General features: G+C 39.6%; 8 protein-coding genes and 1 long non-coding RNA gene across 16 annotated transcripts in view; 5 read left to right on the top strand and 4 right to left on the bottom strand.

Moving 5' to 3' along the window:
• The first annotated feature begins 10,982 nt into the window (after positions 1 to 10,982).
• On the top strand, positions 10,983 to 39,428 carry LOC103722810 (RGG repeats nuclear RNA binding protein A-like). The gene is made up of 6 exons (XM_039129304.1): positions 10,983 to 11,417; positions 11,658 to 12,045; positions 12,164 to 12,311; positions 38,673 to 38,831; positions 38,917 to 38,979; positions 39,075 to 39,428. Exons 1-6 carry the CDS (start codon positions 11,249 to 11,251, stop codon positions 39,276 to 39,278), a joined length of 1,131 nt encoding a protein of 376 aa, XP_038985232.1. The 5' UTR covers positions 10,983 to 11,248; the 3' UTR covers positions 39,279 to 39,428.
• Positions 25,326 to 26,665, top strand: LOC120111638. Its single transcript, XR_005513058.1, has 2 exons — positions 25,326 to 25,887; positions 26,443 to 26,665. It is a non-coding gene; the product is annotated as an uncharacterized LOC120111638 (long non-coding RNA).
• Positions 39,429 to 40,095: 667 nt separating the features above from the next.
• Positions 40,096 to 53,509, bottom strand: LOC103722811 (inactive protein kinase SELMODRAFT_444075-like). 3 transcript variants are annotated; one of them, XM_039129302.1, is made up of 10 exons: positions 53,225 to 53,509; positions 52,105 to 52,959; positions 51,092 to 51,279; positions 50,922 to 51,016; positions 49,695 to 50,728; positions 48,718 to 48,878; positions 41,178 to 41,254; positions 40,952 to 41,099; positions 40,586 to 40,735; positions 40,096 to 40,478 (listed from the first exon to the last, which is right to left on the bottom strand). In XM_039129302.1, exons 3-10 carry the CDS (start codon positions 51,128 to 51,130, stop codon positions 40,413 to 40,415), a joined length of 1,770 nt encoding a protein of 589 aa, XP_038985230.1. In that variant the 5' UTR covers positions 51,131 to 51,279; positions 52,105 to 52,959; positions 53,225 to 53,509; the 3' UTR covers positions 40,096 to 40,412. The 3 variants fall into 3 exon arrangements, with proteins under 3 accessions (XP_038985230.1, XP_026655648.2, XP_038985231.1); XM_026799847.2 differs by having other exon boundaries at positions 51,092 to 51,246; XM_039129303.1 differs by having other exon boundaries at positions 51,092 to 51,191.
• A 15,600-nt stretch (positions 53,510 to 69,109) lies between these two features.
• LOC103722812 (ABC transporter C family member 8) lies at positions 69,110 to 80,034 on the top strand. Of its 3 annotated transcripts, none has more exons than XM_039129299.1 (12): positions 69,110 to 69,257; positions 69,662 to 71,616; positions 71,702 to 72,022; positions 72,141 to 72,227; positions 72,348 to 72,965; positions 74,030 to 74,194; positions 74,303 to 74,597; positions 74,667 to 74,881; positions 74,971 to 75,276; positions 75,713 to 75,776; positions 75,860 to 76,099; positions 79,637 to 80,034. In XM_039129299.1, exons 1-12 carry the CDS (start codon positions 69,233 to 69,235, stop codon positions 79,729 to 79,731), a joined length of 4,386 nt encoding a protein of 1,461 aa, XP_038985227.1. In that variant the 5' UTR covers positions 69,110 to 69,232; the 3' UTR covers positions 79,732 to 80,034. The 3 variants fall into 3 exon arrangements, with proteins under 3 accessions (XP_038985227.1, XP_038985228.1, XP_008811726.2); XM_039129300.1 differs by lacking the exon at positions 79,637 to 80,034 and adding an exon at positions 77,690 to 77,980; XM_008813504.4 differs by lacking the exon at positions 79,637 to 80,034 and adding an exon at positions 77,192 to 77,668 and having other exon boundaries at positions 69,112 to 69,257.
• A 949-nt stretch (positions 80,035 to 80,983) lies between these two features.
• On the bottom strand, positions 80,984 to 102,136 carry LOC103722813 (mitochondrial carrier protein CoAc2). 4 transcript variants are annotated; one of them, XM_026799853.2, is made up of 8 exons: positions 101,860 to 102,136; positions 99,857 to 99,942; positions 99,543 to 99,750; positions 99,132 to 99,258; positions 97,368 to 97,552; positions 97,161 to 97,283; positions 86,767 to 86,849; positions 84,462 to 84,892 (listed from the first exon to the last, which is right to left on the bottom strand). In XM_026799853.2, exons 1-8 carry the CDS (start codon positions 102,025 to 102,027, stop codon positions 84,844 to 84,846), a joined length of 1,029 nt encoding a protein of 342 aa, XP_026655654.1. In that variant the 5' UTR covers positions 102,028 to 102,136; the 3' UTR covers positions 84,462 to 84,843. The 4 variants fall into 4 exon arrangements, with proteins under 4 accessions (XP_026655653.2, XP_026655654.1, XP_008811727.1 ...); XM_008813505.3 differs by lacking the exons at positions 84,462 to 84,892; positions 86,767 to 86,849 and adding an exon at positions 94,608 to 95,045 and having other exon boundaries at positions 101,860 to 102,135; XM_039129301.1 differs by lacking the exons at positions 84,462 to 84,892; positions 86,767 to 86,849 and adding an exon at positions 94,608 to 95,045 and having other exon boundaries at positions 101,844 to 102,131.
• A 6,395-nt stretch (positions 102,137 to 108,531) lies between these two features.
• On the top strand, positions 108,532 to 109,809 carry LOC103700463 (probable F-box protein At4g22030). The gene has a single exon (XM_008782405.3). The coding sequence runs from the start codon at positions 108,532 to 108,534 to the stop codon at positions 109,807 to 109,809; it is 1,278 nt and encodes a 425-aa protein (XP_008780627.3).
• A 5,254-nt stretch (positions 109,810 to 115,063) lies between these two features.
• On the top strand, positions 115,064 to 116,341 carry LOC103700599 (probable F-box protein At4g22030). The gene has a single exon (XM_008782516.4). The coding sequence runs from the start codon at positions 115,064 to 115,066 to the stop codon at positions 116,339 to 116,341; it is 1,278 nt and encodes a 425-aa protein (XP_008780738.3).
• Positions 116,342 to 118,433: 2,092 nt separating this feature from the next.
• LOC103702066 (peroxisomal membrane protein PMP22-like) lies at positions 118,434 to 124,087 on the bottom strand. The gene is made up of 7 exons (XM_039129298.1): positions 123,781 to 124,087; positions 123,601 to 123,699; positions 121,755 to 121,856; positions 121,377 to 121,452; positions 118,937 to 119,007; positions 118,770 to 118,855; positions 118,434 to 118,683 (listed from the first exon to the last, which is right to left on the bottom strand). The coding sequence occupies exons 1-7, from the start codon at positions 123,850 to 123,852 to the stop codon at positions 118,635 to 118,637; spliced, it is 555 nt and encodes a 184-aa protein (XP_038985226.1). The 5' UTR covers positions 123,853 to 124,087; the 3' UTR covers positions 118,434 to 118,634.
• Positions 124,088 to 130,562: 6,475 nt separating this feature from the next.
• LOC103702006 (protein NDL2-like) overlaps positions 130,563 to 132,438 on the bottom strand; it is a 5,563-nt gene continuing 3,687 nt past the window's right edge. Inside the window, exons 4-11 of the mRNA XM_039129297.1 lie at positions 132,318 to 132,406; positions 132,115 to 132,175; positions 131,944 to 132,030; positions 131,763 to 131,840; positions 131,620 to 131,676; positions 131,454 to 131,509; positions 131,211 to 131,346; positions 130,563 to 131,130 (exon numbers count right to left, since the gene is read on the bottom strand). Coding sequence (XP_038985225.1) covers positions 130,909 to 131,130; positions 131,211 to 131,346; positions 131,454 to 131,509; positions 131,620 to 131,676; positions 131,763 to 131,840; positions 131,944 to 132,030; positions 132,115 to 132,175; positions 132,318 to 132,406 — 786 coding nt within the window. The 3' untranslated portion in view covers positions 130,563 to 130,908. The remainder of the gene's footprint in view (positions 131,131 to 131,210; positions 131,347 to 131,453; positions 131,510 to 131,619; positions 131,677 to 131,762; positions 131,841 to 131,943; positions 132,031 to 132,114; positions 132,176 to 132,317; positions 132,407 to 132,438) is intronic.

Raw genomic sequence — 132,438 nt, 5'->3', positions numbered from 1 at the left:
AAATTTCACAACCAACTAGGACGAAAGAAATGATCTTTGAACTCAATGGTAAGATAAGCTCTTATGCACTGATCATTAAGATTTATCCATATTTGGCATGTAGAATGTGTGATATGTACCGTATATCATAGTCCAGACATAACAACGTTGCACAGTTTCACAATTTCTTTTTTCTTTTATTTTTTTACAATTCTAAATCTTTGCGAGAATTCAATGAGATGCATTCCTTATGCCTTGATATTTGTGCCGCATGCCAAAACATGCCACTCAGGTGTGGCACATGACATGGCCATATATTCCCTAGGACATAACCTTAGAGAGCATGCAAGACCTATAGATCTGAACCAATTACTTAATAATAGCAAAGTATTTCATAAATAATAAGTGCCAGAAATACAAGTTTAGATACATCTGGTATCAGGTATATGGTCCAACTAACTTTCCTACCAAATTTTCAGATCGATCTCATGAAGCTAGGCATCCTATGGCTTTGAAAAGAGAGAAAAAATGATAATATAATACAAACACTAGCATAAACAAGATAATAGTTTTCAACAGATATATAACTACTAAGAATATTGCTATTTTATAATTCATATACCAATAATTTGGTTATTAAATATTTAGCGAACAGATATAGTATATATATTTCATATAACAATGCTAACATGTATTACCAGTATAGACCAAATAGCTATTCTTATATATATCACCAAGTCAGTAGTTCTATTTAATAGTAATTTTAGTTAGAAATATTTATCATTACTTGATTAACATGGGACGGATCCAACAATATTGATTTTTCGGCATTTGAACTAACCATGGTCATGCTCCAACTCGTAATGGGCAAATGATAGTACCATACTCAGATACTCTGGCTCATGGCGAAGCCATCTATAGTGTCATACTCCAGCCAATGTATGGCAAACTAGAGTATGTGGCAAAGTCACCGTTAGTGTCACACTTTAACTCAAGACTAAGCAAATTATGATACCATGTTCCTGCCGTGGTGATGCCATCTATAGTATCCCACTCTAATCCATGACTAGAAAATTATGGTACAATGTCTTTGGCTATGCCATCCACAATATCATCTATCCAAAAGTCCTATTTTTAAGTCTTTCAATTGTCCCACTTTCTTTATGGATTATTTTTTTTATGATATGCTTATTGTAATTAAGCATAATTTAATATCATAATCCATGCTATCCATACTCATCGACACACGATCATATGCACATATAATATCCATAATTATGAAGAAGATTCTTATAAAATATTTATCTTAATCATCAGGAGATAATATATACATACATACGCGCGCGCGCGCGCGCGTGTGTAATATCCATAATCATGCAGGGGGTAGCATATGGGGATCCTTACCTCAACTGGAAGCGGAGACTAGCATGACGTGCCGACTCAGTCTGTAGGTACATCTCGATTAGTAGCTAGGGCTTGGGATGGACCGAGAGAGGGAGTGGGATGGGGAACGTGGCCCGTGGCTGGGGTCAACCCACCGAGAGAGAGAGAGAGAGAGAGAGAGGACGGGGTCGATGGGGGAAATGAAGGCGCGGGGGGGGGGGGGGGGGGGGGGGGCAGAAGGTGGGAACAGAGGAGGTCCGGCCGTGGAACAGGGGACCGGGGTGGCCCAGCCTTAGCTGTCAACCGACCGGCTAGTCCGGCAAGAACGCCAGCGTCTTGGTCGACGAGGAGGATGGAGGGATGAGGACCAGAGAGAGAAAGGAAGAGGAGTGGCTACCCGGGCCGGGACACTGGTCCGGCGTCTGTGGCTCCTGGCGACGCGGCGGAGGGCAGAGACTTCGGTCGCAGAGGAGGAGAAACAGAGGAAGGGTCGGCTCTGACCTCGAGCGTTCGGCTGCTAATCCGGCGCGGTCAGGGCGGCCTGCACACCAACGAAGAGTGGAGGATGGGGGGTATCCGGCGCTGTGGCAGTGGACCGGAAGGAGGAAGAGGAGGGATGGCGACGACGGAGCAGGAGAGTTGGGTTGGGCTTCAACGCCGTCGCTCAGGTGACCCAGCCAGTCCGGTCCAAATGGACCGGCCGGTTCACCATGATTTGTCCCTCTAAAGAACCTAGCTTCATGAACAATAAACCACTTCAAAAAGCTTTACCATCCTTGTTTCTCTTATCCGCCTAAGGGCTAATGGAAAACAGCTGCCTTCATATAAATCCTTCTTCCTTTGTTTTCAGAAGAAGCTGCCTTCATAGTTCCTGCGTTTGGACAGGAGTTCAATATGCTATATGAGAACATAGTCGAAGTGCATGAATCTGTCTTTTCCACTCTTTTGCAGTCAGTAAGTATGGGAGAGTAAATTGAATGCACTTAACATCGAGTTTGAACCAGCTTTCATGCGAATAGAGGAAATAGTTAATATGTTTTGATCCTAAGAATTTTCAAAAACTAAAGTTGAGTAATTAAGACATAATAGCTATTTGTAGAAAACCTTAACGGTTCATTCAAAAGGTCATCCAACACAGTAGTTTTTTCATACTGTGGCAAGTGATAAGAAGAAGTGGAGAGGGGTCCTCAAAGAGGGAAAGAGCATCTCGAAGGATTATAAAGAGATCAATGGAAACATGATTGAGGAAGTATAACAAGTGTGGGCAACTGTGGTGAAACAAGCACTTGTGGTGGACTTGCATAACTATAGTTGTACCCTTCATCTACACCTACCAATTGGGATGTACAGTCTGAATTTGCATCAGGAGAACAAGTGTCTGTCAAGGTAGTGACATTTGATAAGAAAAGAATATAAGACGCAGGCTAAATTTGGAATTTTGGGGGAAGACTTGGAAGATAAAGGTTTAGTCAATAGAACTAAGAAGAGGAGCTTGGGGGATAAAATGGGAAGTAAGAATAAGAATGATAATGGATCCCAATCAAAACCAATGGAAAATACCCAGATGTACAAGTTTCACTAGCCGGAATCCATCTCAGAAAAAACTAGAAAAATAAAAAAGGCTGTCATCAGTACAAAAGATATTAAGGAAGGTGGACAAAGTGTGGAGATTAGTCAATTAGTTAGCATATTGATGAAAGCAAAGTCCAATATTTTAGTCAAGAAAGTAATGATATGACACAATAAAGCAGGTTTTGATGAATCATAGTGTTCCTTGTATTGATGAAAGAAGGGTTCTAACTAAACAATATTTTAGTCAAGAAAGTAGCTTCAGTTCATGATATGACACAATAAAGCAGGCTTTGATGAATCATATGAGTTCCTTGTATGATTGAACTAAGAAAATATATTTAGAATATCTATTCAATTAGAGGAGGTTTGGACTCTGTTGCCAGCAAAATGCCAGAGAATTTATTGCAGAGATGGACTTCTGAAACAATGAACAGAGGAGGCATTCATAAGGAGGAAGGATATGATCTGTACTAATGGGGAGAGGACCTAGGAAAGCTGAGATGGGAACCATAATGAAAGAAATAGATTGCACTCGAGAAGGATATAACTCAGAGCAAATGGCATTAGAGAATTAACGAAGTTGATTGCCATAAGAGATGGCATGAGGAGGCTACTTGGATTCAAATGTTTATTTTCTAATGAGGCCACCACTGTTTAAATTCTGTTCTTAATGTTGTGTTTTCATCAGAAGAGTTTAAAAGAACAACAGATCTCATTATGAAATTCAAGGAATCACTAGGGACGAGAGTTATTAGAAAATAAAATATAAAAGCATAGATTTTAAATGTTGAAATATAACTATTGAATAAGAGATAATACTTTTTGACAAACATGTTATGCACACAAAAAGGCGTGCATAGCTAGCAAATAAACATTTAATTTGAAAATGTCGAATAATTATTGTATATTTTGACCTAGAAAAAATCATGCATAATCAAAGATTTTTTTAATAATTTGAATAATTATTTTTCCCAGAAGAGAGAGGATCATATCTGTCGTATTTTATCGCAAAAAAATAAAAAAAAAATTATAATCAATAATTACAATAATTTTTGTACCTAGACAGACTCTAACCCGATTAACAAAGCTTGAACCGAGCTAATCAAGGTCTAAATTGAACCCACTAAATATTACTCCTTGGGCAGATACAATTCAAATGCTTTGTTGGATCTAATACAGGCCTAAATGTACCTGATCATCATCAATTTGAGTTCTGGATTATAATTCAAATGCTTTGTTGGGCCTAATTCGAGCCCAAATGCACCTGGATCATCATCAATTACGGCTTTTGGATCCAAAACCAAAACTTAGTTACCTGATCTCACTTCTCTTGTTCTCTCTAACATGCATCACACACCTTGTTAGTAACATAGAGCCTTTGAGCAAAATATTGAAGCCCTCGGGCCAAGATTAAAGAACTTCATTATTCGATTAGCAAATATAATGGAGACATCCTTTGCACTAGAGAACCATGAAGGGATAACAAGAAGAAAAACTCAAAAATGCTAAAAGAATAAAAAAGGGAAATGAAAGTTCTTTTTTTCAGTGCTCTCGTCATGGATGTGGCGAGCAAGCTGGATGTCCTTCAGCATAGTAGTGATATGCTTGGCGTCGACTAAATAGGCCTTGACCTCTTGCAGGGTGGAGACAACGAAGCTCTAGAAGAGAAGGTCAATCTTGAAGTCCTAGGTGATCTCCCGAGTAAGGTACTGGAAAAGGAAATTACAGATAAGTAGTATGAGTTTAAATCCATTCAAATCTAATTACAACAACCGGCTCGTGTGCGGCTTCCATGAATCCATGCTGTAGTGTCTTTTAGTCCACATAAGCTATAAGCTTGGTCCACTCCGATATCATTTGTAACAACTCAGAACCTCGTCCAAAAAGACTAGTTGAAAGGTATTTTTTGGTTCTTTAGTTGTATAAGTATCCAAATTTTTTTTGACGAATAATTATGGGACTAAACACACGCTCGCACGGGTCTTCACAATCACAGCAAACATGTAAAAGAAAAGAAGGGGGAGATGATGAGAGAGAGGAGGGGGTTCGAGGGGCATCAACATGGAAGGAAGAAGAGGGAAAATAGTAAGAAAGAGGAAAGCCAAGCTTCTTTGTTTCAATATATTTGAAACTTTTTCTGGATACATTTTTTTCTATGGGATTGTAGAGAGGGTGTTATCAATTTGATTAGGGCTAAATATAAACTGAGAATATGGTTGTTTTGGATTGCTCGAAGAATCTCTAGAAAACCACCGAAGTTCTGAATCAAATAATTGCTCAAGAGGGAAACCCAAAGTGTAACGATTAGAATGAAACAATTTTGATAAATAATTTTGTAAAAAGTTTAAGATGAAAAGGGCATTGATATTATTTTAAATGGTGTTGTAATAACATTAGGGGTGGCAAAATATGACCCGACCCGCCAACCCGACCCGTGTTCGACCCGCCATAAACAGGTTTGGATTTGGCCTAAACAGGTTTGGGTCGTAAACAGGTCGACCCGTTTAACCTGTTTATTAATTGGGTCGGATACGGATTTTAGATGTCTGACCCGTTTAAACCGTTTAACTGTTGGGCAGGTTAAATATGTCTAAATAGGTTAAACGGGTTAAACAGGTTAAACAGGTCTAAACATATTAAACGGGTCTAAACGGGTCTAAACAGGTCTAAACAAGTCGGGTTGGGTAGATTAAACAGGTTGGGTTGGGCAGGTTAAACAGGTCTAAACAGGTTAAACGGGTCAGGTTGGGCAAACAGGTTAAACAGGTCGGGTCGGGTTGGGTAAACAGGTTACCTGTTTATTAAACAGGTTAAACGGGTCGGGTCGGGTTACCTGTTTAATAAACAGGTCAGGTTCAGGTTGTAATTTCTGACCTGTTTAATAAACAGGTCGGGTTCAGGTTTATGATTTTCTGATCCGACCTGCGTGTGACCCGACCCGTTTATGACCCGACCCGATCCGATTGCCACCCCTAAATAACATTGGACGATTAATAGGGCAAACAATAATATTGAGTCAAATCGGATGCAATTTAAAAATTTTAAACGAGAGAAAGGTCTGAGTTGGCATTGGGCAAAGTTAGAGGGATGAAATTGTAATTCATCCTTAAATAAATAATTCCAAGGCAGGTGGCTGAGGGGTAGTTCTATATACACCCCCCCTATTGCTCAGGACACCCCCCAAAAACCAAAAAGAAAATACCCAAACTAACCTTTAGTGTAATTACCATATTGCCCTTGAGATTTTCTCATACACCCCCCCTTCCTCCTCCTCCGTTTCGTTTTGAAAAGAAAAAAAAAAACCCCCCCTCAAACCCCCCTTAAACCCCTCGATCCATTTACATCGTTTAGGCGATCTTTGAAGGAGATTTAAGCCCCATTCGAAGCATGGACAAGCAACTAGTGATTTGGGACGAAGAATCGGCCGCAAAGGTACGTGTTCCACCTTGTTTCGAAATTTTTTTTTTTTCACGGTTCGTGCTCCGTTCGGCACTGGATCGCCGAACAAAAGGCTTCTGTTCGGCTGAACAGTGCCGAACAGAAGCCTTCTGTGCGGCTGCACAGTGCCGAACAGAAGCCTTCTGTGCGGCTGCACAGTGCCGAACAGAAGGGTTCTGTCCGGCTCTGTGCAGCCGAACAGAAGCCTTCTGTTCGGCACTGTGCAGCCGAACAGAAGGCTTCTGGTGCCAAATCGCGTGCCGTGCTGAATTTTGTGCCGAACAGATCCTCTGATTCATTAATTCTTGGTGATAAATTATTTTATATGTAGGGCTATGCTACAACCGAATCGAGTATAATTGGATCAGAATTTGTACTGGATTACACAAGCGAATTTACAACTTACGAGGTATTATAATGTATTGTGCAATTTTGTATTAGTTTAGCGAGCTATTTTTACAACTGTGTACTTACATAAATTGTTTAATGTATAGATCTTCAAGAGTAGAGAGGACTTGTGTAATTGGTGTCGTGAAGCTGGGAGGCGAAATGGTTTTGTTGTTGTAATCAAATCATCTGATGCAGGTACCATTTCTAAGAAACCCAGAATTACGTTAGGTTGTGAGAGGGGTGGGACGTACCGAACCAAAAAAGAAAAGCGAATAAAGACTGCCTGTGGGACAAAGAAGTGTGGATGCCCTTTTGCATTAAGAGGAAAGAAATTGGATATTGCGGATGATTGGATATTACTGGTCGTATGTGGAGTGCACAATCATCCCGCTGCAGAGAATCTGGAGGGGCACTCATATGCAGGGAGATTATCTGAGCAGGAGACGGAATTGTTAGTAGATATGTCGAAGAGTTTGGTTCGTCCAAAGGACATATTATCCACATTGAAGGAAAGAGATGCCCTCAATGTTACGACTATCAAGACTATCTACAATGTACGTCAACGGTTTAAGGTTGCAGAGTAAGCCGGGAGGTCTGAAATGCAACATCTATTAGGTAAATTATCAGAGGCTAAATATATTGAGTGGCATAGGAATTGTACTAATACGGATGTTGTGCATGACTTATTTTGGGCACACCCTGGCAGCATTGATTTGTTCCGTGCATTTCCCCGTGTGTTGATAATGGATTGCACGTACAAGACGAATAGGTATCGTCTTCCGCTCTTAGAGATTGTGGGGGTGACATCTACTGACATGACATTTTCAGTTGCTTTTGTATACTTAAATTCTGAGGGGGAAGAAAGCTATACTTGGGCATTAGAGAGATTGCGCAGTGTCATAGCTGATGATGTTTTGCCTGAGTTGATTGTTACAGATAGAGACTTGGCTTTGATGAATGCAATTCATAGAGTATTTCCTACTGCTAGACATTTATTATGTAGATGGCATATTAGTAGGAATGTTTTGGCCAAGTGCAAAAAATTTTTCGAATTGAAGGAGAAATGGGATAAATTTATTATGAGTTGGAATGTACTAGTGCTGTCCTCCACGGAAGACGAGTATAATGATCGCTGGAGGTGGAGGCAAGACAGTAGAGTTAGATTGATTGTTTATATATGTACAATTTTTGAAAGTTGTAAATTTTTTTGGCCTCTTAGAGTCATGTACTGTGAAACTCCATCATCAATATAAATTAAAAAATATCTGTCTTCGCATTGTTAGATTGATTGTTATGTGCACTGTTATATTTGTGTAAAATAGAACGGGCCAGGCTTTACAAAGATTACACGTAAATGTACCAAAAATATATATTTTTCATTAATATCAAAGGCTTTACAAAGATTACAAAGGCTCCATCATCAATCCCTATGACGCCATCGTCGACGCGTGTACTGCTGTACGTCCGAATGAGAGGGTCCTGGATCCGAATGAGAGGGTGCTGTACTCGGGCCAGGCTCATCACCCAGAAGTACCTGATGCATCTGAGAAATAGCATCATATAGGTGCCCGGCACCTAGTGACGTAGCCTCTGAGGGACCCATCCGTACAATGTCGGTACTGATACCGAGTGCAGCTGCATTACGCCGCCGGTGCATGTCAGCATCATCATGACCTCCCCTAGCTCCAGAATGAGTACTCGAGCGCAGATGAGGAGGCTGAACTGCAATGTGCGTGATACGGAGATACCACTCCATGTATCCCGGTACGCTGTCTGATGGCCGGGTAACTGGGTGGCTCCTGCTCGCCTGGCTCAGCACGTGGTCCTCCCACCGCTCCCAAAGCTGATCCATATAGGAGTAATGTATCCGGTACGAGCCTGCTGTGGAACCTCTGTTGGCTCGCGTAGGGGCTAGTGGCGCTCGAGGGATGGTCTGAATACGACCAAACTATCTAAGAACCCTTTCTGGATGATAGGGTTCTACGATATCAAGGCACTTGATGGAGCCACTAAAAAATGCGACGGGTATATATGGGCGATCTCCCCGAAGCCGATGATGGGGATCCCAAATAACCTGCAAAACAAAAGGTCCATTTCAGTTTTATACTATATCGCATATTAAAAGTACTGACAAACACAAGCAAATGGTAATATGATACGTACCTCATCGATGCTCAAAAGGTCCAATGACTCACGTAGAACCACTAAATGGTCCATCGTGGTACGGGATGGAGTACCGGGCATCCAGCGGTGCACGCGGGGACTGGCATCAGTATACTCGAGCGACGGGTGAGGACTGAGTGCTGGAAAATGCTCATAAATCCATGCCTGCAGAAGCGTCATATAACCACTGATCTGTCTCACTGATGACCTCGACGCAATCCCCAACTGCCAATACAAATATGCTAAGGCAGCTGTACCCCAGGCATATGTGCTCACCCTATCCAGATCCCGCAGTAAACACAGATACGCTATAGGCACCCTGGTCCCACTCTTATCAGCAAAGAGTGTGCAGCCTAACAAAAATAACAAATAGGCTCGTGCTGCACACTCTATCCTCTGCTGCCTGTCTCTATCAGATACAGAGTGAAACTGAGTCCTCAGCCACTCCATCCTCACAGACTGACCGCGCGATGACAGTACCTCCTGACGCGCGTCTCCAGCTGACACCCCCAACAACTCCACAAGTATCTCCTCAGCATCCCGATCACTCATCCTCTCAGGAGAAACTGATACTGAGGAACCTGCGACAGGAATCCCTAAAATGGCGGATACATCATCCAACGTGATAGTGATCTCGCCAAATGGTATATGGAAGGTGTTCGTCTCGGGCTGCCATCTCTCTACGAAGCCCGAAATCAGAATCTTATCGATGAATCGATAAGAGCACTGTACTAACTCTACGAGGCCCGACTGCCTCAATAGTGCTCTGAACCTGGTATTTGGTTGGTTTGAAGACCACCACTTCCATTCACCAACCTTGGCAGTATGGTTCATGCACTTTAGTGGAGCTCGTTCCTGTAATATAAATGTATAATTACTACTACTTTATAAAACATCAATAAACAAAATATAATGCTATAACAAATAAACAATACCTGTTGCCTCCAGATGGAAGCTGCTATATGCGTCCTGAAACTGATCAGGACGGACTCATCCTCTGGACCTCCTGGACATGGTCCAACGGACTCATCGTCTTCGCCCCTAGCGGGCATATCATCATGCTCTGACTCAGGAGAGTCCGATGGCATATGAGCAGGCTCGGGAGAAGCAATCCTAGCACGACGTCTCCTAGCTGACGCCGTAGGTCTAACTCTGGCGGGACGGGGATCCATGTCTGAAAATATAGAAATTCAATGTTAGGCTATATCAAAGAAAATAATTCAATTGCATACATAAATGTTCGGCACAAAATTCAGCACGGCACGCGATTTGGCACCAGAAGCCTTCTGTTCGGCTGCACAGTGCCGAACAGAAGGCTTCTGTTCGGCTGCACAGAGCCGAACAGAAGGCTTCTGTTCGGCTGCACGGTGCCGGACAGAACCCTTCTGTTCGGCACTGTGCAGCCGAACAGAAGGCTTCTGTTCGGCACCGTGCAGCCGAACAGAGGGCTTCTGTTCGGTTGAGGGTTGCCGAACAGAGGGCTTCTGTTCGGCACTGTTCAGTCGAACAGAAGGGTTCTGTTCGGCGATCCAGTGCCGAACGGAGCACTGGAGGCGGGGGGGGGGGGGGGGGAGCTACCTCGAGGTGGTCGTGGAGGCGCCGGCGAGGTGCTCGTTGCTCGGGAGATGGCCGGGGAGGTGGTTCCGGGAGAAGCCGGCGAGGTGGTCGGAGATCGGGAGAATGCCGGCGACGAGAGGGAGAAGAGGGAACGGGGGGGTTTTGGGCGTTGGCGAGGTGCACTGCACCGACCGGCGACGAGAGGGAGAAGGGGGAGACGGAGGGGGTTTGGCCGCCGGCGAGGTGCTTGAGGCTGGTTTTTTGGGCGGAAGGGTTACGGGTGTTTTGGAGGGGAAGAGCGGGGTGGGGGGGGGGGGGGGTTTGGGGGGTGTAGAGAGCAATTTAGGTGAGGGGGTGGGGAGGGTGGGGGGTAATTTAGGTATTTTCAATTTTTTAGGGGTGTCCTTAGCAAATGGGGGGGTGTAGAGAGTATTTAATTTTTTTTTAATTTTTGGGGGGTGTCCTGAGCAATAGGGGGGGTGTATATAGAACCACCCGTGGCTGAGGTTAGGTCGGTGGCTATATGGACTCGTTTGGGAGGGCGGCTGGTGTTCTTCCCGTGCTCTCACTCTCTCCCACCCGCTCTTCGCCGCCGCCTTCAAAACCCTAGCTCTCTCTGCTCAACTCCAATCCAATCCGAAAGGAGTCCTCGACCCTAGGGTCCGATGGCGATCGATTCTTCGATGATCTTCTTCTCCCTCCATTGATATCAGGGTAGGGTTTTTGCGAGCCCCTTCGATCCCCCCTCCATCCCCTCCCCGCGGAGATGGCCACCGCGAATCCTTTCGATCTCCTCGGAGACGACGACAACGACGATCCTTCTCAGCTGATCGCCGTCCAGCAGCAGAAGATCGCCGCCAAGAAGCCCGCCTCCGCCGCCGCCCCTCCGGCGGCCGTCAAGCTTCCGTCCAAGCCAGCCCCTCCTGCCCTAGCCGGTGGATTCTATGGGTCTTCATATTTAATTTCCTTTGCTACTCTCTGTGAATGGGTTCTTTTGGGAAATTAGATCCGCTATTTGATGTACCCCTTCTAATTTATCTCGCATGGGAGCTATTTTCTGTTAAAGCCGGGATTTTTATTTTTTGTATTTTTTTGTTAAACTTTTCCCGGGTTCCATATTCGTATCGGATTTACCCTTATTTTCTGTTTCCTTTTTGGTGTATTTGGATTTACAGTGAGGGAGGCGAGGAGCAATGCGGCGACAGCCCGAGGTGGTGCCGTGCGTGGTAGGGGTAGGCGTGGAGGTTGGACCGGCCCGAATAGAGGTTTTGGCAATGGGGATGCCAATGGATTTACCGGGGGCTATGGCGGAAGCAGCATTGGTGATGAGGGGGACGCTGCTAAGCCTTTTGAGAGGGAGCGTGGGGGCCATGCCTCGCAAAGGCAGCCATACCGTGGTGGTCGGCGGGGCGGATATAGCAATGGAGACGCTGGGGATGACTCTGAACGTCCTCCACGGAAAGGTTATGAGCGACATAGCGGAACTGGCCGCGGTTACGAGATGAAACGGGAGGGTTCTGGGCGTGGGAATTGGGGAACACCAACTGATGATATGCTTACACAGTTAAGAGTAGTCTTTCATGTGATTGCATTGTTTGTATGGGCTTTATTTAGGTATTTTTCTTTTCTTTTGCGGAGTTACGCTCACTGCTGGAAATGTTTTATCACTTTTATGGAGTAGGGCGACTGATGATAACGGGAACATTGACGAGAAGCTTGCAAGTCCTGAGAAGCAGCCATTGCAGGAGGATGGACCATTGTCTGAGGCGAGTAAGGATAACAAAGAGGGTGAAGCAAATGAGTTGGAAGAAAAAGAGCTGGAGGATAAGGTATGCCTTTCATCAATTTGATATTTGTTTATTTATCTAGTACTAGATTATCTGTTGGATGATTGGGACAGACTGGCAATGTAGGAAGCAGTTCTTTATGTAATCTCATGGAAGCATTGACATGTGTAGCGATATCATTAGTCTATTTACATATCAATTATATGGTATTTTTCTTATTTGCTTGTAGGGATGCAAATGGTTTGGGTCAACCTCTAATCTAGTTTTGACCTGATTTGACTCGACCCAATCCATATATGAAGAATCATGCGTTGGGTCATGTTCAGAAGTTTGGACCTAATCTAAATTCCATGTTGTGTCTGGGTCTTGTATTTTTCAACCCATCTCAACCTGCTTGGCCTTTATATTGTCCAAGTTTTTTAGTTGGATGAACAAAAAATGGGCTCAAACCAACCCAAACACAATCTAGCAGAATCATATAAACCTCCTTCTCCTTCATTTTAAATATCTTTTTCAATTCATTAAATGATCTCTTATCTAAACTATTTCTTCTTTTGATCTCAACAGCTATGCTTATTTATTCTTACTTAAATAATATTTAAACATTCATATGTTTGTTTCGCTGGATTGTTATTTATAATGCTTTCAGATGTAACAATATATTTTAAAAATTGTAGTTTGTAAATTTAAGATTGATCAATCATTTAGATGAAATCCTTGAGAGAGGGCTAAACACTAAGCTAGTAGGGAGATATTCTTGGGTAGGGATGACACTCAATAGCCCTACTATGCTCACTCAGCCCGGATGCACTAAAAGCGTAGGGCTGAGTGGCTAGAGAGCGATTGAGCACACCCTTGAATCAAAATTCAAAAAATTAATAAAGTATAGCACTAAATTCAGTTATTTGTAGCGAACAAGTATTTAGTTCATCGTAATCAAAAAAAACTCAAAAGAATTAGAAGTTTTTGAATGAAAATTCAACTTTAATTCAACTTTTTTTAGTTTTATTTAATTTTTTATTGCTTTTGTATTTAATTATAAACTATTATATATAGTTATAAAAGAATAGCTAGATGTTTGACTCAAACTGTAAACCAACCCGATCAGGATCGGATCCAAACCTGAACATTTTGAGTTGAGTATGGATCCAAAATCATGAACCAGATATGAAATTGGGTTGGGTTGGGACCGGATCAAACATAACCCAGTCTAACCTGATGCAACCCTACTTGCTTGTGTACGTAACTGCAGATATGCTATAACATCAACTTTGAGTCATCTCAAAGACATTGAAAAAATTGAGCAAAATCTGTTTTTTCTGCTGTTCAATGAAATGCATTTTGTAGCATTAAATTGATCTTCTTTTCATGGTCCAGGTGGTCTCCAATTTTAATGTATTATTTGGAAATCATACTTCAACAATCATGCAGCCCATCATAACATATGTAGGATTTGATCATGCCCTGCTACATAATTTATGATCATCCTTCCAACTAAAACTAGACTCACAAGCTAAAATTGAAGGCAAAGAAAGAGGAAAATAGGAGGAAGATATATGAAATCAACCCTATTAAATTTGAAAAAACAAGGTAGCACATAAACCATCATAGCAATTCATTTGATTATGTTTTCTGAAGAATCATTTATATGTTAAAGAGTTGGGATGATCGATACTTGTACCCTTACCCAAGCTGCATGAAGTTTACGTGCATAACTGCAGACTTTAGCCCTTTTACCCCCCGTATTTCAAAATATATAAAGGATGACTTTTTTACTTTTTTAGCTTGTTCTCCTTAGGGATATGATATGACATGGTAAGGAATTTATATTAAAACTTTGGATCAGTTATCACCTTTGCTATATGGGAGAGGATTCCACAGAACAAGTGTGATTGGAAATGCAGTTATTAAGATGAACTTAAGTCGAGAAAGAATCTAACTGAAGAACAAGCTGTATGTCCTTCAAAGACAGTGGAAAAACAATTATGATCTCAATTTCATTATTGCTATGTTAGTGTTAGAAGTGGTCATATTTGTGTCTATGTTTCTATGCCAGCTTGATGGATGAGATACCTGATACCTACTATCCACAGCTAATATCTTTATTACAACACTGGTGCATCAAGGACTAGAGCAAGTCTATGACCTAGGTTTTGAAGAAACTTATTATTGTATTTTGTATCTGCTTGATATAGGTAACCAGATAACCATTTAGATGATTTGGACATTTAGAATTGGTTAGAGGTCAAAATATTGTTGTTTTCTTTTGTACCTAACCATTTTTTATAATTTTTTGAAGAAAAATTAAATTATATTGTTTGGTAGTTGCCATAATTTCATGCATAGCTAATAGCATGATCGTTGTTCGATGCCAATCTTGTAACACCAACAGAAAAAGGTTGAGGATTACTTATTGTGGCATAGCATCAAACATGTATGACATAAGCAGTCTTTTGTTGCGATAATGAAAGATGGGGCAGGAGATTCCATTAATTTCTGTTATGCAGCTTCATGCAAGCCTGCTTTTAGTCTTCTTGATTGTTCAACTTTTTATGTTTTACCTGCTTTTTCTTGATGCTTTGGCTTCTACTCGTTCCCTTCAATCAACTTTTAGATGAATTCCGTCGATCAACTTTTAGATGAATGATCTCTGACATCAGTGTTACTTAAACCAATCCACATTTCATATATTCTGAAACTTTCTTGTCCATTATGTCCTTCAAAGCATAGGGTGATATTTCTTTTCTCGGATCACCTACCTGTTGTTACATAATACACTACACTATTCTATTCTACTCTATTTGTTCCCTTGATTTTAGCCATCATCATTGCAAGACCAATTGGAATTGATAATTCCATTACTTGTATAAATTTGAATTTTGTGTTCCTGAAATAATTCCTAGTTAAATGCGTCATCTGATTTTAATTATTTTTGTACTCTAGTGCCTCATAGCTGGTTCAGTCATAGCATATTTTCTTTGGAAAAACTTGACTAATGTAGTCTAAATCCCACAACCGTCCTTCAAAGAATAAAAAATCTTCAAATTTTCACTACAAATCCTACTTTCAACTCCCATCATAGAGAGGTTTGAGATTTGCCCATCATGTTTTGTATATATAACAAATCAACCAAGAATAGTCTCGTGATATGCCAATGGACTATGAATCTGAGCTACTACTTTTTTCCCAATGATCACATAAAAGCCATTGCCTCTTGAAGTATTCTCCTTCCTCTTTTACATGGAGGAAGGCTTCTTTGTAGTAAATTTGGAAACAAGCCAGTTGATGAATTGCACAACTATTCATGTGAGAATAGTTTTTATGTGAAGTACCTTTTTCCATGTTGTCTCATGAGATTGCCTTTGTCTTATTTATGCTTCATGAATCTTGATGCTTCAGCTTCTTATGCAAGACTTTATATCAACTTTTCACCTGTTACACACCCATTGTTCATAGAACTAAGTCCATACTCTTTATTTCGCTTATGGTTGTTAAGTTTGATACATAATGGAATTATGTGGTGCGTTGATGCAGACTCATCACTTCATAAAAAAGATTCCTTCTATGTAGCTCTAGATGTTAGTGTTCAGCAGCATAATAAATTGTTTAAACCTGAAAACAATTCTTTTTAAGCTTTCCTTGAAGCAATGCTTTGAATGCGAGTGGTTTTTTCTTATAATTATCTTAAATTTCTCTTTAGGACTTGTGTAGGGTATCCCAACTCTTTAGGCAAGTTTTTCGGTGTTCCAAGCAAGGTTTGCAAAACCAGTATGTGACTGTAATGATCAGGCAGTTGGTCGGTATGGTATAGTACCATACCGACACATGGTATGCACGTGGGCGTTGATCATGTGTTGACGAGAACGAGGGAGTGAGAAGAGAGAAGAACTCAGAGGGTGGGAAGAGGAGGAAGGACCTTCCAGAGAAGGGGAAGCGGATTGGGCTGAAGGTCCCAGAGGAGGCTAGTGCATGGTGGAGCGATAGAGAAGATGAGAGAGGTGGGCCGTGGAAGGGGCCACTGGATGACAGAGGTGAGGTCCCCATGGTCGGCATCCTACTGGTCAGAACCATGCCCAACTGAGCAGAACTATGTGGTTTTGTTTGGTTTAGACTGATTTTGCATCTATGCTAAATCAAATAGCCAAACCGACTCGGGTCCGCATTGGTTCAAGTCAGTACACCTCAAACTGGTGGTTTGGATTGGTTTGGTAGACCCTAGTTCAAGTGTTCAATACAATTCTTTCAAAAAATAAAAATTTTTCATATCCTCTTCTCCTTGTCCTCTCATGTGTATACAGAAAAAGAATGCATGAATCCATTCAACTTGTTTTAATATCATTTTGTGCCTAAAAAATCTTCTTGAAATGAACAACTAGGTACCCAACTGGTGTTTTAGAATGGGTAGTTTATTGAGGATGGGGGGTTGGTTTTTGCAGATCTACTATCTTTTTGTCTGAGGGTGCCAACTAGTTTACTTGGTGAAGGCACTAGATGTTGAGTAATGGTGGTTGAGTTTTTCCCTCAGCCCAATTTTGGACAGGCTTCCTCTAGTTCTAGTTCTTAAAAAACTAGTTCTTTGTTGGACCAAACATGAGAAAACTTCTCTATTATCTTGGGCACCTTGAACAAAAATAATTCCCTTTATACTGCTGTCCCTTGCTAGAAGGGCTTTGTTACTGTACTATTCTTTAGTAATATCTTCTCATTATGTTTTAGGAGAGAGAGCATTATTCCTTTTCTTCTCCCCTCTATTTGATACTCAGTAACAATTTTAGGGTAAGGAAACGGCTGGGAAGTGGGTATGAGAGTTATGTTTTTTGAAGTGAATGAGGCACCATGATAAAAGATTGCCGTTTTGAGAATTTGGTGTGTTATCTTTGATTAGGTGTTTGTTGAGTGGTAACTATATTTGCTATTTTGTCTTTTTGCCATTAGCAATAATCGTGCTTGCTATTTTAGTATGATGTAAATGTCTCACCATGATTTTCCGATCTTGCCTTTTAGAACATTAAATAGCTAGCTGATCTGTAACTCGGACATGCTGCATTAGTTTCATTGCAAGCATATACTAGAAACTTCCTAGGGCTCTGAGGATGATAGTGTTATTTTGATGATTAACAAGCAATTATCAAGAGTATGTTATAAGTTAAATCGATACTTCATTTATAAGTCTGTTACTCTCAGTATATTTGTATAAATTGATAAAGATACATTTCATTGTTTATATGAATGAATCTAACCTTGAGATGCAGCAAAGTGTGGTTTGAGTCGACCCAAAGGATGATTGGGTCGACCCCGGCACATCAAGAAAGCATTTGGCACACTTCTGCAAAAATGGCACAGATGAACAGTAAGTTGGGTCGACCCAAGGAAAGCATGAGTCGACCCAAACATCAAGCTTCTCAACAACTCAGAAAATGGTTCTCTGGAAATACTGAGAGGGTCGACCCAAGATGAAGTTGAGTCGACCCAAGCTTGAGTCGACCCAAACCCTGAGTGGGTCGACCCAAAGGCAAGACAGAACAGATGACAGAAAAGGTTCTCTGGAAACCTTGAGAGGGTCGACCCAAGAAGAAGTTGAGTCGACCCAACTGAACCTTGAGTCGACCCAAAGAAAGGTTGGGTCGACCCAAGTGAAGGAAGGCTGAATTGCAAGTTTCTGTGTTTCTGAGAGGGTCGACCCAAGGAAAGTTTGAGTCGACCCAAGTGAAAGTTGGGTCGACCCAAGGACAGGTTGAGCCGACCCAAACACGGGCAGAAGCATAACGGCTAGTTCTGCAGAAGTACTTTTTGTCCTTCCAACAGTGAGTAACGGCTAGTTTTTGAATTCTAACCATTGGGGCTTGTCCAATGGATGTAGGAAACTATTTAAAGTGACACTATTCATCAGATAGAACATTCTTTCCAAAGAATATCAAAGAGTACACAAGAAAGAGAAAGTGCCCTAATCTTCTTCATTCAAGTGCTTCATACGAATGGAAGCACTTGTGCCACAAGCAATTGAAGAGAAGTCCACCTTCAGGTGCAGAGGGACCTGGATAAACGTTAACTGGGGAGGCCTCTTCCTTACACTCCGAATCAGCTGGTCCAACGCTTAGATCTTGTAAAGTTATTTCATGCAAGAATCAAAGAAAAGTGGTTGAGCAGATTCAAAGAGTCATCAAGAGCTCCATCCACCCTTAAATAGAGAAGCTTCCTTGACAAAAAAGAGAGAAGTCACATCAAGCGATAAATATTCTCTAAACTCTTCTTTGTAGATTATATTGTTTTATTTGCTCATCTAGGAGTTTAAATCTTCTTCCTTTGTTTGTTAAACTACTTGTAGAGGTTGGTTGGTTAGCCCGCAAAACCAACGGAATAGGTTGATTGGTGAACCCGGGAAACCAATTGTAAAGGTTCGTTGGTGAGCCCGAAAAACCAACATAGGTTCGTTGGTGAGCCCGTAAAACCAACATAGGTTTTTGGTGAACCCGGAAAACCAAAGTGTAAAGGTTTTTGGATTGTGAGCCCGAAAAACAATCCAACTGTAATCCGCGGGATTATAGTGAATTCCCAAGGGGTCGCTTGGGGAGTGGACGTAGGTGCTAAGGAGAGCACCGAACCACTATACTTCTTGTTGTTTGTATTGTGATTTGTTTAAGTTTACTAACTCATCATTTAACACAAGTAAGATAGTTAAAATTAAAAGAAACCAATTCACCCCCCCTTCTTGGCTTGTCACCTTGGGCAACAAGTGGTATCAGAGCAAGGTGCTCCAATAGTACTTATTGATCTCACAATCAAGAGTTAAAGATCATGACAACCCAAGTGGGATGTTCTATGAGTGAGGGGCAATCCACAAATAGACCACCTCTATTTAATAGCACAAACCACACATATTGGAAAGCTAGGATGAGGATATTCATTCAAGCTTTAGACTATGAATTATGGTACATCATTACTAGAGGACCTCACACACCCACACTTAATATAGAGGGCACTATCATACCCAAACCAAAAATGGATTAGAATGAAAGTGATAGAAGATTGGCACAGTTAAATGCAAAAGCTATAAATGTACTTTATTGCTCATTAGATGTAAGTGAATTTAATAGAATATCTACTTGCATCTCTGCTAAAGAAATTTGGAACAAACTTGAGGTCACTCATGAAGGGACCAATCAAGTTAAGGAGTCAAAAATAAACATATTAGTACACAAGTATGAATTGTTTAAAATGGAATCTACTGAGTCCATAACTGATATGTTTACTCGTTTTACTGAAATTATAAATGGGCTTAACAGTTTAGGAAAGTCTTACACTAACTCTGAATTGGTGCGAAAAATTCTCAGGTCTCTACCAAGAATTTGGGAGGCCAAGGTAACCGCAATTCAGGAAGCTAAGGACTTCAACACACTGCAATTAGAGGAGCTTCTAGGATCACTCATGACCCATGAGTTGACAATGAGGCAAAATTCGGAAGATGAGGTTAAGAGAAGAAAGCCCATTGCCCTAAAGACTACCACCCCTAAACAGCAAACTGAATCGGAAGATTCAGATGATGATGATGAATTTGATGAAGAAGGGATGGCTATGCTTGGAAGAAAATTCAGAAAATTTATGAGAGGTAAGAATAGATTTTATAAAAAGAAACCCTTCCTCAAAGGTAGCTCAAGCAAAGAAAAGGGTAAGGACAAAGAAAAGGAAAAAGAAACTCCTATTTGCTATGAGTGTAACAAATCCGGGCATTATAAGATAGATTGCCCAGATTTGAAATGGATGGCAAGAAAACTGAAAAAGAAGAACTTCATGGCTGAATGGAGTGAAAGTGAGGAGTCAAGTTCGGAAGAGGAAGATCATCAAGAGACGGCCCAAATGTGTCATATGGCCAATGACGATGAGGTAGATTCTGAACTTGAATGTGATTTTACTGTTGATGAATTACATGATGCATTCTTAGAACTCATGGAAGAACATAAGAAACTTATCAATAAAAATAAAGTTCTAAAAGAAGAAAATCAATCTCTTATCAAAGATAAGTTAAAACTATCTTATAACTATGAAACATTAAGTAGGAAACTTAAAAATGAAACTAAGAATCTAATTGCTGAAAATATCGAGTTAAAAGAAGATGCTGAAAAATATAAATCCTTAGTAGATAAGTTTACACTTAGTTCTACCAAATTAAATATGATTCTTGATAGTCAAAAAGCTGTATATGATAAGGCTGGATTAAGATATAAAACAAATAGGAAACAAAAATTCTTAAAGAACATTTTTGTAAAAGCTAAAAGTGAAAATATTACTTGTCATTGCTGCAATAAATTAGGACATAGAGCATATGAATGTAACTATAGAAAGTCCAGTCAAAACAAATTAAGTAATAATCAAAAGATTAAATTCAAGAAAGTTTGGGTTCCAAAAGGAACATCAAGTACTAACCCTAAAGGACCCAACATAGTTTGGGTACCTAAAGCTCTTTCTTGATCTTGATTGCAGGGGTGTCTTGCAGCTGATAAAGTGGAAAAACGATGGTATCTAGATAGCGGCTGTTCAAGACACATGACCGGTGACGTAGATCAATTTGTCACCTTGGAATCAAAGAAGGGTGGAGTAGTAACCTATGGAGACAATGGTAAAGGGCATATCATTGGAAAGGGTAAAATTTTCATTACTCCATCTATATTTATAGAAAATGTCTTATTAGTTAAGGGTTTGAAACATAACCTGCTTAGCATAAGTCAATTTTGTGATAAAGGGTTTAAAGTCACATTTGAAGTCAGTATGCATAATCACAAATCCTAAAAATAATAGCATTGCACTTGTAGGACAAAGGCAAAGAAATATTTACTTGGTAGATCTTCATGATTTAGGCAAGAAAAATGGATTATGCTTAATTACTAATGAAGAAAAGAAAAATGAAACAAGTTGGCTTTGGCATCGTAGACTAGGACATGCTAGTATGGAATTAATATCAAAACTAGTCAAGAAGGAACTAATAAAAGATGTGCCAAAATTGATTTTTGAAAAGGAGAAAATCTGTGGACCATGTTCATTGGGAAAACAAACTAAATCATCTTTCAAATCAAAGAACTGCGAGTCTAGGAGGGAAGAAGTATGGACTAGTTATTGTTGATGATTTTTCAAGATATACATGGGTTTCATTTTTGGCACATAAGAATGAAGCATTTTCAGAATTCTTGAAACTATATAATAATATCATAAATGAAAAGAAACTCACCTTAGTAGCAATTCGAAGTGATCATGGTACTGAATTTGAAAATCAACACTTTGAAGAATTTTGTAATAAAAATGGTATTTCACATCAATTTTCAGCACCTAGAACGCCTCAACAAAATGGGGTTGTTGAAAGGAAAAATAGGACATTGGCAGAAATGGCACGCATGATGTTGTGTGAGTCAAATCTTCCAAAGTACTTTTGGGCTGAAGCTATAAGCACTGCTTGCCATATTCTAAATCGAGTTTTAATACGACCAATAACCAAGAAAACTCCTTATGAACTTTGTAAGAATAAGAAACCAACTGCTAAATATCTTAGAGTATTTGGATGTAGATGTTTCATCTTAAACAATGGCAAGGAGGATCTAAGTAAATTTGATGCCAAGTCAGATGAAGGTATCTTCTTAGGATACTCCACATCTAGCAGGGCATACAGAGTATTCAATAAAAGAACTCTTGTAGTGGAAGAGTCAGTTAATGTTATATTTGATGAGTCTGATAGTGAGTCTGCTAGGAAAGAAAATATACTTGATGATGATACATGAATTATCGACTTTGAAAAGTTGAATATTGATGACGTGCCAATTCAAGATAAGGGAGATGATTGCGTGCCACCACAATCTCAAAACTTGCCAAAGGAATGGAGGTATGCATATGGACACCCTATAGACTTAATCATTGGTGATCCATCTCAAGGGGTAAGAACTCGATCATCTCTTAGAAATTTAAATGATTATCTTGCTTTTGTTTCACAATTAGAACCTAAGACTTATGAAGAAGCTGAAAAAGATACTAATTGGATAAATGCCATGCAAGAAGAATTAAATCAATTCAAAAGAAGCAATGTATGGACATTAACTGAAAGACCAAAGCATAACTCAGTAATTGGAACAAAATGGATCTTTAGAAATAAATTAGATGAAAATGGGTTAGTTATAAGAAAAAAGGCTAGACTTGTAGCTAAGGGATACAATCAAGAAGAAGGAATAGATTTTGATGAAACATTTGCTCCTGTAGCTAGATTAGAGGCTATTAGATTACTTCTAGCATTTGCATGTTTCATGGATTTCAAATTGTATCAAATGGATGTAAAAAGTGCATTCTTAAATGGTTTTATTGAGGAGGAAGTATTAGATAGGAAGAGCACAAGTGGCCTAGTTTCTTGGTGATTTTGTAGTAAATGTTGATCGGGGCTTAGCTCATGATCTATGAAGAATAGATTGAGCAACAAAAGACAAAGTTGATTAGGAGTTGAGACCTAGTTTCTTGGTGATTTTGTAGTTTTCTATTCCAAGAAAAATGGAACCTTTCATTTAGATTTGAACAGGTAGACCTCGATGATATACATAGAAGCTTTATTCCCTGGTTTTGGAAACTAATTTGACGGAAGTAAATAGTGTAAAAACTCTCCATTTTTAGGTTCATACAAAACTCATCTTGTTTATTGTTTATAAGGGTGTTATTGAGTCGAGCAGGGCCAGGTTTAGTGAATCCAGCCCTAGACCTGTTGATCTTATGGTCTAAATGATTCATAATCTGTTGGGGGGTCAAGTTGGGTTTGCATTCAGTAATTAAAATATAACAAATCCTTGGAGGTGATTTACATATGTTTAGACCTACAGCTTACTAAGCGTGCATAAGGTCCAAATTGGTTTGGAACAGGTCCAAGTTTTCCATTGGGTACCAAAAAATATATCTTGGACAATTAATTAAGCTAATACTATCCATGCTTTCTAAAGTTTAACAATGAAACAAGCAACTAAATACTCTAAAAATTGAATTATGAAGAGTAAGCACTTGATAGTTAACCATTTATATTGATTGACTTAAAACTTGAAAAGAGGCAACTAATTTAAAGTCTAGACAAATATAAAAACATGTTATAATATGTCATTATTTTTATTCTTTCCACTCAACTAAGTTATATAAAAAATTTCATATGCTAAGACTTTAGAAATTGAAGTATATATGAATAAAATTAATATTATAGATATAAATAAATTGGGTATAGGTATTTGTGACCATGTTCGGTTGGCTCTAAAATTGTCAAACCTAGACTAGACTTGGAATTTTTAATAGGTCTGACTTTGAATCCACAACCTATCCATTCATCGGTGGGTTGAGATTAGGACCAACATGGATTGTTATGGATTTAGGTCAAGTAAGTTTATGAGTTAGAGTGATGACCCTCATTGTTTGTTTTGTTATGTGATGGATTCAAATTGGGAGGATTGATGGAAGAAATCCCTTCTCTCTTTGACACAAGTGAGGTTTGTTAGATAGAAGTACATACCTATGATACTTGGAAAAAGGAAATGAGAGAATTAAGTTGGTTATCGAGGCATGTGGTGTAGATTCTAGAAGGAGACAGTGCCATGAGTCCTAAGTTGTTAGGATATTGGAGGGTGTGCATGACTGAAAAGGATCACTAAACTTGTTGCGAATCATTTTGGCCACTTCGAGTCAATTTGGACAAGTTTAGGAGCAACACTTAATATATTTAGGAATTTGATGATATTTGGTTTTCAAAATAAACTGATGAAAGTAAAACTTTCATTTTTCGAGTAAGATTTTGACTTGGCATATCTTCGAATTAGGGAGAAGTTAAGTGATATAGGAATCAAGATCTAACCCCAAAAGGATGCTTTGTATATTAGTTTTCTATCAATTAAAAAATTCAAAATAGATAAGCAAACCTACTTTCAATTTTCTATATTTTACTTTTTAGTTTTATAAGAGGCACGAGTTCAAAAGATTGAAGAAATTGCTTCCACCTCTTTTCAATCAACTAGTATAATCGGTAGAACTAGATAACTGTTAGTTTGTAAATTTGAGGTCTTCTGAAAAAAGGAAAATGCTATGGGCTAAAGAGAACCTCAAATGTGCATGAGTCAAGGAGAAGAGCATGCATGTAGGTGTCCATGTGAAAAGGGTAGTCTCATTAAAAATTACTGAAAGACGTTAACAAAAAAATGAGAATATCATATGATATAATAAGTGATACGATTTTAAGTTGCACATAAAAGGAGGTATGCAATGGATTAGAAGGATTTGAAGAGGGGAGTCTATGGTTAACATTTGGTGCAAAAAGGATGTAGGATAGGAAGATTGGCATTGTAAATATACTAGTAAAATAATATTGATGTGGGTACAGATCTATGAACAATTTAGGACAAATTTAAAATTTGCATGCCTGAGTAGGAATCGATTTTATATTACTTTTAATTTTTATATTTTCTTATACACTATCTTATCATACAAATGTGGAAGAAATAGACCTCTGTACCCCAACCTGAATCATGTAAACCTTGTGCTATTTTATACCACCGGATGTAGCTTAGTTTTGCATGAACCACTTAGTTTCATGTGCTTCCTCTTTTTATTTGCTTTTACTTTCTTTAGTTGAACTCTCTGGCAAATATATTTACATATAACTCGGTCAGTAAACCAAAGGATACTAGGATGTTGGACAGGGGCTAGCTTATACTCCAGGACATCCCAACACGAATATATGAATGAAAGTCATTTATTCCTAATCAAGAGAGAGAGTTCCTCTAGTATTCTTTATTTTTCCTTTTCCTTCTCAACAATAGATCCATGAAGGGGTGAGCTTCTACCTATTTACATTCACGGTTTTGCATATATTTTTAATATGGGAGGCATAATTTTGTCAAACGTGTCTGACATAGAAAAAAAACTACATGAAGAGCAATAGATCCATTGTCCAAAGCCCTAATGCAGAGGAAGAGATATATATAGGAATCAACCTAGGGCCATGATATACATATATACATACATACATACATACATACATACATACATATATATATGTGTGTGTGTGTGTGTATTCGGGTATTTCTTTGTTCCACTCAGATAATATCTTAACTTTTGTACAATTTAGCTTGCCGGCTTGACTTTTTTAATTGTATCAATGAACTGGTAGGGTCTTTCAAAGCCCCCATCTCCTTTGGATGATGTAAGAGAGGTGAAGGAGAAGGCATATTTTCCATTCAATATTCTTACATGAAAAATAAATCATGCTGCATCATTATTTTTTTTTCTAGATTTTGCGCCTTCAGCTCATAATATTACTGTCTCAGAAAATTTCACTCATCAAGGAGGCATGGCCGATGAAAGCAACGATATTCTGCAGGGACATCCTGATGCCTTCATGAATACGGCTACCGTGGAACCTGCAGCACCTCAGGTACACGGCATAGATTTCGGATTCCATATTCAACAGGGTCCTCCGTTGCCCGGAAATTGGAACAATAAACGGAAACTTGAAGTCTTCGATGAATCTGATGGAACGAGCTGGTCGATTGAAAATGAGACGGTAATTAGAATCGTAAAAATGTTCAAATCTGCCCCAGGTCAAAGCACGCATGAAATTCGTCAGGTGCGAAAGAAAAATAAGGAATAGGATAGAATGTGGCATCTCACAAACACTAAATTCTATATCTTGTCAGTTTCCCTTGGAATGAGTTGCAGACTATATATCATCTTCCCATCATGCATGGATTCTAAGAAGCTATGACACGGAACTTACTTTTTATTATTTACTGGTACTATCTGACCCTTGTTCTTTCGGGGTCGCACTTGCACCAGATTCTGCATCACCTTCCATGGTCCCTGAGAGTGCCATGCACCAAGACCCGGATTTAAGCCATCAGTCTTCCATGCCAAATCAAGAAGGCTTAAGCCAAATCATGGGAAGTGCGCATATTTACGCACATGATGAAATTGGTCAGGTGCGCAAGAAAACTAAAGGAATGGGATAGAATGTGGCATCTCCCTAACACTAAATTCTATATCTTGTTAGTTTCTGTAGGAATGAGTTGCAGACTATCATCTTCCCATCATGCATGGATTCTAAGCAGCTATGATACGGAACTTACTTTTTATTATTTACTTGTACTATCTGACCCTTGTTCTTTCGGTGTCGCACTTGCAGTCACATGCTGCATCAGGCACTGAAGGCAATCAATCTACTATGCAATTCCCACCACATCCATCTGGCGCAGCAGGTATTTCAAATGAGAGGGCCACGCACCAAGACATAAACCAATCGAATGTGCGTACCAGCGAGCAATTCTCCACAGCCGGTGAAAGTTCAACTGACCACAATCAGATATCAATTGATGATTATGTTATTGACCTAGAGCCTTTTCCTAACCGTTTTCCCTAGGTCAGAGCGTTATGTTATAAACAATGGACCAATGGTGTGCTCAGAACTCTCTTCTCTAGGTCAGATCGTTTTGTTGGTTGTTGGTGTTGCAGGAAGTTGTTGACTTGGGATAATTTGTCTTCTACATTTTGTTGGTTGTTGGTGTTGCAGGAAGTTGTTGACTTGGGATAATGGTGTGCTCGCTGGTACGCACATTCGATTGGTTTATGTCTTGGTGCGTGGCCCTCTCATTTGAAATACCTGCTGCACCAGATGGATGTGGTGGGAATTGCATAGTAGATTGATTGCCTTCAGTGCCTGATGCAGCATGTGACTGCAAGTGCGACACCGAAAGAACAAGGGTCAGATAGTACAAGTAAATAATAAAAAGTAAGTTCCGTGTCATAGCTGCTTAGAATCCATGCATGATGGGAAGATGATAGTCTGCAACTCATTCCTACAGAAACTAACAAGATATAGAATTTAGTGTTAGGGAGATGCCACATTCTATCCCATTCCTTTAGTTTTCTTGCGCACCTGACCAATTTCATCATGTGCGTAAATATGCGCACTTCCCATGATTTGGCTTAAGCCTTCTTGATTTGGCATGGAAGACTGATGGCTTAAATCCGGGTCTTGGTGCATGGCACTCTCAGGGACCATGGAAGGTGATGCAGAATCTGGTGCAAGTGCGACCCCGAAAGAACAAGGGTCAGATAGTACCAGTAAATAATAAAAAGTAAGTTCCGTGTCATAGCTTCTTAGAATCCATGCATGATGGGAAGATGATATATAGTCTGCAACTCATTCCAAGGGAAACTGACAAGATATAGAATTTAGTGTTTGTGAGATGCCACATTCTATCCTATTCCTTATTTTTCTTGCGCACCTGACGAATTTCATGCGTGCTTTGACCTGGGGCAGACTTGAACATTTTTACGATTCTAATTACCGTCTCATTTTCAATCGACCAGCTCGTTCCATCAGATTCATCGAAGACTTCAAGTTTCCGTTTATTGTTCCAATTTTCGGGCAACGGAGGACCCTGTTGAATATGGAATCCGAAATCTATGTCGTGTACCTGAGGTGCTGCAGGTTCCACGGTAGCCGTATTCATGAAGGCATCAGGATGTCCCTGCAGAATATCGTTGCTTTCATCGGCCATGCCTCCTTGATGAGTGAAATTTTCTGAGACAGTAATATTATGAGCTGAAGGCGCAAAATCTAGAAAAAAAAATAATGATGCAGCATGATTTATTTTTCATGTAAGAATATTGGATGGAAAATATGCCTTCTCCTTCACCTCTCTTACATCATCCAAAGGAGATGGGGGCTTTGAAAGACCCTACCAGTTCATTGATACAATTAAAAAAGTCAAGCCGGCAAGCTAAATTGTACAAAAGTTAAGATATTATCTGAGTGGAACAAAGAAATACGCGAATACACACACACACACATGTATGTATGTATGTATATCATGGCCCTAGGTTGATTCCTATATATATCTCTTCCTCTGCATTAGGGCTTTGGACAATGGATCTATTGCTCTTCATGTAGTTTTTTTTCTATGTCAGACACGTTTGACAAAATTATGCCTCCCATATTAAAAATATATGCAAAACCGTGAATGTAAATAGGTAGAAGCTCACCCCTTCATGGATCTATTGTTGAGAAGGAAAAGGAAAAATAAAGAATACTAGAGGAACTCTCTCTCTTGATTAGGAATAAATGACTTTCATTCATATATTCGTGTTGGGATGTCCTGGAGTATAAGCTAGCCCCTGTCCAACATCCTAGTATCCTTTTGTTTACTGACCGAGTTATATGTAAATATATTTGCCAGAGAGTTCAACTAAAGAAAGTAAAAGCAAATAAAAAGAGGAAGCACATGAAACTAAGTGGTTCATGCAAAACTAAGCTACATCCGGTGGTATAAAATAGCACAAGGTTTACATGATTCAGGTTGGGGTACAGAGGTCTATTTCTTCCACATTTGTATGATAAGATAGTGTATAAGAAAATATAAAAATTAAAAGTAATATAAAATCGATTCCTACTCAGGCATGCAAATTTTAAATTTGTCCTAAATTGTTCATAGATCTGTACCCACATCAATATTATTTTACTAGTATATTTACAATGCCAATCTTCCTATCCTACATCCTTTTTGCACCAAATGTTAACCATAGACTCCCCTCTTCAAATCCTTCTAATCCATTGCATACCTCCTTTTATGTGCAACTTAAAATCGTATCACTTATTATATCATATGATATTCTCATTTTTTTGTTAACGTCTTTCAGTAATTTTTAATGAGACTACCCTTTTCACATGGACACCTACATGCATGCTCTTGTCCTTGACTCATGCACATTTGAGGTTCTCTTTAGCCCATAGCATTTTCCTTTTTTCAGAAGACCTCAAATTTACAAACTAACAGTTATCTAGTTCTACCGATTATACTAGTTGATTGAAAAGAGGTGGAAGCAATTTCTTCAATCTTTTGAACTCGCGCCTCTTATAAAACTAAAAAGTAAAATATAGAAAATTGAAAGTAGGTTTGCTTATCTATTTTGAATTTTTTAATTGATAGAAAACTAATATACAAAGCATCCTTTTGGGGTTAGATCTTGATTCCTATATCACTTAACTTCTCCCTAATTCGAAGATATGCCAAGTCAAAATCTTACTCGAAAAATGAAAGTTTTACTTTCATCAGTTTATTTTGAAAACCAAATATCATCAAATTCCTAAATATATTAAGTGTTGCTCCTAAACTTGTCCAAATTGACTCGAAGTGGCCAAAATGATTCGCAACAAGTTTAGTGATCCTTTTCAGTCATGCACACCCTCCAATATCCTAACAACTTAGGACTCATGGCACTGTCTCCTTCTAGAATCTACACCACATGCCTCGATAACCAACGTAATTCTCTCGTTTCCTTTTTCCAAGTATCATAGGTATGTACTTCTATCTAACAAACCTCACTTGTGTCAAAGAGAGAAGGGATTTCTTCCATCAATCCTCCCAATTTGAATCCATCACATAACAAAACAAACAATGAGGGTCATCACTCTAACTCATAAACTTACTTGACCTAAATCCATAACAATCCATGTTGGTCCTAATCTCAACCCACCGATGAATGGATAGGTTGTGGATTCAAAGTCAGACCTATTAAAAATTCCAAGTCTAGTCTAGGTTTGACAATTTTAGAGCCAACCGAACATGGTCACAAATACCTATACCCAATTTATTTATATCTATAATATTAATTTTATTCATATATACTTCAATTTCTAAAGTCTTGGCATATGAAATTTTTTATATAACTTAGTTGAGTGGAAAGAATAAAAATAATGACATATTATAACATGTTTTTATATTTGTCTAGACTTTAAATTAGTTGCCTCTTTTCAAGTTTTAAGTCAATCAATATAAATGGTTAACTATCAAGTGCTTACTCTTCATAATTCAATTTTTAGAGTATTTAGTTGCTTGTTTCATTGTTAAACTTTAGAAAGCATGGATAGTATTAGCTTAATCAATTGTCCAAGATATATTTTTTGGTACCCAATGGGAAACTTGGACCTGTTCCAAACCAATTTGGACCTTATGCACGCTTAGTAAGCTGTAGGTCTAAACATATGTAAATCACCTCCAAGGATTTGTTATATTTTAATTACTGAATGCAAACCCAACTTGACCCCCCAACAGATTATGAATCATTTAGACCATAAGATCAACAGGTCTAGGGCTGGATTCACTAAACCTGGCCCTGCTCGACTCAATAACACCCTTATAAACAATAAACAAGATGAGTTTTGTATGAACCTAAAAATGGAGAGTTTTTACACTATTTACTTCCGTCAAATTAGTTTCCAAAACCAGGGAATAAAGCTTCTATGTATATCATCGAGGTCTACCTGTTCAAATCTAAATGAAAGGTTCCATTTTTCTTGGAATAGAAAACTACAAAATCACCAAGAAACTAGGTCTCAACTCCTAATCAACTTTGTCTTTTGTTGCTCAATCTATTCTTCTAGATCATGAGCTGATTTTGCTGGATGCAAATTAGATAGGAAGAGCACAAGTGGCACATGTCAATTCTTAGGAAACAACTTAGTATCATGGTTTAGCAAAAAGCAGAATTCAGTGGCACTGTCAACAGCTGAAGCTGAATATATAGCTGCTGGTAGTTGTTGTGCTCAAGTACTATGGCTTAAGCAACAACTAGAGGACTATGGAGTTAAGCTAGATAATATTCCTATTAAGTGTGATAATACTAGTGCCATCAATCTTACTAAAAATCCGGTTCAGCATTCTAAAGCCAAACACATAGAAATACGATATCATTTTATTAGGGATCATGTGCAAAATGGAAACATATGTATTGAGCATATATGCACTGAAAAACAATTAGCCGACATATTCACAAAACCATTGAGTGAAGATAGATTCTGCACGCTAAGGAGGGAATTAGGCATATGTGATCCTTTTTATTGAAGAAATATAAAAAGGAGCAAGTAGTCTCGTGATACATTCCTCCAATTTCTAAAAACCCATGAAACATGAGTCAAACTTGTCATCTATAGATTCCTTACTCATGTATCATTGTCCCAGAAAGAATTTATAAGAATTGGAAGCAAGAAAAATTTTTAGAAGCAAAAAGGAAGAGAAAAGAAAAAATTCTGCACTTGGGTCGACCCAACCCAGAATAGGGTCGACCCAACGTTGAGTCGACCCAAGAAATTTCTTGAGTCGACCCAACGTCGGGACTCCGCTGTTAAAAGGGGGACCCGAGAGCTCTATTAGGGCACTGTTTGCCCTTGTCCTCTTCTGAATATTCTATTCCTCACTCTCCAAATTCCTCCAAACATCTCCAAACAGTAGATTTCCTTAAGATCTTGGAGAAATGGGACCCAAAAGAGCCGTAGCCAAGAGATCCGGAAGAGTCTCACGGATCCAACGTGAGGAAAGACATGCTACGGAGCCATCTACAGTGTCTCCACAACGTGAGGCACGTGCAGAGCCACCTCCTCCTCCTTCCCCCTCAGTTATACTTGCAAGATTTGCGGGGAGACTAGTTACAACGGGGAGAAGGATCCATTCCGAGTTCTTTGATCAAGAAGGGTTCCGTTTGAGGAAATGGATCCAAAGGCAAGGTTGGGAGTATCTTTGCTCCCTAGATGTGATGATCTACCCCGGATTAGTTCGGGAGTTCTATGCCTTCCTTAAAACTGGAATGGGAGGGCTTATTTCGGAAGTTCGAGGAGTTAGGGTTCGAGTTTCCGAGGAGAGTTTGAGTGAGCTACTTCATCTTCCCTGCGAAGGAGCCACTCCGGAAAAGCCAGAAAACAAGATGAGAGCCCTGCAGTTGATAATGGAAAATGAAGACTTCGACTTTTCGGAGAAGGTAATTGCAAGCTCTTTATCTGCTGAAATGAGATTACTGCTCAGTATCATAAATAGGATTTTATTTCCGAAGAGCGGGAGATTCGATCTCATCACTGAGCGAGATCTAGTAGTGATGGAGCATATTATTCAGGGTATTCCCCTGAATCTCCCGGCTATGATTCTGAGACAGATGAGGAAGGTGATCTGCAACTCCAGAGTATCCCTACCTTATGGTATGATACTCACTTTGATTTTTCGACAGCACGGCATATCTGTCGAGGGGGAGGCATCCAGGCATCTATTCTTTACTGATACATACACTGCACGGACACTTATACGTATGGGGTATGAGAAAGTGAACGGGCAGTGGGTTCATATTGGAGCAGGGATTCAGGGTGAGGCACCAGAGGGTGATGTACCAGATATTGGAGACCCTATCCCTGAGGATGAGGAGCATATGGATCATCCTACTGCACCTTCGGAGGCTGGACCATCGTCATCTGTTCCTCCGAGAGATACAGATGATTTCTGGAGTAGGATGACTGAGATTATGTCAGCTCAGGCGAGGACTATCACTGACGGGCTGACGAGCAGATTAGATATTATGTCAGCTCATGCGAGGACTGTCACTGATGGGCTGACGAGCCGATTGGACATCATGTCTGCTGAGATCAGTGATCTGAGGCAGCAGATAGGAGCACTCCGGAGAGAGAGAGACCCATGGACTATCTGTGCCACAGGCTGCTGAGTCAGAGATTTCGGCACAGAGTCATCCAGCTCGTCGTGCTCCACGCCAGACACAGTCTCACCAGGCTCGACCTCCCCTCGCCACGTATATTAGGAGGATGAGGACTAAATCCCAGCCATTAGATACTTCCTAGGCTGATATTAGTATTTCTGTTTAGAGCCTAGGATAGGTATCTAGTTCTCATATGTATTTTGTGTTTATCATGTATCTTAAACTTTGATTGAGGAACATTGTATTTGCTTTTGTTTTTGGCATGAATGTACTAAAATGTTCCTATTTTGATCAATGAAGTTTGAATGTTTGTTATTTATTGTGTCTTTTCCCATGCACCTATTTGATGATAACAAAAAGGGGAAGAAGTAAAGAAAGAGTAATAAGAAGTTGAAGTAAAGAAAGAGAAATAAGAAGTTGTGTAAGAAAAGAGAAATAACTTGTAAAACAAATTGAAAATCATATTGGAAAGCACATACATTTAAGGGAGAGCAATTTGTAACAATGAAAATGATCAAATCAAAAATTTTTATCAAATTTCAGAATTTGGCACATAAAATTTCAGAATTTGGCACGCACCTTTCACACCTCGATACATAACCTGAAACTCATGTTTTATCTCAAATTTTTGGAGTTTCATCTTTAATGAATTATAAATGAAAGGGGGAGCAATTCAAAAAGGTCAAATTGGAAACATTTGAATGATATAGGGGGAGACTTCACTCTTATATTTTGAAAAGCTGAAATTCAGCAACTTGAGCCCTTTTAAAACTGATTTTAAGATAAGTATCAATAGGCTCATACTCTTTATTTTGTAATCATCAAAAAGGGGGAGATTGAGGATGATAGTGTTATTTTGATGATTAACAAGCAATTATCAAGAGTATGTTATAAGTTAAGTCGATACTTCATTTATAAGTCTGTTACTCTCAGTATATTTGTATAAATTGATAAAGATACATTTCATTGTTTATATGAATGAATCTAACCTTGAGATGCAGCAAAGTGTGGTTTGAGTCGACCCAAAGGATGATTGGGTCGACCCCGGCACATCAAGAAAGCATTTGGCACACTTCTGCAAAAATGGCACAGATGAACAGTAAGTTGGGTCGACCCAAGGAAAGCATGAGTCGACCCAAACATCAAGCTTCTCAACAACTCAGAAAATGGTTCTCTGGAAATACTGAGAGGGTCGACCCAAGATGAAGTTGAGTCGACTCAAACTTGAGTCGACCCAAACCCTGAGTGGGTCGACCCAAAGGCAAGACAGAACAGATGACAGAAAAGGTTCTCTGGAAACCCTGAGAGGGTCGACCCAAGAAGAAGTTGAGTCGACCCAACTGAACCTTGAGTCGACCCAAAGAAAGGTTGGGTCAACCCAAGTGAAGGAAGGCTGAATTGCAAGTTTCTGTGTTTCTGAGAGGGTCGACCCAAGGAAAGTTTGAGTCGACCCAAGTGAAAGTTGGGTCGACCCAAGGACAGGTTGAGCCGACCCAAACACGGGCAGAAGCGTAACGGCTAGTTCTGCAGAAGTACTTTTTGTCCTTCCAACAGTGAGTAACGGCTAGTTTTTGAATTCTAACCATTGGGGCTTGTCCAATGGATGTAGGAAACTATTTAAAGTGGCACTATTCATCAGATAGAACATCCTTTCCAAAGAATATCAAAGAGTACACTAGAAAGAGAAAGTGCCCTAATCTTCTTCATTCAAGTGCTTCATTCAAAAATCAAAGAAAAGTGGTTGAGCAGATTCAAAGAGTCATCAAGAGCTCCATCCACCCTTAAAGAGAGAAGCTTCCTTGACAAAGAAGAGAGAAGTCACATCAAGCGATAAATATTCTCTAAACTCTTCTTTGTAGATTATATTGTTTTATTTGCTCATCTAGGAGTTTAAATCTTCTTCCTTTGTTTGTTAAACTACTTGTAAAGGTTGGTTGGTTAGCCCGCAAAACCAACGGAATAGGTTGATTGGTGAACCCGGAAAACCAATTGTAAAGGTTCGTTGGTGAGCCCGAAAAACCAACATAGGTTCGTTGGTGAGCCCGTAAAACCAACATAGGTTTTTGGTGAACCCGGAAAACCAAAGTGTAAAGGTTTTTGGATTGTGAGCCCGGAAAACAATCCAACTGTAATCCGCGGGATTATAGCGAATTTCCAAGGGGTCGCTTGGGGAGTGGACGTAGGTGCTAAGGAGAGCACCGAACCACTATACTTCTTGTTGTTTGTATTATGATTTGTTTAAGTTTACTAACTCATCATTTAACACAAGTAAGATAGTTAAAATTAAAAGAAACCAATTCACCCCCCCCCCCCCCTCTTGGCTTGTCACCTTGGGCAACAGGCTCTTTACAAAGTTATGATCAAGCAACTTATTATTGCTGGTGGGAAGGGCCTCGAATATTGCAGGTAACATTTTGTGTTTCAAATAACTTCTCATTTCTGTAAGGACCGGGCTTTTATTATACCATATATTGCAATCTAATCTTTTGTTGTATGAAATTAGAGGTGCATGCAAGCAATTGATTCTAAACAGTTAAAGGAAACTTGCTTGTGGCAGCAAAAAAGATTTTTATTCTACCCAAGATTTTTAATTGCCGGTCAAAAAACCAAGGTTTCAAATATTGCAGGATGGGCCCGCCTTGGTTTCCCTTTAAAATTGGATGCCCAGATTCCAACACTTGAGACAGTGGATGTTTGACCTGTCCTGGTCCATTTCCCGGCTTGCTCATCCCAACGACCAGGGCGGTGGGATGCCCTCTCGTCCACCTGTTTTTAAAACCTTGGTCAAAATTGTATTCTTTTATTTGGTATGGATGGACTTTGGCCATGATCGATCAAATGCTGAGTGCTGACCCCTTGTTGATTTTGTCTTTGGATCATAATTGGCATTTTAATCCAGTTTCAGTGGTTTGGCAGAGATTGTCTGAAACTGATTATATTTGCATTGTTATTCTATATATGGCTTTTGTATCGCTCTAAGATTGTTTTATCATTTTTTAAAAAAAACACATGAATAAGTAATGTATATTTTGGGTCATTTTGTTTTCTTATGAATGTTGATTCATTGATGCATGTAGTGGCATTCCTTGTCAATGCAAGCTAAACATTCAAAGTAAAATTTCTGGACTCACCAAGTCTTGGCAATAATTTACCCATTTTTATATGCAATTTAAATAAACTGTATATGCGTCTTCCTGAATTCAGAAAGATACACATTAATCGAGGAAGAAAGCTATTTTAATATATAGCATGTTGCAATTGCAAAATAATTAAATATTAAAAATTAGAAGGAAAAGAATTCTGCATATGATTGCTTTTATACAGTATATTAAGTGGTTTAAGAAATAGATTGTTTCTATTCAAGATTTGGACATTTTACTGTCAATAATGCTGCTAGTATGCCTTCCAGTACCATGAAGTTCTTCTTAAGATCAAACATAGGCTCCTTTGGAATCTTTGTGAACATGACAAGAAATTGGGTATATCAAAAAAATTTGAGCTTGACTTAAGTTTTGAGCTTGGATCTTAGAGTTAGATGAGCTGTGTATACACACACACACACACATATACCATGCAGTCATATTGAGAATTTCATTGAATGAATTCATTTTTGGTCCTTGATGCGATGGTAATCATAAAAAGGTTCATATTTTTATGCTTTTTTTAAGAGAAAACTTTTTACTCTAAGGGCTTTGGATATTTCTGTAGGAATTGAGCCTATTGGCCCGCCAGCCCGCATCTTCTAAGGACCATCGAAGTCCCACAGCTTAAATCTCCAGCCTGTGGGTCTGTTGGTCTTCAGGAAGGAAAAAGACCCGTGGAGGTTTTTTTTCCCTTCCCACAGGATTGGGCTGGGGGGTGTTGGATTGATATGGGCATGCTCATATGGGTTATGCAAACCACGAATCCAGCAAAAAATTCAGCCCAATCTTGTTAGCTTATCCAAACAAGTCCCAAATAGTTACATATGTTTTAGATAATTAGTTCGCTATCAAACAGTTGGATAACTTGCTACCTAATAATGGGCAGTGTGATAGACTTGAAAGTTGATGTGTAACATGATTCTTCATCATGTTTGTTAGTTTTTAGAATAATTTATTTTTTTGGAAAATTTCATCCTTTTGGTGCAAAAATACTGAAATGGTACATCCAGTAATTCCAAACAGCTTACTCAAAAGTTTTATTGTTCTTGTCTTGTGGCATGCTTTAATTTTTCTATTATTTGTCCTAATGTTTGATATTTTGTTCTAGACTTTAGAACTCAAAGCAAAACTGCTAGTACTGCCGAGACTATAAACTAGTAATGGATGTGCCCAGCTGAAATGAAAACACCTTTCTAACTTTTTGGTTTGTACTTCTTACTTGTTTGCTAATGACCAATCCAAAGGGTCTTGCATGGCATGAGCCAAGTGCAATTGCAGGCACTCCATTTCACCTGGTCTACATATACTTTTTGTTGTGGCAGCATCAAGGAATTGACATGCTCTCATATCACGTACAATTCAGAAAACTGCCATACATATCAGTGTCTGTATCATATGTATTTGAAATTTGGTGATCAAAGATATTTTGGAAACACTGATGTATTCAAAACTCAAATTAAAACCGTGCAAATGCTGAAGTCACCTTAAAGGAAAAAATCAACGGGTCCAACTGAACGTAACTCAGGTTTTGAGCCTGGGGTATATCCTGTTATCTGTTACCTTCCTGCTGATCCGAAGGGGCTTGCATGGCATTAGCCAGCAACATGTGCAGTTGTGTATTACATATAGGCTGTGCCAACGATGTAGTTTCAGATCTGGTGATTAGATATGCATTGATAGCTCTGGTGTACTGTTATCATTGAATTTTTCTGTTCATTTCTTGTCATAGTTGTTATATGGGATACTTGTTTGCCCACCCCCATGCACCAACAACTTTGAGCTAGTTGTTTTACCAAGCATGTGTGTGTGTGTGTGTGTATTCAACAGTTTAGATTTCTTTTGTGCAACTCATGTTTAAATTGAAATTGAATTAGGTAGTGCATGTCAACTCCATTTTTTTCCTCGTATCTCACGTGTATGCAGGCGTTTGCTGATATGTATGACCCTGCTGCAGAATTATGATCTTATGACAGGAATTATGTTAATGTCCATTTAAGTTGTTCTCGACAGTTTGTTGTCATGGCTAGAGGTCATTTGTGGTCCTGACCAAAAATGACTCTTGGCTTCTCTTCTCCCCTCCCATAAACTAACACAATTGGATGCTTCATTGTACTGCTGGAAAAGTGGCAACAAGTTCCAGTATTGACCTCTTCTTCTGTTGACAATGCTTTCTTGACCATAGTCAAGAAACATGGTACCCTTTATTTTTTATGCTGTATAGAGAAGTTGGTAGGGACATAGATTGAATACATATGTATATAAATAAATACATATTTGGAAATCACATGGGTATATTTCAGAATGAAATTGTGACACTTAGAAATTGTTAGTTTGGCATGTTTACTGGATAGGTTTACTTAATATCTAAAAGAAAAAGAGATTATGGAAAGAAATTACTTCAAACTTCATAAAATCTGAAAAAATGATTTATTTTAAAACCAGGTTCCACCCCATTTTTGGTGCAACACTATAGTCTTCATAGAATATTGTGTTTGTGTTTATTTATTAGTAGAACAGACTGTCCCTCAAAAACCAAGAGAAGCAAATGAATTCAAATTGTTGCTTTTTAAAATCATTTTGAACTTATTGTATGTGGTCATTTTCAATTCATTCAATTTCGCTTACATCTTACTATTTTGGATATGTAGTTCTCTTAGGAGCCTTTTTTTGGTTCATTTGTTCCCAACCTTGTTCTGTTAGCACATTCTATATTCACTTGCTGAACTGGATTGGATAGGAGATGACCCTAGAGGAGTATGAGAAGATAAAGGAGGAGAAACGAAAAGCGCTGCTTGCATCGAAGCCTGAAGAGAGGAAGGTTGAGCTGGACAAGGACTTTGAGTCCATGCAGCTGCTTTCTCTTAAGAAAGGAAATGATGATGTCTTTATGAAATTGGTAAACTTGCTGAGTCATGTTGCCTTTTTCATATTCCATCTATAGAACTAGCTGTCCTAACATAGAAAAAAAATGATTGTAATAGGGTACAGATAAGGATTCGGGTAAAAAGAGGGACAATGCTGATCGAGAAGAACGAGTCAAAAAGGTAATACATTTGGCTGCTGTAGATGTCTTTTTTTGCTTGGAATAGTTTCTTGACTATGTATAATTATGATTGACGAGTTTCTGTATCTGTGTTAGTCTTTCAGCATCACTGAGTTTTTGAAGCCTGCTGAAGGAGAAAGGTATTATAGTCCTGGTGGCCGTGGCTTTGGTCGTGGTCGTGGCAGGGGAAGAGGTGACCGCAGACCATTTGGAGATGGTTTTGGAAGTGGGGTTACAGTCAATGCTACTGCCCCTTCGATCGAGGATCCTGGACAATTCCCCACACTTGGTGGGAAATAATGTGCTTGTGATGGCACTTGTGCTTAATTTTTATCTGCCATTGTTCTAATCTAGTCTTTTTCAAATTTAGCGGGCTGATGTCTGAATTCAGTAAAATAATATACAAGTCTGAAAGAGAGCACTTATTTAAATTTTGGTTTCCTATGCACACTTAGCATTAGTACATTTCTTGCGGAAGGTGTTTAACTACGGTTAAAATACTGTTGGTTGTGGTATATGCTTTTTATCTGCATCCCAGTGGAGCAACAATCAGCTACTTGAGCGCCACTTGCAGTGCATTAGTCCGTTCTTTCACTACAAGGTTACAAGTTGAGTCCGTGCTTGAAGCAATAGGCTATAGATGTTTCTAAATTTTTCAATATTACTTAGAAGGTAGGGCTTTAGGCCAAGGAGAGTTTTATGCACTGTTCTAACTAGTATCACAAACTTTCTTATGGTCTTCGCAGGGAGTCTAGCTGTTTCGACCCTTCTATTCTTTTCTCCATTGTAAAACGTATATTTTCGTGAGTGATTTTATATTATCGTATTGGGTTCGTCTTTGGTGCTCAAGGATTTGGCAGTTTTTCTGTTGGACATGGCTAAGTGGACCACCACCTTTTAGAAATTCTTTCGGATGGTCCGTTACAGCTAAATTGGTGAATGGGGCCACCCTCGGATAGGATTCCCGGTCTCCATGCTTTTGTTGGATAGGGGCGCTGTAAGGCGGAAACGCAGCTGAAGTACGTGTTTTACCCTAGCTGAATTCATCATCTGATTCTGACCTTAAGCTGCTTCCTGGTACGTAAACACACTGAAAAGCAGATCTATAGCCTCACCGTACCTCCATGAATCACTTATTAGCACCTATACTGCCATTAACATTAAGAATACCAGTTACCATACGATACATACAGGACTACCACAAAACATGGCAAAATATGGACAACAGATCATTTAAAAGGGGCCCATAGTGGGTGGGTTACACATCACATCCTATCTACAATTATTGTCTTCCACATAAGACGAGCCGAGCCTTCTCTCCCAACGTGCTGCCCTTAAAGCCTCACGGGAAAGCTTTTGGATCAAGCCCTCTGGGGGCCCTTGCAATGATACACAATCTTATCCGGCCACTTTTCTGAGCTTTTGTTTACAGCGTCATATCAAGGTGTTGTACTGTAATTTCTGTTCCAGCACACTGTTCCCCTCGAGTATATGGAGCACCTTTCCAAGAAATTATACACGAATTTGAAAGATTAGGAAATTGCACACCGTTTCTAGTTTGTCACATAATGCTAGGCTGCGAGTTTTTGTTAACGACTCAGGATTACCTGAGACATTCGTGGCCTTGCATGAGGTTCACGTCTGATGCACAATGATGCTGCATACAACATGCAACAAACCTCATATTCAGAGTAGCAATTTCCTAATCGTGGGTCTACGAGCTCATCTATCGCACATTCATCCAATAAAGGGCGAGCCTGCTCGAACAAAGTATGAGCAATGAGACTGCGGAGTAGATTTCCATGATGATAGCAAAATACATTGGCAAGTGCAACTGTGTGGCCAGTTTAAGGTAAGCGATTATTCCCCAATTCAAGTACCAAATCAGCATGATTATAAGGTCTAATTCAGTGCATATGATTTAACTTTTATTGTGCTTGTCTATGAAGATATAAATGCTGCATACAACTTACCCATTCAGCGAGACACCGCTGATCCCTTGGACGACTAATATCCACTGCTTTCCGTCCCGAAATAAGCTCCATGAGTACAACGCCAAAGGAATACACATCTGCCTTCTCTGTGATTTGTCCAGTCTCGGCATATTCTGGAGCCAGATACCTAAGAAATAAAGAAATTATTTAGCTTTCTTACCAATTATAATACAAATAGGACATGATCCTCATTCTAGTTGTGTACCCAAAGGTGCCAATTGCCCGTGTTTCCAAACCGTGGTCTACATCAGGCTGCCATCTCGCCAAGCCAAAGTCTCCAACCTTCAAAAGTAGATGACCAGGGTCAGATGCCTTATCGATCATTCTGTCCAATCATTGCATGCTGAATTGAAAGGCACAAGCAGCAGGACATGGATCTTTTTAAATTAGCTTAACCTCAAATGAACTGCCATAAGATCCTGGAGCAATACATTAATGATGCAAAGAAGGGTTCGAACAAGAAAATTGGTAACTTTTTACACGGCAAAAAAAAAAAATCGAAAATAGAATAACAAATATGTAACCGTGTATGTGATACATAAGCCAGATATTCATCTTACCACGTGAAAGTCTATTGCCAATCACGGATTCTGATAAAACATTCATAATAAGGGTTAGGCCATAGGCTACCATTTCCCTGGTACATATATTGAGACACTGGCGTACATAGAAGGATAGACCATGATTATGGGCAGCCTCTTTTGCTTGTTTTACTTGTATTGTGTTACTTCAAAGCCATTACCGTTGCCTAATATAACCTGCATTTGCAAGTTCTAGTACATATACAGCACACTGTTTCTAGTCATAACCATTTGGTTTTTACAATGCTGTCCGATAAAATCATATATTGGTAAAATTTCAGAGATGGTCTAACCTAATGCATATGAGATTGGTACCTCGTATCCCCAAAGTGGTCAGGCTTCACTTATAATGTGCTTTAGCTAGGTTTGCATTAAATCGAATGTCCAATCTATTAAAGCTGATGGAAGTTCGGAAAGAGATGTGTTCCTGCTTCAAGGATGGTAGCAATGGCTTCTTGATGAGAAATCTGGAAGCTTGTGTCACCATTTTAGGAAAAATAAGTGATTATGAATAGAGATGTACATGCAAGGGCCCAATAAGATGGAAGACCGGAATAAAATAAAGAAAGGAGAAAGTCATCTGGATATTTATTGTTATGGTTTTTTCTCCATTAAAACAGTGGAGGGCTTCTGAGAAGAAAAAGCAAGGCTTGTAAGTAGAATGATTGAATAAGTGTAAAATAATGAGACACATGGAGGAAAGAATAATAAAAAAAAAAGAAAAGGTTTGATGAGAGGTTCAATGGTGAGAATAATTGTATGCTCTTCTTATCTAAGAAGCATGTATATAAGTTCATTCAGATTTTTGAAAGGTTAAAATTCATCAAATATTTATAGGCAGAATGGCATTAGACGGAAAAAATAGTGAAGCATGACCTGTACGGCAGTGGGAAACTTAAATGCCCTGATCCAGATGGCTTAGGTTCTCCTTTAATTTCTAATGCACCTAATTATACTGTCTGAAGTTCAAAATGGTGGAGATCAGGGAGGCAAAAGTTACACAAGTTTCGTTTTTTCTGTTTTTTTTTTCCCTTTTAACTGAGTTCCAGGAACTTCTGCAGATGAGTTTCAACAAGCATTTATCAATTGTCAATATGTTGAATTGATGTGAAAAAGTGAGTCTACCATATGCTCTGATACTCAAAACATAAATGTAAACTAAATAGAGAATAACAGGCAGAGTAGCCTTAAAAAAACTAATGCCTCAGATTTCTCATGCATATTAACGTGATAAAAGAAAAAAGCATCTTCCTCTTGAAGGTAAGTTTGTTAGAGGAAAAATGTCGAGTCATTTACTTACGGTTGTATTATTCCATATACACACACAAAAATGCGCACACAGCTTCATTCTAACATTGGAATGACAAAAGGCTATGATAGGACAGAGTGGTCCACAATTATACTTATGTGCCTTGTTAAGATTAAGGCACTCTATAGCATTGCTACTACTACTTGTACTCTTTTAAGAAATAAACAAAATCAAATCCGACGCAGAAAACATACTTGATAATGTTGTTGCTTTTTTTTTTTTTTGCTTTTAAAACTTTTTTTTTGAAATTTTTGAATGCAAAAATCATGGAAAAATCTCTTTCAAATGATTTGGATAATGAGAATGATATAACATGCTATTACTACTACACCTCTACCTCCTCCGTCAATGTCTATGCCACCACCAAGCCACAATTGTCATCTATAGCCACCACTACAACCCATCAGCCATGGCTGGTAGCCACCATCATGATCTGCCACCATCACCATGGACATTGCCTGATCATCACCGTCGCCACCCCTCCACTGTCACTCCCCCCACCACTGCCATGACAGCTGCTGCCACCAACAGCCATCCAACACCATTTTCCCCACCAGTTTACGAGCACTAGCACCATCATGGCCGCAACTTGCAGCCATCATCGCTCCATTGCCAATTGATAGATTTTAAGGTGCACCTCGAGATGCAAAAGCAAGGACTCATTGTTTAATATAGGCCATTAAGCAGGACAACATCCCATGAAGCAATGGGTCAGCTCCTTGCAGGAAGTAATTGCACTTCTCAAAATTAATTGTGCCCCAAACTCATTGCAACTTCAAGAGCATCGCTGGGTTTAAAACCTCACTATCTGCATCTGAGGTTCATGGCAAAACTTGATATCTGTCACTTGTATATTTACTAGTTGAAGCATGTGCGATGCACGTGCCATAGAATATGGGAATGATCATAGCAAAAATGAGTAGGGAATAGACATTATTTGATTTTGTTTGAGAAAAGATAACAAAGTTACTTAAATTTAATAAAACATGGTTTAATTTTGTATAATATAATGTATTATGAAATATGTGAAGAAACAGATACTATCTTCTTCGTAAAAAAAAGACAGAAGTAAACAATCCTATAGTTACATTACACTAACAGCTTCAAATACTGGAAACTCTTAAGTAAACTCATGAATAGGCAAAGAACAACAACTTCAAATACTGGGCAAAGGTAGAGTAAGTTGGTTGATCTCTAGAAATGAAGAGTTCGGATCTTCTCTAGCTCGTCTCTAAATTGTAAGGATCCAGCTAAAATCATATCAGCAGAATAAACTGGGGATCTTCTCCACCTCGTCTTTGAATTGAAGAGGTCCAGTTCAAATCACACATCATCAGTGTATCACGTGAGTGGTTGAAAAGCAAACCAAGTATAGATTATGGAACTACAATGCAAGTCAGCATTTTTTGACTCAATTTCATACCATTGCCCTAAAAAATTTGGTCATAATTTTTTCGGTTGTAGAGCAAAGGAACTCTACCAAAAATAGAATCAAGAATTTACCATTTCTGTAAAAGATGTGAATGATTAATATACATCTAAAATTCCATGGTCATGAACCTTCATCTCATCACCACCAGCAAAAAATCTATTCTTTCCGCTCATATCATAATGGATTTCATCTCATAATCACCACTAAATTTTTTATGTTTTACAAATTGCCACAAATCACCTGATCAAATCAAAACAAGATTAAAAAACATCAAAGCCAATCATTTTATTGGTATAGAAGATCATCGAGATAAGATATAAACATCAAAGAAACTCATGGGTGCATGGCCTCATCACTCTTCACCAACTTGTTGTGAGCCTTTTCTTAAAAACAATGGCAAGTCTAGGACATCACTTAAGGAGGGGGCCTTCTTTAGATGTCTTTAGATGTATTATGCTAATCATTTTATTGGTATAGAAGATCATCAAGATAGGATATAAACATCAAAGAAACTCATGGGTGCATGGTCTCATCACTCTTCACCAACTTGTTGTGAGCCTTTTCTTAAACACAACGGCAAGTCTAGAACACCACTTAAGGAGGGGGCCTTCTTTAGATGTCTTTAGATGTATTATATTTTACTTTATATAATGCACCTTTTATTATTGATTTATTTTTGGAATAACATCGATAGGTAACCCAATTGAGAACAAACTAGAACCAACCCATTCTTGATTGGTCGGATCGTTGCCTCCCACATTAATTGCTTTTGCTCCTTTGCCAAAAACTGAGAATTGATTATGATAACTATATATTATATATGGTTATTTTTTATATATTCTTCCTTTTTAATTTTGATCTTATTTTCCTTATTTGCATTTTGAAAAGCATTTTACATAGCTGCATCAGATATATTTAGAAACACAATATGTATGGAATATTTTTAACAAAAATTCATAATATGTATAAAATCACGAATGTTACATGATTATAATCTCATTGAGAGAGATTTTCACTACTAACTTAAAATAATCTCCTGCAAAATTTACCAGAGGAGACTGAAGGGAGAAAATAAAAGGAAAAAAATAAAAAAAGTAAAATTGTAACCCATTAGAGAAGATGGGAGAAGAGGAAAGAAAGGTGGGCCCGCATACACCTACAATGTTATCCTTCTTTCTAGCAAAAAAATAAATAAAATATTGAAATGTCTCTCCCTTCCCTTCCTGTTTCTCCCCACATCATCCTCCCTCCCTTCTCTTCCTCTTCCTAGCCCAACGGCTTGAGATCAATGATGAGGACAAGGATGGATGTCAGCAAGGCTGCAACCTTGCAGTCATCATCGATGAAGAGATATAAAGGAGGTCGATGATGGGGGAGAGTCTGGCAGCTATGTAAGTAGGTATGTACATACATGCATACATACATATGCATGTTTGTAGGTATGTATATACTCCCCCTCAAATAAATATCAATTTCCAATCAACAAAGTCACTTGAAGCTTGTAAATAAGATTCGGTAGGTTACCCTAATAGCACACATTGAACAACAAAAGATCTGACTGAACAATGTTCAATGTTATAGTCTCAGTAAGTTGGTTCCTTATAATTCAAGTCATGGTGACGAACCCTCCTGCCACTGAATGCATATACATAATTTGAATTAGCACTTGCAGAATGGTCTTGCATAAACATAATACAAGTTCACGTTTGAAGATCTCATGATCATTTTGAACTCATGCAACTACTCATGATTTGATGCTATGTTGTTTCTTAAATTTTATTACATATTGTAGCCAGAATTTTGCCAATATTACATATTAAACCTACCTTTATCCCTATTTGCAAATTGACCCAAATAAAGTTACTTATATTTGCAAGACGACGCTTCAGTTAGGGTTCCACCTCCCATATTAAGCACGATCTCTAGTTAGGTTAGCCAAAGGTGTAAGATGACTATGCTGGTTATTCTAAATCGGGGTCCACTTTAAGGTAAAGAAAATAGGGTATACTTCTTTCTCCTTCTACCACCTGCACCACCACCACCTCCAACACCCTCAGCAGCATTGCCACCGGTGCCACCGCCCTCACCACCCTTGAGCCAAACTGGACCCATTACCACCGCCCCAACCCACCCTAGCCTCAGCATCTGCTCTATCTCTACAACACCCTTGCTAGCACCTGATTTGGTCCAGCACGGTGGAGAACATGAAGTTGAACATCGCCTGCTAGAACAGCAGCCCGTTGCACCTCTCCATTGCCTCCACCGTTGTGTCAGCTCGCATCCTCTTAAACATCATCGTGCTCAATGTAGAAGGCACGGTCGCCAAGCCACAGCTACTTCCAAATTATCAAAACCAGTACCATGACATCCAAAATAAATGGCACAGGGGAGTAGGGAGGTGTCGAAGTTGAATGGGTTGCTGTTGCAGGCCACAGCCTCCTGCAAGCCTAGCTCTTGCATGGCGAGGCGACAAAGGATGAGGTTTCACCGGTTCAAGTTCATCAGTAGGGCAAAGGTGATGGTGCTGGACAAGGAGTTCAACCAAAAGATGTTAAGATATGAATGCTCTGCCTCCCCTTTGAGAGAGAATTGAATGGACGAGCTTGGGTCTAGGACTTCTAGGGGAAAGCTTGGCCAAATTGGAGACCTCGAACGATGCCCTAGGTATAGGGTAAAGCTCATCCTGGGCCGGGCTTGGGCACAAAAAATGTCTAATTTTACATAGGCATGGCCCGAAGCTCGATTAAAAATGAATAGAGTTTAGGACCGAGGCCTAGCCCAAGAACAACTCTAGAATAGGGTGACCTTGCCTATGGCTGGAGGAAAATGGAGGACATTGTTTATGTCCTCCCCAGTTTACTTTGGCGACGTATTGGAGCTCCCAACAAACCATTTCTTCTTTATCTCTAATGGTCATGGATGGTGGGGAAAGAAGAGAGGGTGAGACGGGGACAAAGATTGAGCGAGCATAGAAGAGGACATGGGCGTAGAAAAGGAGGCAGGCAATGTCATAGTGACTATGGAGCTCACTGATGGCCTTGGAGGAGACACCATGTCCTAGGGCACTCTCCTATCGAAGGCACTCATCTCCGCCTACCGAAAGCAAAGAAGAAAAAAAAGGGACCCATGCATGTAGAAGAAAATGAAGGGACCACATCAACAAGGATGATTTTGATCACAAAAAGGAAGTCCCCACTAATGCCAACACTGATAGCTTCTCTAGAGTTACCTTAACCCAAAGGCTGTCTTGATAATGTTATCTAGGTTGATTTGCAAATAAAGATAAGGAAAGATCTAATACATAGTATTGGCAAAATCCTAGGTGCAATATGCAAAAAAAAAAACTTGGTATTTAAAAAAATGCTAGTGCTAAAGCCAACAACCTCAATATTTGTAAATGATTGCCATGAATGATAGATTAAAATATACCCACAACTAGATCTTTATAGAATAATGGAAGACAAAATTTAGGTGGGGGAGTGAATTAAGAAGTTGAGAAGTAAATAACACATGTATAATTTAGTTTTTTGTAAAAAATTCAAAAGAAAAAGAATGATTAGACAAAATTAATGACTAAAATGTTTTCTCAAAAGAGACATTAAGCAAAAGGATTGTGATGAATGGAAATCATGCAGGTAGTGGAGGTAGGGAGAGATTGTGGGAGGCAGCATAAGATACTACAATGGTGAAATGCATTTTGTATTAAAAAACCATAGGCCCCAAAACAAGCAGATGCATGGAAGTGATGAGATTTGCTGTTGTAAAAAGAACTCCAAGCCATCAGATTTTATTTAAAGACAAACACACATAAAAAACTGAAGGCAATTAAGTCAATTTGCCATGTCCACCCTAAACTGCTCCAAATATCATGTCTGATTTTACAAAACAAAGCAGCCAGGTAAGAAATGTGAAACTTTTCAGCTTAGGGTCCAATCTAAATAGAGGAAACTGGGAAGTAAAAATTAAAGTAATGGTTAGTTTGTTTAATAGCACCAATTGAGGGAATAAAGCATGCTAGGAATGGTTATATTTGTGGTTATGAAGGCATAAAATGTATCAGCATTACACTGAGTATAGGATCATATTTCCCATCTTATGCAAAGTAAACCTTAACAAATCAAGATAAGTACAAATAAGAGTTCGATAAGTTTTTTAGACATGAAAAGAAAACTTGAGCAGGACATATACTTCTCCATGTAGTCAAGGACATATCTAGAGGCCGTATAAAGGTTCAAGATGAAGAATACAATTTTTGGACTTGACAAAATATGGAGAATTTTCATAAGAGATGTAATGTTTAAATAGAATAAAATTTTAAATAGCAAGAGAAAGCTCTTCAAAAAAAAAAACATGTTTTAACTCATAAGGCATCATCAAAGTAACTAAAATAAAAGAATGTAAAAAAGATAAAGAAAGGCTATACCATTGGTTCAAAATCATGGGTGACAAGAATGTTGTTTGACCTCATGTCACGGTGGACTATGCAGCCCACCCTGCACTCTTCATGAAGGTATCTCAAACCTCGAGCTGCTCCCACTGCAATTGTTTGTCTAGCAGACCATTCCAAAGGCTTTTCATTACAACCTACAAAGATTTAAACCTTTAAGAATTACTTCCATTCAATGCTATACAGTTCCTTGAATAACCCTTCCTTGATGGCAGGCTGTGGTTTTGATTTCTGTAAAACACAATTAGTGAGCACCTACACAAGGCACCAAACCTCATTGGTGCTAGACATTCTGCTTTTGCAGGTGCCAAAAGGTGTCTTCTGGTTTCCATTTTCCAGTGGAATGCTACTTGAAAGCCCACCAGTCTAGGTTATATTGGTCAGATGGAAGCAGATTAGGTCTGTGGCCCCCTGCACTTGAAACATTACTTTCAAGATATTGCTAATCCCACAGAATGCAGAACACCTGTGCAGATGGCTCAGATGTTTAAAATGTGTACACATACTAGCCGGCAGACAGCTGCTGTAACTAAGCCTGAAAACGGGTATGCATAATAACCATCTCATGCACATGTGCTGCACGTTCAGGAGCAGCACAATGCTGCTACCCCAGTTGAAGCTAATTAATGTTGCCCTATAAATACCTTACAAAGCCCCTTATTTGAAGACATCACATTAAGTGTCAAGAGTTTTGTTCTTCAGAAAAGAAAAAAAATCTAAAATGGTCTTAGACAAGCCAGTGACATATTTTCGAACCTCATGAATTTTAATATAAAAAAGACTCATTTTTGTGAATACAATTTTGATGACCTAATCAAGATATGATTGCTAGATTTTAAGAGGGAAGGCCTGAGCAATCCAGAATGAATTGAAAGAACTAAAAGTTTCCATATTAAACAGCCATAAAAGTCAGAGTAAATCAATAGTTTGAACTTTAATTGTTAGCTATTTACCATAGAGATGGGAATCCAGTGAACCATTGCAGATATATTCATAAACCAGCAACCTTCTCTTGTCTTCAACGCAGAAACCAATTAGCATCACAACATTGCGATGCTGCGCACAGCTTAAAACCTCCACCTCAGAGCAGAATTCAAGATCTCCTTGAGAGCTAGCCATTTTGTGCTGCTTTACGGCAATGGCCTGACCATCAGGCAACATCCCTCTGTAAACAAATCCAAAACCACCCTCAGCCAAGAAGTTTGCACGGGAAAATCCACCTGTTGCAAGTTCCAGCTCAGCATAACTGAATCTTCTAGGAGGTTTTCCAAACACAGGTGCCTTGTGTTGACATATTGAACATAAAGGAGGAGGTCTTGGAGGTGCATTTCTAGGCAGTGAAATTGCTTCCCTAATATTTCCACTGAAATCGTTATCTGATTTATAGTTCAGGATACTGACTCTTGCTTTCTCATCAAGTTCACAAAACTTCTCCAGTAAGACTTTGGCTGTGAAAATATGAGCTTTATCTTTGAATTTTTGACAAATTTCCTCAACTTGGTTGGAACATGTTCGAGCCGTGCTGAATATCTCAGACATTCCATACGGAGAACCTATGGTTGTTGGACTTGAGCTTTCACTGTCAGACCCTGAGCTAGTTATATCCACTTCTCGGGTCGCTTTTGTGGTTACTGATTCATTCTTAACACCACCATTTGCTTCAGAAGCAAAAAATTGCGATGTTCCAGGATCTGAGCTTGATACTGATGATGTTCCAGCTTCGGTAGCAGTAAATGGTGTCCCAATTTCAGGACTGCTTGTAGGAGTTACAGCTGGCCCTCGGATGGACTTAGGAGGAACCCTGGTTTGTTTTGAGTCTTTTTTAGGTGATTTGTCTTCCTCAGGAGGTGATGGATAGCGCATTTGGGGCTCAAAATCAGGTGATCCTATCAGATTTAATCGGAGAACCTTAGGTTGATAGTGCTTCACAACTACAATGTTACATTGAAGTTCTTCCATGCACTTCTTTTTCTCATGCTTCAGCTGTCTGCATATGAAAGTGATTAGTTGAAGATCTTTCAGGGTCAGAAATCAGAAGGATAACAGAATCGATAATATGCATACCTCATCTAGCATGCAGAGTAACACTTAAAAAAAAAAAATCAAACCTTGCAAAGCTAAAATCCAATTTTTAAAGCATTTTAAATCAAGAAGAAAATATTCTACAAATTAATCATTACTTGTCCAAGACAACCCAGTTTGCTTGAGCTCTCTTGGATTCAGCAGCCACTACACCACAAGGTGATCTGGAAACAATCTTTATCTTGACATTTATCTGTAGAGAAAAAGATGTATGCTAGTTAGCAAAGAGAAGTAAAAAGACAGTTAACATTAAAGTTGATGGATTAACCTTATTTGGATCATAAAAATCATGAAGTTGAAGCATCATTTGGGAACATAAGTCTGCGATATCTGGCTTCTGCTCCAAAGCTGTCCTAAAATAGGACCTCCTGTGACCACTGGCACAGTCAGCCGCAAATCTTGGAAAACTCCATATTTTTCTACCTGAAGTATAGGTTCAGCAAACTTAGTATTTCCCTGCAGAAAATGGGTCAGATATCGCACAGTAGAACCCCAGAAAGTAAGTAATTCTTTCTCCTTCATGAATGCTTTACCATATAAACTGTCACTCTTACAAGGATATTCTCAGATCAGGGAAAAGGCACATAATCGGACAAGAATCTTAAACCAAAAGAGCACTTCTAAAAATACTAATTTTCTGGTAAATGATTTTGAACATATCATTCATTAGAAACTGATTTTCCAGAAGTCTGGTTATCCCAGTATCTACTACATCAACTCCTAGGCTACCTGTGGTCTCCAAACCGTCGGAGAGGTATACAATCTGCTTAAAACCTAAGGTCAAAATTGTGCTATCGACTTGTTGCATAAACATGCTTTTCTACCATGATACCAAGCTTAAAAATAGTCCTTGTCAACCAATTAATGGCCTATACGTGATTGAAGACTAATGCAAGTCCTTAGCAATGATGAGGGAGGCTGAAAATAATCATTCCTCCAATATAGTATATTTGTTTCTTGATACTGAACATAACTTCACAAACCAAAAAAGTGGCTTTCTTGCTACATAATAACAAGCTTTCAATATAAAAAATATCGATAAATATTAGCTGAGGCTAAATCAAAAATATTGAAGTATGAGCTAATGATCATGCAAGCGATCTTTCTCTGAACAAGCAGTGACTACACAAGCACACTTAGAAAACAAACGCAGTGGTGAGTTTAATAGAACGCAAGCAGTTATCGACCAGCAAAGAAGAAAATAAACTAAAGGAAGCCAAACAAAGGACCGCACGGCATTTCTCAGGATAGAACAAAACAGAAAGTTCGGAGAAATGATACCTGAGCCGTGTGGCGGAAGCACAACCAACAGGGTGATACAACTACCAGGTTGAACAACATGGGTTAAAGCCCAGACAATGGCAGTTCTTGGAATTTCCTTCGAAGCCTTCACTGCTACCACAACCCTCCCATCGTGACCCTTATCAGTCTTTCCAAGCTTCTGGTGCAGATTAGCATTCATCTCACCCATCCAATGCCAAACCCAAAAACCTCAACTAAACTCTCACCTTTATACCCACCTCACAGAACTAGGCCTCCCACCGTCAATAACAGAGGAAGGGAACCCGGAAGAAGAAAAAGAATAGACAGAGGCTTTAGAAAAATAAAACTTCCCATCACTAGGACACCAATAGCACAAGTTAGATACCAATCGAGGAGACAGGAATTCGCTGTCCTTGTCACTATTTGCAGGGAATCACAAAAAAGATAAAGACCTGTCAACCCGATCATATGAAATGCCCAAGAACTTTAACCCGCCCGACCACATAATCTTTCTCCCCTTATCTTTCTTATCCTTCCCTCTCCCTTCTTGATGCCTGCGGGAACCCTTAGAAGGCTATTTCTCAGCACCTTTCTTTTTCTTCCAATAATTCAGACATTCCAAGCATACAAAGATGTGCTCTTCGTTTAAAGAAAGGTTTTTTTTTTTCTATAGTTAGGGAAACACCAAAAACTAGAGAGCATGAAACATGGTTCTGATGGGTGTACCATCACTTTTGCCAGAAAAGGACAGGGAAAAGGGGAATCGGGGACCTTTCCACAGTAACAAACTTCCTGATCCCCTTCAGACCAGATGACCCAAAACCCTAGAAACCGTCAGCCAAACAGCTCCAATAAGGTGAAAACAAGGAGCGCCTGCGGGGAAGAAAAAACAATAGTTAACAAGAAATCAGTCGACCGATCGATCAAATCACCGAAAATGACAAGAAAGGGCGAGACAATAAGATCAAAAGAATCTTTGGTCAATCCCTTTTAACACAATCTCATCAATAACCCCACCCTCAAATAAAGATCAAGAAAAACATAAAACAGTTGCTTAAGTGGACCCGAATCCTGGACAACTAACTCAGTCCATGGAAAGCATAAAAAGAGAAATCTTTCGATGTTTTATCCGAATAACCTCTTGGATCTTCGAAGAAACTTGAAGACCTAAACCTAAAACTGCAGCAAAGAATCGAACAAAAGCCAGCTTGGTTCAACGGCATTGCATGACGATCTTTCAAAACGATCGGAAAACAAAATCTTCGTTTCTCCGAGGGAAGAAGAATCAGAATGCAGCACGAAAAAAAGAGCCAGCCCTATCAAATCGAAATCGAGATCTCTAGGAAAACAAGAAGTAAACCCTAGCCCTAGAAAAGAAAACGGAATAGGAGAAGGCGATCGACGCGAAGAAGCGGAGAGAGAGAGGAGATACTAGCCTTCTCTCTTCCTCAGCTTCACGTCCCCTCTCCGGACCGCCATCGGACGGTTGTTGTTCCAAGATACCCCTCCCTTCCTCCATTCCGAACCTTCTCCACGTATGACATCACGCGGCGATCGGTGTACCGCGGAATGTCTAATGGACAAGAACACGGGGAACCATAAAATGCCAACCGTCCGATGCTGGAATTTAAAAACAGCCCGCCTTTACGGTCCTAATGGCTATTAATGTAAATAGGTGAATAAATAAGAGGCTCTAATGGAGGCACCGAGGCAGGAAAGAACATGGTGGGGCCAGAAGAATGGGACGGACCGGACCGGACATGACGGCCCCAGTCGCCGTCATATTTTACGGTCCTCAGTGTGGTTGGGTGGACCACCGGACCGGGCCTGGCGAAGGACCGCTGCTGTCTGAGACCCGACTGACACCATCGGGACGGTGTGTTCTTGACGGCGTCCGACGCGACCCCATCGTCTCGAGAAGGCGAACGGAACGGCGCGGTTCGAGGGAAGCCTGGCCGGTCCCGCAGATAGAGCTGGAAATAAGCTCAGGGCGGAATTTGGGCCGGTTTTCGGCCGGGCCAACTTCGGATTTAGGCTTAAACAAGGAGTCCATTCATTTTTCAGACCCGGCTTAGGTATATCACTAGCTCCTCCCGAGTCCGAGTCCGAACAAGACCCGAAACAAAGGCCCAATTTAGGCCCTTTTTTTTGGTATGTTGTTATTTGGAGAGAATAAGGAAGTAAAAAACAAATTAAAATTAGTTTAGCTAAGAATAATATGTCATGTGTCATTTACTTGTATTATAAGAGAGAGCCTAATTTTTAACTAGTTTATTTGCTTGTAAATCAATATTATGAAATATTAAATTTCAATCAGATTTGGGTCAGATCTATTTTTGGCCCAAATAGGTAATTTTGGGCTAACCCAATCGAGCTTCGGCCTAAAGTATGTAAAAATTTTAATGTTTAAGCCCGGCCTAAAGCCCAAAAAAAATCGGACTGAGTTTAGGTAAGGGTATGGTCTGACTCAGCCCGACCCAATTTCAGCTCTATTCATGGTTCATGCCCCGAGTTCGAAGACTCACCCAAATTCGAGATTTTTTCTTTTAATTAAAAAATCAAGAATATCCGAATCAATGAAAAAAATAATAAAATGGATCAGATTCCTATTCACGTGTATGTTGCGCTATTTTTAATTTTTTCTATATCACTATATTAGTTATAGTTTATGATATTTAAAAGGTAGGAGAAAAAATTATGAGCTAACGTGAGGTAGATTTACTGTAACAATTGCAAAGAAAAGCAAGCTTGCATTGCGTCATTGTGTGATATGTAAGTTATATATATTTAGAAACTTTTCCAAGTTTTCATTATTTTATGCCACAATGGTAAAGAATTAATTTACTCAGACGTTTGTGTATAAAAGCTAGAAAGTGGTATGCTTAAACCAGGAGCTAAAAGAGAAGATCTATTTGTTTTCTTTATTATTTTTCCAGTTCTTTCTTCCCCAAGCTTGTGGCAGAGTACTGGATAGGTTGCAACAAAAGAATTACAAGCAAAAAGTTGAGGGAATAAAGCATCAAATTATCGGATAGCTCAATCGTTTACAAGGATAGAGAGATAGCTCCAGATCTCCGTAGCCTCCTACATCGACCAATCAAGACAAAGAATCATTAGATTTTAGGAATGTAGCAATAAAAAAAAAAGACTTGATACCACGGCAAAAGAAAGCAGAGAGCAAACCAGGTGAATCGGGTAATTTTCTAACATGGGTTGTAGGAGCGACGATCATGGGCTTTTTATTTATCGGACCGCAATTATATCTTGGCCCGAGGGCACCTTGGCCTTAATGAGTTTTCAGACCAGAGCTTGGGCTTCATTCATCTACACGTGGCCTGACCCATGCAACCCATTATTTCTGGTAATCTCTTTACTTGTTTTACCGGAGACATGGAGTTCAAGTGCTGCTTGAAGGTTTACAGGAAGAAAAGAGATAGAAAAAAAAAAGGGAATAGAAAATAAAAGTTCAGCTTGATCCAGCCCTTCTAGCCAACCCTCAAAGTAACCTATAAGATACTTGAATCTATTAGCTTGGACCGGACCCAACCCAATCTAACCCAACTGCCGAAAATTCTGGAGGTTAGGTTTGGATTTGAATAATCTTTTGTTTCTTTTTTTCTCCTTCTCTCTCTCTTTATGTGACTCGAGATGTCTAAGAAATTATTCTATTGGATATTCAACAAGGACTTATGAGACTCGTACGCAGTCAGAGTCCGAGGGTGACCCTTTAGATGGGACATGTTGGATGGTCAGATGTGAAGTCATAGTTATTGTAGTCCAATCAATTAATAGATCTTATCATTTGGGTGACGGGGACAGGCCAAAAGTTGGTAACATTTTTGAGGATAGGAATATCAACTTGCTGGGCTAAGAATTATTGGTTATTTCTAAAATAATTCTAGCATATTAATATCTTCATCATATAATTTTTTTAGTATTAAAAATTTAAAAATTTAAAAATTAAAAATTAAGAAAAAAAAATCTAGCACTAGCTAAGTGGAGTTTGAACCAATTTGGTGCCTCTAAAAAAAGGGAAGTGCCACAACTCTGACCTAAATCATGACCTATCTATTTTTATTTGGATAAACTAGTGCATGTTTTTTTTTAACCTTGAATTATGTTACAAAACTAGTGAACAAAATTTCAAAAAAATTGAGGATTCATAAGATCCTATTTTTGCCAAAAATTGAAGAAAGAATTCGATTTATCTTTTAATGTTCTTTTTTTTAATAAAAGGAAGGCAAAGATAACCACCTTTTATTGAAGATTAGAAAATAACTTCAGAGGAGAAAAAAATAGAGTCAGCTTGGAGAGAGTCGGTAGAGGGATGTAGATAGCTTATAGAAAAATGCATGTACATGAGCATCCTTTGGGATATTTCTAACTTTCAACCAAACTCCTCTGAATTCCAACAAGAGATTATGGCCGCATAACAAAAACCAAACATTGAATATGCAAAGTCCTTCTACGGCCACAGCCGTAGTAGATGAATGTTTGTTGAGAAAAATCCCAGCATTCCATTCTTTCCAATAGATTCATTGGATAGCTGCGAGTGGCATAAGAACAATTGGTGGAACTTTTTTCAGAAAATTTCTCTGAATCCAGACAAGATATAGGAATCCAAAAAAAAGATTGTGGATGCTCTTCCAAATTAAGAAGCAGCAGCAGCAGCAAGAGAAAAAGATAGTATACCATCTTTGATGTCTGGTTGCATAGTATGCACCCATCAAGATAATTACCGAGTTTTCTCCCAAACACAAACACCTCTTTGGATTTTAGTAAATGTAGCCTTTGGATGTTGTCCTTTTTTTTCGGAAACGTGAGGAACCCAACCTCCACTTCATTGAACCCTTCCTTATCTTTTCCAGCCTTCGTGCGTCCTTAAGACTAATTTTTCGCATGAATCCAAGCAAGCTGATGTTGCTGCTCGTAAGAAACCGAAGGCGACAGCGAATCTGTCAGCGAAAGGGACTGATAATGTTTTGACGAAAGAATGGAACAGATATTATCTAATGCTTTTGGTTCCCATCATGATTGGCTACCAAAAACAATGAAAGAAGACTAGAATAAAAATAATACTTGCCCAGAGTTTGTTTTCCACTTTTCTTGCGGAAACCTTGGTCAGCAAGAAAAATGCAAACACGCCATCCCTTCCCTTTTTCTTTTACCGGCGGCTCCTTTCATGAGAATTTCTTAAGTTTATTGAGAGTTTGCGACGGTCCCTTCTTGCAAATTTTCTTTTGCTTCCGAGAAAATTACAACCAATTATTATTATTATATATATATAGAGAGAGAGAGAGAGAGAGAGTTTACTAAGACAGCTTACAGCTTTAGTTCTTGCGGCTCGGGAGAAAATAAGCATTTTGTTAGCAATATATTATCTAAATAAATAAATGCATTCATAAATGCAATTAATGAAAAATCTTAAAAGAAGTTATATATATATATATATATATATATATATATATATATATATATATATATATATCATTCGGCATCCAAATAATTCTATTTTAATGCCAAATAAATCTATTCTAGTGCAAGATAAATCTATGCATTTAATAAATTTATATAATAGAATTTATATAAATTTATATAATATTAAATTAAAAATAAAAGTAAAAAAAATTAGCCTGATTGAAGGCAGGTCGAAGCGCGTAGACGCTGTCCCAAAGAAGTATTTGCCCCCACGTACAGGTCTTCCGGCAATCCTCCTCTGAGATACAACGGCCCTACAACTTCTTCTTTCGCACGTCTCGGAAGAGGTCAAAACGAACCCGATCGGACTTGCAGATCCAGCAAAGAGTGGAATGGAAAGAATAAAATAAACTGAATAAATATATAAAAGGAAAAAGCAAAAGTGGCTAAGAGGATGAAGAATTTCTCTAGAGTTTTTCTACTATTTTTCTGTAATTTTTCGTGTTTAGAATAGGATGAAATAGGAGGTTTATATAGGGGTTTTACGCATGAGCATTCCGGTAATTTTGCGGACACGCGGGCGCATTCTGCAGACACGTCCGCGTCCTTCACGCGGTACTTAAGCGCACACGGGCGCTAGCTCAATACCAAAAACGCCCAACGGACGTTTTAATTTTCAAACGCGCACGCGGCCCGAGACTCGGCCGCGTGCGCATTTAATTTTTCCTTTAGCGCTTGGCCATTTTCAAATCCAAACGTGCACGCGGACCGAGACTCGGCCGCGTGCGTTTTTAATTTTTCCCACAATCCCCCACAAAAATTAAATTTTTTTAATAATTTTAAAATCAAAATAAAATGCTGGATATCTTATAGTATGTAATAGGTATAGGTACCTTTCGGTTTGAACCTTTACTTAGTGACAATTGATTACATTTGTGGAGCCAAGGTGGTCTTAACCTTGAACCTCGGTCCATGGCTCAGAATAAATCAATAGCATACATAATATAACCCGATCTGGGTTCTAAGCGGGTTGCGCTAATATGGCCATGTGCAGGTATCTATCATGTGCTTTTTAAGGAATCACCCATTTTCCATAATCGCGGCCTCACGACTGCACATATAGGTAAGTGTTAATAAAGAAGCTAGCAAGGAAGCTTCTGCCTCTTGGATCTCGGACTCATTAAAAGTTATACAAACGAACTCATCCTACCGCTTGCTTTTATGAGCACTAGCGCCATAAGGATGAGGAAAACATGAAATAATGCTCCTCTTAGTCACACTCCGGTTTGTTTCTACCCATTGAACCTTTTAAGGTTGGGTTCCCACCGTGGTGATCTATCTTTATGGGCTAAGCCCCATCCCCTCAACGACTCTACAACCACTGTTCCAGATAAACCTTTTGTAAACTGATCAGCCAAATTATTTTCTGATTTTATAAAATTCAAGGCAATAACATTATTTTTCAATTTATATCTTAATGATTTATGACGTACTTTTAAGTGCCTGTTCATTTTTGTATTAGCATTTTCTTGGTTACATTTATCTATTGTAGATTTACAGTCACAATGTAACGAGACAGGTGGTAAAGGTGACTCATCTACAGGGAGATCTATTAGTAGATCTCTGAGCCACTCAGCTTCAGTACTAGTAGTGTCTAAAGCTATCAGTTCAGACTCCATGGTACTCCTAGATATCAAAGTTTGTTTGGTAGATTTCCAAGGCACAGCAGCTCCTCCTAGAAGAAAGACATATCCTGTGGTGGATTTAACATCTAAGGTGTCGCTGATCCAATTGGCATCACTATAGCCTTCTAGAACAGCTGGAAATCCACTAAAGTGCAAACTATAGGACTTGGTACCCTTAAGATACCTAAGGATCCTTTCTAATGCTGTCCAGTGATCTCTATTTGGATTAACAGTATATCTGCTAAGTCTATTTACAGCATATGCTATGTCTGGCCTGGTGTAATTTGTTAGGAATCCTAGTGAACCTATGATTTAAGCATAGACTTTGAAGGACAGGAGTTCCTAAGTTCTTCTTAAGATGAGTAAAGGGATCAAATGGAGTAGAGACAGGCCGACAATCAGTATAATTGAATTTATTGAGTATTTTATCAACATAATGACTTTGGGATAGCTCAATACTATTTCCACTTCTAATTATTTTGGTATTTAAAATTAAGTCAGCTTGTCCTAAGTCTTTCATATCAAACTTATGACTTAAGAATTGTTTTACTTCATCAATTATCTGAAAATCTGTCCCAAAGATCAGTATATCATCTACATAGAGGCACAAGATCACAAATTTGTGTCCAACTCTCTTGTGGTATACACATTCGTCTGTACTATTGACTTTAAATCCAAATGTCAGTATGGTTTTATCAAATTTCAAGTACAATTGCTTGGGTGCTTGTTTAAGACCATAGAGAGATCTGACTAGTCTACAAACTTTATTTTCTTGGTCTGAGGTTTTAAATCCCTCTGGCTGGTCTATATAAATTTTTTCATTTAAGTCTTCATTTAGAAAAGCTGTCTTAACATCCATCTGATGAATTACTAATCTATGAATAGAGGTTAATGCTATAAGGACCCTAATAGTAGTAATCCTAGCTACAAGTGCATAAACATCAAAGAAATCTACCCCAGGTCTCTGAGTAAACTCTTGACAACTAATCTAGCCTTAAATTTATCTACAGAGCCATCAGGCCTAAGTTTCTTCTTAAAGATCCATTTGCACCCTATAGTTTTACAACCAGGAGGAAGATCAATCAATTCCCAAGTATGATTTTGGATAATAGATTGCATCTCATTGTCCACAGCTTCTCTCCAAAAAGGTGAATCCAAAGATTTCATTGCGTCCTCAAAGGTAGTTGGAGAGTCTTTTATAAGGAAGATATAGAAATCATCTCCAAATGTTTTCTCTACCCTGGATCTTTTACTCCTCCTAGGTTCTGCTTCTACTTCTATTTCAGTTGTCCTTATTCTATTAGAGCTACTAGCTATACCGCTATCTACTCTATTCCTAAGTGGAAAGGTGTCTTCAAAATATGTTGCATCTCTGGCTTCTATGATGGTGTTGTTACTAGTATCACTTTCTTCTAAATTAATCACCAGAAATCTATTGGCATTACTATTGGCTGCATATCCTATGAATATGGCATCTACTGTTTTAGGCCCTATTTTCTTTCTCTTAAAATTAGGTATTTTTACTTTTGCCAAGCACCCCCACACTTTCAAATAGCTAAGATTAGGTTTTCTATGTTTCCAAACTTCATATGGGGTTAGATCATTATTTTTAGAGGGAATCCTGTTAAGGATATAACAGGCTGAAACTAAAGCTTCCCCCCACAAATTCTCTGGTACTCCTGAGCTTATAAGCATGGAGTTAACCATATCCATTAAAATCCTATTCTTCCTTTCTGCTACTCCATTTGATTGGGGAGAATAGGGAACAGTCACTTCATGAATGATTCCATGATCTTCACAAAATTGAGTTATGTCATTTGATGTATATTCACCTTCCCGATCTGATCTAAGGATTTTAATTTTCTTTTCCTGTTGGTTCTCAGCTTCGATCTTAAAAATTTTAAATTTGCTAAGCACCTCGTCCTTGGTTTTAATTAGGTAGATGTAACAGAACTTCGATAGATCATCTATAAATGTTACAAAGTATCTGTTACCTCCCCTAGAAGTTCTACCAGAGTCACATACATCACTATGGATCAACTCTATAGATCAGAATTCCTATTAACAGATTTAAAAGGCTTTCTAAGGAGTTTGGCTTCTACACAAATTTGACATTTCTTATGGTTCTTAATATCACACTTTGGTATTAGATTTAGGTTCATAAGTTGCTTAATTGAATTATAATTTACATGACCTAATCTACCATGCCAAATAGAAGGGGTTCTATATTCATAATCAAAGAATTTTCATTTATTGAAGGAGCTATTACATTCAACTTGAACAATCCTTCACTAAGGAATCCTTTTCTAATAAACATTACACCATGAGAAATTACAACCTTATTGGACTCAAAAACAAGACGAAAGCCTTGCTGGACAAGCAAGGAACCACTAATGAGGTTTCTCCTAACAACTGAAATATGTTGAACGCCGTGCAGGGACAGGATTTTTCCAGAGGTAAGCTTTAAGTCCACACGTCCTACTCCTAGCACACGCGCCTCCGAGCTGTTTGCCATGATCATAGCTCCTCCACTTGAGATCTGGTAAGAAGAAAACCAGGAGCGATCCAAACAAATATGAATACCAGCTCCGGTATCAATCCACCAATCAAGTGCTTGTAAAGTCATGTTAACTTCAGGAGTGAAGGAAACAGATCTGAAAGCTGTCTCAGAGAAGCCAGCGCCGGAAGTCACCATGTTGACTTGAGCACTGGTTGTGTGTGGACCCTTCTTCTTACATTGAAGAGGTGCAGTCTTCTTATAGAAGCACTGGGAAGACAAATGGTTGGTCCGACCACACACATAATAGAAACGAGCATCACCTTCCTCTTTCTTCTTCTTCTGCTCCTGGGATTGAATAGGCTTCCTATTGTAGTGGTGGTTAGAGTTTCTAGAGTTGTAGGGTTTCTTTTTGAAATTCTTACGGAAGGGTCGATTCTGATTTTTCTTAGGAGGGGCCTCTACATTATATGCATTATTCTTGGGTCCAGTAGAGGTATTACTCCTGAGCCTGTGCTGCTCTTCAATCCTAATGGAGTTCAAGACTTGGGTTAGGGTGAGAACTCCTTGGGTATGGCTAAGGGTCTTAGCAAAATCAGACCAGAAAGTAGGTAGTTTATCTATCAGACAGGCTACCTAGAATGATTCATCCAAATTGGTTCCATTAGCCCTAAGCTGGTGGATCAGGGTTTCAAAATCATGGATCTGGTCATTCATAGGCTTTGAGTCCACCATCCTAAAATTATTGAAGTTGGAGGCCTTAAACCTCTTTACCCCAGCATCATCAAGACCATATTTGCTCTCTAGGGTGTCCCAGAGTTCTTTGGCACTCTTAACTGTGTAATAAATATCATACAGCCTCTCAGAAAGGGCACCTAGGATTTTATGGATACAATAATAATCTATCTCATCAGGTGTCCTAGAGGGTGTGCTAGTGGAGGCTGAATGTTCAGTGTTGGAAGAGGTAGTTGGGTTGGACCCATTATCAACTTCAGTAGTACTTTTACATATGGCTGAGATTAACCCTAATGTGGTGAGCCAGAACCGCATTTGGTTCTGCCACCTCATCAAATTTTTCAGGCTTGGCACTAAGATGGTCACTAGTGTTTGAGGCTATAGGATTAGGGTTATAGAATAGAGACAGAAACCTGAATGAAGGCAAAAAATCTACGTTAAAAGATTGCACTAATATTTATATTGAACTTTAGATGTCTAATTAATATATATCCAAAAAACTAATAGCTAAATCAGCTCCAGATTAGTGGTAGAGCACCAGGCTCACTTAAGTACCAGCCTTTCTTAGGCACGTATGCCTTTTTGACAAACTTTTTTTAAACACTATTAATTAGTGGATATAGTCACTAGAAATCACACAAATTCAATTTTTAGAATAACCTAAGTGCAAACTTAAATTAGATATTGTGGATTAACTAATTTCAGAATTTTTTGTTTGAATTTTCCGAATTAGCAATGATTAATTACTAATTTAGTAGTAGCAAATCAATTATTTTAATTGAGATCTAAAATGTCAATTTAATGAATTATATGTTAGAATTGATTTATTGCCTTATTAGAATAATTGATTACTAATTTTATGGCAAATCAATTATTGTAATTAAGATCTAAAATATCAATTCAACGAATTAAAAGATTTATTCCTTTATTAGAATAATTGATTGAGATTTAATAAGTCAATTCATTGAATTAATTATTATGTATTAACCAATTTCCGAATTTTCCGTTTGAATGGGATATATAAATTACTCCTTAAGGAGTCCAAATAGAGGTATAATAAACCTCTTGGAGGTTAAACAAATTGTTACCCTTTCAGAATAATTTATTATTAATTATGTACAAGCAAAAATAATTATTGCAATTAAAATCTAATATGCCACAATTGCAATAAAGAATTTAATGAATTATATATTACTAAAAAAAATAAACAAATACTTCTTTGGATTGTTCGCAATATATTATCTAAATAAACAAATATATCTATAGATCAATTAATGAAAAATCTTAAAAGGAGTTATATATATCATTCGGCATCCAAATAATTTTATTTTAATGCAAAATAAATCTATTCTAGCACAAGATAAATCTATGCATTTAATAAATTTATATAATAGAATTTCAAATCCTACAAATCTACTAATATTAAATCAAAAATAAAAGTAGAAAAAATTAGCCTAATTGAAGGCAGGTCGAAGCGCGTAAATGCTGTCCCAAAGAAGTATTTGCCCCCACGTACGGGTCTCCTGGCAATCCTCCTCTGAGATACGACGACCCTACAACTTCTTCTTCGGCACGCCTCGGAAGAAGTCAAAACGAACCTGATCAGACTTGCAGATCCAGCAAAGAGTGGAATGGAAAGAATAAAATAAACTGAATAAATATATAAAAGCAAAAAGCAAAAATGGCTAAGAGGATGAAGAATTTCTCCAGAGTTTTTCTACTATTTTTTTGTAATTTTTCGTGTTTAGAATAGGATGAAATAGGGGGTTTATATAGAAATTTTATGTAGGGGCATTGCGGTAATTTTGCGGACATGCAGGCGCATTCTGTGGAAGCGTCTGCGTCCTTCACACGGACACACAGTACTTAAGCGCACGCGAACACTGGCTGAATACCAAAAACGTCCTATGGACGTTTTAATTTTTAAACACGCATGCGGCCCGAGACTCGGCCGCGTGCGCATTTAATTTTTCCACGCCCGGCCGTTTCCAAATCCAAATGCACACGCGGACCGAGTCTTATTAGCATCGTAAAATTTTTAAGTCATCTGCCGATGCTTATTAGCATCGTAAGATCACACGCCCCGATGCTACAGCAAGCATCGTCTTTGCAAGCGTGAAGAAGAGGAAAAAAACGATGGGTTTGGGTCGTAGCATCTTCTTTAAGGCTGGCGACGCTTATCTTTCAAGCGTCGCTGCAGGATGATGCTTTCTTGAAAATGGTGCGAGATTAAGCATACTGTGGGGATCTGAGAGCAAGTTCAAAGGACGCTTCTTTAGCGTCCCCAATTAATGATGCTAATAAGCATCGCTCATTGACGGTACTGATAAGCATAGTTACAGGATCTTTCGACGTTTTAAAGTGTCATCTTATTTACAATATGGAGAACTCGTATAATTTATATAGAAAAAATTAAAAAGGAGCAAAATATGTACATATAACACTTGCATCAGTGGTCACATGTAACAAACATAAACAAAAGAACTCAAAAAATACTTGTATCATATAACGGAAGTCACAAAATAACCCATATGTCATATATAAAAATGGTCATTAATTACATTGTCAGATGTGATTGAATATTCATGACAATTCAAAAAACTAAAAAATATATATATTTAAAATATACATCATGTATAAAATGCCAAAAAAAAGTCTAAGATTCAACCTTAAACCTCTTTTCCTTTTCATGGGAGAATGCAACCTCATTGATTACTAGCTGCTATGAAAGAGGGCTAACTGAAAGGTTGGACCATAACCAGAAGAGCAGAAATGATGATATATAAGTCATCATAATTTAGCCTCTATAAATTTTTTTCTCTTAATATGGCCCTCTTGTTTACTTCACAGAAGCAACCTAGAATAAAAAAAAACAGTTGATACAGAAGCTTCATAGACCTCTTAATTATGATTAACACCAGAGAATCAGGAATGTAATTCAAAAGCTACATTTCTTTTAGGATCACTTCCTTGATATGATTATAGCTTAATCATGAATGAAATTGTTCGTATCAATCATCTAAAGAGAGTTAATAAACTATAAAACTTTTTACCATTAGATGATGCTTGAGAGAGGACGAGTTGGTCGACCGGCAACGATAGCGCTCCACTAGTGGATGACACTCAGGAAAGGAGGAGGAGTAGGCCGGATGATGCTTGAGAGACCGGGGGAGGACGTATGAGGTGGAGGAGAAGCTAGAATCAGTGGAGACGGCTAGCTAGGGCTAATGGGTGAATTTGGGGCGGAACAGTGGGGTGGGGGGAGATGACACTTGGGTGAGGAGGAGGAGGAGGCCGAATGAGGATGCTTGGAGGAAAGAAGGATGGACGAGGAAGAGGAGGAGGATCGGCGGAGATTGCTAGGGTTGAATTGGTAAAATTGAGGGTTGAATCGGGCACATTTGGTTTTCGATGACACTAATTAGTATCGTCTTGTAAATGGTCTCTAACGATGCTAATTAGTATCGTTTATTATCTGCACCACCCGACGCTCATTGAAAAAGTGTCGTAAAAACATGGGTTAAACTTTTTCTGTCGTTAATGTTCAACGCTTCTTACAAGCATCGGCATATTGTGGTGCAGTGGTTAAGTTGTCAGCACTTTCTCCTAGTGTTGGTAAGTTTCAATCGGGAGAAAAACCATATTTTTCTGTAGTATTTTGCAATTTTTCAATGTTTGTTGCTTGCACTATCCCTTATGAAATTACTTTTCTATGAAAATGCTTTACCATGCTACTCCATTTCCTGCTTAATTACCAAGCTAGTTATTTATGGCTATACGATCTGCAGGTCCCCAACTTGCACCCACATGATTCCAATGTACTGCAGCAATCTCCGATTCCTTGAACGGGAAATGGAGTGATCACCACCAAAATGCAAGTCATCATATCTTATGTTCACCTAAAGCATATTTCCCACAATTTTTTTTGGAGTTCTTATCGTTCAGGATTCATATTATTACTCTTGTGAATATTTTGGTACTTTTTTTTGAAGAAAGAAAATTGAAACTTATTACTTTTGGTCTGTCATTGATACAACATCGCAAGAAGTGCCAGTTCTAGGCTGATAGAATGTATTATCAGGGTAGTTCTAAAACAAGTGCGGTTCACTTGGGTCCACTAGGAAGAGAGAGGCTTGAAAGACAATTTAATTTGTCGGTTCCTGTCGTCGAGCATGGTTCAAATTGGCTGATGTCAAGTTGTTTGTGCAGCTTTTAAGCCATATGCCATTCGAAAGTAAGAAACTTGTGCACATCCTATCATACATTGCATACTCACATAATTAATAAGATGTGAAAGTTTCGTGCGAACGTGTGTTTAGTCCTACATCAGTTATTCGGTAGGTAGATCTTGGGTACTTATTAATGATCAAGAAACCCAAATAACATCTCCGGCCAGCCTCTTTAGATCAGATTTTGAGTTGTTACAAATGACATTAGAGCAGACCCGACCCACAACCTATGTGGATTAGGAGATACTGAAGCACGGATCCATTGGGGCTGACCATGGGCCGATCGTGATACTTGTGATTAGATTTGAATAAATTCAAATTCTTAGCCCGACGAGGACGTCGGGGCTTAAACAGGCAAAGTATGTGAGGTCCGTGCGGATGTGTATTTAGTTCCATATTGGTTATTCGCCTAATAGATCTTGGATACTTATAGAGAATCAAGGAACCCAAATAATACATTCTGGATAGCCATTTTGGATGAGGTCCTGGGTTATTACATAAGATCGAGTAACAATCATTTGATATGGAAACACCATCCTTAGTAGAGAAGGAATCATCGAGATATAGTTAGGTGAAGGCCTTTCCAACCATCATGCAACAATATCCTGTATTAAGAAATCATTACACATAATCGCATTCTCATATCAAGCATCATAATATCTTGGAAAAGATTATTATACGATTCATATCAGCTCTTTTGGAAAAGATTTTCATTATTGTTTAGAGAACTATGTCATAATATGTTGTATATAGGGAACTATTCGAAGGATCTCACCTTGTACTAGGGAGCTTAAATTAAAGTTGGGATACCTAGTTACCTAGTATACAACCTTGTAATCATCAAGTTCTAAAGCATCATGCTTCAAGCACATCAAGCAAGCATTTTTTTGAGAAATTATATCCTACGTCGCATGCGCCGCATAGCCACGCACCACGCCAATCATCTAGTTTTCTTTCTATAGACCTCGTTCATCATACGCTCATCTTGGTGATTGGCCTAAAAAAAAAAACAAGATGATCGGCGTGATGCATGGTCATATTGGTGCATTCGGCGTAGGGTATAATTTGCTCCAAGCACATTAAGCCAAATATGTATCAATACCACACTTGGCCCACAATCGATCATATTGTGCATCCGATATAGGGTATAATTTGCTGCAAGCATGTTAAGTCAAACATGTACCATTTTTTTCCGCTCCCTCCCATATGTTCAACCACCTTGGCAATACGGTGTTGGTAGCTATACGGTACTTCAATAAAGTAGGAAGTGAGGAAAGAAATCCAAATTTTTAGCAAATCCTCGTCTCTACCACTATCCTAGCCTCGTCTCCATCAATCTGGCAACACTGCACTGGAACTACATAAAAGAAAATCCAATAACACAATCGCAAAAAAAGAAAAATCAAAGATCTTCCTCGTGTTTCATGCAATCCTATTTATTTCCTTTATTTTAGGAGACCAACTATTAATTTGTCAAGTCAACCAACATTGATAGGATCACGTACCCGCCTAAATGAATGGCTGGAATTTTAGCTAGAACGAATCACTCGTGGAAAAAACAATCAAAATTTGAGCTGTTAATACTATTAAGGTGTTGTCAGCAGTCTATAATTTTTTTTTAGGATAGCAACTCACACCAAATATGTATGAGTACATCCAAAATAATAAAATAAAAATTGATAAAAAAAATAATAACCAATTCAAAATTCTTCAAAAAAAATTTTTTTGAATGGTACGCAATATCGTCCATGATTTCATCCCCAAGAAATTTTAGCCTCCCGACAATAATTTCCTCTAACAAGAGTACTTGCTATATATATATATATATATATATATATATATATATATATATATATATATATATTGGGAATGAAGAGGAGGCAGGAAATGCCACCAAAATCAACCCCCAAGAAAGTTTCACACGAAGGCCGCCTAAGAATATTTTCCTCAAACGAGAGTACTTAAATGTATGTATTAAAAAAAGGGGAGTACTTATAAGCATGCGTGACCCACTGGTATACCATGATTGACCCTACTTGTTTGTGCACGATTTCGAATCGCTATCGCAGCCTTATTGTTTCATTGTTTTTTTATTGAAACATTATAATTTCAAGTGTGACAGTTTGGATGTATATATATGCGGTAGTCCATGACGTCGTCCGCTAGATATTGGATACATGGGACGGGCATGGAGCCAAACACGGACCATCAGGGACGAATAAGTTCTCGACCATTATTGGGACAAAGCATCGCTACCAGACAGCGGGGAAAAACAAAACAAAAAAAGAAGAAGCAGGCCTATCAATCCATTCATTAAACGCAACATGATTACCAGAAGCCATAGCTCCATGCCATATGGCATGAGATTATTGGTGTAATTCACGGGCCGATACGGTACACGGTGGGATAATACCAATCCCCAAATGACATGCGGCAATGGAGCACGTTATATTTCTACTTGCTATATTTCTACTTGTTACCAGCCCAGAAGATCCCGTCCCCTCTTCCATTATTTAAGCATTTGGATCAAGTGGCAAGAAGAACAGAACCACAAGGCAGAAGAGATCTCCTCAAGGCTCAGGATGGTTTCTCTGAGTACTTTGCAAGGTTTCCTTTTCCATAGCCTTATGTTTGTCTACGTACATATTTTTTGAGCAATCTTTTGTATGGCTTTCTCACCAAAGTTTTCTTCAACATTTTGCTAATGATGTTGTTCTTCCTCAGTTTAGTACGAGGATTTAAGCAATTTCAAGGAATAGGAGTTTTTTTTTTTTTGGTTGCCTTTAAACTTCTTTTTTTGGAGTATTTTATTTCCTTTAAACTTGAAGTTGTTTTTTTTCTCGCTCTAACGACTAATCATAGTTTCCTTCATGCCTGCTATGATCGGTATCTACTGTGGTCTTTGGTCTTTCTCTGTTCCTCCCTCTCTCTCTCTCTCTCTCTCTCTTTTCTGGAGAACACTTCTCTGTTCCATTTTTTTCTTGTTTTTATTGTTTTTCCTTGGATTGCAGGATGGTTCCTCCCAATTTGCAATGGAGAATTCGATTTGGGATCTTCCTGCACTCAGAGAAGTTCAATAGATTTTCTAAATCTTTCTTTCCTCGTTATCTATTGTCTGGGATTGCTAATGGCTTTTGTGAGAAGACAATATTCTACCGGGAGCCGGACTAGGCACTGGGTTTTCATCACTGTTTCAGTCTGCTGCGCAGTGACTGGCGTCGCATATTTCTGTGCTGCTGTGTTGGTTTTATCCTGGGGAGAATCCAGAGTTTTGAATGGGGAATTGGCACTCTACTTTGTTAGGGGGATAAACTGGTTGGCTTTAGCAGTTTCCTTGAACATCCGACCAACCACTTGTGTTAGAGCTGTAACTCTAGTCTGGTGGGCTTCATTCTCAATTCTCATCTCTGCATATAACTTGGAAATCCTGCTTACAGACTATTCCAGCCTCATAATCCTTGATATGATGTCATGGCCGGTAAACTTGTTGCTCCTCATCTGTGCTTTCAGACTCATTCTTCAAAATCAAAACATTGTTCATGAAAAGCCCCCCTCGCAAGATGATTTATCCCAGCCCTTGTTGAATCAGGAGAGTGGGAAGGATACCAACTTGGGCAGAGCTGGTCTATTCAGTCGCTTGACGTTCTCTTGGTTAAATCCTTTACTGCGTTTAGGCTACTCTAAACCATTGCATCATGATGACATCCCACCTTTAGATTCAGAAGATGGGGCACTACGAGCTTATCAAACATTTAAAACAGTCTGGGATCTTCAGAGGCAGAGCAAATCCAAGACAAGTAACTTGGTTTCCTTGGCATTAGCCAAGTGTTACCTGAAGGAAATTTCCCTGACAGGTCTCTATGCATTGCTAAGGACAGTCGCCGTCGGCTGCGCACCAATATTACTGTACGCATTTGTGTGGTACTCTTATCGCGAGGAGAGAGATACCTCCATGGCCATCTCGTTGGTTGGTTGCTTGGTGGTGACAAAGCTTGCAGAGTCTTTATCTCAGAGGCATTGGTTTTTCGGTTCGAGGAGGTGCGGAATGAAGATGCGATCGGCTCTGATGGCAGCCATCTTCCAGAAGCAGCTGAAGCTTTCTAGCCAGGCAAGAAGAAAGCATGCAGCTGGGGAAATTGTTAACTACATTGCGGTCGATGCATATAGACTTGGCGATTTTCCTTGGTGGTTTCACATGGCATGGAGTATGCCACTCCAACTGCTGCTTTCTGTAGCCACTCTCTTTGGAACGGTCGGTCTGGGGGCTCTTCCAGGTCTAATTCCTCTAACCCTCTGTGCTATCCTTAATATTCCATTTGCAAAGATGCTGCAGGAGTACCAAGCAAAGCTCATGGTTGCCCAAGATGAGAGACTGAGAGCCACATCCGAAGTCTTGAACAACATGAAGATCATCAAGCTACAATCGTGGGAGGAGAAGTTCAGGAGAATGATCGAGTCTCTAAGAGATGTGGAGTTCGGTTGGTTGAGAGAAACCCAGATTAAGAAGTCCTATGGAACTGCTTTATACTGGATGTCTCCCACAATTGTTTCAGCAGTGATCTTTGCTGGAACAGCGGCCATGAGAACCGCTCCTTTAGATGCCAGCACCATTTTCACAGTCATGGCGACCTTGCGAGTCATGGCAGAGCCGGTGAGGATGCTGCCCGAAGTCCTTTCGGTGATGATCCAAGTAAAGGTATCGTTAGACCGCATTGGTGTATTCCTGCTGGAAGAAGAGATCAAAGAGGAGGATGTAAGACGAAGCCCCGCGCAGAATTCAGATCAAAGCGTTAGAGTGCACGGCGGGGTTTTTAGCTGGGAGCCAAGTGCAGCTATTCCTACATTGAAGAATATTAGTTTCAGCATAAGCAGAGGAGAGAAAGTAGCTGTTTGTGGACCTGTTGGTGCTGGAAAATCATCTCTGCTAAGTGCCATACTTGGGGAAATACCTAAACTCTCGGGTTTGGTGAGCTGTTGAACAATGAAGGAATGCTTAATATTTGAATGAATTACTTCAACTACATTGTTCTGACATTCTCGTTGCATCACAGGTTGAGGTCTTTGGCTCCATGGCATATGTTTCCCAAACATCATGGATCCGAAGCGGGACGATTCGCGACAATATACTCTACGGGAAGCCGATGAACAAGGAACACTATGAGAAGGCCATCAAAGCCTCTGCGCTGGACAAGGACATCGAGAACTTCGATCATGGAGACCTTACAGAAATAGGACAGAGAGGATTAAACATGAGTGGAGGACAGAAGCAAAGGATTCAGCTTGCTAGAGCTGTCTACAATGATGCAGATACCTATCTCCTAGACGACCCCTTCAGTGCAGTTGATGCACATACAGCTGCAATCTTATTCCATGTAAGAAAGGACCATTCTCTGCATGCCGGTCCAAATCTTAGAGCACCATTTCATTTCTACTTGTGTGCAACCAGACATTTCTCGCTATGAGTTTGATTGTCGTACAAAATACTTGCAGGATTGTGTTATGACTGCTCTAGTAAAAAAGACCGTCATTCTTGTGACTCATCAAGTCGAGTTTCTTGCCGAAACTGATAGAATTTTGGTAAGGAAGCTTTCTCGTGCGTAGTTTTTATTTTCTTTTTCTCCTTTGGACAAAGTTTCTCTGGCGTAGTTTGTTCGTAAGTATTTGACATGGAATAATATTGGATGCTTGCTCTTCCAGGTCATGGAAAATGGACAAATTACACAAATGGGAACCTACGAGGAACTTCTGAAGTCAGGAACAGCATTCGAACAGCTTGTTAATGCTCATCAGTCCTCAATGACAATAATAGATTCTGCGGATCATGAAAGGCGAGTTCAGATGCACAGAACATCCGGGGATCACTTGGAGTCTAGAGGGTTGCAGCTTATGAAGAAGAGCAGTGAGGTAGAGATATCAGTCAAGGGCCTTTCAGCAGTTCAGCTAACAGAGGATGAAGAGAAAGAAGTGGGAGATCTTGGATGGAAGCCATACATAGATTATTTTCATGTTTCGAAGGGTCATTTTCTTCTTGCCACAGTCATTATTTTTCAGACTACTTTTGTTATGCTTCAAAGCATCTCAACCTATTGGTTGGCGGTAGCCGTTCAAATGCACAGCATAGGCAGTGGAATTCTAGTTGGAGTTTATGCAGCTATTTCAATCATTAGCTGCCTCTTTGCTTATGTGAGGACTTGGGTAGCAGCCCAGCTTGGACTGAGGGCATCAAAGGCATTCTTCTCAGGTTTCATTGATTCAGTGTTTAAGGCACCCATGTCATTCTTCGATTCAACCCCTGTCGGTAGAATTTTAACCCGGGTAAGATTCTTCATGTCTCATCACCAGTGTGATGTCCTGCCATACATTTCATGATAACCTTTAGAAATACAATTTTATCTGGACCTTGCATGTTATATTAGTGCACCATATCATAATAGTAGATATTTCATTTTTTTATTTTGTGTGCATATTAGGAAGAACGGAGGCTGACAATTTTTCACTTCTATATCAAACTTTATAGGCATTACGTTGCCTAGATCTCAATACAACACTTGCATTAGATCTAGAAATAATAGACACACATTTTTTGATCCAGGAGGATCATCTGATTTGTAGCAAACTAATTTGGTCACTTCGGATAGATCTGAAGAAGTTTCAGAAACAAAATCCATCGTATTTGGAACTCAATCAAGTACCGAAAATTCGTGAAGCTATAACTAGTAATCTGAGAAGAGTTTTGATGATGTGATTGAGGATAAAATTGATATATAAGTGAAGAGCCAGCTTCTATCCAAATTTAATTTTTTTAAAAATAATTTAATTATTTTTGATCATTCACAAGGGAATCCAATTTGATTTGGGCTGGATTTTACTAGCATGAAAATGGAAAGTTTTCATCCTCTTCTAATTAATCCAATTCAAATAAAGAGAGAGGATCTCTAAAGAAAAGCAAAAAACCTGCATCTTCTTTTTAGCTAGAAGAAGAATTTGACTAAAATAAAGAGGATCTCACTAGTATAAATGGGTGACATATGCTATGGTTTTGGAGAGAGATAAAAGGAGTGAAAGTAAAGAGTATAGGCTCTACTTTTCATCCATAATATATATCACAATCTATAAATGATAAAAAAAATAATAAAAGTACAGAGCTTATAGCCTTGCTTTTTAAATTTTTTTTTGTTATTACTATTTTATTCAGAAGATTAAGTTCAGCAAGTTAAAGAAATTCTATCTTTTTCTCCTATTGGATAACCTTTGCATTCGGAATAGTAATAAAGTATAAGAATGTGCATGAACACATCTTTTTACTTCTGGTTTATTTGCTCAAAAAATTTTAGCTTCTGGTTTAGTTGATGAGTCATTTTGAAGTTTGTGATATGCAGGCATCCTCGGATATGAGTATTTTGGACTTCGATATACCTTTCTCCTTTGCTTTTGTGGTGGCTGCTGGGATTGAGATTGCAACAACCATAGCAATTATGGGTTCCGTGACATGGCAAGTATTGATTGTAGCAGTTCCAGTAATCATTGCAACAATATATGTACAGGTAAATCTCACATTGATATAAGTTTATATTATCTCTAGTGTCCAGAAAACTGGCATACATGGATTTGATATCTCATTTATATGGTTGAAACATATTTGAATGTCAAAGAGGTACTATCTAGCTTCAGCAAGGGAGCTGGTAAGAATCAATGGAACAACAAAAGCACCAGTTATGAATCATGCATCAGAATCATCTCTAGGAGTGGTAACAATACGAGCATTCGCAATGACAGAGAAGTTCATCCATACAAATCTGCAGCTTATCGACACTGATGCAACACTGTTCTTTCATACCATTGCTGCACTCGAGTGGGTGCTTCTACGAGTAGAAGCACTCCAAAATTTGACTGTGTTTACTTCAACTCTTCTCCTTGTTTTCATTCCTCAAGGAGTTATCGCTCCAGGTACTGTAGTAATGAGTTGAAATATATTCCTTTGAAGTCAATCACCTAATTTGCTTGAATGTGTTTCAGGATTCTCGGGTCTCTGTCTTTCCTATGCTTTGACACTCTCTTCCGCCCAAGTGTTCTTGACACGGTTCTACTCCTACTTAGAAAACTATATCATCTCCGTGGAACGAATCAAGCAATATATGCACATTCCATCTGAACCTCCTGCTGTAATCAGTGAAAAGAGGCCTCCACTTTCATGGCCCCATGAAGGAAGGATAGATTTGCAAGATCTGAAAGTGAGGGCCTGAAAAATAATATTTGGATTTTGGTAGTGTCAAAAAGCGATTGTAACTGATATATACTCACATGACATTTTTATGAACAGATAAAATATCGCCCAACTGCTCCTTTGGTACTAAAAGGGATCAATTGCACTTTTGCGGCAGGAAACAAGGTTGGGGTTGTTGGAAGGACTGGAAGTGGAAAAACAACTCTGATAAGTGCACTATTTCGCCTTGTAGATCCAGCAGGTGGCAGAATTCTTATAGATGATCTCGACATATGCTCCATCGGCCTGAAGGATCTGAGAATGAAACTTAGTATCATTCCTCAAGAGCCAACTCTTTTCAGGGGTAGCGTGCGGAGTAACATGGATCCTCTAGATCTGCATACCGATCATGAAATATGGGAGGTTAGCGACTTACTGATATTGTCAAAACTAGGGGAAGCAAACATATTTCCACAATGTCATGGTTAAATAAGAGGGTGAATCATGACCTAAGGAACTTAAGATTTTATTACAGAAAACATTCATGTCACATTGCTGCCGATATTTATTTTCAAATAATGTTGTATATCGGAAATTTTACTAAATTTTGTATGTGCTCTAATTTCTTTCTCAAAAGTTTAGGTCGACATAATCAAAACTGCCGCTACTAGGTCACATAAATACTATAATTTTCTAGATCTTAGTGGTCAGTAAATTTCTGTAACATGCTAAAAATGCCCAATCATATAATTGCTATACTCTTTCCACTCTAGAGATGAATTCTGCTTTTCACAGTGATGTCTTTTTTGAGAACTTCCAATGTGATATCAATCATCTGTTACCACTTTGTTTATCACAGGCATTAGAGAAGTGCCAACTTAAGGCTATTATTAGCAATCTACCTGCTCTTCTTGATTCATCAGGTGAATTAATTCATCCATTGATAATGAGCTCCTCATTCCTTTAAGTGGCAATCCAATGTTCATATGGTTTTCTAATTTGGCAGTGAGTGATGATGGTGAAAACTGGAGCACCGGTCAGCGCCAACTCTTCTGTCTTGGTCGCGTGCTCCTTCGTAAGAACAGAGTTCTTGTTCTAGATGAAGCCACTGCCTCCATTGACTCTGCGACTGATGCTGTACTTCAGAGAGTCATCAGGCAGGAATTTTCAAGCTGCACAGTGATTACAGTAGCGCACAGAGTCCCGACTGTTATGGACAGTGACATGGTCATGGTCCTCTCTTATGGTATGTATGAGAACCTTTGTCTACATTTTTTCAGAAAGCCTTGTGCAAACGTCAATATATATTTGTCAGATAATTTTAGGGTTATGATTTTTTTTATGCTCATAATTTGCAATATATCGTGTGGCATGGACATATCATGCCGGCTAGTCCAATTTAAACAGAATATTGATCTCTTGTCTAGTTAGCAGTTCTGCAAAGCCCTGTAAAAGATGCTATAGGGTTCATGAAGAATTAACTGACGATACATCAGAACCAAAAGGGCTATCTCAGCCAATTTGCTATGAAGTTGTTCAACAACAAAATTTAACTGCTAATGAATGAACTGGAAATCTACCTCAACATGCCATATTGCTGCATATAATCAAAGTTGCGATAACCATACAAAATTAGAAATGCAGTCGAGGTGACATAGACCACATGGATAGATATGAGAACTTGGAAGCAGCAACACAAAATGGTTGCAAATGGAAGATATGACAAACCATATAATTTTTTTCCAAAAAAAACATTCCTCAAAAAGACAAACCATATGATATGCATGAAATGTTTTAGGGACAAATATAATCAAGAGTTTCATGCATACATACTAAAATTGGGAAAGAGAAACAGAACATTGAACGATGGACTTGGCTTCGTATTAAATATAGAGAAGTTTTCAAATAATACATGAAATCAAGTAGTAGCAAGTCGACCAGCAGGCTCACTTGCAAATCATCATAAATATATTTGAAACCTTAAGATTCAGAGACACATTATTATTAATCACCATACTTGAATTATAAACAAAACTTGAGCAGTTATTCGTTTTATAACCAGAATTTGTTTAAGGGAATGTAAACAACCAGTATTTGTTATTCGTACATTATATAAGATGGGTCGACAACAATTACTTTGTAATGAGTGTGGATGAATAAAAAGTGAAGTTCTCTCAAAAAGATTAAAAAGTAAAGTTGTTGTATACATAAGCCTTTCAAGAGTGTATATTTGAAGCCAGGATAGGGGATGAAATTATTCTGGAGATCCTTATGTATGGTGAAATGCTCCATTTGGTGATCACAGTCCTTACACCACTAATGCCTTTACTGTTTGCAGGAAAGCTTGTAGAATATGACAAACCTTCTAAACTAATGGAAACCCACAATTCTGCCTTTGCTAAGCTTGTGGCAGAGTACTGGTCCAACTGTAAGCGAAACTCCAGCAATACTCTCACATCCATCTTGGGAGACCTAAGAGGGGAATAAAACAAACAGGTCCCACTAAGATATGGCGGTCCAACCTTTGAAAAATTCACCAACTGAAGGGTATATAGTTTGGTCCAGAGGGGTCTCCATGCTCCACCATTCATTCTCTCTACTAAATAAGTGAATGATAGTATTAAAAAAATCATGGACCATGAAAGAATTTTGTGAAATGTCGACCTTATTTATAGCAGGATATTATATGCAAAAGGTCATACTTGTACTTTTTGAAGCCTAACTGCTTGACATTGTAGCCAAGGCAGTTTTTTCTATTTTAAGTGCAGAAAGTGTACTGTTTTTTATTGCAATATATCCTTATATGTTTACTAAATGCACCATATCTTCTTATTAGGAATTGTGAACACTACTGAAGTAATGATCATGGGATTTCTTGACTTTCGCCCATCCATCATTAGCCATCATTAGACATAATATATTACAATGAAGAACTCCTTATGAGACTTGTCATAAAACGTCAAAAGAGCTAGTTTAACAGCCCAATTGGTACTTTTGGTAGCAGGGCTGTGATCAGTGGCTCGAAATCTTAAGGCTTTGTGTTAAAGGTGGAGGAAGGTGTCGGCCGCAATGAATGAATGTCAGCCTTAACGGCCATCTATAAGTAATACAATGACTTTTATTTGCATTTTCTTTCTACCTTAATTAATATGTATAACAATAATTAGAAAATTATAGAAAGATCTGACTCCCACGAATGAAGACAATGATATGAATCATGAGATTACAGTGTGTGACAACTAATTGCCCATTTGACAGACCTAATAATTGAACTTAATAATCTAAGTGGACACTGGTGACATCACATTATTACATTGATGTTTGATTTTTTTTTTAAAAAAAATAATAATCAGAAATGGTTAACCTATGAACTTAAGATATTTAAGCAGGATAAGATACTGCAATTGGGATGGGTGTACCTTACACTGTTCATCATAGAATATTAGAAAAATCCAAGATCAATTGCTCTAATTTGTCTGAAGTTAATCAATTAACCACTTGCTTGCAAGCGCTCCACTCTATCATGGCATGTGGTACCTATCAATCACTATCTGTTGAAGTAACCTGGCAGTTGCGATTGGTTCATCAGTTCATTTGCCATTTCCTCACTATTTAAATCTTTGACCCAACAAAGGCGGCATAGCATGAAAAAAGAAATAAAAAGGGATAACTTTAGAGGTCAACCTGAAGATTTTACTAATTCCATAATTAGAAACTAACTTATAATCATTATATTGGTTGTCATTACATGTATAGTTAGTCAAAAAAATAAAAACCATAAAGGTTCCCTCAAATGGGCATATAATTATATAATCAAAAACAAGGCTTATTAATTTATATCTCCAAAAAAAAAGGAACTATTAAGCTATAGCATTATACAACTTTTAAGCATGGCATTTACCTTTTCCATTCTTTAGTGCACCACTTTACATATATAATACTAGCTTTCAGAATTCATCTATAAACCATAAAGCATCAAAATCCATATATGTTCTAACTTGAGCTTCCAGTCTAATTTCATGCCCATACTTAATAAGAAATTTGATATCCATCACAACTAAGGACCTGCTTGGACAATTGGGCTCCAAATCCTATAGGATTTGTGGGTTGGGCCAGTACAACCAGCAAGATCATAGGATTACACGCTGAGCTATGCCTATATTTATAAATACTCACGATTAGCTTTGGAGCGGGCCGGCCTGAATCCCATAGAGAGAAAAAAAAAAGACAACAGGTTTTTTTTTTAATTAATCAGAATAGAAATAATTAATCCTTCAGAAGCAATTATTACACAAGTTATTTCTGTTTCCTTTTGGTTAAAAATTCTGGAATAACAACAAGGCTGAGAATGCTGTTGTTTCTTGAAAGAGGGACGAATGATTAAAAGATGGTCTTATTCTAGCAATAATGTTATTCCAACTCTCTCTTTGAAAATAGTTATTTCAGATATCAAGAAATTTAGACCACATACCCATGGCAGATGCCACAGCTTCGCCAGTCAACAGGACCCTTCCTTGGAAGGATCCTTGGAAGAATAGTTGTCCCTCATGGTGAGCTCCCTCAAGCTGATCATTGGTATGATCTTAATTGCATTGCGGCAACCATTGATTCCTAGACTGCTGCTGCCGGCTTAAATGGCATCTCCTTCATGAACTCCACCAATCTATTGAGATTCCCACAATTTTCCAAAAACTCCAACCATCCAAATATAACCTTCACGCCTGTACTGATTATCCAGTCTATAAGCATGGATTCCAATGTTTGACAGCTCCAGCTCTCTCAGGGAATTGGATCACAACTCGAACTCTCTCATCAGCTCAAAAACCTCCGAGACCGTTGGAATCAAACCAAGACTCCATCCTTCATTCAGCCATTTGATCAACCACGGGGCAGGCGTCCAAAGCACTTGGATTTCCTCAAGCACACGGAGAGAAGAAGGCCGGGGAATCGGAGATGTGCTTAGGTTCATGAGCTTAGATTCGAGGGGTAAAGATGAGGGCTTTAGGTTGAGGGTTCCGGCAAGGGATCGGAGAACCGTGCCTTCGAGAGAGCCGTGGCCATCGCCATGGAGAAAAAAGGCCAAGGAAGGGGGGGCTGGAAAGAATGGTAGGGACCAGGACAGACTTTATTTATCTAAGACCTCTCATTATTCATTAAACTTGTTTTGCGTTTTCCATAGAATCTAGCAATCTATTTATGGGCAGTAATATTTAATTATTTAATTTATTTAACTCGATTACGATCAAAATGTGCCATACTATACCAAAACAAAACAAATTCGATACGCCAAACCTTTCTCTATACCGAACATGCCTATATAGTACAATGGCACTGATATGAAATCCAATACCAAAATGGCGTACCTTAATTCAAAATATTATAAATCAACTCAGATTATCTGTTTAATAAAGTGATCAGTTTTAGATATGAATTTTTAATAAAGTGATCGGTTTTAGATATGAATTTTTGATTGAGCTAATAAACAGACCGGATTCGAGTTGATAAATTTTTCATCGTATCCAACCTAATTTAGTCCAAGCGGACCCGAAAGAACATTACACTCCGATCTTATACAATAGAGGAAATATTTGAATGTTCCTAAGTTTCTTTTTTTAATGGAAAATGGTTATACGTCACACGCATATGGTCGCTATATATCAATAGCAGTACATCAGTAGGAAAAGAAGAGAACCAATCTACATGGCGCCGCTGAGATCTCTCCATGTTGGCCAAGCAATTAGCTGAAGTATTTCCTTTATATGCATGATGTATTTTTGAACTCCTGTATATCCTGCAAAAGGGCAAAAAAATCGACAAGGCTTCCTCGAAATAACGCATGGTTTTATTTAACAGGTGAGAGTGGAAACGAGAGGCTGAAAGAAAATGCTTATCCTGTTCACAGATTTGGTCACAACAAGAGACCATCTCAGCGACCTTCAAGCATCCTTTCCAAAATGGAAGCTCTCACATTAGACTACCATATGATGGAAAGGCAGTCTAACCCCCAAGTTAAAGGCCAACTTGGACCCCAACCCAAAGGTCCAAAGCTTGTGTATGCACGGCCGAATGAACCCGTTTCAAAGGTTCATGAGAAAACAATGCACATTGCATCGCATGGGGAACATGTTGATCACCAAAACCTCAATTTCTTGTGGGATTTTTCAAATTAAAGTTGCATGCCTATGCTGACATTCAGGTTGCACCAAGGCCCAATTGCCATGAACCGTTTCATGATCAAATGCAGATGGTCAACCAAATTACCTAAGTTTAAGGATCATAATGCAGAAACCAATCTCAAGTGATTGCATTGTTCTAGTGAAACAAAAAATAGAGGTAAATTAGTGATATGCTTAAAATTTGAGATCAGATGAGTAGCCATGGAACATCGGCCTCATTAGTGCACTGCTACTAAATGAAGACAAGATGTAGGCGCCTCAAGTCGTTTGAAACCTTTGACTGCCAATGTTTCCATGGCTTCTGCTTTCACCACCTGATCCATCAGTCTGGCTCTTCTTAGAAAGCTCGGAGTGCATTTCCTCTATCATCGGTTTCCATAGACGAACTCGTGCATTTATAAACCAATTGGATACCTGGTATCGTGAAATGGAATAACGTAATCAGTAAATGGAGATTGATGGTTGCATTCTTATCCACCCAGCACTGCTGGATCGCCCATCAGAGTTGCTATAAATGAAATCGCATCATCCAGTTTGCATGCAAGTACAGGAACAAGATGATCGACCTAAAAGATGATAATATGAACAAAGATTTCGAGTACCTGGCTCCTTGTCAAACCACTTTTGATCGCGAGCAAATGCTTCTCATTGTCTTTTGGGTACCTGAAATCGTTATAAAAAGAGTTTCAGAAATCAACCAGATTGTGTTTTGTCATGAAAAGCCTTTTGTTCTAGACTACCAAGCGGCATGCAACTCACGGGTGCAGAAAGTTCTGGAACATCCATGCCCGTAGAACTGAGACAGATTTTTCAGGCAAGCCCCTTTGAGGTCTCCAAGAATGCTGATCTCTCCTCCGAAGTTGCTGCAATGCCCATTGTTTCTGGATTAATGAAGATTCAAAGCTTTTCTCCTTCTCCCTCATGCATTCGGTGGCAGGTTGTTGGGTAATCAAAAGAAGCTGACCGGTAATTCTCTTCCTCAAATTTTTATAAAGAGATGAAATTGTACGAAGAGCAAACCATGCATGCATGTGCGAAGTGCCCGACCCAGTTGCACTGCAGAATGCAGATACGACATCATGGATCTGGTCCATGCACTGGTTATATCTTTGGTCAACCTATAATCCAAGATGCAGACCATGAAAAATTAATTAAGGGAAAGAAAATTTTAATAAGATATCTAGGTTGAAGTAATGAGAAATAAGCACACAATAAAATGCTTCGGTGCTATCTAGAAAATGAATGTTTTATGACCATATTGTTTCTTCGTAGTTTCTTCTCATTTCTCAGTTGCACATGCAATGTTACAAAGCAAGGATTATGCTTTACTTTGGCTTTTCATGACCCAAAGACGAAAGCAGTTACTCAGTATAAAACCACACCTCATATACTCTTTTTTTCTGGTCTACAAAACTATGAAGGCTTCCTCCTAATTGCATCAACTTAAACTGCATGACCAAAAAAACAAAAAGAAGATAGGCCTCTCTACCCGCCGATTGGTTTCCGGTTTTCATGGCAGGTTCCCCTGTGGCCTGAAGATGCCTTCGAACTGGAAATGCAGCATCGATTAAGAGGGTTGACATCAGACAACAACCGGTCATAAAATTACCATAAATGAAAACTGCAAATGTCAACCAGAAGAGCACATGCAACTATTGAGTTGTAAACTCCTTGAATAATCAGCTGGTTATAAGGTTTTCTTATTTGAAAGTTTGCCAGATAGTCTACAACAAGCACTGATTTTGGCTGGTGAAAAATCACACATATGCTATTTTTACAAAATTAAAACCCCCAAACTCGATTTAAAAAGAGCAAAATGTACTTTATGACATGAATCAGTATTGGTTTGGATGCTACAATTTCACCCACATAATAAAGAGAATGATAGCATTTTACAATATAGAGCTAGCACGATAACAAATTCAGCACGACACGACAAATAGGAACAGGAATCTACTGAGAATTCAAGCACTTTATCACTTGAGAAATATTAGTTGTCGCCGACAAACTTGCACAAATTGCAAAGTGAACAATCTTGAGCAATACATCTAAATTGTGTATAACCATGGAAAGCATGGTTAAGAAGTTCCACGTACCAATTGAAGCATCGTTATTAGCTCAGTTTTCTTTATATAAGCTTCCCGACAAGAAAGTGGATACTCATCAGAACCTGATATTGCAAAATCTTGTATATTAGACCACCCTGAAGAAAAAGGCATCTTCTCCTCACCCTCAATCCCAGCAAGAGAGTCGCTGTTCATCTCATTCCAATCTGGAACAGCATAGGCGACAACTTCGGCAAGTATTTGTTGGGCCACATGGAGATATCTTGATCCTGATAACACATGAGGAAACTGAACTAGACTAGAAGAAATTTTGTACAGAGAAAACTTTTCATTGTTAGGAAATGATTGCCCCGACCTGACTCCCAATTCCCACCCAACATCATGGGAAGAATTTTGGAAAGCATGAGAGCAGGCAGGCAATTCAGTAGAAACTGGGTATCCACTATTGTTTGATGTAACTGGAGTTATGCCAGAGCAGCTTGCTTCAGAGCACTGGTCTGGGGCATAAGGCATGCTCATAATTGGCATACAGTAATTGAATGGAGGGGAAAATTTCAAAGTAGCCTTATCAAAAATCAAGCCAGTCTCTAAGCTTCCTAATACATGATAAGATGGATGAGTTGAGGCAAATGTTTTACCTGAAGGCACCTCATGACCTAGAACTTCATCATAGTTCCATGAACAATTAAATTGCCCATTAAGACAAGCATCCTTTTTGCATGTCGAAAGGCCTGCATCATCTTGTGACACAATTCCACAGTTTACTGAAGTTGTAACTGATGAATTTATGGTATTGCAGCTATCACGGGAAATCGAAGTTCTTGGCTCTTCAGGTGGCAATGAAGAAGCCAGCACAGTATTAATACCGATAAGATTTTCATGTAAACATGTGGTGGCAGAGAAAAGGTTGGCAAGTGAAGTGGCAGATAAGGAAGTTCCCATGAAATGTTCCCTCAAGTCGGTATTTCCATCGGAACCATCATATGAAGTACTTCCAACGTGAGGCATATTTCTAGAATATGACACATTGCCATCGAACATATCACCATGATTTGCTACATAAAGACTGTTCAGTGCTTCTTCTTGAAATGTGGAAAGCAATGGATCACCAGCCATTATTTGTCTATGGTTGTTGTGACCTGGTAAGCTTGACTGCGTGAGCAGACCTGAAAGCATATGCAGGGAACCTGATTCAATGGCCATTTCATTATGATTTGGTAATGACAGCGAGGCATTAAATACATCATTCTCCATCATAGCAGGATGTCAAATGTTGAAGCGAGTCATGAAACTACTGGAAGACAGTTCAAACGTCTCTTCATCTCTGCCGAAGATTTAATTGAGCAACAACCAGTTTTACTGGTCCATTGTCACTATCCAAATCAACTTTAGCAGTATTACTTATCGATCATTTTAAGTAGTTCCTACTAGTATCCTAGTCACATCACTGCCAAATTTATAGATGTGTTTGAAGGAAACTAGCAGCAGAGCAAGGTTACTTTCCTGCGGTCTTCCAAAAAGAGAGCCAGAAGCAGCAAAACAGGAACTCGACTTCAAATAAAAGAAAGATGATATGGCAGCTGCTTCTTAGATAAGGACTGTTAGGAGTCATGAACTTCTCCCATGAGAAATGATTCAAGTAAGTCGAGTGATGCATGGACAGTCTCCATTCACATCCTCAATGCACTTGGAGATAGTTGAGTTCGCTAGAAGGTTATACGGATTTACAAACAATATGAACATTCTGACTAGCTTTTTATTCTTATCCTTTGAGATTCCATCAACATGCAGACATACCTGAGATATCAAAAGGTCAAGCTGTTCAGAACAATGAGTGGAAGTCAAAGTAACTAAGAAGAAATCAAAATAACTAAGAAGAAATAAGCTGATATAGAATTACAAGAATTATAAATATATGGGTTATCATCAATAAAAAATCGATTATGAAAAAAATTTTCAGGACACAAACATACCAGAATAGGAAAAATTAGCTAGAAAAAACTTATTTAATGAAAGCAAGAACAAAATTAAAATAAACGTAATTCTCTAGATGGAGATAACCTTGGATATTATTTTGTATGGTTAAAATATTTGCTAAATTCGCTTCCCAAATGTGGTTTAGTACAATGCTACTGTAGTAAGACTCCCTCCTCTGTATATTGATGTTGTCAACTCACAGAAACTAATAGAAGTGACGGCTTCCATAACATCTTTTTTGCAGATAAAGAGTTCGCAGAGGATGTTCTTACCTTGACTATAAAGCTGACTTCATATGTACAGGGGTAAAGCAGGTTAATTAAGGTTAACCTTAGTGCTGAGGTCATAATATTCGAGCTGATATGGATGCTAAAAGCTGGAATGCACAGCAGGATCAAGATCAAAATTGATTAAACCAAAACAAGACTCACATTGTATTATCAGACGAGAAAATGCATGGAAAAGAAAATTAGCCTAGATTGATTGGCCAAAAAGGAAACTGTCAGTAGAAATGGAGGGAAACCGGTAAAAATAATATCATAAAGGCCATCAAACCTACTACCAACCGCTTGGAGTCAGCTTTAGACATCATTCTTCACCAATTGTGTTTTACCAATCTTATACTTACATAAAAAATCACCGCACAAATCCTGCACATTCATGCAGGGACTCGTGGTTCAGCAAGGAATAAAAGCCCATAAATTACATCAGGACGAAGGTCTACTATCTTGCAAAATACATTCCCCAAATGTGTACATCCTGGATATCAACCATGCAGTCTGGGTTGAAAGGCATGCGACTCATTGCGTGCATCCACTAGAAGTCATTTGCAGCATGATTTTGTTAGCACCAAATCGATAGCGATGCTGTAAGTGTCATAAGCTTCCCTTATACGAGCTCAGACACAATGACACAAATACCATCTTCCTTAGTAACAGAGGAGATTGTGACATTGAAGGAAAACAAAAAGAACAGAAGAACATATCCATAACTTTTGAACTGCATCGAAGCTATAGTCAATCAGTTCGAGCTTGCTGTAAAAGTGTCATGTCAAAATATTTGTCCAAATTAAATCTCAAAGTTATTTGCATGAGGTAGCACAATGAAATATATACAACCAAATTTGCAGCCACTGTCCATGCATGGGAGACAGGATAAGAAGGAAAACAAAGAGGCTTTTGGATCAGTTTCAGAAACTAAGATCCACATTTTTGAGATAACAAGAAATGAGAATGAAGATGCACAATGTCCATAAGCAAATTATGTATCGAAGCTGAAATCAAAGGGGTTGGAAGGAATCACCCCAATCTGACCATATTCCCAGAATGGCAGTACTTGGCATTCGATCGCAAAGCCATATCATTCAACTCCAAATGTACTTCGAGGAGGGTGAAGGAGGAGAAAGGGCAAGGGAGAATCGCTTGTTTCGAGCTGGTTGGCTTGAATTTATAACAGACGTCAAGAAGGTGACAATGAAGAAGAAAGAAAAGCTTCATTTACAGGAGAAACTATCAGACGCCGGAGTTAAAATGCTTCATTTACAGTAGAAACTATGAAAAACTAGAGTTAAAAAAGCTTCAACCATCATGCAATTCAGAAACTCCAACCCATTCTAAAGAATACTAACAGAAGCTACAAGAAGGGAGAAGAGAATGCAATTGCAAGCGGACAGCCAGAGCTTATCAGAAACCAACCTCTCTAGTGCAGCAGCAGCGCGCGTGGAACTGAAACCATCAGGCGCCAAACAGGTGGCCGCATGTGGCCTCCACTCCAGAACCTGAACCAAAACCAGAGCAATGGATCTCAGAATCAGAATGAAGGGCTGACAACTCCCCACCTTCTTCTCCAAAACTACAAAGAGAGATCTCCTCTTCTATATCCAAAAAAGGAAAGCGTTTCATTTCCTTACAAGGTACACGGATTTATCATCATCCAAGGGCAAGCAAGAAAACAATGGGGGGCTACAGGCTACAGAGTTTGCCAGGCATCCATCATTTTCAAAGCTTACACTAGAAGTGAGTGTTTGTTCGCGAGTGATCAGAGAATTGGGTTTTCAATCCAGCACCAGAACCAAAAGAATGGGCCCCAAAGCTAAAGCAGAATTATGCCCTTCCCCTGTTCTAAGAGAATAATGCCAAAGGCTACAGCTAAACTGAGTGGGATTCTCTCAGATCGATCGGAGAAGTGGGGTTATCTGCCTTCACGGTACAAACCCAAAGGGCAAAAGCACCCAAATATCCATGGATTCTTCCCTCCCTTCTACTGATCAAACACTTGAGAAAACAAGCCAAAAAGATTTATATATATATATATATATATTTATATAATGCGTTTAACCGCAAGCCAAAGCAGTGGACTCACAACCCATCAACGAAGTCATGGGGTCTCGGTCTGCCCATAATTGTCCCTAGGGATGGGATTCAAAGCTGGACGCCATAGCAATCATTCTTCCTCCTATTCCTCTACCGTAGTAACAGGAACCACGGGAAGCGGATTCTCAGAAGATGCCGAGCCCGGATTTATACGAGCTTTCTCCACTTTTTTCCCACTCCAAACCACAAAATCCAACCAAAATAAGCTTTGTTTTCGAAACCAGACGCTGTAAGTCGCCGGATTTCCCATGATCCGAGCTTACCCACGGGCTAATACAAGATAAGTAATATAACATATAATATAATATCTAAGTGAACTAAATATAAAATATTATCTATAGATATGTAATAAATAAATACTGAATACGTATAATAAATGTGTGCGTGTCTGTAAATAATAAATATATGTTAATGTATGCTTATTAAATGTAAATATCAATATAAATAATTATATAAATTTAGATGCGTGTAACATAAATCGAAGAATAATTTTAAAAAAAATTTGATTGAGTTGGATTTTCCGGCGATCCAATCGAAAACTCGTCCACGTTAGCGAGTTGAATCGTTACACTTTTGATTGAAACGTTTACTGTTTGAATACGAGTGATCCAATAAATAGAAATCTTGCAGGCAACTCCTGATTTGGATCTTCGACTTGTCAAACAGTGCTTGAAACTGAGAACAGGGGAAAAACACAGCATTTCAAGGGATGGATCCAAATGTACCCGCCCCAAAAAAAAAATGAGGATGGATCCAAAAACCCTTAAAAAAGAGGGCGTACAAGGCGCATCAATCGAGGCCATGCAATTGAGGAAGGTGAAAGGAAAGGAAGGGGTGGGGGGAGAGGGAAGAGATGGGAGAAAGGGAGCCACATGAGGGTAAAAAGACAAAAGAGCTGGGGGAGGAGGAAGCCTTACCACCCCTTTGTGCAGGCTTTTGAGGGCCCATCTTCCCCCTTTCCTCCTCTCTCTCTCCCTCTCTCCTAATCTCATTTGCCTTCCCGATCTCCATCTGCTGCTCTCTGCAATGATAGTAGCAACAAAAATATCTGAAATCTCTGCACAGGCAGGCCACCTGTTCCTGGCAAGCTGTTCTCAGCTGCACCTCACAGAATGGGGACCCTGCTTTTAAGCTTATCCCATTGCCTTAAAGAAGAAAAGAATTACTAGAGAGAGAGAGACCCAGCCTTTTTCTTCAGGCTACAGTAGTAGGAATGCAATGTTGGGAAAGAAAGCGACGACAAGATGATGTCAGCAAAATCTAGTGGGGAGATCTCTGGCAGATTTAATGGGGTCGGTCAGAGACAAGGAGTTGCTTATTTACATGCATAAGGCCATCCGACACCACTGCTCGACTTCAATGACTTTGGGTCCATGAGAAAGGCATGGTGTTCGGGCTCCAGAACTAGAGAGTTCAGCCAAACTGGAGCTCTCTTCTGACTCTTTCTTTGATCCTAGGAGCTCCCAATGTATCCATGAGACAGTCTCTCTCTCTCCTATGCTTTAGCCACTAACACATCATCATAGAGCTTGTAATACAGTTGACAAATGCAAATGGAAAGGGAAGTAGGGAATACTGCATTGAAGGCAAGACTCCAAAACTGGAGAGTTCTTGGAAAAGGAAGAAAAGGATCAGCCTGCCTTCCTGAGTTACCATCTGAGAGCGCTCAGGTCTGTGCTCAACTGCATGGTATCACATGCACTGCACCTCCACAAGAGGGAGGTTACTTCTCTCCTGGACTAGGCTTCCTTCCAAAAGTGAGGCTGCAAGGGATGAAGTGATATACCCCACCTGATATTTTTTTTTTCAGAAAAAAATTTGGGCAATGCCCAATATAGTAACTGCCACCCTGCTACCTAATGGAATTGTTAAGAAGATCATGAACTTTTAGAAGCGGTGGGTGTTGAAGTAGAAACCATATATGCCTTGGAAAATTGCGAGTAAAATGACATCCAGCTCGCATGCACAGAGTTTGGGTTCAATCGGATTTGCGACAGACACACACAGAGAGAGAGAGAGAGAGAGAGAGAGAGAGAGAGGGTAATGCTGCTATGGAAATAATAGGTTTTTTTTCTTTGGCTTAAGCAAATCTTGAGAAAATTTTAAAATATGAAAAATATCAACACATTCTATGATCAATGGTTGGGTTGTCTCAAACTATGAGGATCAAATAACGCTTATAACAATGAATTTTCTCACGGATATTTAATGAAATAGTAGGCGTAATGTTGAAATGTACATATTATACAGACTTTGTTTTTCCTTGGAAAAAAGAAGAAATAAAAAAGGTGAAACATGGGACAGACGCAAGCAAATGAAAGAAACCAGCAAATTAACATAAAAATCAAAGATGATCAAATGTTGGACGAAACATAAAAATACAGCCTAAATGACTATTGGCTTGCATATGCTCAAACACCCTAAAAAGGTGAACACTTTCTGAGTTGACTCAATATTCAATATCTTATTGATTCACAAATGCAATGCAAGTTCATCTTTTGTATGCCTTTATGGTTATCGAGATTATTTGCTTTTTTTTTTTGTTTCGAGCATAAAATCTTTTTCTTTTTCCGATGCAGCAGCGTAACGTTCGACATTGGAACAAAGCATGTCATCAAGCATAAGAGCAAAAGGAATAAGTGAAGAGAGCTATTCCGATACCTGCAAATTAATGGAGGAAAAAAGAAGAAGAAAAAAACGAAAACCTCCATTTGTTGTTAGCGACAATAACTAGTTAGATTCTCGCAAGGCCAAGTTCCAACAGTTAAAGGACAAATCCAAATAGTGCTCTCGAGCACCACAGCTGACATGGATGCCAGGAAAGATGACACAGTTGATGAGACAAATAGAGAATTTTGTAGGACAGGAATATGAAATTGGTGATTCACAATATCTTATTGATTCACAATGCGATGTAATTTTTTGTCCTGAACTGGTCCATCCATCCACCTCTGTAATTAAACTGGGCATCAACCAGGAGGCTTCAATAAAAATCTAACGTGACCATCACATGACTGTCCAAAATCTCTAAAAAATCTCTATGAAATCTCTAACATCTCTAAAATTCTCAAATCAAATCATCTCCTGGTTTGGCCCCCTCATCCTCTTCTCTCATCCAATGAGAAAGAAGGACATCGCCTTTATCATCGTTGTCTTTGACACCGCCATTGTCGTTCGGCTCATCGCTATTATGAGATCAAGAAAGCCGACATGACCGATCCCTGGGAGTTGGAAGTTGGCCCCATCTCGTCTCCTACAACGAACTAAAGCTCGCCATCAAAGGACTCCAGGACCTGGAGCTCCTCCAGTGTAGTGACTTACATAATGTCAATAAAGGGACACCCTCTCGAGATCCCAAGCCAAGGTCACTATGATGCGAGTCTCCTACAAGTCTAGTCCAACTCCATGGTAGAGTTCAAACAACTAAAGCTCGCCATCAAAGGACTCCAGGACCTGGAGCTCCTCCAGTGTAGTGACTTACATAATGTCAATAAAGGGACACCCTCTCGAGATCCCAAGCCAAGGTCACTATGATGCGAGTCTCCTACAAGTCTAGTCCAACTCCATGGTAGAGTTCAAACAACAAATTAATCCTACCACCCAAATCCTCGATCGCCGCCACCATGCCAAGGAGGCCAACTCCTGGTCACCGACAATGTCAAGGAAGCCACCATCGTCGCCACCATAAGTGATAAGCTCTACCCCGATGATCGACGACACTAAGTTGAGCACTTCAAGGTGCTCGACTGGGAGATGCTGCCCACTGCTGTGAAGGTTAAGCTTGTGTCCAAGATCACCAAGAAGAAAATCAAGGCCGTCTGTGGCAGTGCTCTTTCTCGTCTCTGCTCCCACAAAAGGATGAAGGTGAAGAGCTCAGGCTAAAAGATTACAACTACCGCTGGGATGGAGATCTCCATCTGAGATTATTGGCCCCTCAACCATTTTTTTGGGGAAATCCACTCTATTTCTCTAGACTAAAGTCTGCTTTCTCTTGCTTGTTTCTTATATTTTTGCTGCTACTCTAGCCTTTTTCTCTACTTTTCTAGCCAGTTTTGGTGATTTTTATATATATTGAGACGGTAGTTGGTGTGGTGGTCGCGAGAGCTTCTCTGTAAACAGATTATGCTATCAAATGATAGTGCTAGTTAGTCTTTTTGGAGGCTATTACTGACTAGTTTATAAGGGATCGAAGAATATTGAATATTGTTTTCTTTCAATATTCTTTATTTTGTTATAATATCTAGTTTATACTATGTATTTATATCAATAAATCAGGTTTCTTATATGAAAAATTATGGATTCATAAAGTATTTTATTGTCGATTTATTTATTTAGTTTTGCGCATCTCTTTAGTTTTGCTACTATACCTTTCTACCTTCTGGCTAAGAGCTAGTGTAGGTTGAAGCATCTTGTTTGTGAGACTTGTTCATTGGTCAAATTTAATGCTCAATTTGCTTTGATAATCAGAGTTCGGAACTCTCTTATATGACTTAAAGATATCATGTTTCAGTGGATGACAATATGTGTGTCAACAGGGATAGAGCTGTTGACCATCAATACCCCAGCTCTACTGCATCCCTTATTATGAGAAATTTGTATGCCACATTTGGTAGGGAGATTGTTTAAATTATTTTCTAGCTCACGGGATATTATGTGTCCATGGGAGTCTAATATTCCCCAACCAATAAGGATTCTGTTTCATGTTTAATTTATTTTTCTGATGGAAAGAGGAGGTAGCAGGCTGCCACCTCCTCTTTATTGAACCAGCGAAGGTTACAATTATGTACAGAATGTGAAACCACAATTACAAGTGGAAAAGAAGAGGCAGACAACAAGATACAGTGGTGGAGGCCAATCACTTCAAAATGCTGTTGGGATGAAACCAAAGATTATTCAAGTCTACTCTGATGAGAAACTTCGTTTTTCGAGGAGCAAAGGCAGCCTCAGCTGCAGAAAAAAAACCAATATTTTCTGGAGCGCAGAGTAAACAAAGCCTTCTTTTTGCTGTTGTTGTTGTCACATGCTTTCTTATCCATCTTGAAATTGTTCTTTCTTTTCCATTCGCTCCAGAGGAGGTCATGGAATGATGCCATGGCCACCCTCCTAGTTGTAGTTGCGACTTGGTATGGTCCACAGGCTCTTGACAAAGGGATGTCTCAAAAATATGTGGTTGATGGATTCCACTCTCGAATGGCACAACACACAGTCTGAGCTCACATTCCAACCCTTCTTCGTGTGCAGTTTGTTCCTCATGGCTAACTATAAGAAAACTTTCACCTTTTTTGGAGTTGCTGCCTTCCTAATGATTTGGGACTGGGGACATCTTAGACCACCAAAGTTTGAGGAAATTATAATAAGAGCCCGAGCTCACATTCCAACCCTTCTTTGTGTGTAGTTTGTTCCTCATGGCTAACTATAAGAAAACTTTCACCTTTTTCAGAGTTGCTGCCTTCGGAATGATTTGGGAGCTGGGACATCTTAGACCACCAAAGTTAAGGAAATTATAATAAGAGCCTGAGCTCACATTCCAACCCTTTGTGTGTAGTTTGTTCCTCATGGCTAACTGTAAGAAAACTTTCAACCTTTTCGGAGTTGATGCCTTCTTAATGATTTTGGAGTGGGCACATCTTAGACTACCAAAATTAAGGACATTATAATAAGAGTCCATGGTGAACAAACCATTATGAGCAAGCTTCCAAACCGGCATGTCTGCAGTACAGGATGGTCTGATTGGCAAAAGAACACGTTTAGTTGATCTCCATAACCTAATTCTATATTCATGAATATGTTTAATTTATAAATTTTACAAAAGAAGTCTTTAACATCGAGCTTTCTTTTCAAATGATTGAAGCAAACTCCCTCACTTGATTGTTAATTGGTTCGGGTGAACTTTGAAGAACTAAAAATACTGTAGTATCAAATTTCTGTCTTATAGCTTGATTCTATTTACTGTGTGATAAATGTTTACTTATTGTACTATTAAGCTCATCCATCCCTTACTAGATTGATATCAGAGATAAGACTCATACCAGCTGTTAAGATGGATAGTGTGATTAGCTCTTAATTTTTAGTTTTGTCAAACTATTGTAGACAAGATTATTTCTCCATGATGTTGCTCTTTATATTTTGGAGAGGCAAGCTATTTTTCTCGAGATTGTTTGATTTGAATTCTTCTTATTGTTTTGGATTGAGATATTTTATAGGGACAATGGTTTCGGCGGTTGGATATAATGAAGGAATTAGTAGCTCTGAATACTTTTTTTCTTCTTTTGACTGATATTAAAAATTTTGATGGTTTGATATTAAATAAAATGTCGAAATAATATTCGTAGTAATGATTTCTTGCGGTTTAAGTTCTTCATATTTGATTGTTATATCCCATTCTAGACCATTAGTGTTTTTTGGTAGGGTCTGTGACACCGAGTCTTAAGACTTGGGTTTCCTCCCATGCCCAAGACTGATCTAGGGAAATCTTCCTGTCGCATCAGTAATCTAAGACCACATTGGGATGCGAATAGCTAATTTATATATTGATAGTCACAACCAAATCATCTAATCATCAGTTAAAGCTAGTCAATGTTTGGCTAACATTCCCAAGATTAATGGGATAAGATTTGAAAAATTAAAAAAAGAAAAAAGAGAAAGTAAAGAGAATTCCTATGGATAATTTTACTTTATCCTCCCTATGAAAGAAAATTAATCAGGTTAAGTTACTTTAGGGGGCACTGAGTAAATAAACTTATCCACCCTTTTAACATGCATTTGGTTAAGTATTGGTTAAACTGATAACCAATACTTAACCAGCCGCAGCAACCATACGGCAACGATACACACCCTAAAAGGACTAATCCCTCATATCTCTGTGTCTTTTCTTTCCTACTACCTTTCCTGTTCTTTTTTTCACTTTAGTTTTTTTTTTTACCCGCATATTTACCTATTTGCTGTACATCCATCAACTACTGGAAAAAACAAAAAAGAAAATAGATAAGAATATGCATTTACATACATACATACATACATACACATACCTAGATACATACATACATAGATAGATCTAGATACATACATACATACATACATACATACATACATACATATATACATATAGACACACACACACACACACACACATATATACACACATATATGAATGCGATTCAGTATAATTAAATTTTTAATGATGATATATTTGCTTATACTAGCCAGTAATTTGAAGCAGGAGCCCTAATGCACTAACTGTTACACTTCCAGTAACATCTGAGAACTGTTGCTGTCCGCCACTTCAGCTGGTTGAGCTTATAAATGAACTATTATAACAGGATGCATGCTCTGGTTGAAAAAGAGCACCCAACAAAATATGAAAACAATCTGTACATATAGAATGAATGGTAAGGTGCCCTAAAAGCAGAAGTTGGATACGAGCCGCGATGACAAATGTGTCAAAAAAAAAAAAAAAATGGTTATCCGGAGCGAAGGGACGCTGGATGGCTGTTTCTTTCATCTGTCCCCACCGGAATGGCTACTTCATCTCGAGATGGAACTTTAAGAAAGGACTTCATCACATCATAAACTGTAAACCCTATTGCCACAGATGGGACGACCTGGATAAAAAAATTATATCCTTATGATGCTAGAAAAACTAACGTAAAGATTGGATTAGAAGAACAGGTATGACATATAATGGATTCTATATATATAATCATAAGAAATCCTATTGTTCATATAAGGGCATGTTTGGATATCTCTGCACGAATTACATCTGCCAGTCCGTGCAATCGGCATTTTCTAAGAGCCCATCCAAGTCCTGGCCTACATTCCAGCATGAGGGATTATTGGTTTGCACGAAGCAAAAAAAAGGTTTCATGAAGGTCCTTTTTATCTTCCTACTGGATCCAAGTTGGGATTTGAGAAGGGTTAGGTTGACATAAGCCACATTTAAATGGATACCCAATCTACAAATCCAGCAAAAAAGTTAGCCCAATCCTACAAGATTATCCAAACAACAAAAAATCCTGCAAGAATTGGGCTTAGCCCGTCTACCACATATCTTCTAAGTTATGCACAAAGATTATATCTAATATTATAGAATATGAGACCTGCCCCAGCCCGTATCAACTGGACATGTTTCGATCCATTCCCGTACGATGGAAAGAAAAAAAAAACTCTATGGGATTTGTTCTGTTCCACTCTGAAAAATTTGTTATGAATACTGTGAAATAGGTCTTGCCCAACCTGTGCTCTTGTGACTCTTGTTGGATTGCACACAATTATTGAAGCATGCCCAAAGAGCCTGTTTGAAAAATCCAGCAGGATTGAGCTGGATTTCCTACAGGACTTAGACGTGTCGGCATGCCCATCCCATATTCTTCTGAATCTTAGCCTAAATCCTATCTGTGGGCTTTTGGCTTGCAGGAAGGGAAAAAAAACGACCTCCTTAGGCCTCCTTTTCCTCCCACAGAATTTGGGCTAAAGGTTATGGGATTGACATGGGCCTACTCAAATAGATTGCCCACTCTATAATCCAATAAAAAAACCAGCCCAATCCTATTGAACTTTCTAAAGGGCTTGTTTGGATATTCCTATTGAACTTTCTAAAGGGTTTGTTTTGATATTCCTACAATATTGGGTTGAAAATTCTGTAGGAATCAGACCTATTATCCCATCTAGCTTGCATGCTCCAAGAGCTTGTTCAAAGCTAGCCCACATCCTAACCTTAGGTTGGAGGAAGAAAAAAAAAAGGACCTATGAAAATCTTTTTTCTTCCTACATGATTTAGGCTGGGTGATGTTTGGTTGATACAGGACGATGCTTATATGAACGGCCCAATCCACACATCCTACGGGATTTTCAGCCCAATCCTGTAGGCATATCCAAACAAATACTGAAATGTTTAGATTATCCTACAAGGAATATGGTAGCACTTGAGGATAAATAGCAGAAGAAAGTACCTAGTGACTTTCTATTACGGAAGTCTGAGTCATTTTTCTTTCCATTGGGAAGTTAATGGGATGGGCTGACCCAAGGGGCCCGAAAACCCAACTGGACAAATGTGATGGGCTGCATCTTTTTAGCCCAAAAGTACAGCTCGCAGCCCGAGTTTTATGATCAATCATGAGACAACTGAGAAAATGAATGCTGGTCCAGTTTGAGCCCAGCTCAGTCTCGAGCTATTAAAAAAAACACTGAGTTGGCTTGGATCTGGTTGTGGTAGCCCCGGGCCCATTGCATACAAGGCCAGGTGGTTCAGGCCTAAGGTTTAAAGCACAAGATGGCTCTATCGAACCCAAAAAAAACCAGAAGATGGTTTCAAGCCTTGGCCCAACCGACCGAGCCCATGGACACTCCTACTTTCTATCTATCCGTATGCCACTAGGATTACAGTTATGTGAAGGCAAATTTATTTTATTGATGAGGGGCCGAAAACTTAGATAACTGGGATAACTAAAATAGACAGGGTAATGTGTAACCAAAAATAAATTGACAGGGTAGTCAATCTTCTGCCCATCCAAGAGGTATCTAACAGTAAGAGCACCACGAGGGGGCAATACGGATGGTCTAAATGTTGTATTATTTGTGCTGACCATGATGGAGTCAAAAACTTCATCAGTTTAAGAGCGGGAGAGTTTTAAACTAACAATGAAGTGTGGGATCTGAAAAACCTGACAGTCACAGAGAATGTATACCTTATTAAAGTGAAATAGTTAGGAAGGACTCACCTTCAAATAATTGATACTCAGTCCCGAAAAGAGTTGCCTCCACCCGTGATTTCGATTGATTATAACAAGGCTTTCAAGTGTTCCCTTATCCATTCCATGGTTAGATGTTGAGAGTGCTTGTACCTAGAGAAAGTGCTTCTCTTTATACCCTTCCTGTTCTTTTTTTTATTTCCGCAATTAGCAATCAATATAGCAAGGGCAAGATACCTGCATTTGCCGCCTAACAACATCAAGAGGATAGGTTATTGTCTGGCCCAATAAACCAGCAACAGATCCACATGCAAGCTTCACAGTGATATCCTTCTTGTGCTCCTCAGGTACATGGTTCTTCATCTCCTCGTAGAAGTAGAACTTAAGACCAGAATAAGGGAAGATTCCATATAATGTTGGACCTGATCAAGGAGTTTATCTGTTAGTGTACCAAGCAACAAGTTGCCCAAAAGAAAGGTGTAAACAATTTAGTCTCAATTCCCCTAAAAATATCACGTGCTCAATAGGTAAATTATCTTCACTTAGTGTGCATGAATAATAAACCACTTCTTCCATGCATAGATTTTTGACGTTCTGTTCGATAAAAGTCAACAGATAAATTGGCAAGAGATGGAAAGGTGCTGGATTATATAAAAGTTCACACCATGAAACTCTACGTCTGTAAACAACCATCATATTGGTAAACAATTTGGACTCTCAATTTTGATCGCCCATCATGTAGTTCAGACGACAAGGATTTTGGCTCAAATCCTATCAAAAAGATTTGTAGCTCAATTCTACAGATAGATACATTTAAACACGTGATATTATGTATATGTATAGTTTGTTTAATCTCTAGAAGATTTTATTCACTAGAGACAGTTCTCAAATAAGAGTTTTTAAATTTCATTTTGTAACAAATAAATAGAGATAATATAGACACAAAAGAACACTCAAAAACATAGAGCAAGAATAGTTCCTTGCACAGTCAGACCATATAAGTTCTAACTCACCAGGACCCCTTTATATTCTATATCCTTATTTCATTTAAAATCCTCCTTCTGAATGGGAAAAAAAGATCCACCTCCAATTTCTCATCCATCAAATTGTGAATTACAGCAGCCCAAGTTCCCTCCAATGCTTCATCCATCAAATCTCGGACCTGCGCACTTGGATTACAAAACATGCCAAATAGCTTAAGGAAATAAGGGCCTAACTCCTCTCCCCAGTTCATATTGCTTTACAATCTTTAGATTTAATTCCTCATCTTCTCACCCCACCCAGATCCCAATCTCAAAGCTTGACTCCCTTCCAAATCCCTTCAAAGAGTATGCACGTTAACTCAACCGCACCACACCGCGCAACATCATAGTGGCTTCAAAGAAAAGCACAATTTATTTCCTCAACTCAAACTCAACTAAGCCTTAATCCCAAACAAGTTGGGGTTGGCTAAGCACAATTCATTTCATTCAGCTCCACAATGCCCATATCATCCTTCTTTTTTCTCTGCCCCAGTTTACAAATGAAATCTCCCTCCCACCCCTAGACCTCTAATCCCTCCCAATGAAAAGAATAAAAAAATTATTCTGAATCCTTCATAGAACAGTCAAAAACCAAACTAATATTTATGTGATGCACACAAATATTAGTGAGGATGCCACCCGCATAAGTAACCTGCTCTACAGATTAAAATGGTTTACTTTTACAACCAAATGATTCAACACTAGATTTCCAATGATAAATTTTGAATTTTTTTCTCAAACAGATTAAAGAAAAAAGCAAGTCTTGGTTTTAACTGACTTTGATCAAATCCTCATATACTAAAAAAACTTTTTCAAAATGCAACAGCTCGAGTGTGCACTGTTGATAGTCTATTCTCACCAGTGTTGGTACTTGAGAGATGAATTTTACAATAGTTTGCTGCCAGTATAGTGATTGATGTGTAAGAAAACTAAAATGAATTTAAAATGAAAAAGGAGAAGAAAAAAAATCAATACATACCTACACCCCGATAAAGGCCTCTCAATCCATTTTGTCTGTAGGTCTTGAAAATGCAATCAAGAATTCCTCCATAAACCTGTTCGGACTGAGATAGTCCTCTGAACTTGCCCCTTGATGGTCCAACAACCTGCAAATCAAGTTCCAAATAAACTAATTCCAGATGAGAACATATCCACAGCACAACATTGAAAATCAGACAGAAGTATGTGAGGTGGTTATTATTTATCAGTACAAGATCCAGGGATCTAAAATTACTTCCAAGAGATGGTAGATTATTTTGTATTGGTAAGAAGAACCAAGGCGAAACTTTCCATATCTGAGGAGATCCAAAACCCACAGATGGAAAAAGAGGCAGAAAGAGAAAAGCTAAATCACAAAAATGGAATGATGTAGGAGTCTAATGATGTTCACCTGATAAGCCAATTTGGTACGAACCAAATCGAGAGGATAAGTGCAAACAACTGCAGTTCCTCCAGCAAGTGACCCTGATACAAGATCAAGAACAGGCCCTCTTCCAATATCAGGATAACCAAGTATAATCCATCGACGATATTGCTCATAAGCCATATAATGCAAAGCTGCATAAGGCACAATCCGAGCAACACTGGCACCATTTCCTCTGGGGAATAAAATGATAAACATCAGATAATAGCCAGATCACTCTGACAAAAAGTAGGAAACACCAGATTGCTAAAAGGTAGCTGAACTTGGAAATTAAAACGGACCTGTAGAATCCTAATAAACCTTCTGTCTGTACAATCCTCCGAAAAGATCCCAACAATCCTACATTCTGAAAATCTGGTCTTTTGGTCTGGCAGTTCAGAATAAACATACAGTTCTTCATTAATATATAAACTGAATGAACCGAGACAAAAAATGGAAGTGATGATTCATATTGAAGTATTAAAACAGATCTGGACATAACAAACAAACTATATATCATATTCTTTTCCTACATATAAAACTTCTCACCAACACCATGTTCAGTTGGTGTATATCAATCGCATAAAATAATATAATATCAATCAAAAACAAAACAACCTACGCAGCTTCTTTTCTTTGGCTAGCAGTCAAACCTAATCCCATTACTTGACTAACATCAAGGCAACGAGACCGACAAGCCCATGTAAGCAACAGTTATATTCCAATATATATTAATTTTTCAGATGTTTAAATAAAAGCCTTCTACAATAATCAAGATTTGTGACGCTAACCATAAGCATATGCACATCAAGAGTGAAAAATTGAATAAGAGATTGGATGCGAGCCCACTACCAAGGATCAGACATAATCGATTGATTGAGGGAGGAATAGAGAGTATAAGTATAGAATATCTACTTCTTTTCTTTTTCTTATTTTTGTTACATTTAGTTTCAATATTTTTTGATGTGTTAGTAATGTAATTTTTCAGGCGGCCATTTCAGTTTTGAGCCATGTGATGTTACCTAATTTTTTGTTGGATATAAAAAAAAACACAGTGTTTATGTAAAACCATACAAGGAAGAGGCCTCTAGTTAGAGTCTAGGCTCGTTGTTTGACTTCAGTCCAAACTAGCATTCTTAGAACATGGTTTCAATGTTGTCAGGCACGTATTTAATGGATCGACAAAATTACATCATTAGTTTAAATAATGCAGATTGTTGAAGATATTGTAAGATTTTTAGTCTTTCATGGTACTGACAACATGCTTGAAGGCGATTCGTTCAACTTGACTGATAGCTCTCACATTATCTGTGATGCAAAAACTCTTCCTAGTCCATTTTCCAGCTTGGTAACTTAACCGTGGCAACTTTCGGACTTGATGTTTAGAACCCTAATATCCACAGTTCTCTTTCTTGCATGAACCCTTCAAGTTTTACCCTAGATGTACAGCCATAACAGAAAATTTCAGTCGACGAGCATTGACTATACTACCTAGCGCACATGAGTTGTCGGGGATGTATTTCTTCCTTCCTTTTTTTGGATAAGAAGGGTGCATTTCTTGTCTTATATAGGCATATTATTGCAGATAACCTTAAGCACAGAAAATTCAAGATATCATCAATTTCCAGCCAATCAAAAGACCGACCACATGGTCTGGAAAAAAATAAAGACAGCAGTAATTCAAGTTAGACCATCGCATCATAATTCAGAGGGATCAAATCCCTAAACCCAGAAGTAAAATAATTTACCAAGAACAGAAAGTATCACCACAATGGTTTCATTTATTTGTTATCTAAAATTATCTCCTTCCCCAGCAATTATCCCAATCGACAACCTCTTTCTTTCAAAATACCCCATTACAAGCTCACCTCTCATTCCCCATCCCACCAGATTCAATCGAGAAACTGTTCGGGATAGACGAATCCATCTCTACAGTCAAAAAGATCGTGTATTTATGTGATATTAATCGTTTCCAAGACAAATCAGCAAAAACTCAAACAGAACCATTTAAACCCGAAACCCTTGTGAAAACCAATACAATTCTCATTGCCCCCCTTCAGAAGGAGCATCCAACTTCCGCACCATTTCCAACTATGAAAACTATTCCACCTCGAAATTACCCAACATAGAAGGAGAAGAGAAAGAAAGGAGATAACTTGCTTTCAAGAAAACAGAATCAATAAAATTGATGAGAGTAGGAAAAATCTTAACCCAGATGAAAAATTCAAAAGAACGCTTCGGTTGCAACTTCCAAGAAGACAGGATGAAAAGCAATCGAGCGGCACATACGTTTTTTTTGAAGTACCTGGAACAAGATCTTGACGCGTTCGAGCGGGGCAACGGCGGTCTTGGCGATCCCTCCGGCAACTCCACCGGCGACGAGCTCCTTGACGACAAGGGGCATCGATCCCTCGATGAGGTCTTGGAGAGCCCCTCCATTCCCCTCTTCTCTTCCCCTCTCCTCCTCCGTCATCGCTAGCGAGCTCGGAGGACCGCGAACGGAGTCATACAAGAGGAGGAAGAAGAGGGGGAAGGTGGGAAACAAGAAAAGAGGAGTCGCCGGTTCGAGCAGGGAGTCGGATGGGGGAGCCCAAGAAAAATAGCCGACGCAGGGGTATCATTGGAATTTTGCGAGGGAGGCGGACAAGAACAGGGGCGCCCAAATCGGACGAGAGCGCGGAGGCGACAGAGTACGATTTAGGTGCTTCCTATAGTGCAAGGTTTTTATACGCTTCGAATACCGAGATGACGCGTGAACATTAATATTCTCGCGGCCTACACTGCACGCATCATAACGATCACACGAATCTTTAGGTCCCACGTTGATCGCGCTGGAGTCGGGAGTAGGATAGATTGCACTGCTCTTTTTGCGTCGTGACCGCATAGGATGATGGAAAGAATCGGACGACTCGACGCGGTGGAAGCAATCAATTACACGGAACTGCAACCGTTCGGAAAAGCCCCTCGGTGGTAGTTGCACGCGCGAGTTTTATTCTACCGATTCCCAGGCACCGGCAAAACCCAGTAAAATAGTATGGTTGTTTGGACTCGTGCCAAAAAAATCAATATGAACCTAGCCCAACTGCGTCAGGTTCTTGAGTTCGGACCATGATCTAACAACATAGGGCTATTGCGCCAAATTTGGTCCAGGGCCAGTTGGGGTGTGGTCATTATGACACAAAGCCATTCCTACACTCCTTGAAGCAATGGACAACGTACTTGTCGGACTGCCTTTATTGAGACCCAACTTTACCACCCCGGATTCTTTACTCACTGGTAGGCGAAACCATGGATTTTGATCTTAGCTGCCAATTGCCCAGCTCTTGATGCAAGATTCCTCCACCGATGGATGAAGTCAATAGTACTTTCTTTGATCCCCGTAAATGTCCCACAGAGGTCGGTGGAGAATGCCAGATCTTCAAATTATTCAGCTGAAAAGCGATAGCTAAGGGCAGTAGAAAAGAAAGATAGGGCATTAGCAGCTTCAACTCGAGAAGCAGCATCCCCATCCGAATCCGAATCCGCCACGAAGGCTGGTATGTTGGCCTCTTGGGAATATCTACCCTGCCTTCGTTTTTTGATTTCTTAGTGATGTCTTATTCACAGATGGTGGCCAGTTTAAAGTGGCCCGGATACAAAAAATAAATAAATATTTGATTGGTATGCATATCCATATCCCTATCTATTAAAAAAATAAATATGGATATAGATAGATAACTATCTGATCTGAATCCGAATATCCGATTTTATTTGTAACTATTTAATTTTATACAGCACGCATTAACTTTTGAGAAAAATAAATGATAACATTAATATATTATTAATTTGATTTATCTTTTACTTTATAATATCTTTACTTCTGTGGTCATAACTCATAAATTTAATTATCCGACTTATATTCATATTTATATCCATATTTTTGCTATCCGATTTTTATCCATATCCATTTAAAACAAATTTGGATATAAATTTTTGTAGCTAACATCCATATCCGTATCTGTATTCGTTAAACAAAATAATTATAGATACAAATATCCTAATATTCAATTCGATTTTAACCTTAGATGCATATGGATCCCATGTGAACTTAATCAAGGTTGGCACATGTCGGATCTAGGTCTGCTAAAAATCTGATACTAGTGGACATGAGCATTTGTGATGTATCAAAGATAGTTTGGATGCTAGGGTATTGTAATCATATCTTCTGGTATTCATACGATATATCCTCTGATTCCAAGGAGAACGAAGAGAGAAGTGGAAGAGAATAATGGGAAGGTGCCGATCATGCAACATGGAAAGCTTTGGATGTTTAAATCCAGTTCAAAATTTATTTCCAAGATTCCACCGACAAAAAGATAATGGGAAGTGTGGGAGCCAATCGCCATCCTAGTTCCTTGTGCACTTTATTACTTTGTATTTTCTCAACGTATTCCAAGGCAACCGAGGAAGGGTGGTGTAGTTGTATAAAAAAGTTTGCGTTTTGCCATGTCACACATAAGAGTCACATAGATGATAGGCCCAATGCATCATACCCTTGTGCATCTCTATCATCCATTAAATTAAAGTGGCATATGCCGTTCCGCATGCATCAAATGGCAGTGTTATAATGAAATGTTAAATGAGACCTTGCCTGCCAAAAAAATTTCAGAAGAAAATGTCACAAATGAAGATGCCGCATCCACTCTGTTACACTAAGGTCTTGTTTAAGGGACCTTTTGGAGGGCCAAAAAGTACTTTTATGGCCCTCTAAAAGTACTTTTAGATAAAAAATGATGTTTGGTAAAAATTTCAGAAAGCTGTTTTAGCTTTTGTGGGAAGCTGAAAACAGCTTTTGGGGAGAAGCTCCAATTTGGAGCTTTCCGAAAATGTTGTTTTCAGTTTTGTCGGAAAGCTGTTTTTTTGAACCAAAATACCCCCATTTAAATCTCATTTTTTTCCCCAAAACCCTCATCCCGCCTCTTCCTCTCTCACCCATCCTCTCCCTCTCCCTCTCTATCTTCTTCTTCCTCTCAACGTCGCCGTCTTTGTTCCTTCTTCCTCTTCTTTCTTTTTTCTTTTTTTTTTGTTTTGGGAGCTTATGGCTGCTCACGATAGCAGCCACCATGTCGACCACCACCCATGGCCGGTGACCCCTCTATATTTCAACGAAATAAAATAATAAATAAATAACTAAATAAAAAAATAATGAGTGGCAAATAATCTGATCTAAATAAATAAATAAATAAATAAATAAAAATATCAATATTTATTTAACCAATTCTATCACCTAGCTAGAAAATATGTTAGAGAGATAAATGGTCATTAGAAGGATGAAAAATTAATTTACACTAATAATTATAATATTTTATATATTTATTATTGTATTATACTATAAATATAATATTATATTACATTATATCATAATATATTGATATGTTATGTTAAATAATTTAATATTATATTAAATTATTATTCTATAATACATAATATTATAGTACTATATTATAATAATATTATATTACATTACATTAATATTATATTATATCATATATTTATGTATTAATACATATTATATTTTATTATGTTCTGTTATATAATACTGATAATGTCCTTTATGATCATTTTGTCACACAAAAGTACTTTCTCAGTTTGTTTACCAAATACATGTTAAAGTGCCACAGCACTTTAGAAATGTAGTTACCAAACAGTAAATAGCTTTTTATAAACGCTCTGCTTCAGACAACTCTACTTCCAACAGCTCTACTTCTAAAAGCTCTACTACTAACAGCTCCCCCAAACAAGACCTAAATCACTAAGCCCGGTCGAGTTTGCACTTTACTCCGATGCCTCTTTGATATCATTATAGTAAATACAAGGTAGTGGTCCACCGGTGAACAACACAAACATCGCTTTGAGATTTGTGCGGGCTAGTGAATGTAAATTTTGCATTGATTTGAGAGTTGTGCAGGGTGCCATCCGACATACCACATTGCAAAAGAAGATCAATCATTTTATTCGCATGAAAGATACGACCCGAACCTATAAATGTATTACTTTTAAGTTGGTTGCCATGCCAAGAAACAAAATATATTATGCACCTGCAATAAACATGGCAATAAAACAATTTTTTTGCAATATGTGCTAATATTATAACTGTCAATTATAGATTAGTATATATGACAAAATGAGTCAATTTTATGCGTAGTTTTAGTGCGTTATTGATAGGAATGTCGAAATTAGACATCTATGCTTGGTGAATAATTTTATTTTAAAATTTGATTTAAATTGTGAAGCCACACGGGTATTAAGAGAGGGTATTTCTAACAATTTTTATTGGCTATGTCACAATCCAAGACTTCATCCAACATGGCTAGTCGAAAAATATTTTTTGGATTCCTTAGTTTTTTATAAGTATCCAATATCTCCTCAGCGAATAACCAATGTGAGACTAAACATACAATTGCACCGTTCCTCAGAGGCTATGATTTTTTCTCTTGAACAATTTTAAATTAAATTTACACTATTGGATTACATACCTTAGTATTAATTGTTGTGCAATGCACATTAAAACAAATTAATATAAATAAAAAAAAAATCAAGGGATAAGAGAGATGACATACGTGGATTAGATATATAGCATCTTTTACTTAAAAAGAGTCAGATTAGTTGGTTAATTGGACCATGCACGAACGAGGCCGGAGCCTCTTTATAAAAGTTAGGCAAGACAGAAATCAAAAGAGTCAGATTACGTAACCTGTTTCGTTAATTTGTGGACGAGTCTGATTTGCCACTAGGCCATCAGATCCTACGTGTCACTTCGTTGGCCGCTTATCTCCGATTTTGTTGACGTTTCAGGTTCTCACTCCGTATGTATCTTCCCGTGGACCTCCGATCTGAGTCTTGGCCTGTCGGAGCCATCACGCACACCACCGGAAAATTCTGCTCTCGGCTTCCTGGTAGCTCACACCACTCGCAACTTTTTGCTGACTTTTAATCAAGTCAGCGTCCAAGCCAGCATTCAATTGATCCGTTTGAATTAGTATGTGCTAAAGTTGAATGAATGGCCTGGTTGATCATCTGATCGAGCAATTTTAACCGTTCGATGCATCAGGCCAGCACTTCCTGTGCTTTCTGCCTCAAGATCTTGAACGCTCTCTCTCTCTTTCTTGCGTAGGGGCCGGCATGGTAAGGCGCAAGTCAACGTTCAAGATTTTGGAACAGAGATTTTCTCGTTTTTGCTGAAAAAATCCAAAACGATCACCACCATTGACAAGTACTACCATGGTATCATGACCGACCAATTGTTCATATGTGGTTCATATATCCACACGAAAAAAGAGCAATCTCATTTAGATCATAAGATAGATTCAAAGGGCTACGTGCATGGCATTTATCATGGTTTTGACTGAACTCCTGGCTTGGTTCAATACCATGGGTAAAATCACTTACACGAGGCGCCTCCCTCTTTATATCTTCCTTGAATTCCTTTTTGATATTTACATTCTCATGTAGGGGTGGCAATCGGGGCGGGTCAGTCATAAACGGGTCGGGTCAGATGCAGATCAGGTCAGAAAATTGTAAATCTGAACCCGACCTGTTTAATAAACAGGTCATTAAATTGCAACCTGAACCTGGCTTGTTTATTAAACGGATAACCCGACCCGACCCGTTTAATCCGTTTAATAATAAAAAAAAAGGGACAACAATGATCACAGATTCACAGGCTCACAGCCAGCCCTAATGGCGCCCTAATCTCTTCCTCCAAAATTTCAAATTCCTCCGCAGTGGAGAACCACCGATTCAAAATTTCACCCATAGCCGACCCTACTCTGTCTTCCTCCATGATCCCATCCTTCTGCAAACGGCAAACCCCCAACCCCCATGGAAGAAGACGAAGAACTCGTACTTTCTCATCGCCGAAGAAGGAGAACGAAGAGAGGGGAGGGCCCGAAACCCTAACCCTAGCCCCCGTCGCCGCTCAATTTCAGGTCGGCAGCGTTCGGGGTGTCACGGGGGTCGGCAGCGTTCGGGGGTGTCACGGGGGTCGGCGGCGTCCGGGGGCGTCGCGGGGTTCGTCGGCGTCCGAGGGCCTCGCGAGGAGCTTCGGGCCCTCCAGCAAACAGGAATGAAAAAAGGGAAAGGAACTCTGAGCTCTTCTTTGTTGACGCTCATGGATTTTTGAGAACGGGAAGGACCGAAGGAGGGAGGGTGGGAGGGGGAGAAGGTTTGTGGGAGTGAGGGTGAGCCGTGAGGGGATTGGGGATTTTTCTATGGGCTGCCCATCGTCCCACCCTCCCAGCCGTCCCAGGCTCCTAGCGAGCAAATAAACAAACAAACAAAAAAAACTTGGGCATGAAATTATAAACGGGTTAAACGGTTAGGCAGATCAGACATCTAAAACTCATATCTGACCCAATTAATAAACAAGTCAACCTGTTTACGACCCGAATCCGTTTAGGCCAAACCCAAATCTATTTATGGCGGGTCGAACACGGGTCGAGTTGGCGGGTCGGGTCATATTTTGCCACCCCTATTCTCATGTTCATTTTTATACAACCCTTTATAGTCCATCGTATTATTGGTAATACATTCTAATTAATCCATATATAGTTAAGGTTGGCATACTCGAGAGGCACAGGAAGGAGAAAGAGTCTCCCCCAACGGCCAAGGCCCATCGCCCAAGGCTTACCATATCAACTCCCATAACAGTCTCACCCATGCGGGGCCGTTGACGGTTTCCCCTTCAAAGGAGCTTTTTGCTTCAGATTTAACCAATTCAAACAGCGTTGCCTGGTCAAGAGTCAAGATTGCGACTTGAAAACCAAGTAAAAATCTCAACCACCGACTCAGTCCACAGCCATGTCTATATATAGGTATAACCTGGGCCTCTCTCATCCTCGTCACAGCAAACAAGCCTCAAAACAAGAGAGATATCTAAGCGACCACACCACCACAACCCACACAAATTAAAGAGATCTTGCTGCAAAGATCTATAAACATGGCCGCTCTGCAAGGTAGCCATCTCCTGTCCTCTTCTTCCTTCTCAAATGAACGACGGATTTGCGCCGCTCTTCATGTCCCCTCCCGTCCGAGAGCAAAGGGCATCTCCCTTCCAAAGCTCCCAGCCTCGATCAAGATGGAACAACTCGGCCTTAAAGAACATAATTCCGACGACCTTAGCTACTCGCAACCCCATCAGCCGATGACAGCCGATCATAAAGATGATCACCTGGTAGCCAAACTCTCGGCGATCGCTGAGGCCGCAGCAGAGCGAGCTGAGATGCACGCCATCATTGGAGAGCAGAGGAACAACTGGAACCACCTCTTCCTCCACTCCATCAACTCCATCAATCTCACTGCTTCCCTCATGGCCGGCATCTCCGCGGCTGTCACGGTGGGGGAAGCAGCACCCCATGTCTTAGCCTTCAAGCTCTCGTCCGTGGCCTTGTTCACCGCAGCAACTGGGATGATGCTGCTCGTCAACAAGATCCAGCCTTCTCAGCTAGCGGAAGAGCAAAGGAATGCCGCGAGATTGTGTAAGCAGCTCGAAAGATCGATCCACAGCACTCTCGCGCTCGGAGCGCCTGCCGAATCGGACATCGCGGAGGCTATGGCGAAAGTCCTCGCACTCGACAAGGCTTATCCGCTTCCTTTGCTTCCCGGGATGCTCGAGAAGTTCCCAGAGACCGTGGAGCCTACATGTTGGTGGCCTAAAACGCGAAAAAGGGAGCAAGAAACGAAGAAAGCATGCGTTAATGGGATGGCAGGCAATGGTTGGAGCAAGGAACTGGAAGAGGAGATGATGGGAATTCTTAGAGTTCTGAAGATGAAGGATGAGGAGGAGTATGTGAGAGTGGGCAAGCTGGTGTTGAACATTAACAAAACTTTAGCTATCGCCGGACCTCTATTCGCCGGCCTGGCTGCAGTTGGGGCTGGTTTGATAGGTTCTCCTGTTGACAGCCCATTGCCCGTGCTCTTCGGGGTCGTCGGAGGGGCGCTTGCAGCAGTAGTGAATACCCTGGAGCACGGCGGGCAGGTGGGAATGGTGTTCGAGCTCTGCCGCAACTTAAGCGGTTTCTACCGGAAGTTGCAAGAGGAAATCGGGTCCAACTTGAGGGAAAGTGAGGTGGAGAAGAGGGAGAATGGGGAGTTGTTTCGGATGAAGATGGCTTTGCAGCTTGGGAGAAGCCTCTCCGAGCTCAAAGGCTTTGCATCCTATGCTTCCCCTTCTTCTAATGACGAAGATGTTAAAGAATTTGCTGGGAAGCTATTCTGACTGTAATTGGTTTTCCCCACTTGACTGACTGTTAATGTAAACATTAATTACGATCCGTTAGTATGCAAAAGGAAAGCAGCTTGTTTGCATGTAAATTACTTTGGTACGGTAATACTTTGGAGATGTATATGTACCCAGTGGCTTCTGGGATGAATGGAAATTGTATGATGTCTTGAGAATTTTTTTGAGACTTGTTTTTCTGGTTATAAAATGTCGCAAGAAATTCCCAGTGTCTTTAAGAGAAAATGTTTTAAAATAACTGGAACTCTCTCTCTCTCTCTCTCTCCCCCCCTAATGACACTGGTTTTTAAGGTGTCCATGACATTACGTACTGTCTGGTACGTTCTTTACGAAAGCACACAATCTTACCGTTTTCTTAAACGCGGAATAAGGATTCGGCTTCCTCCAAACAAATCTAGTCACTTTGAACTTAATTTATACAGATAGATAAGCAAAAAAAATAAAAAATACTTTAAAATTTGTGCAAGAAGCAATCCAACAGTTCTCATTATAAAAAAAATTAATTATTCTATCCTGCAAAAGATACAACTCGGACCGTATCTTTTATGTTGGACTTGCCATAATGAAGTAATCTTAATACCAATCTTAATTCCTAAATTTTAATCACCACCCACCCCCTATAATAAGATGTAAAAGCAACGAGCATTTTTATTTTTATTTTTTTGGGTAAAACTTGGCCGAGGTTAATTAGTAAGTCAAAACCTACAAACCATAAACGTCTTTCCATCCAATGACAATTCTTTGTTACTGCTCGCCAAGTTTCACAAATACACGTTCAAGGGATAGGTGCAGGACCAGGTCTCGGTTTTAGGTTTTACCCAGTCGGAAGGTCCAACCCAAGCCAATTGACGGGTTCCACCGCTTAGACTTCTCCCAATTCCGTTATTCTGATGTTTGAACCGTAAACCAAGTCAGTCAACAACGGCACTCTGACCTCAACTCGGCATCATAGCCAACGCTATTATAAATAAGCACCCAAGCTTCCCATCTCACCACAAACATTAGCCCTCCTTGCATCTCAAAAACGAAAACCAGCACAAACTACAACTCCGGAAGAAGGAGAAGAAGAAGAAGAAGAAACCTGAAGCTGAAAGCAGCAGGAACGCAGAGATGGCAGCTCTTCAAGCCCAGAAACTACTCTCATCGTCAGCCGCCGCCGCAGCAGAATCACCGTCAGTTCGATACGGCAGCAGGTTTTCTGCGAGTCTTCATGCCCCTTCTAATGTCAGAATCAAGGGTAGGATCTCTCTTCCAAAGCTCTTGGCCAATTGCCTGCATTGCTTGGGGTTGTCGGTGGGGGCCTGCAGCTGCAGTGAACACCATGGAGCACGGTGGGCAGGTCGGAATGGTGTTTGAGCCGTTCCGCAACTGCGGCGGCTTCTATAGGTGGTTGCAACAAGAAATCGAGGCGAATTTGGGGGAAAGAGATCTGCAGAAGAGGGAGAATGGGAAGTTATTTGAGATCAAGATGGCATTGCAGCTAGGAAGGAGCCTCCCTGAGCTCAAAGACCTCGCATCATATGCTTCTCCCTTACGCAATGATGAAGACATTTAGGAGTTTGCCGGCAAGCTGTTCTAATTGTATCGTCAAACTGTTAAAACTGTACATTTTGTTTTGTTTTATATATATATATACATATACCGGCGGCTCATACTAGACAAGCGTGAGTGTACCCAGAGTAATCTGACAAAAGAAGTTGATAAAGAGTGGGAGGAACAGTTCTCTATACTGTATATTTTGTTCGCAAGATAAAACTTTCTTTTCATGGATATAGTAATTTTTAGACGCAATACCAAAATTGGACCTCACACGAATTAGGTATAGATACATCTTTAAGAGTCAAAAAGTAAAATATCCTGCAGTGAGGTTGGCAAAGTTGCATCATTCGTCCACAGACCACAGCATTTCGCCGGAATGATGTACAACAAAAGAAGCAACCCAAAACGATGCTCTGTTCGCCTCGTACTAAACATGACTCGTCGTTCCGAAGACAATACACTCACTGAATGCAATTGAAGTCGCCCGCAACCACTATAAGAATCCCCTATGAGACAAGATTTGTAATCTCACCCGAGATGGCTCTCATCCTGTAGTCAGTATTGGCCGATACACCAGACATAATCCATGGGATTTCATTTGGTTCAGGGATTACCATTACAACTTTTTGGGGGTAGTTATGGAACACATCCACCATGGCAACACTCCGCTTCTACAAGACTAAAATACCTCTAGAAAAGCCTTGAGACTCTACAGCAATAGACTCCTAAGCAGCAAACAGGCAACACGAAACTCGATGGAGGCCCTTTCCAGAGAGACGCGCCTTGCACAAGATGTCCAGGCCGTTCACTTGGACCAGTCTTCTAAACGGGGAGTTAAAGGAAGGCTTGGCCACTCCCCTACAATTCCAAATAAACATTTTCATTCCGCATCATTCTGCAATTTCGCCCCAGCTCCTCGCCGCACAGGGACCCACCAGTCTTCCCCACGTTGGGCCGGCCCACTACCACCCCCTTCCCCCTCAGCCAAAGCAATTAACTCCCCCATCACCGTCGAACGCACCAGCATCACCATCTTGAGGTGATCCAAGGGCCTTCAACACCATTAGCAGCTGGACGGCCAGCCACCAGCCCACTGTCGTTGACCTCCTGCTCGGTCGCATCCCTACTTGGCCCAGACTCCAAGGATCCCGTGTCCGAGCCTCCTAGGGTGCCACTGCCCCGCGAGGCGACACTCGGAGCAATCCCGGGAGGTCCCACCATCAACACCCCCGACAAAGGCGAGGAAGGGCCGAGGGTTGCCGAGATTGGAGGCGTCTGCATCAGAGAAGATGCCCGAGGAGAGGCAGAAGGTGGGCAACCCCTGCTCCCACGAGCTCGAGCCCGGCCCGACGCTCAGGCGCCTCGATTGCACCGAGCTCAGTGGAGTAGGTGGCCCGGCCCAAACTCCCATGCCAACCCCCATTACTTTGACCTAGATCCACTTTGGCCTGACCGGATGCCGGGCTTCTGGGACGTTTGTTGGACTAGCCCAATCCCGCTTCCGTCATCTAGACGTTTGGGCAAGCCTACACCCCGGCCGGCCCAGCAGGTCAAAGTTCAACCCGACTCGGCCACAACCTTGAGTCGATCTCGACCTCGAGCTTGAGTTAGCGCCCACGTCGGCTGACTAGACCATCGGGGGGGAGCGTCGCCGCGCCACCTTCACCGATTTTTGCGAGTTGTCCGAGTCCGACGGTGAACCTAAGGAACTCGGACGGTTGGGCAGGGATTGCGGCCTAGAGGAGGACGACTCGGCCATCTTCCTTGGTCGTGGTGGTCCCTTTGCAGCCCGAGGCAGCCGGATCTTCGTTACCGCCAGCCACGGGCTGAAGATTGGTCACCAAATCTCCTCGCTAGAGCTAAAATCCGGCTCCTCCCTGTTGTCGCCATTCTCCACCACCATGGGCATCCGCTCCAGCACCTCTTCCTCTAGTACTGGCGCCAGAACCTACAATCCGTCTTTGGGTGCTCAATCCGCCCGCAACCGTAGCAGAACCTAGCCACATCCTCATATACGAAAGGCTGCCACAGCACGCTCGCCTTCCCCGAGATCTGGATGTCGGGCAGCAGCAGCTCGGCGGCATTGATTGCCACCTTAACTCAAGGAAACCCCATGACTTTCTACCGCTGAGTGAACCTGCAAATGTACCACTTTTAAGTTGGTTGCATGACGGGAATCAAAATATATTATGCACCCGCATGATAGACGCAGCAATAAAACAATTTTTTTTACCATATGTGCTAATATTATAATAGTCAAATATAGATTAGCATATATGACAAAATGAGTCAATTTTTTGTGCGCTATTGATAGGAATGTTGAAACTAAACATCAAGGAATAAGAGAGATGACATACGTGGATTAGATCGATAAATAGTATCTTTCACTTAAATGCTAAAAAGAGTAAGATTAGTTTGTTAGTTGGACCATGCACGAACAAGGCCGGAGCGTAGGCTCTTTACAGAAGTCAGGCATGACATAAATCAAACCCAGATTACGTAACTTGTTTCGCTAATTTGTGGACGGGCCTGATTTGCTTCTAGGTCATCAGGTCGTACGTGTCACTTCCTTGGCCACTTATCTCCGATTTTGTTGACGTTTCAGGTTCTCACTCCGGATGTATCTTTCCGTAAGAGTCTTGGCCCGTGGGAGCCATCACGCACACGAGCAGAAAATTCTGCGCTCTCGACTTCCATGTAGCTCACACCACTCAGCATCTTTTTTCTGATGTTTAATCAAGTCAGCGGCCAAAGCATCGTTCAATTGATCCGTTTGAATTAGTATGTGTTAAAGTTGAATGAATGGCCTGGTTGATCATCTGATCGAGCAATTTTAACCGTTCGATGCATCAGGCCAGCACTTCCTGAGCTTTCTGCCTCAAGATCTTGAGCGCTCTCTCTCTTGCGCAGGGGCCGGCATGGTAAGGTGCAAGTCATCGTTCAAGATTTTGGAACAGAGTTTTTTTCGTTTTTTCTGAAAAAATCCAAAACGATAACCACCATTGACAGGTACTACCATGGCATCATGACCGACCAATTGTTCATATGTGGTTTATATGTCCACACGAAAAAAGAGCAATCTCATTTAGATCATAAGATGGATTCAAAGGTCTACGTGCATGGCATTTATTATGGTTTTGACTGAACTCCTGGCTTGGTTCAATACCAGGGGTAAAATAACTTACACGAGACGCCTCTCTCTTTATATCTTCCTTGAATTCCTTTCCATATGTACGTTCTCATGTTCATTTTTATACAACCCTGTCTAGCCCATCGTATTATTGGTAATACGTTCTAATTAATCCATATAAAGTTAAGGTTCGCATACTCGAGAGGCACGGGAAGGAGAAAGAGACTGGCCCAACGCCCAACGCCCAAGGCTTACCATATCAACTCCCATAACAGTCTCACCCATGCAGGACCGTTGACGGTTTCTCATTCAAAGGAGTTTTTTGCTTCAGATTTAACCAATTCAAACAGCGTTGCCTGGTCAAGAGTCAAGATTGCGACTTGAAAACCAAGTAAAAATCTCAACCGCCGACTCAGTCCACAGCCATGTCTATATATAGGTATAACCTGGGCCTCTCTCATCCTCGTCACAACAAACAAGCCTCAAAACAAGGGAGATATCTAAGCGACCACACCACCACAACCCACACAAATTAAAGAGATCTTGCTGCAAAGATCTATAAACATGGCCGCTCTGCAAGGTAGCCATCTCCTGTCCTCTTCTTCCTTCTCAAATGAACGACGGATTTGCGCCGGTCTTCATGTCCCCTCCCGTCCGAGAGCAAAGGGCATCTCCCTTCCAAAGCTCCCAGCCTCGATCAAGATGGAACAACTCGGCCTTAAAGAACATAATTCCGACGACCTTAGCAACTCGAAACCCCATCAGCCGATGACAGCCGATCATAAAGATGATCACCTGGTAGCCAAACTCTCGGCGATCGCTGAGGCCGCAGCAGAGCGAGCTGAGATGCACACCATCATTGGAGAGCAGAGGAACAACTGGAACCACCTCTTCCTCCACTCCATCAACTCCATCAATCTCACTGCTTCCCTCATGGCCGGCATCTCCGCGGCTGTCACGGTGGGGGAAGCAGCACCCCATGTCTTAGCCTTCAAGCTCTCGTCCGTGGCCTTGTTCACCGCAGCAACTGGGATGATGCTGCTCGTCAACAAGATCCAGCCTTCTCAGCTAGCGGAAGAGCAAAGGAATGCCGCGAGATTGTGTAAGCAGCTCGAAAGATCGATCCACAGCACTCTCGCGCTCGGAGCACCTGCCGAATCGGACATCGCGGAGGCTATGGCGAAAGTCCTCGCACTCGACAAGGCTTATCCGCTTCCTTTGCTTCCCGGGATGCTCGAGAAGTTCCCAGAGACCGTGGAGCCTACATGTTGGTGGCCTAAAACGCGAAAAAGGGAGCAAGAAACGAAGAAAGCATACGTTAATGGGATGGCAGGCAATGGTTGGAGCAAGGAACTGGAAGAGGAGATGATGGGAATTCTTAGAGTTCTGAAGATGAAGGATGAGGAGGAGTATGTGAGAGTGGGCAAGCTGGTGTTGAACATTAACAAAACTTTAGCTATCGCCGGACCTCTATTCGCCGGCCTGGCTGCAGTTGGGGCTGGTTTGATAGGTTCTCCTGTTGACAGCCCATTGCCCGTGCTGTTCGGGGTCGTCGGAGGGGCGCTTGCAGCAGTAGTAAATACCCTGGAGCACGGCGGGCAGGTGGGAATGATGTTCGAGCTCTGCCGCAACTTAAGCGGTTTCTACCGGAAGTTGCAAGAGGAAATCGGGTCCAACTTGAGGGAAAGTGAGGTGGAGAAGAGGGAGAATGGGGAGTTGTTTCGGATGAAGATGGCTTTGCAGCTTGGGAGAAGCCTCTCCGAGCTCAAAGGCTTTGCATCCTATGCTTCCCCTTCTTCTAATGACGAAGATGTTAAAGAATTTGCTGGGAAGCTATTCTGACTGTAATTGGTTTTCCCCACTTGACTGACTGTTAATGTAAACATTAATTACGATCCGTTAGTATGCAAAAGGAAAGCAGCTTGTTTGCATGTAAATTACTATTTGGTATGGTAATACTTTGGAGATGTATATGTACCCAGTGGCTTCTGGGATGAATGGAAATTGTAAGATGTCTTGAGAATTTTTTTGAGACTGTTGCAAGAAATTCCAAGTGTCTTTAAGAGAACATGTTTTAAAATAACTGGATCTCTCTCTCTCTCTCTCTCTCTCTCTCTCTCGTAATGACACTGGTTTTTATGGTGTCTATGGCCTTATGTACTGTTTCATACGTGCTTTACAACAGCGCGCAACCTTACGGTATTCTTGCACGCAAAATGAGGACTCGCCTTTCTCTTTTGATTGCATAATAGTGGTTTTGAACTTTGCACAGGCAAATAGTGAGAAAATAATAAATACTTTGAGATTTGTGCAAGAAGTGGTCGCCATCATTAAAAAAAAAAATTAACCATTCTACCGTGCCAAGGATACAACTCGGACCGTACTTTTATGTTGGACTTGCTGTAATGAAGTAATCCTCGTACCAATCTTAATTTTTGAATTTTAATGGCGACCGGATAAAGAGAGTCAGATCCAGCCCCCGATAACAAGATATAAAAGCAACGGGCACAGATTTTTTTATTTTTTTGGGGTAAAACTTGTAATAGATTAATTATTTACTATGTCAAAACCTAAAAACCATAAACGCCTTACCATTAAAGATGCGCTCCATTGACAATTCTTTACCATACCGCTCGCAAAGTCTCACAAATTCACGGTTAGGGGCCAGGACCAGGTCTCGATTTTATGTTTTACCCCGTCAGAAGGTCCAACCCAAGCCAATTGACTGGTTCCACTTATTAGACTTCTCCCAATTCCGTTATTCTGATATTTAAACCGTAAACCAAGTCAGTCAACAACGACACTCTGACCTCAACTCGGTATCATAGCCAATGCTATTATAAATAAGTACACGAGCTTCCCATCTCACCACAAACATTTTGTTCGCAAGATAAAATTTTCTTTCCATGGATATAGTTATTTTTAGACACAACACCAAAATTGGCCCTGAATTTTTTCTTTTTAATGCTAAGAATAGCAACCCACACAAATCAGATATAAATACATCTTCAAAGGTCAAAAAATAAAATATCCCCAGTTCACCTCACGATAAATATGACTCGCCGTCCCGAAGACAATACACTCCCTCCTACACTGCGAGATGTCCATGAGCAAGAAGGGTCTATCCCCAACTGTGGACTGCTCACAGATCCAGCCAATTATGATGACCGAGTCATCCTCCAACCTGTTGTGTTTCGTAGACTGTTGTACGAGCCGGCATTGTTTGCCCAAAGGAAAAGATCGGCTGGGAGTTTCCCTCGACACGCAGGAAGGTTCGGCTGGTTGAGACGAATCATAAGAAGACTGCCTCCACTGTACTGCGAAGTAGAGCAAGCTATGTGGCCAATACAGAGGAAAACAGGATGGCTCAATAAAAACAGGACAGAATGTGGAGCTTCTCGAAATGAACTTGCTCCTGTCTCAGAGATCGAGAAGAGGCAACCTCGTCTTCTGGAAAGCTGTTTGATCTTTATCAGCTCGCGTTGAGCTGGTTGTGCCGACAGAGAATATGGTATGGGTAAACGCCTGAAATCACAATGCAGCTTGACAGCCGAAAAGAAAAGTTCACTTTCTAAAAATTTTAATTCATCCTTAAACAACGTCCATTGAGCATCATGTTATTTTGAATGTTAGTGACAGTGTAGTTAGTAACTGGCTTAAGATTCTGACTTATCTTTTCCTTGAAAACATTAATAAGAGAGAATTAGTAGTTAACCACTTGCATCCCTTCGTATTTACAATCCCGAATGTTCTGATAAATTAGTCAAGAGTAGAAGCCTGCGTATTATATAAGTCAGAAATTCTTTTGGTAGGTCAAGCGGTGACCTTGTCATGAAAGAGTAACACAAGTGCATCTATATAAATTTCCATCGCAGTCCGCTTGAGGCATAGAGAAAAGAAATGCAGCAAGACTGCCCCTGAGCAGAAGGTCATGAAAAAGTGAAAATGAGAGCATTTGTCCTGATATTAAGAGCCAAGGTGTATAGATGGATGCCCAGTTTTTATAAAAGATAAATCTAACGACAGATATATATGTTGCATTTCATGAAAATGCCATAAAACAATACGTCAACAGTGAATAACATCAAATAGATCGACACCGTCGGGCCAGCTCCCCGAGCCAGAAACTCTTCCATTACTTACTCAAGGCCATTGTTCTGGCTCTAAGGTTTAGAAATATTCCCCTGCAGCAAACACCAAAAGACGCTCGGATTTACCAATCTATCAAATAAACAAATGAAACTAGTCCAAATTAACGTCAAAATCATACCAGCAACAGGCAACAAAGCTATGAAATACAACACGAAGTTGCAGCGGCATATATTGATGATTTATCCATCCTACTACGGGCCAGAACTGCATGGTATGTCAAAATAGTTATTCAGGCAGGATGCTCGGAAATCACCATGAGGTAAGACCCTTGTAGATTTTACATACCATCCATGAAGTCAGCTGCACTGAGGGATAATCCTTCTTAACTTTATCCTTAACCTGTGGCCAAGGTCTCCCTACATCACAAGAATTTGTATTAGTTGATGGAATAAGTGAATAGATCCTGAGATTAGATACATCTATTATAACACTTCTTGCACACAAGTGATCTGATGATTTCATTATTTCTCTCTTTTCCCTTTTCCATTCTTCAACAGATAAAGTTATATAAGTTCAACGAACATATGAAGTTGTCTTCTCTATTGACAATTACGAACTCGGCATGATAAGAGCTAATGAGCAGTGATTTCCTGACATGCATTCTTTCCAGAGATGCAAGATTAGAGATGCTCATAATCCAAGGAGGATGGTCCTGCATAATGCTGCCAGAAATTGTTCTGATTCTTTAGTGCTATCTTTCTATTATCATCAACATGAAGTGCTGGATATATTTAATAATAAATGAAAACCAAGATCTGTGTCTTTGCTAGTTTGGATTGTCGAGCTTGTGCTGTTATAAGACTTGTCTTCAGTGAACGCGATTGCCAGTATCGGAGAATAGGGTTTTACAGAATAACATTATTATGCCGGGAATTGATAAGGATCTTTGATATGCAGTGAGAAGGCAGAAGATGCATGGTGAGAGTTTTTGGATTGTTCTAGCATGAAGTTCATATGCACCCAACTATTACTTGCTCAGAGCTGGCTGAGCAGAACCGAATGAGCAGCTCATACTAGAAATTGTGCTAGGCTGCTAGCTATGGTAGCTCATCTATAAAAAACAAGGTTAATAATTATTCAACATGATTAAAAATTTGCACATCTGAATCCACAACCTCAATTAAAAGCCAAGTCATCAAGCACGGCAGGGTGCATGCACTACAAGAAACTTGGACATTAGCGACGCTTTTTTTGGCTATTAGCGACGCTTTTAAGCGTCGGTAGAAACCATCCCGACACTTTACAAAGCGTCGGTAAAGCGTCGCCTATGCTACAGTGGAAAAAAAATTTTCCGACGCTTTCAAAAGCGTCACTAATTACAATTTAGCGACGCTTTTAAGCGTCGCTTTTTTCCGACGCTTTAAAGCGTCGCTCTTTACCGACGCTTTAAAGCGTCGCTAATTACCATTTGCCAAAAAAATTACCATTAGCGGTCTGCATCTTCTCCTCCATTCCATGGTGTTGATGGAACACAAAGAGAAATATAAACAACCTCCCCGATCGATACCTTCATTCCATCCATGCAGAATGGTTGGGTTTGGCTATATAAACAGTTCTTTTTTTTTCAGATCCGCCGATGTGGGACTAAAATGAGGTGGTTTTTTGGCTTCCGACGACGCTTTTAACGACGCTTAAAAGCGTCGTTATTTAACAACGCTAAAAAGCGTCGTTAAAAGCGTCGTCAATTACATTTTAACTTATCGTCATTAGCCGACGCTGTTAAAAAGCGTCGTCATTAGCCGACGCTTTTAAAAAGCGTCGGCAAATGTCGACGGGGAAAAATTTTTTGCCGACGCTTGGAATAAGCGTCGGCAAATAAGAGTCGGAAATTTACTTTTTTGGCGTAGTGATGCAGCCTAGTAAGAAGCTGTTTATGGAATCTGACACTGATTTGCAGTCATTTGAACGGATGACCAGTAGGATTTCTGCAAAAGTTTGAGTCACACCTAGGTGTTGCTTTGTTCCTTGAACATCTTCAAAGTCATGCATAATTGGCAGAAAACCAATAAAGCTATAGACCTCCTAGCCAATTCTAAAAGTGCCATGCTACGGCTGTGGCTATAATAATGTGTGTTCTCTTATAGCATGCTTCATGTGCTTATCATAGACATAAACCATAATTAAGTTAACTAAAACCAGAATTTTGATATGTTTTCTTTAAGGCATAACTGATAAGTTAATTCATGGTTGGAAGTCAGAAGAGTATTGTTCAAGTAATTTCCAAGTTAGATAAGAGCAAGCAAGTATTATTTAGTACGTGCAAGAGAATGGAGATAGATAATTATGAAACTAGTATTCCTTTAAGCCTTTATACCAAAAAAATAGCCTTCGTACCAAAATGATGCCAATATATGAAACTTGACAAGATTACTGCGTAACAGATTGATGAAAATATAATATATCACAATAGCTGATAGAATTCAACATTGTGATAATAGGTATAAGACTAAACGGTCCTGTGGCACAAGTCACCTTATTTGCAGAAACTGGAATAAAGATATCTACCTTGAAGCACGAAATATAGGTGGATAGAAAAGTTTCTTTGTACGATGTCACATGCATCCATGTCAAGCATGTTGCACAGTCAGTAACTTCAAACAAGTACCAAGTAATTCAAATACCTTCTTTTTTGTTTTTGTTTTTGGTGGTGGTTGGGGGGGGGGGAGGTAAAGAGAAGATGCAAAGACCTTAAGATGCCATTGAATTGTCAGAGAATGGAACTTACGCTCAACAATTAATCCATAATATAGCAGGAACAGCAAATTGTTCCAAGGAGAAGATGTCATCTGCTCCAACAGGACCTGAAAAAGTACATCACTAGAATGTGTGAGCAAGTAACTTGATCAGCTTGATACTTTGTTCCAGGAACGGCCCACTATATTGCCATTGAGACGTCCACATCTAAGGAGAATTAGTTGCTGTCATATGAGGTGCTTTGTTTGTATTGATTGGTGTGTGTTTACGAATCCTCCCCTTGTGAACTGTCATATTTACTTTCTCATGAAGAGACACCAGCTTTCTTATATCTTTTCTCACTGATTTTAGTGAACCTTACTATATCACCTTTCAGAGAGCAAGTAATTAAGGATGAATATTACTTTACCTTCTTGGCTACAGTCTTCTTATCTTTCTTCCCCTTGAAAATGATATCCAACAGCTTATGAAGGAAGTGCCCAAATGGTCCACCATAGGCGAATCCAAAGAGCTGAACGTCATCATGTCAGCATATGAAACTGAAACTAATTAATAACTTCCAATACATGCATGAGCATGTTCTTTTGATGCAAATGAATACTGAATGCATATCTTTTACATGTATCAGCATATATGTAAGCATGAGATCATACCTATGAGTATTAAAACATAAAACATCTTCAAGGACTTATAATGAAATGCAATAATATCTCTCAAGAGGCTGTAAATGAAAGACATGTATTATTTAGAATATGACATTGAGGGCGACAATATATAACCAGTACAAGTAATCAAAATCATGTAGCTTAAGAGATTCAACTATATAACTTGTTAGCATTCTGTCATGAAGTACCAGCTTGTGCACATACATAAAAAAAAAATTATACATGGCAGGGCAACAAGAGTATATGCTCACAGAGTGCCCATGTAGGTAAGGTATGATTCACAATGTATGCTAGCAAAGTGCTGGATAGTTTTCTATTTCACTGATGTACTACTCCAGGTGAGTATATAACAAAATGGTTGTCTACTATATGTATTAGACAAAAAAGAAATGCCCGACTCCCAATTTCACAATTATTTGGATGATGATTGTTATAACATATAAACTATGTCAACTCTCTCATATTATAACCGATGGAGAGAATATTGGTCATCCTGACCTCGGGTTGTTCCAACCTCTTTGACCTCGGCTTTAACCAAAGTGAATGACCTTGGTATTGGCCGACATGACATTCTGGTTAGTTCTGTCTCGAAGTATTGCCAAAGGTCATTAAATAAGTTGCAATAATAGTCTTAGCAACCGTTACACTAGTACAGTAGTAAAGACACGATCAATATGATTATCACTGCATGTTAATTGTGGAAAATCATTATCATGCGGTTAATGCATATTTAACCATTATCGTGTGGTTATGACACTTTCTGATAAATCAGGTAACAGACACCGCTCTCATCCTATATATAGGGATGACTAGAAGACCCTCAAGTAAGTATTCTTAAGTTTCCTCTGTCCCTAGAGCACTTTTCCACGCTCTCTCTCTCTCTCTCTCTCTCTCTCTCTCTCTCTCTCTCTCTCTCTCTCTCTCTCTCTCTCTCTCTCTCTCTCTCTCTCTCTCTGTTTCTCCCATTGTTTCTCTAGATTTTTACTAACTTAAGCATCGAAGGGTCCCCACAGAAAACCTTCCGGCAAGTAGACTTCTTTGCAGGTCAATCCCGCCTTCCTCCTCGGTTTCAACCGACCTCGGCAAACCTCGGTTCTAGCCGATCTCAACACACCTCGGGTAGAGACCGACTTAAACCCAGATTCTAGCAGTAACAATAACCACCAATTTTCCTTTCACATTTGATCATCTCAATCTTGTCAAAGTTTATTCTGTGCCACCAATGTCAAGGAAATCCATCTTCACATCGAATCGCCCGACTGAATGACATTTTCAGAGGGTTATTTATTCCATCACAAGCGAACAATAGGTATAATTACAGTCGAAGATCAAGTATAAAAAAGTAAGATGCCTATGCACCCATGTCTCGGACCCTTAAGTCAATAAATCAAACTAATTTCACCTCGGCTTCAGCAAACTGGAATTCCAACACGTAGCCAACTACCTGGTTTCTTATTACGCTTCAGAGAAAGGCACCACCTTCCCGAACAAAATTCACTAGCAACAACATCACATCAGAATCTTTGCCAGCTCAATCACTACCTACAAATTAACATGAAAAAAGAAAAAAAAAAAAGCAGAAAAGTATACCACTTTAAGAAGAAGTCGTCTCAATTGAAGCCTCTGAATGCCCGAGAGCTTCTGCGCCACGGAATCGCTGACCCCCGCCAATACCCCGGCAGTGATGGCCTGTCGGCAGAGCAAAAGAATCACAGCGCAACCATTACTCAGTAGACGGAAAAGAAGGGGTAGCAGAGGGAAAGGAAATACCTTGGTCCGCAAAGGGTGGAGTTGGAGCTGCCGCATGTACTGTTCCCATCCCTTCTTCGCTATCTCGCCCATCCTTCCTTCCTTCTTCTTCTGCTTCTCCTTCTCTTGGTCAGAAAGGAAGAAGTGCCCCCTCCTCTGGTCTTAATAGGATTCGAATCAAGGGAGAAGTCGGCCGGACGCGGGGCTCGGGCGGAGAAACCAGCTCCGGTGGAACCGGGAATTGGGCATCTCCTAAAGATCCTGATACCAAGATACCAGAAGACCTTTGTCTCTCACCACACTCAGACGCTGGTCTTCGCTCTCTTCAAGACGCAAGGCCTGCCGACCGCATCTCAGAGTATTAAATATCAGTTGTTTGCGACACGTGCATGCACGTGTGAATTGAAATTGGAAAGAAAAAATAAACAAGCAAGAACGATTAATTACTTTAACAAACATCACTTTATAACACTTACATTCATTGATTCATTGATGTGGCTGAAATTCGCAATTTCCTGAAATCTTATCTGCCAGATCAACCCACTAACTAAAAAATAACATATAATCCATGGCATCAGCGACCGGCCATGTCTCCAAGCAATTGCTTATAGCCCGATGTGATTTCAGCGCACTACAACAAAAAAAAAAAAGTCACAATGATTTGAAACGGCAGATAAAAAAAACTTAGCTACTCGTTCGAAAATCGCATAATTTTAATCAGATCAGCAACCATTCTTTAGCATGGGATTTTAGAACAACGACTAGTTTTTCTATCAAAATTTCCAATTTAACATTGAATACTATGGACAAGGACAACTAGATTTTTTAGAAAAATAATGACACAAGATTTTAGTAGGTATTGCAACTTGTCATAAGACATCTAGCTTTTCATGTGGTTACTTATAACTCAAAAGTCTTTTTTTTTTAATTAGGGTGAAGACATGATAACAGATAGGTATGAAAGATAGAACTCAAAAAAAAAAGCTTGTGAGGTAGTCACTAGTCTGTGAGCTCCTAGATAAGGCTGCTTGTAATTGATGAACATGTATATCTTTCTTGATTCTCATAATTGATGATTTGTGTGCACAAGCTTTTTGTTAGAATTTATAATGTTCATTGTTAGATGAGCTTCTGTTCCAGTGAATGAGAATACGACTTAGACACGATTTTTTGAACACATCTGATCTTTTGGTTTGATTTTTTTTTTTGACAAAAATCTTTAGTTCTGATATTAGAAACACCTTACTGGAGACATTATGCCAGTATAGTTTTTATATATATCTACATCGTGTGACCAAGTTATTTTCTATGCCTTCACCTTCAACCAGTGCTGTATACTAATGCCATATTTCAGAGTCAGCCATTTGAGCCATTTAGTATTCTTGGATTAGAGCCAGGAGCTTCGGAGTCAGATATAAAGGAGGCATATTGAAGACTCTCTATTTTATATATACCATCCTGATAAGAATCCTGATCCAGGTTGAAGGAGTCATTGTGTTCTTCCATATCTCATACCATAACTTGAACTTTAAGAAGAATATTTGTTCCTATTTCTAGTTTGACTTACACTACAGTTTTCTGTTTCAGAGGCCCATAAGTACTTTGCAGAGTCTATATCCGAGGCCTATCAGGCTCCGACTGATCCTATATCTCGTGAGAATTATGAAAAATATGGTCACCCGGATGGCCGACAGGTAGTATAAAACTCTCGTTCCTTCTATGAGTGTATATGTATATTATTTGTGCAAAAACTGAATATCTACCTAAATGTCCTGATATATTTTCTGAAACATGGTCCAGTCTCAGACAAATTGCCTAAATTACTAATGCCTTGATGTGGCTTTGATGGGGGCCACATGAAGGGGGAAACACGGGGCTCCCCTGTCAGATATTGTCTGTTTCCGAAACTTCACGCAAGCGTCCTTCATCCTTTTCCGATTTTGTTTTCCATCCAAAACGCATCTGCAAGATTTAGAGACACCCGCCTCATATGCCCAGACTCCGAACCGAATCTTTCCGATGTGGAATTTTTGGACCTCACACCTTTCTCACCATCGAACAAGAGTCGTCCTCGGCTCTAATACCAAATGTCACACCCCCGCCTGCGCGGGGCACATGAGGTACCCAGTGCCCACGTGGGGCTACATGAGGGAGGAAACACAGGACTCCTCTGCCATATATTGTCTGGTTCCGGAGCTTTACGCAAGCATCCTTCACTCCATGTAGGATTATTGGGCCTCATAATTTCAAATGGAGATTGCTTTACCTCCGTTCTTGCTGAATATTGACGGAGCAGGATGGGCTTCCTTAAGAGGCTTCCTTAATTTCCTTTTTCACTATTCGCGGAATAAAAGCAGGAGGGGCTTTGTTCTTCCTTTTGTTGAAGTTTGAGAACTAGCTCACCATCACCTTTATTAGTAAACCGAGGGCACGCTTGAGTTTCATGCACATTTTTTTGATGTGTAGGCAGAACATATTTAAACTCGGATGGGTTTTATCTAATAACAACAGAGCCTTTCTTGAGTGACTTTTGGACAACATCCAAGGCATGTGTGGGTTTTAACTATTGATTTCAAATTCAAAGATGGCCATCTGTACCTTTACAATTGCTTGATAAGTTGATTCTCTCATTCGAACAAAAGCAGCTGTTGGGCTGTTAGATATCTGTTTAGGCATGTGTAGGTTTTAACTATTGATTTCCAATTCAAAGATGACCATCTGTACCTTTACAAAGGCTTGATAGCTTGATTATCTCATTCGGACAAAGGCAGCTATTAAACTATTACTCTGTTGATATAGAAATGTTTGTTAAATTTGAAGGGGGTAAATGAGTTTCAAAACACTTTTTTAGACAAGATATTTGTTCCTCAACTCTTGGAACCCAGACAAGTTCTCTTGCTTCTTCAATAGAGAATTATTTGCAAACTAGCTACTTCAACACCATGCTCCCTACGGTCACATGTTAGTCTGGTTCATCCGTAAGAACTTGATTCAGCACCACTGTCTAGTTTATACTTGAACGCGACATGAAAAATTGAGGGTAGTATCACTTGAAAAACACGAGATGGATTTTAGTTTGGCATCCTTACTTTCATTACTCAAGTTAAAATTAATTAAATTATCTTCCAAATAATAGCCCTGTCATTAAAAAAAATAATTTTTTCAGCATTTAATTACTAGACAGATATCCATAAGCAATTATTCTACTAAAGAGAGTTCTGGCAATAGTTTCTTCCTAACACCCATATGATGAATCTGTTGACGCTTCAGAAGGCATTTGTTTCTAAATACATTTTTCTCAAAACAAAATCAGCACCTTTGATTACGATCCATGATACTCAAATTGGTTCGAAACCAAAATTCATATACTTTTGATATCTTTTATCCCTTTGTCAAATGAAAATAAAATTGGCCATTTTAACAGTACGATATCATGTTTCATTTTGATTTGTAGTTTAGAAATATATAAATTAGCTGAGATTTAATATTGATGGGAGGTAAAATAGATCGTCCTACTCCGGCATGAAACCACCCAAACCCCACCGAGCGAGCCGATCATGTCCAAAGAGCCAGGCAGACCTCGGCCCCGCAAAGAGCCAAGCAGACCTCGGCCCCGCCAAGGACCAGGCAGACCTCGGCCCTACCAAGAGCTAGGCCGACCTTGGTCCCGCCAGAGGCCCGCGACCCTGCCAAAGGCTCGAGCCGACCTCCACCAAATGCTCGAGCTGACCTCGCCAAGCATTTGTCGCAGCTATCACCTACAGCAGCTTCACCGCACCGTATTTTGCTTGATGGCCACGCTATGACGTGTCAACTAGAGCCATACCCTGCTACACCTACCAGGGGCCATAGATTGCTACACCTACCAGGGGCCATACCTCCGCCATCGAGGCACCCTGGTAAGAAATATAAAAGAGGTCATGAAAAGGTACTCAAAGAGACTCTATACTCCTCCCCCAGAAAAAACCAGAGACTCTGGCTTCCAAAACAGAACTTTCCGGAAACTCTGCTAACTTAGCCATTGGAGGGCCTTCGCCGAAGTTTTTGTCGGAATCCCTAGCGAAGGCTTTGTGCAGGTACCTTGGACCGCAAAGAGGTGGCCCACCTTTCTCCGTCCTGGCCGGCGTCTTCTTAGAAGCATCCCGAAGCACCAGAGGTGGCCCTCTTCTCCATCCCGGCCGGCATCCCCTCAACTCCCTTCCGGCATGGTCGCCCTCAGGCCGAATTACAACCACAACAAATATGCATATATTTAAAAAAAATCAAAATCAAATATTAATAATTACAAATTATATAGTTTATACTATGTCTTTGTCCGCTAACTAGATTTCTGCTACTCTTTTTTGCTGGCTGGATATATAGGAAAGAGATTTTAAAAGAAAATTTTTTAGTCTTGAAGTATTTTATATATTTTAGAGCATGATTAATGGTGCTAATTTAAAAAAATATAATTAAAATAAATATAATTATTAATGATAAGTTAGTTTTGGGGGGAGATCCCAGTGGTCGAGCCGTTCGCCATTAGCAGCAGACGTACAATCCATGGAAGAAGAACTGGAAACTCGACCGTTAGGCTGCATCGCCCACGTGGCTTTAAGCAGTCCCCGGCGACGAACAGCCCCAACGGTCCAATTATCTCGACTCGTTTGGTTCGCGGGAAAAGAAGGGGGGAAAGTGTGGTCAACGGAAAAGTAATGAGATGCCTCTTGTTTGGTTGGAGTTTTCAAAGGAGAGAGAAGGGAAAGTTGTATTCCCATGGGAATGTGATTCCCACATTTCATGGGAAAGTCTTTCCCATGAGAAACATGGGAAAGTTACTTTCCCATGAGGCGGGAATCACTTCATTTTTACTTTTTCCCAAAAAGTCCCTTCAGCATTAAAGAAGCATTAAAGAAGCATTAAAAATCTAATTTTTATTAAGGGCATAATAGGAATTATATATAACTTTCCTAGGAAAGTGAATGGCCAACCAAACATAATCACCTTGGAAATTTGTCACTTTTCCATGGTCAACCAAACATGCCAAAAGTATTTTCCTAGGCATTCTCTTCCTAGGAATTTGTTTCCCAGGAATCATATTCCTAGGAAGGAAAATGCTTCCCGCGAACCAAACGAGCCCGAAAGGACAAGGCGAAACTGGAACATACGCGTGCATAAGAAATGATGCTGGGCCCGCATATAATGAACCAAACAAAGGTCCAGGAAAAATTTTATATAATTGATCAAACAAATGACCGCATAGTTGTTGCAACCGTTCCATTCATTCATGATCACTCTTCTAGTGATAGTTCTGCTTTCTTTTTCAGCTCGCTGGCAGGATCCTTCCGAAAAGTTTTCTTTTCTTTTTTCGGGCCTGCTTGCTGGTTCCGACAGGATCAGCCGGATGCAGTAGGGAAGATCGAGTGAGCAAAAAATTATATCCTATACCATATGCAGCATGAGTACGTCAATCATACATCTTGGTTTTTATAAGCCCTATTTATCATATGCTTGTCTCGAATTGCGGTCCTGCTCATTGTGTCTCGATTTGCATCTATAATGTACTGCTGATATGATGCAGATGATGTGAGATATAATTTCTCCAAGAGAGCACGGAGGTGAAGGGGGGAAAAAAACCATGACCTGTTGGATCTGGGAGGAGTTTCCAAAGTCTGTGTGCGTATGGATAAAGTTATGGTTGGTTATTTTTGTGAGATTTACGTAACAAATTCATGTGTTTGTGTTAAAGCTTATGCTTGCTCAGAAAGTGAATTCAAAATAAATTTTAGTACTCTGGATGACGCTTTAGAGGGATGAGAGTCTATAAAAAGCATTTTGGGCTTGTACGAGCGGAGATTCTCACTGCTACGTGGGACCATCCACATCGTGAGTTGATTCTGCGCAGGATTTAGAGGTAGCAACTTTGCAGGCGATTTTGTCGACAAAAGTATACATTCTCCAGCGTTGATGCCCCATCTGGCGCTAGCACGACAAATGAAGTTCCAACCCTACAAAAATGTGATAAATTTGTATACAAAAACCATGTCCGCATAATAGATTTGGAACTCGCCTCCGTTATGACAGGTTTATTTCGAATGTCCTGCACAACACTCCAGCCCTCCACATGATACAAGTCACAATCTTTCTTCTTCTTCTTCTTTTTATAAGTAAGACGCATCAGTTTAAGTGCCTCGAATATCGCTGGTCTCGAAAGAGGAGATCAATGGCATCTTGTGTGATCAATCTTACTGCCACTACATTATAAGATCCCACAGATGCATTTACTCTCATATGATTTAATTCATCCAATCTACTAGAAAAAATGGTGATCAACCTGTCGGCCTTAAACTTCCCCCCAAAAGGAGATAGAGCTTCAACCCACCATGGGCTCCATGCTCTCCAACCGTTTAATTATCTAAGACTAATTCAACCACTCCCAACCGAAGCACGGGCAGAAAATTATAAATAAGAACATTCTCCCCGCTACAACCACCTTGTGCCATTTGCAAAGTCTAGATCAAGACAAACGGTTCCTGAGACAAGCATAGACGTGGTAGGCATTTCCTTATTTTTAAGATGTTCGAAACTACCAAAGTCTCAACAATATTCTGTTCGATCTCCACTACCAATTCCCCTGCCTGGACCGTAACAAACAGTCGAACAGGCAACAGAATAGTATTAGCAGTACTTTAAATACCTATAACGACAACATATGAAGTTGGTATTTATACATACAACCATCATGAAAGATGACCACAGCCCACAGTTAAGAAAATACTACATTTTTAAACAATCACAAACTATTCAGCAGCATGGATGGGAGATTTAAGGATACAAAGGACATCGCTTCTTATTATTTGGCAGTCATAAATAATGAAAAGATTTACACGTGTTGTCACTACGAATGAATGGAATAGTAAGAATCTCACCCGCTTCCCTCCACTTGTCCTCTATATACCACCTCGCCCTCACCTCAACTTTATCTTTTGCATATCTACAGCCCCGTAAAATCCATTCTCCACGTCAAAAGGAAGAAAGAGAGAGAGAGAGAGAGAGGGGCTACAAAACCATATCTATAGGGCAAGTACATCTCAAATGTTACACCGTTCGCGTTATCCATTGCTACACTTGCCTGGGACTTCACCTAATTGTGATTGCGAGTCTTGCCTCTCAAACTGGAAGGGAGACCCTTGTCTTTATGGGCTTTAACTTCACTCCCATGCTCTCAGGTGAAAGCAGCTCAGGGGAGATGCCTGATGGACTGCGAGGGCTCCGCGGGCTGCAGCTCAGCTGGCATGGCCGGTACAGACCATACCCCATGAGGAAGTACTCCATGGGTACCAGCATCGCATGGGGTTGCTCCTCTGTCACAACCGAACCACACGCCTGGACCTGTCATGATATCATTAATCATGCGTCAATCTTCAATAACGAAAATAATACATATATATATATATATATAAGAAGAATACCTCGACCAAGGCGCTGTATCTTCTGTCCAGCTTTGTGGTCATGTGAAGGGCCTCGGAGTGGAAGGGAGAGTTTTCACCCACAAAAACTAGTGTCCTGCACTGCAGTTTCTTCAATGATTCCGTCAAGTCATGTCTCCTGTTCGTTTTCATCGGCAGGAAAGCATAAAAGTGTTAGGAGGAGGAGGACAGCAGCAACATCTTTAGCTGACTCCTTCACAGAGCAGAAAGAGTAGGCGACCATACCCATTTATCGATTGAAGAAATCTCCAGACGTTTGTACACTGCCTTTCATCGAGCAACTGCAGAGGACAAGCAGAGACAATTAAAAAACAAAAGAAAAGAATATAGTAATATAAATTCTACAATCTTCCCAAACAGAATGCAGAACTGCAGTGTGTGGTTTACTAACACTTCTACAGGCTTGCACAATATCTGACTCAGGAACCTGTGAACTTCCACGAACTTCCTGTGAATGAAAAAATTGCAATGAGATCGAGAATAAACACCACAATCAAGGTAAAAGAGTAGAAGAGTAAAGCAATGGTACCATACCTTGCTGAAGTATCGTTGAAGCAAGCATTCCTTGATCAAGCCGCACATCCCATAAAAATATAGCAAATTCGATAAAACCTGTTGATTTTAGTTTATTCAGCAGCATAAGATCACAATGATTCACAAAATAATAATAATAATAATAATAATAATAATAAAGAATGACACTATGAAATAGCACCTTATTATACAACCACTCAGTCCATGAGGGAGCCTTGCATAGAGGTGAGACAAGCATCAAACCAAGAACCCGCTCCCTATATTTTGTCTGCAACCGGTTTGTTAGAAGCATGAGTCAGAAAATTTCTATAAAAACATTAATCTGAAAGGCCTTATTCACAGAAACACCTACAGCAAAAAGGGTAAGAATGTAAGCACCCGCTGTCACCCCCAAACACATCACCGAACCTAACCTGGAATGAGCAAAATTTCAAATAAAAAGTGTTAAAAAATCAAATGCATCCAAAGAAGATGCTTTCTCCATTCATAGTTCCACATTTATAATTTGCAAGCTGCGCTGCAGTGAATAAGAAAAGAAATAAGACAGTGCATTACCCAAAGTAATCAAGAACTTCTGCCACCTGATCTGCTAAGTGATCAACAGAAGGCACTGGAACATCTGAAGAAATTGGAGCAGCTCCCAACTGTAGGACTCAAAGGAGATGACCAAGAAAAT

This window comes from Phoenix dactylifera, chromosome 8 (assembly GCF_009389715.1).
Source record: "Phoenix dactylifera cultivar Barhee BC4 chromosome 8, palm_55x_up_171113_PBpolish2nd_filt_p, whole genome shotgun sequence".
Lineage (NCBI taxonomy): Eukaryota > Viridiplantae > Streptophyta > Magnoliopsida > Arecales > Arecaceae > Phoenix > Phoenix dactylifera.
The sequence above is the reverse complement of the archived record's forward strand: the minus strand, read 5'-3'. Positions and strand labels throughout refer to the sequence as shown.

Bases quoted from the DNA above. Each gene is read 5' to 3' on its own strand.
- LOC103722812 (XM_008813504.4), top strand. From the start codon at position 69,233: ATGGTTTCTCTGAGTACTTTGCAAG. The intron at 72,023-72,140 runs GTAAGAAAGGAC...AAATACTTGCAG, and splicing joins CAGCTGCAATCTTATTCCAT to GATTGTGTTATGACTGCTCT. The intron at 74,195-74,302 runs GTAAATCTCACA...TGAATGTCAAAG, and splicing joins TTGCAACAATATATGTACAG to AGGTACTATCTAGCTTCAGC.
- LOC103702066 (XM_039129298.1), bottom strand. From the start codon at position 123,852: ATGGGCGAGATAGCGAAGAAGGGATGGGAACAGTACATGCGGCAGCTC. The intron at 121,857-123,600 runs GTATACTTTTCT...GATGACGTTCAG, and splicing joins GACGACTTCTTCTTAAAGTG to CTCTTTGGATTCGCCTATGG. The intron at 121,453-121,754 runs GTAAAGTAATAT...GTACTTTTTCAG, and splicing joins AGAAGACTGTAGCCAAGAAG to GTCCTGTTGGAGCAGATGAC.
- LOC103722810 (XM_039129304.1), top strand. From the start codon at position 11,249: ATGGCCACCGCGAATCCTTTCGATCTCCTCGGAGACGACGACAACGAC. The intron at 12,046-12,163 runs GTTAAGAGTAGT...TTTATGGAGTAG, and splicing joins ACTGATGATATGCTTACACA to GGCGACTGATGATAACGGGA. The intron at 38,980-39,074 runs GTAATACATTTG...TATCTGTGTTAG, and splicing joins GAGAAGAACGAGTCAAAAAG to TCTTTCAGCATCACTGAGTT.
- LOC103722813 (XM_026799852.2), bottom strand. From the start codon at position 84,352: ATGATGGAGAATGATGTATTTAATGCCTCGCTGTCATTACCAAATCAT. The intron at 83,365-83,733 runs GTAAAACATTTG...ATGTGTTATCAG, and splicing joins AGGTCATGAGGTGCCTTCAG to GATCAAGATATCTCCATGTG. The intron at 81,444-81,631 runs GTACTCGAAATC...TCACGATACCAG, and splicing joins GTGGTTTGACAAGGAGCCAG to GTATCCAATTGGTTTATAAA.
- LOC103722811 (XM_026799847.2), bottom strand. From the start codon at position 52,294: ATGGGTGAGATGAATGCTAATCTGCACCAGAAGCTTGGAAAGACTGAT. The intron at 40,736-40,951 runs GTAAGTTGTATG...TTGTTCGAGCAG, and splicing joins AGCGGTGTCTCGCTGAATGG to GCTCGCCCTTTATTGGATGA. The intron at 40,479-40,585 runs GTAATCCTGAGT...TTTCTTGGAAAG, and splicing joins CAAGGCCACGAATGTCTCAG to GTGCTCCATATACTCGAGGG.
- LOC103700599 (XM_008782516.4), top strand. From the start codon at position 115,064: ATGGCCGCTCTGCAAGGTAGCCATCTCCTGTCCTCTTCTTCCTTCTCA.
- LOC103700463 (XM_008782405.3), top strand. From the start codon at position 108,532: ATGGCCGCTCTGCAAGGTAGCCATCTCCTGTCCTCTTCTTCCTTCTCA.